This window comes from Rhinopithecus roxellana, chromosome 1 (assembly GCF_007565055.1).
Source record: "Rhinopithecus roxellana isolate Shanxi Qingling chromosome 1, ASM756505v1, whole genome shotgun sequence".
NCBI lineage: Eukaryota > Metazoa > Chordata > Mammalia > Primates > Cercopithecidae > Rhinopithecus > Rhinopithecus roxellana.
Window position 1 is genome coordinate 108,426,875 of NC_044549.1, and position 144,179 is coordinate 108,571,053.

Genomic DNA, 144,179 nt, shown 5'->3' on the forward strand with positions numbered 1-144,179 from the left:
AGAGCAGAACTGAAGGAGATAGAGACACAAAGAACCCTTCAAAAATCAATGAATCCTGGAACTGGTCTTTTGAAAAGATCAACAGAATTGATAGACCACTAGCAAGATTAATAAAGAAGAAAAGAGAGAAGAATCAAGTAGATGCAATAAAAAATGATAAAGGGAATATCACCACTGATCCCACAGAAATACAAACTACCATCAGAAAATACTATAAACACCTCTATGCAAATAAACTAGAAAATCTAGAAGAAATGGATAAATTCCTGGACACATACACCCTCCTAAGACTAAACCAGGAAGAAGTTGAACCCCTGGATAGACCAATAACGGGCTCTGAAATTGAGGCAATAATTAATAGCCTAGCAACCAAAAAAAGTCCGGGACCAGACAGATTCACAGCTGAAGTCTACCAGAGGTACAAAGAGGAGCTGGTACCATTCCTTCTGAAACTATTCCAATCAATAGAAAAAGAGGGAATCCTCCCTAACACATTTTATGAGGCCAGCATCATCCTGATAGCAAATTGTGGCAGAGACACAACAAAAAAAGATAATTTTAGACCAATATCCCTGATAAACATCGATGCAAAAATCCTCAATAAAATACTGGCAAACCGAGTCCCACAGCACATCAAAAAATTTATCCACCAAGATCGAGTTGGCTTCATCCCTGGGGTGCAACTGGTTCAACATATGCAAATCAATAAACATAATCCATCATATCAACAGAACCAAAGACAAAAACCACATGATTATCTCAATAGATGCAGAAAAGGCCTTTGACAAAATTCAACAGCCCTTCATGCCAAAAACTCTCAATAAACTAGGTATTGATGGGACACATCTCAAAATAATAATAACTATTTATGACAAACCCACAGCCAATATCATACTGAATTGGCAAAAACTGGAAGCATTCCCTTTGAAAACTGGCACAAGACAGGAATGCCCTCTCTCATCACTCCTGTACAACATAGTGTTGGAAGTTCTGGCCAGGGCAATCAGGCAGGAGAAAGAAATAAAGGGTATTCAGTTAGGAAAAGAGGCAGTCAAATTGTCCCTGTTTGCAGACGACATGATTGTATATTTAGAAAACCCCATTGTCTCGGTCCAAAATCTCCTTAAGCTGATAAACGACTTCAGCAAAGTCTCAGGATACAAAATCAATGTGCAAAAATCACAAGCATTCCTATACAGCAGTAACAGACAGAGAGTCAAGCCATGAGTGAACTCTCATTCACAATTGCTTCAAAGAGAAGAAAATACCTAGGAATCCAACTTACAAGGAATGTGAAGGACCTCTTCAAGGAGAACTACAAACCACTGCTCAAGGAAATAAAAGAGGACACAAACAAATGAAACAAATGGAAGAACATTCCATGCTCATGGATAGGAAGAATCAATATCGTGAAAATGGCCATACTGCTGAAGGTAATTTATAGATTCAATGCCATTCCCATCAAGCTACCAATAACTTTCTTACAGAATTGGAAAAAACTACTTTAAAGTTAATATGGAACCAAAAAAGAGCCACATTGCCAAGACAATCAATCCTAAGCCAAAAGAACAAAGCTGGAGGCATCCCGCTACCTGACTTCAAACTATACTACACGTCTATGGTAACCAACACAGCACAGTACTGGTACCAAAACAGAGATATAGACCAATGGAACAGAACAGAGCCCTCAGAAATAATATTACCACACATCTACAGCCATCTGATCTTTGACAAACCTGACAGAAACAAGAATGGGGAAAGGATTCCCTATTTAATAAATGATGCTGGGAAAACTGGCTAGCCATATGTAGAAAGCTGAAACTGGATCCCTTCCTTACACCTTATACAAAAATTAATTCAAGATGGGTTAAAGACTTAAATGTTAGACTTAAAACCATAAAAACTCTAGAAGAAAACCTAGGCAATATCATTCAGGACATAGGCATGGGCAAGGGCTTCATGTCTAAAACACCAAAAGCAATGGCAACAAAAGCCAAAATTGACAAATGGGATCTAATTAAACTAAAGAGCTTCTGCACAGCAAAAGAAACTACCGTCAGAATGAACAGGCAACATACAGAATGAGAGAAAATTTTTACAATCTCCCCATCTGACAAAAGGCTAATACCCAGAATCTACAGAGAACTTAAACAAATTTACAAGAGAAAAACAACCCCATCAAAAAGTGGGTGAAGGATATGAACAGACACTTCTCAAAAGAAGACATTTATGCAGCCAACAGACACATGAAAAAATGCTCATCATCACTAGCCATCAGAGAAATGCAAATCAAAACTGCAATGAGATATCATCTCACACCAGTTAGAATGGGGATCATTAAAAAATCGGGAAACAACAGGTGCTGGTGAGGATGTGCAGAAATAGGAACATTTTTACACTGTTGGTGGGACTGTAAACTTGTTCAACCATTGTGGAAGACAGTGTGGCGATTCATCAAAGATCTAGAACTAGAAATACCATTTGACTCAGTCATCCCATTACTGGGTATATACCCAAAGGATTATAAATCATTCTACTATAAAGACACATGCACACATATGTTTATTGCAGCACTATTCACAATAGCAAAGACTTGGAACCAACCCAAATGTCCATCAATAATAGACCGGATTAAGAAAATGTGGCACATATACACCATGGAATACTATGCAGCCATAAAAAGGATGAGTTCATGTCCTTTGTAGGGACATGGATGAATCTGGAAACCATCATTCTGGGCGAACTATTGCAAGGATAGAAAACCAAACACCACATGTTCTCACTCATAGGTGGGAATTGAACAATGAGAACACTTGGACACAGGGTGGGGAACATCACATACCAGGGCCTGTCATGAGGTGGGGAGAGTGGGGAGGGACAGCATTAGGAGATATACCTAATGTAAATAATGAGTTAACAGGTGCATGGCACATGTATACACATGTATACACCAACATGGCACATGTGTACATATGTAACAAACCTGCATATTGTGCACATGTACCCTAGAACTTAAAGTATAATAATAATAATAAAGAAACTATATAAATACCAACATTCTTCATTAAACATTTCCTAAGTAGCTTCAGTATTCCTTCATGTTTCACGGCTGAATTAATTACTACTCAGATGGTTGTCATATTGTGATTTTCTAACTGCTTTATTCTATTTACATTTATCATTTGGCAGTTAACTGTAAGAAAAAGCTTTCCTTTTTCTAGATTTAGATAATAATTTATTTATATCATTATGTGCTTACACATTTTTATTCCACAGATTATAATTTGTTGCTATAATTATTTTGATGCTCAAATTGTCCAAAATTTGGCTAGAAGTTTCTTTACAATGGTGTCTTTGATATATTCCCACAATTCTTTGAGTATTTTCTTACTTTCTGTCCCAAAGATGTTCCAGGGTCACCTTATGCTTTTCTTGCTCCAGCCCTGGAAGCAGCCCTTTCACCAAGCAGCCCTGGTTCCTTTTAGTGGTGAGGGGTTATTTAGAAATTAAGATCTGTTGAATGTAATTAGTACTATTGTACCAAGGCATGTATCTATCATCTATCCACATATATATAAATATATATATACATATATATTTTTATATTTACTCCAGATTTGTCTGTATTGTCTACCATGAGTTCCACAGTTCTAATCTATTTTATTTTTTCTCTTTTCATATTTGCCACCATTTTCTCCAACAATGGGGAAAATGGCTCCCATGACCCTCAATATATTTTTTTATTGCATTAGCCCTACCTGGATGTACCCCATTTCTCATTGTAGGTATACTTCCTCTTCCCTGACCTTGACCAGACAAACACCTTGCTCAACCCTACCTAATGACTTTTGAACTGAAATATTCAAGTTTTTAAAAATTACATTGATCATATATTTATTTCAAGAATTTCTTTCTCTTTTAACAAATACACATTTTAATTTAATTTTCTGTTCTCGACACAGTTTCTACTTTTCCCAATTTCTTTAATCAATTTAAACTCTTAAATTTGCAAGTTCTTTTTTAGGCTGCTTTACTATCTTCAGTTCTTGGGGTTCAAATGATCCCATTAGTTGCATCCACTCACTGTGCTTCAACTTGGCTCATTTCTATGTAGGACTTATACTTTTTTTTACTGTGGGTAATTTTCCAACAGGGATTGTTTACCAGAGAAATCCCAGTGTCTTGGATTATAGACTGGTCCCTGTGGAGTCACTCCTATAGAATAATTTTGTATTTGCCTCAGCCAAGTATTTATGAGTTTTACTGATTTAGAAAGCTATTCTATCAGCTTCTCATGTTGAGATGTCCACATCCAGGGAATATGACCCTAAGAAGCATGAGTGGCACAGGCTTAGCATTCTGCTTTGCAGGTGACTTGTTTTCACCCTCCTGTGTACGCTCATGGTTAGCTTCCTTGCAGCTTTCCCAGGATAGCAAGCAGAGCCTGCAGATTAGAATGCAGACCCTTTTGTGGCTCCTTGTTTTGTGCAGTTTAGTTCTGACTCATGGGCATGACTTCTCTGTCTCCTAACTTCTGTTAAATCTCAGCCTCCAGCCCTTCCAGCGTATATTTGACTTTAATACCGCTGCTGAAAGATTTCATCTTCTACTTCTACTTAAGACTTTTCATTTTCTCTTTGTTACTGGCACCTAGAAATTTCTCTAATGTGTTTTGAACTTGATTATGTATTAAAACAGTTTTTTTTTTTAATTTTGATTTTTTAGTTGTACTTCAGAGCACATTTTAATGTTTTGACTAGGGAAGCGTATTGTTTCTAGAAATGAAATATTGCAAGTAACTAAAATGTTTAACAGTAGTTGACTGCTGAAATAAATTGTAACGTAGTTGTAGGGTGAAATAATATGTAATTATTATAAATAATGTAGTTGAAATATAATAAAGTATATAGTATATGCTTGTGACATATTAGGTTAGAAAGCATGATACAAAATTATAGAATGTTAATTATGTAAAAAAAGTATATAGAAAAGTGTCTGTAAGAACACACTATAATATTAAGAGTAGATCTCTTTGGGTTGTGGGATTATTATTGAGTTAATTTCATTATTGGTAGAGATAAAAGAAAAATAACTTTAACAAACATTTATAAATCATAGAGTTTCTCAAATAATAATAATAACAATCCCAGTGGTGATTTGTAACTCCAATATTAGCTAATTATGTGGATCTTGGTTGAAATAAAATACTTGAAAGTTGGGTATTAGGGAAAACTAAGCATTTAAAATTGTGATTTGAGAACTAACTCATTCTTTCAATTTTGATGTTGTTTTAAAACAAACAATGAAGGAAATGCATAGAGTGTTCAAGAACTATGAAGACTTTACCTCTTGATTGACTGGGCCTTAAAAGTAAAAGTAGTTTCTAGGAGATTAAATTGTAACTTTTTTCCCTACATTAGAGATTGAATAAAATTTCCTGAAAATGGAAAAGGTACTTTGATTTCAAGCCATTATGAGCATTCTCAAAAGGATTTTGTCACTTTGAGTATTAATAAGAAGCAACCTTCACATAATTATCTGAAGTAAGTTTAGATAAAATTCTCTGTAACTTTGACAATCACTTATTTTCCTTTGTGCCCTAAGGACTAAATTTCAAATTGTATGCCTCCTGAAAGAAGAAATACTACTAATTATCAGTACCTGTAATAACATATGTATTTGCATTCAAGCAAATTCTTGTAGTTACGAGTAAGAAATAATGCCTTTTAAAATCTGGCTGTGTAACTGAAAGCTGAATAACTATGTCTAGTTCGTGATAAAATCTTAGACTATGCTGAAGAGAATGCAATTTTGAGTTGTACAGCTTTAAGAAAATCAGACAAAAGAAATCAAAATGAAAACAGAGCATTTATTTATTTTTCTATGCATGTATCCCAGAAACATATTTTATAATAAAATAGCATATCTGACACTTTACCATCACTAGAGCATTTAATGTATTTATTTGACTATTTAACTCTTAACTCTATTATCTTGTCCAGAAATGCTCACAACTATAACTCATATTTTTAATATTATGTTATTTTGAATTGACTACATCTCCATAATAATTTGAAATAATTTTTCAATGACTTTTCCACTTATCTGTTTGAAATCAATAATGTTATTTGTCCATCTTTACTAATATTATTTTATAGCCTCTTTTAGTGCTTTCCTATCTTTTTTTCACACATAGAAAATGGCACTATTTTTATACATGGATAAACAGGCCAGGTTGCTTGCTCCAGTAGCCCCAAGGCTGTGGAGACGCTATCTCAGATCACCTGTCTCCTGCTGACACACCTATGCAGCAGCATGCACATTGGGAAGCTTTGGGTTATTACACCTTGTCTCTATTTCATTAGGATTTTGTCTATGGGGTCTCAAAGTTACCATAGGCCTCAGTCATCTTTTTCCTTATTAATGCTTTAAAAATTCTCAGTTAACTGAATCAATGCTTAAATTTTATAAAATTGTTTGATTAAGTAATCAAACCCTCAAATGCATTTAGGTTTTATTTTTATTTATTTTTTTTTTTTCTTTTTTTTTTTTGAGGCGGAGTCTCGCTCTGTCGCCCGGACTGGAGTGCAGTGGCCGGATCTCAGCTCACTGCAAGCTCCGCCTCCCGGGTTTACGCCATTCTCCTGCCTCAGCCTCCCGAGTAGCTGGGACTACAGGCGCCCGCCACCTCGCCCGGCTAGTTTTTGTATTTTTTAGTAGAGACGGGGTTTCACCGTGTTAGTCAGGATGGTCTCGATCTCCTGACCTCGTGATCCGCCCGTCTCGGCCTCCCAAAGTGCTGGGATTACAGGCTTGAGCCACCGCGCCCGGCCGCATTTAGGTTTTAAAAATGGTTATCCCCTACATGACACTTGTCTTCATCAATGTTTATAAATGAATGAGCACGGCTTTTCTGGGATAACTGGATGCTTGTTTGTGAGTTGCTGTATTAGTCAGGGTTCTCCAGAGAAGCAGAACCGATAGTATATTTATTAGGGGAATTGTCTCACACAATTATGGAGGCAGAGAAGTCCTATTATAGACTGTCTACAATCTTGGAGAAGCAGGTAAGCTGGTAGGATGTCTCAGTCCAAGTCTGAAGGCCTGAGAACCAGGGGAACTGATGTTGGAATTCTCAGTCTGAGTCCAAAGGCCTGAGAAACTAGGGCACTCCTGGTGCAAGTCCTGAAGTCCAAAGGCCAGAGGACTTGGAGTTCTGATGTCCAAGGGCAGGAGAAGATGCGTATCTCAGCTCCAGAAAAGACAGAGAGAGAGAGAGAGAGAGAAAGAGAGAGAGAGAGAGAGAGAGAGAGAGAGAATCAGAGAGAGAGGAAATTTGCCTATCTTATACTTTTTTGTTCTATGCAGGCCGTTTGCCCTTTTTTGTTCTATGCAGGCCCTTTGCTGACTGGATGATGTCTGCCCATATTGAGTGAAGGAAGATCTTCCTTATTTAGTCCACTGATTCAAACGGCAATCTCTTTTCAAGACACTCTAAGACTTACCCAGGAATAATGCTTTACCACCTCTCTGAGTATCCCTTAATCTAGTCAAGTTGACTCCTAAAATTAACCAACATAAGTCCACACTTTATCAACTTCTCAGCCATACACATCTTCTAAGACTATACAATTTCTACTTTAATGTGTTCATGCTGCTATAACAAAATGCCTGAGACTGGGTAATTTACACAAATAGAATTTTACTTATCACAATTCTGGTGGATGGGAAGTACAAGATCAAGTTGCCAGCAGGTTTGGTGTCTGGTGAGAGCCTGGTCTCTGCTTCCAAGATGGCTTTTTGTTGCTGCATTGTCCTTACATGACAGAAGGCAGAAGGACAAAATGTGTCTAGATACGGGTCTCTCAAACGCTTTTATATGGGTACTAATCTCATTCATCACAGCAAAGCTCTCATGACTGAATCACCTCCCAAAAGGCCCCTCTTCTTAATATTGTTGCATTGAGGATTAAGTTTCAACATGAATTTTGGTGGTGATGCAAGCATTCAAACCAGAGCAATTACTCTGAGTGATTAAGAGAAATATACTGACAGCCAAATCTTGAGGTCTTGAGGAAATCTACTTAAATGTTTACAAATATGCACATGAATTAAATGCCTTTTTTTTTTTTTTTTTTTTGAGATGGAGTCTCGCTCTGTGGCCAGGCTGGAGTGCAGTGGTGCAATCTCAGCTCATCGCAACCTCCACCTCCTGGGTTGAAGAGATTCTCCTGTTTCAGGCTCCCAAGTAGCTGGGACTACAGGCACATGCCACCACACCCAGCTAATTTTTGTATTTTTAGTAGATATGGGGTTTCACCATGTTGGCCAGGATGGTCTCGATCTCTTGACTTCATGATTCCCTGGCCTCGGCGTCCCAAAGTGCTGGGATTATGGGAATGATCCACCATGCCCGGCTTAAGTGCTATTTTTATATGATCAAATTTCATTTATCCTCCCCTTTCCTCCTTTCTTTTCCTTCCTCACTTTTTAGTCTAATCTTTTGAGAAATTTATGGTTGTAAAGAATTTATCACTCATTTTGTGAATTTTACTTTACAAAACAGGAGTTATTTATTTATTCAATAAGGAACAAATTGCATCTAGGAACAACTCCCAGCAGAAAATAATTTCTGCTTTAGAAAAGAATATTACCCCCTAAGCTGGAATTTGCATAAAAGAAAAAAAAGGCTCTTTAAGGGGAAGCAGAAAGAGTTACTTATTGAGCAACTTACTTTGTTCTAGGCAGTACCTCAACCTTTATTATAGGTATTAACTGTTAGCATCATTACATAATGTGAGTTACATTATCTACAAATAACATTTTCCATTTTTGCCCTTGCTGCCAACATGTCACAAATGGAGCTGATCTTCGAGTATAGTCATAATCTCCCATTAGTTTTCTAATGACATGATCACTTTCCTTCCTATATGGCTCTTACTTATCTTTTTTGTCTTTAAATGTATCAGTTCATTTGTCGTTTTATTACATGTTTTCTCAAATCTTTCTTCTGATGAAATAAACCTAAATAAATAAAATGAGAGTGGGTACATATGATCTCAAAGGTAACCTTGAACCAGGGATATTCTATTATTTTATAGTGAGAACATTAAAAATTACCAGATATTCAAAATTCTTTTAGCTCTTCTTTCAAATTGAGGGTAATTTCTCTAGCTCCTTATATCCTAATCAAAATACCTACCAAGTTTGCATTTCTGCGAGATAATCCCACTTCAAACTAGAAAATGCCTAACTGAAGTTTTTGTCTCTTCATAAGCATTTTGTAAATTCCTAGATGTATAGGGGCATTTTTCTCTGAAAGAAAATATAATAGTTTATAAGAAACAATAATAGATTTGATTTGATAAAGGGAAAAAGTCAGAGAAAAGGTCTTTCTGTTCCTTGGAATGACTTTGTTTCATCTTGAAAATACATATGTAAACTCCAGTTGTGAAATAAAATCTTGGAAAACAAATTTTGAAGAGCAAATCAAGAACTTATATAATAGTGAAGTGGACAATAGACTGAGATTCAAGGGAATAATCTGGGATGTTTGGAAAAAGTATGGACTTTGAATATATAAATATATAGCCTCAAATCCTGAAGTGGCAGTTTACTGGCTATATTGCCTCAAATAATTGACTTAAATATTGATTTCAATGTTATTACCTATGAAAAGAAGACGGTGACACTTACTTAATTGTTGTTTTGAAATATCGAGTACCTACGTCAGTGCCTGGCACCTAGTAGGCTCCTTGTAAATAGTATCTCTTATGACTAGTATCAACAAAGACCTGGTTTAAGTTCTGGTCTTGCTGCTGTGTGATCTTGGACTAATCACTTTGCTATCCTGATGGAGTTTGTAATTCTTGGCTACTCTTCCCTGGAAAGAATGTTGTGAGATCAATACATGTTGAGAATCATGGATTTACAGGGTGCATCCATCTCATGTAATGGTTGAGAGAGCCAGTTATAAGTCTTGCTGTCTGAATTTGAATCAGATCCCTGACACTCACCAGTCATTTGACCTTGAGCAAGTGGTTTCACTTCTCCAGTCTGAGTCTCCGCATTTGTGTTGAGGATAACAATAGCAATTATCCCCTAGGTTTGTTATAAAAATTATATAATTTAATATATAAATGTGGCTGGAACATTGTAAATACTGAGCAAATACTAGGTATTAGTAATATTTGAGCCACTTTCAGAGGAATTATTAGAGCTAGAACTGAAATGCAAAGCAGTGTGGTACTAAGAAGGGAACATGAGTTTTGGCATAAGGCAGAGTAAAGTAAAAGCTTTTGCTGTTTTTCAGACTTTCAAAAGTTTGATCTCCTGTCTGTTAAATGGCAATATTATTATTTATCTCTTATGAGGGTTGATTGTGAGGTAAGAAGCCTCTTGACTTTTTATCACAGTAGTGAGAAACTTTCTCAGGAGTAATTCCATTTTCCTGGTATTGAAAAAGTGTAGTGGGAATAGTAACTCAATTAAGGACTCATAATGACTGTTAGTAGGCTGTTTGTAATCTAACATATATCTTTAAGAACTCTAAAACCACCCAAATGTGGACGTTTTATCCCCTATTTTTTTCAAGATTTTTTCAAGCTAAGGAACCAGGAAGATAACCCCTTTTGATTTTCCCCTGTGGCTTTCTTTTTTGAAACACACAAGTATCATCAATATCACTAACATTTGCTGAGGGTCTGATATCTATCAAGCACTTTGCCATACATTTACTCTATCCTTCTTATAAGCCTGAGGTTGAGTAGGACTCATTTTTAGATGAGTAAACTGAGGCTCAAAGAGATTAAGTGACTTGATCAAGGTCATATGACTCATGAGTAACTGAGCAAAGACTTAAACAGCTCAATCTACTGTACTCTGGTTTCTCCCCATGAACCAAACATGAACCTCCCATTACACCTCTAGAGGTCTGTGTCCATCATTTGAGCATCCCAGAATAGAAAAACAGAGCTCTTGGCATTGATGTCAGCTTGATAGGGAAATTTGCCTGCTAAGCTTGGAATCTGAGTGCGACAGGACAATCAGATGCCTTGCCAGTCAAGGGCATTTAGCTAAGACAGCAGATTTGCAGAGGCAGACAGACCCCTGATCCAATAGCACTTTTTACTCTGAACCATTTGATCTGTTTCCATGCCATTCTGGAATAAACCAAACCAAAGTCAAAGGTGGTCTCTATGAGAGCTGCATGCCTCCAAAGTAATAGATGGCAGATGGGAAAGTGGAAGTAGGGAATATACATTCTTGGTTTACACAATGAGAAGCCTTAGGTTCCCCTTCAAGAATATTCTGTCAGATTCTATCACAGTGCACTTTTGCTACTATTTTCACATGTAAAATCTGCATTTTGTGAGTGTGTATTGAGTAATTGAGTGCTTCTTTGTTCAATTTGCATAACGGGCATACTGACATTTTCATGTATATCAGATGTAACTGTCATACTCAAGACTGATGCAATTTCAGAATATGGCTTTACGGTAATACCACAAATGGCAGTTTTTTTTTTTGGCTGTGTGCAGAGTTTTGCAAATAGTCAATTAGCAGCAAAGGAAAAAAATGGGACATGGCTTTATTAGTTTAGATGTCTTCTACACAAATATTAAAATAGAATAAACTCACGGTTCATTTTATGTTTTGTGATGTACAGATTTTTGAGTGCAGACTTGTGACATTATTTCTAGATAAGACTAAAGATATAATCACATGTACCAAGACAGGCTTGGTGAAGAATACATTCATTATACAGGTTTGCCTTATGTCCTATTACTGGGCTCTTTGATGTCCTCATTAACTGTATATGTTTATAAATTATGTTATTATCTTGTGAATAATATAATTACTGCATTTTTATTCATATAAGGGTTTACATACTAATATAAAACTTTAAAATATATTAATACGACAATAACAAAAATTCTGCTTGGTCATTTCTTCATTTTTTAGTATATTTGGAGCAAAAATGTAAGTTGCCTGAACCCCTCTTCATCTTTTAGGTTGTGCTTCTACATTGTTCTGTGTTATGTATTATATTATCTCTCTAAATAAACTACAAACTTCTAGAAAGTAGGAGCTATCTTTTTTTATTTCTGTTGTTTATTATTTTCTTCCTTATGCTTACTTTGGGTTTGCTGTATTCTTTTTTTTCTAGTTTCTTAGATTGTTGGAACTTAATTATTGATATGAAATTTTTCCTTTTCCTTTTTACTAATGTATGCACTAAAATGTGCTATAAATTTTCATCTCAACACTGATCTAGTTGACTCCCATAGATTTTCATATATTGTATTTCTGTTATCATGTAGTTCAACATATATTTTTGCTTTTCCTTGAGCCTTCCTCTTTGACTCATGGATTATCTAGAAGTACAGGCATCCCTCAGGGGCAGGGGTTTCTCTGGGGCCTCTTTGATCAGGGCACTAATCCCGTTCATGGGAGAAGGCTCTTTGCTTATGAGCTAACCATTTCCCGAAGGCCCCACCTCCTAATTCCATCACCTTGGGGATTAGGATTTCATTGTATATATTTTAAGGAGAGATGAACATTCAGTTTATTTCAAGTGTGTTCATAATTGCCCACTAAAACATTTCTATTAAGGTTGCTTTAAAATCATTATCAGATAATTCTAACATCTTTGTCATCTCAGTGTTGGCATCTATTGATGATTGATTCTTTTTTATTGAAATTTACATGTCCTGGGTCTTGGTATGATGAGTGCTTTTTAATTGCAACCTGAGCATTTTGAAAGTCATATTATGAATCTCATATTATGAGACTCTAACACTTATTTAAGCCATCTGTTTTATCTGACTTTTTCTGTGTCAGGGAAAGAGAGAATGCCACCCCATTACTGCCAGATGGAGTTAGAAGTCCATGTTTCCCACCTGGGTGGGAAAGCTCTTCCTTGCTACTAGACAGGGGTTGGAGTTCTGACTTACCATGCAGTCTCCAATGATACCACAGTGGAGGGTGGTCTTGATACTCCATTGGGCTATAGTGAAATTCTTGACTTTCTGCAAGGCCTCCCTGATACTGTCCCAGTGCAGAGAAGGGGTGCCTCATTATTTCTGAAATGGAGAGGAATTCCAGGCTCCCCAGTGGTCTCCATTACACAGTCATAGGGCCTTATTCCCAGTCGGTGGGGATGAGAGCTCTAGCTTTGTACATGGCTCTAACTCAACACTGGCAAGGGTGTTTGGGTACTTCATGAGGGTGGAAGGTTCTTCACTTGGCCTTTATTGGTGTGAATGAGGGTAAGGCCACAGTGTTTTCCATGGCATTTGTTCAGAGTAGAACAGTTATTATCCAAAGCGTTCTGTTTTTCTAGGCTGTTCTTTTCCTGGTCCTTTGGCTGGACAGAGGAGGCTTTTATTGGGCTTATTTTTGTCTGTGTCTATTGGTGTTTCTCGGTGGTCATATTATTTGATTCCAAGTCTGGTAGATACATGAGGCAGAAAGAAAACCCACGAACTCATCACCATGTGTTTCCAAGGGTCCTGCGATCTGTAGCTAGTTTTTCTTCTTCTCTTCATATTTCAGTTTTCTTGTTTTTATTTTATATATAACGTTTGGGATTTTAGTTGTAGTTAGTGGGAGGAATAGGAAAAAGTATCTCTACTTAATCCTTCTAGGGACTTTTTGGTATCTTCTTTGGTATCTTTGGTGTCTCCTACTGTGCCAAGTTCTTATGCAAAGTGCCAAGCATATAAGTTTTGCAAGAAAATATTTGATCTCTTGTGAGACATGTATCTGTATTCATTCACTCATTCCCTCATCCCTTCAGTAGATATTTTTCTAAGTATAGAGGACATCATAATGGCTTCCTAATTCATCTGTCTGTGTCCACCTGTGCCCTCCCTAAGGTTTGTTCTGTTCTTCATACGATAGCCAAGAGAGCCTTTATACAGGTGAAAAAAATCAGAAAACTCTTCTCCCTAAAATGCTCCAATGATTTCCCATCATAATTTAGAATGAATCCAGAGTGTTTGCCATGAATAATTCAAACAAAAAGAAAAATCCAGTGTGAGGCGCAGGCGAGTGTGGGAGTCAGACTCCAGAGTTTCAAATTCTAGCCCAGGATCTGCCACCAGATAAGAGTGTGGCCTTGAGAAACCATCTAACCCTTCTTGGCCTCTCTTTCTTGGGCTGCCGAAATCAGAGACTGGGGTGAGCTATCCCAAACCTCTCACTATTCCTAACATTTTACAAAGATAACAGACATGAAAACTTATGTGCTATATTTAGAATTTTAAATATTTGTGTAGTAAATATCTTCTTCTCTGAATGAATCCATAAAGTTATCTACAATGATGTGACTTAGAATAAAAGTTTTAGAATAACTATCAAATTCCTGTACAATTCGTACACCTTTCCTTCTTTGTGTTTGCCATTTTCCCTGTCTGGAATGCTATTCTCCCAGACATTGCATTGCTCACTCTCTCATTGTCTTCAAACCTTTTCTCAAGATCACTATCTCAATGAGGTCTTTCCTGATACCACCTCATTTGTCCCCTCCCTGAAACATAGCAATTACTATCTATTGTTTTCTGTTTTATTTATTCCCTAGCACTTATCACTTACATTCTGTGTATTTTATACATTTACTTATTTTACTTATCCATCTCTTTCATTTTCTTTTTCTTCTTTCTGGAATGTGATTTCCATGATGGCTAAGTTTTATATATATGTATATATATATATATTTCCTAAGTACTGCATACACCTAACAATTTTAACAGTGCCAAGTACTCAAAAATATTTGTTGAAAGAATGATTAAGTGCATGTCTGTTGAACTCTTCTTTTCATCAGCTTTTAGCCTTGTGTACATCAGTCACCCAGCACATTCAACCAGCATATTTGACCTCTTGAAGGTACATTTCATTTAACTGCAATATCAAATTAATATGAAAAATCAGAATCTAGCAGTGCAGGGAATACATGAGAATAATAATAATTATTATCACTTAGGTCAACAAAATGTCTAACATAATAATTGTGTACTGAACCTACCAAGATTTTGTATGTTGGAATATGATCTCATGCAAAATGAAAGCACTGATTCACTTTGTACGTAATATTATTACCAAGACTGGCTCATTTATGTGAATATTTTAGCCCCTTGGCTACTTCACTTTGAGCTGGTGTGGGAAATGTAGGGTGGGCAGTGTAGAGTCCTTCTTAGCATTTGCACTCATGCATTTTTACAGACCTGAACACCTTAGTTGGTGTCTGTTTGCTCATTAGCATCTCCTTCTGAACATGAATGGCTCATGCATGAACCAAGAAGGGCTCAACAGAAGAGTTGGCACTATCATCTTCCCAAATTGCTTTGAGGTAGGATTTATTCTTTTTAAAAATAATTCTAAAATGCCAAATGAAATGGAGCATTTTATTTTTTTTAAAAAAGCTGAAGACATAAAATATTCTGGTTTTCAGTCTGACAACCAACTTTGAGTGTGGTGAACATCAGTTTAAAGGTGTTAAAAAAAAAAAGACTGCTTTTAAAAATGATAAATTTTGATTTCTTTTAGGCCAGTTTTTCTGATGACCTCAACATTCTTAGCCAAATGCTGGGTGAGATGTGTATAGAAAAAGCAAAGACTCTGAAGCCTGAAGGAGAATTTTCAATTTATTTGGCTTGTGCATTTGGCATCCTCCCAATTGTTCTTGTGTCTTTGTAAGTTTCTGCTGAGTTTTCAGTAACAAGTGAGGCCTGACATTTCCCTAGCCTATCTAAAAGGGCAGTTTTATTTCTTGTGCAGATTGTTTATCTAGTTCATTATGTTGACAAACCATTGGGATGAAAAACAAACTGCTGTGGATGGAGGCAGCTTTCCTAATTCTATTAGCTTGTAAGACAGGGTTACAACATCTCCACTCTATTAAAAAAAATTAAAAAGCTGAAAATCAACCCACCAACCAACCAAACAAAAAGTCCTCTCCTATGGATTTGGCAGAATCTCCAAGTTGTCTTATGCCCTCTCTCAGTCAGAATGTCTGCTTAGATTTTGCTCCTCTTATGTTAGACAATTAAGCTGTTAGTAGAATTTACCTTCTTATTTATTTTATTTTATTGACAACCAAAGCCCACATAAAATGCCAAACAGCATTTAAAAGAAGACCGACTGGAAATGGAAGACATCACTAAGTCCTGAAACATGAAATCCAGAGCATGAATGTTGGCTTAAACATTCATTCCATCGTAGGTATTCTGACTTGATAAAGCTAGACTAGTGAGAATCTCATGTACAATATGGTGTGTTTATCATGTTACAGGTCATTTCCTTTACTTTCTTAAACATGTTTTTAAAAATGGTTTCAAGTTTATCCAGCTGCCTCTGGTGGAGCATATTGCAAGTATAACTGCCCTAAATATAACAGATATATAGCAACTGTTGCTGAAAAACGGACACTGGGTTGGAACTGTCTCAGCAATAGAGTGGTGCTTTGTAAAAGCCACATGCTCTGAAATATTTGCCTTTGTGGTAAGCTTTTGAGTGAATTCTGTCCTGATGTTAACATTGAGAAGGTGCAACTTGATATCTTCAAATTTTGTGTTATAAATGTTTCCAAAAAGGCAAACCAAATCAAGGGATGTTATTTATATATATGTATTGATTCAGGTTCAATATTTCTGCACTGATTTTACATTCACCATGTATCACAATATGGACTCTATCTTCATTAGCCATTAATTATGTACACTTGGATTTACTTTATGAATTTTGGCCCAATGAGTGTATTATTTCTGTGAAGGTAGATAATATAGCAATATATAATATTAAGTGGTACTTTGAAAAGGAAATGGAATTTATAAAAATATTATAATCCATGTGGATATTTTCCAGCTCTTGTGAGTGTTCTTTTAATCCATGCTTTTTCTTAAATACTGTATTTGCAATTTAAGCACTGCCACATGCTGCCACTGCTGTTACAAAGATACATTAGATTGATAGAATGATGCTACATTCTTTATGACTGGAGAAAATAATGACTTCCTCTATTCTCTCTAATCATGTTTTTATGGTTTGTTTTCCAAAATACTGCATACTTGACCTTAAAAGGGGAAAAAGACTGCACATTTCATTTAATGAGTAATAAAAAAGTTGGGTTCTCATTTTGCATTTTAACCTATGGGGGATACATTTTACTATAAGATATTTTCATTATGATGCTCAGGTCTTAGACAATTCTGGCTAACTCTGGCTGCTTAAGGACTATATGTCTCAGTAATTGAAAATAGATGCAGTGGACATTGACCTATTTTACTTTGTATGTCTCCAAGTTGAAAACCACTTTCCAGTGTTCCATGAGATTGTAGAAAGTCTTTATTTCTAGTAGAAGAAACAAAACAAACTCATGCTTGATTTTTCCTCCCTCTTCACTAAGTTACCTTTTATTAGTTCTTCCATTACAAATTCTAGACTAGCAGGTGATAATGATACTGTCTGTTGAATCTTGTTTAAAAGGTAGAGCACTTCTAATGCATTACTCTTAGAAAAGTACATTATTTGAACATTTGCTGTTTTAAAGTACATTTTAGAAAGCTGGTCCTCTTCAAACCTTAACATCAGGCAATTTGTATATCTAACATATTCATATAAATGGGAAAAACCTCACCCCCTCCGAAATGCTAAGGATAGTTAAAATAAATCTGTTTTAAGTATAATAAAAATATTATTTATTTCTTTGGAAATGAGATAACATTGTAGATAAGACAAAAATTAATTCAGAACTTGCCCTTTGTTGATTAAGAAGCCAAACTCCTCCAATTTTGGATACCCAGACCTTACTCCTAAGTTACGAGGTTGAAGAATAGAATCCTTTTTTCTTTTTTTAAAGACAGATTTGCCACATTTTTCACCTTTCAATTAAGGCCAGGGACTTTTAATAAAAGTGCATTACATTTTGTAATGATATGCCTAAAGCACTTCAGTAACGTTGGTTAGGAGATAACATAATTTACATATGAGTCTGATAACCATATAGTTTAGAATTCCTAGTTTTGTTACTGATGGTTATACAATATTCGTATTTAAGAAGTTTTTGGAAATTTCAAGTAATATATTTTAGAAAATTATTTCAGAGAATCTGTGTTTTTAAATTATACTTTAAGTTCTGGAGTACATGTTCTGGAGAACGCCCAGGTTTGTTACACAGGTATACATGTGCCTTGGTGGTTTGCTGCACCCATCAACCCATCATCTACATTGGGTATTTCTCCTAATGCTATCCTTTCCCCAACCCTCTGACAGGCCCTGGTGTGTGATGTTCTCTTCCCTGTGTCCATGTGTTCTCATTGTTCAGCTCCAACTTATGAGTGAGAACATGCAGTGTTTGGTTTTCTGTCCTTTTGTTAGTTTGCTGAGAATGATGGTTTCCAGCTTCATCCAAGTCCTTGCAAAGGACATGAACTCATCCTTTTTTATAGCTGCATAGTATTCCATGGCATATATGTGCCACATTTTCTTTATCCAGTCTATTATTGATAGCCATTTGGGTTGGTTCCAAGTCTTTGCTATTGTGAATAGTACTGCAATAAATATATGTGTGCATGTGTCTTTATAGTAGAATGATTTACAATCCTTTGGGTATATACCCAGTAACAGGAATGCTGGGTCAAATGGTATTTCTAGTTCTAGATCCTTGAAAAATAACCACACTGTCTTCTGCAATGGTTGAACTAATTTACACTCCCACCAACAGTGTAAAAACATTCCTATTTCTCCACATCCTCCCCATCATCTGTTGTTTCCTGACTTTTTAATGATCACAATTCTAACTGGCATGAGATGGTGTCTCATTGTGGTTTTGATTTGCATTTCTCTAATGACCAGTGATGATGAGCATTTTTTCATATGTTTGTTGGCTGCATAAATGTCTTCTTTTGAGAAGTGTCTGTTCATATCCCCCACCCACTTTTTGATGGGGTTGTTTTTTTCTTGTAAATTTGTTTAAGTTCTTTATAGATTCTGGATATTAGCCCTTTGTTAGATGGACAGATAGCAAAAATTTTCTCTCATTCTGTAGGTTGCCTGTTCATTCTGATGACAGTTTCTTTTGCTGTGCAGAAGCTCTTTAGTTTAATTAGATCCCACTTGTCTATTTTGGCTTTTGTTTCCATTGCTTTTGTTGTTTTAGTCATGAAGTCTTTGCCCATGCCTATGTCCCGAATGGTATTGTGTAGGTTTTCTTCTAGGGTTTTTATGGTTTTAGGTCTTACATTTAAGCCTTTAATCCATCTTGAGTTAACTTTTATATAAGGTGTAAGGAAGGGATCCAGTTTCACCTTTCTGCCTATGGCTAGCCAGTTTTCCCAACACCATTTATTAAATAGGGAATCCATTCCCCATTGCTTGTTTTTGTCAGGTTTGTCAAAGATCAGATGGTTGTTGATGTGTGGTGTTATTTCTGGGGCCCCTGTTCTGTTCCATTGGTCTATATATCTGTTTTGGTACCAGTACCATGCTGTTTTTGTTACTATAGCCTTGTAGTACAGTTTGAAGTCAGGTAGCATGATTCCTCCAGCTTTGTTCTTTTTGCTTAGGATTGTCTTGTCTATGCGGGCTCTTTTTTGGTTCCATATGAAATTTAAAGTAGTTGTTTTCCAATTCTGTAAAGAAAGTCAATGGTAGCTTGATGTGAATAGCATCGAATCTATACATTACTTTGGGCAGTATGGCCGTTTTTCACAATATTGATTCTTCCTATCCATGAGGATCGCATGTTTTTCCATTTGTTTGTGTCCTCTCTTATTTCCTTGAGTAGTGGTTTGTAGTTCTCCTTGAAGAGGTCCTTCACATCCCTTGTAAGCTGGATTCCAAGGTATTTTAGAATTTGTATTTTTTAAAAATTCTCATTATCCACAAATAAGCAGCAATTTGATAAATCTGTTTATTTTTTTCTTGGGCTATTTGCAGAAAGGTGCTCAGAGCTTCCGTTACTCTCAAGCTTCTCTTCTTTTCAGTAGGGTATTGAATCCATGTTTTGTAGCCTTTTTATAGAATGATTTAGTTTGAACAAAACATAAAGTACTTATAATCCATTTAATTAATTTAATGATCATTCAAGAATTTAGTGTTTCTATTGCTTTCTAACACAGTATATAAAAACATGCTTCACTTGTCATTAGGACTTATTTGACAAATGTCAACTTATTTTCAAAATATCTAAGTTGATCAGCCTTAAAATGTAATCAGAAATTATTGGCTAAATTGTCACTCTAAGTGTGCACATAATTCAGGCAATGTACTGCCATATTCCAAACAAGTTTTTCAGACTTGTTACTTTCAGCGTTCATAATTGGCACTCATGATCATAGAAGTGTACTCCATAAGGGAGGGCAAACAGCGAAACATGTATGGAGGTTTGTGTGTGTGGAGGAGGGGCCGCAGTGGGAGGTGTTTTTTGGTGAGTGTCCACTATACATCAAGCACTGTGCTAAGTAATTATGTAGGACTCATTTTGTGATGTGACATTAAATATCTGTAAAGCATGTCATACCTCAACCAATTTTAATTTCTCAGTCTGACTGCTGGTTTCCTTTCTGTTGCTTATAAGTAAAATGACAGAGTGGAAAGCCATGAAGACTTTCTTATAGAACAGTGGACAGATTTAGTTATAACACCTTGGAGCTGTTAGAAATTTTAGAACTCATCAAATCCAATCTCCTAACTGTATGGAGGAGGAAACAGACTCAGGGAGGCTAATCAACTTTTTCATGGCCTGACCATCACTAAACTGTGGGCTCATCATATTTTGGGACCATTTCCAGGCATTCTAAGTGTTGTGTGATGTGCGGATGGTGTTTCTTGGATGTGGGATTTGGGGATTAGGTGGATTCCCTTATCTGTTTTTATTCTATTTTTAGACATCCACTTCTGCTTTCTGTGTTATCTTGTTCCATTTCCTCTGGTGGCATCTGGATCTTTCCAAGTATCTTGCTATAGCTGTGTTAGGGATGGGGGATTCTGAGAAATCAAACCAGAAGTTTGATATTATGAGGCTTGACTGAAAGTAAATTAGGATTTATCAAAATGTACACCAGGAAGCTCAGCCACAAAACTGATTGAAAGACTAAACCTGAATCTACAAGTCTTCCTCTGTGTTTCACAATATATTCTTTTGTGCCAACATTACCTATTACATTTTTATAAGTGTTTTTGTATTCACGCTATAGCTAGAAGAATGAAAAGTTTATGAAAGGATCAAAGCATTTATTTCTCAATTTCCTTGAGTTATAGTATGAATCCCTTCACATTGATGAATCTATTCACAGAAACATGTGTTTGTCAGAGAAAATCATCCAGGATCCCATCAGTGAAACACTCATCTATTTTATCTCTCTCTGTGTGTACTGTATATCAGAGTGTGATAAAGTATTATTTCCACAAACTCATATTTTCTTTGGGCTGGCTATAGGGTATTATTCAGCAAGCTATTTTGAATTCTATGTGAATATAATTTTCCTTTGGACTCTTTAGCAACTATGTTTTGTAATTTTACTTCAAGAACTGTAACTATTGAAGATGTCTTAAGATAGCTCCTTAAGATATTTGTTGTAACAAATGAAAATAACCTTCCTGGCTCTCAGCTTTCATCTTCATGAAGTTCTTTTCTCAATGATAGTTGCAGACACATTTGTATTTCTTATGTGTTTCTACCTTTATTTTACATAATAAGAGGGCTTCCCTGTAAAGTGTGTGTAGGTACATATAGAGCTGGTTTTGGTTGACACAAATTAATAGGAATTGGAAATTATTACATAACTCTTCCATTCTTCACTGGGAGCTGCAGTTACAATGCTGGCACTGGCTAATTAACAGACCCAATCCTGCCTTTTCAGTGAGAGTAGTCCATGAAGGATTTGATACTTTCTTTCCTGAAACAAACAAAAACAGCTTTGGAACTGTCAGAAATAACAGGGGTTCTTGAAGGCTAATCATTACCAGCGTTTGTCATGTGGTTGTAATTGTTGCATGAATTCTGCTTCAATCAGGGAAAAATATGCTTAAGTGCCAGTAAAAGTTTTTATGCTGCTATGAAATTTTGCAATTTATGGCTTTGTACAGATCAGCCTGTGTTACTAGGCAACACTGTATGTGTCGTTCACTCAAATTATTCCTTAATCCACAGCATTGCTACAAATTCCAGATTTTAAAATGTAATAAATTATTATAATATACAGTTAATTTCTGATGACAAAAGTGAAATTGAATTTTTGATGCTGAAAAGGAAGCAGTATTTTAAGAAAAAACACACTTGATGAGAAACAGTAAGAATACTTACAGCTTAACTATATTTACCTCAGGGAATTTAAAAAAAAAGGTTCTGAATGGATTGAACGATCATGTAGTTCTCTGATTGGTCATTAAGCGGGCCAGGTTTTTGGCACTTAAGCAATCGTATTTGTGATGCTGGTTTTAATTAAGAAGTACACTGCAGGATATTCAATGACCAGGGAAGTGTGGCATGGCCGTTTGCTTGCTGTGCATCCATATGCATTTGAGAGAAGATAAAAGTCTGAAAGAGATATAAGGGCTCTGTCCCTTCATCTTTAAATAGACAGTCTGCCTGAGATTGCCGGTTGCTGCGCAGACTGAGTCTTGGAATCTGCACAAAAGTCTGAGCATTCTCGTTTACAGACAAGAAATTGCACCTGGTTTCTCAAAGCAATAGCAAGTTAAATGGCAAGGGCAGGGCCAAAGATGCTTTGGAGATATTTGATGACTCAGAGTGATCTTAGAGAAACCCTAGCCCCAGTGTTGAAATAGGCATAGTAGCTTGGTTTGTGGTTTGGAAGTGCTTTCTTGCTTGAACACTTTTAGTGTTTTGAATTTCTGGTTATTGTTCTCAAGCAGTCTAAATGATATTTCAAAAATAATCACCATGCCAAAATAATACAAGTCATGTTTTGAGCAGAAGCTCCTCAAGTTTTATTCTAGTATAACGTTCACATATAGGAAATACTTCTGAGGTGACAGCACGTGGTTTACATGCCTAGGAAGTGGGAGATTTGAGTTCAAACTCCGGCTGAACTCTGACCTCATGTACTAGATCCTCACTACTTGAAGTGTGGCCCATGGATCAGCAACAGGAAAATCTCCTGGCAGCCTGTAAGAAATACACACTTAGGCTCTGTCCTAGACCTACTAACGGAATCAGCAGCCTCACAGGATTCCCAGGTGAAGTGTATTGAATGCTTTTAGAGTTTGGGAAGCACTGCCATTGACACAGACTGGATTCCTTGCTGCCACAGGCCCTTTGCTTTGCTCAATGTCTCTCTAGCTGGAAGGTGTAACCGCTGGGGATATGTAGGAGTTGCCACTGTGAAGAATTAAATAGGACAAGCTGCTATTGAGCTGGGATGGCTTATTACAGCAGCTTCTGCATGAACCTCTAGGACTCTCCTTTCTAATTACTTGCAAATCTACCTTCCCCTTTTCCCCTTTTTCAGATCCCCTGGGTAGGGGTGATTTGTCATTTCTTCTAATTGCCTTTTTCTATTCTCAGGGCTGGCCTAAGGTGTGATTTTAAGAGTCCTAGAAATATTTTCTGCTCCAAAGTTCTCTTCTCTCTGTCTGATATTTAAGAGTTGGGATTCTATTTTTAAAGGTCTGTTGATCTTAAAGCGTTGTCCTGTGCTAAAGCAGAAAACCTTCCTCTATGCCTGGGTTCACCTTTTGGGGACCTGGTGTCTTCATCTGTAAAATTAGGGGGTTGGAGAAGACCTTACCCAGTGACTTTTCTTTTCCTAAAACTTGTAACATATGAAGGTTTATTTGAGCTTTCTGACATAACTGAAATCTGACTTGATAAGAGACGGGGGGGAAGATTTATGAAATTAAGTTATATGGTAAGTAAGAGATTAGCCAAGAGTTACCTTTTCGGTTAGTGAAGAGATGTGGGGAAAGAGGCCACAGGAAGGAAGGCCAGGAGCCCAGTGCACAGGCAGGCAGTGAGCTGACACCAACAGCAACTGGCATGGCTTTCCTGTTGCGTCCAGAATGCACGCTCATCATTATCATTTTTTGACTTGGCCTTTCCTTCTTGGTAACAAATGTTTTCTGGAGAGCTCGTTTGTTATTGCTTGGTTGCCCAGCAGCTGAACATGGAATTGGTGCTGCAAACAAGCCAGCAGGTTTTGGGGAAAATTCTTTTCCCCAAAAAGAACTTTTTGGGCTGTCACCGTAAACCCACCCTCAAGTCTCTCAGTGAGGGCAGGGGACGAAGGAAGAACTCAGTGTCGAGTACCAACAGTCTAGTTGGCACTTGAGTCAACCATTGCTGGCAGGAGTGTCTTCACCAGGCTGTTTAGTCAGAGAGAGTTTAAGCTACATACCTTTTCTTCCTCCTTAGTGTTGGTACTCACCTACATCAGGTAAGCAGGAGACAGAAGAGATGCAAAACAAGGGGGAGATGTGAGTGGGTCAAATGTTGGCAGAAATCCAGAATAGTGTAGTATTCATGAAGGCTACGGAGGAGAGAGTTTTAAGAGAGCCAGTTGCATCAGTGCAGAAGACAGATAGATGGATCTTCCTTTTGTTCAGGTTTGTACACAGAAAGTTAAAATGAATGACCTGAGTATGTATTTAGGTCAGGATAACTTCAAGTTTGGTCATGAAACAATACGGGTTGTGTGCTTATGTTTTCATGACTTGATAATTTTTCACAATAGGAAAAAAGAATTGTTTGGGGCCTCAAAAACAGTTGGATTATGATTATTTGAAACCCTCTGTCTCTTTCTTTTTGTAATCTATAGGAAACAGGAAAATTACTCTAGCACTTTAAATTTCAAGTGTTCTCTATGAAAGGCGTATTCTTTTATAGGCAAGTCTTGTGTTCTTTTTCTTGTGGGCTATGTAGGTTTTCAGATTTTGGGAAAAAAATCTAGGGAAAGTCAACTCATTTTCTCACCTTAAGAAGAAATTTGGAGATTCTTCCAACATCCAGAATGGAGAGGAGGAAGAGAGAGGAGGAGGGGAACAGTATGATGCTAGGGAGAGGAGAGAGGGCTCCACGCTCCAGGATGCTGCACACCTTCCTCCGTTTTTGAGGAGATTGAATGAAACACAAAAGTGCTTGATATGAGTGGGTTTCTTAGGCACAGTGAAGAAAGAGCTGTGTTTTGCCCCAGGGCAATGTGGTATAGAATGGAGGCAGTTTGTGCTAAAGGAGGACCCTTTTTTCAGTGCTGAGACACTCATCCCTCAGGGGCTGGGAGGATTTGTGACCCACAGCTGAGAGCCCAGTTTCCTCATCAGGACAGTTGTCCTCTGCTGGAGAGAGCTGTCTAGGTAGCACCCGTTCCTGAGGGCAGACCACATCCACAGACTGGCCAATGTAGGAGTAGAAAGATCAACTCTATTATAAAGGTATAGTGGTTACACTGCAACCTGGTGTAACTGTGCACGGTCATTCCGACCCAGAACTCCCTGTGGGATTGTCTGAGACCTGCATTGAGATCATCTTCTCGCAGCCCAACTTCATGCTCTGTCCAGTACTGTTTCCTTTATTCTCTCCCAGATGTTGATCCTGGAAGCATCAAGGGGAACTCCATCTGTGAAACCTGGAGGTCCTCTCAGGATTTGCAGAGATCTAGGGGAAAAGACCCAGACCTTTATGGATTTTAGGGTTGATGAGGTGGAGTCACAGCAGTTTTACCTGGATGTAATAAGAGTGGCAGAAAACGCCAGGTGTTAGTTATTTACATAATTCTAACCTGGTTGCTCCAGGCAATCTATGGAATGAGCCCCAAATGCATGTAGGCAGTGTATCCTCCACTTACTCCTGAATTTGCTTAGAGCAATATTCCAGAACCCTTCCCAATATAGTCACCAGATCATGGTGCTGGGCTCAGGTGAAAAAAAAAAAAAAAAAAAAAGTACAGATCTGTTTTCTTGACGTAGAACATCTTGAGTTTGTATCTTGAATAAGAAAATAACAAGGACTTTTTGGGAAAAGGGTTCAGAGAATGGTTTCAAATTTAATTTGGAGTCATAACTTTTCTGGAAGGCACTGAATATGGAGAGGGAAAATAAGGAGGAACAATACTGGGTTCTCTCATCTAAAGAGTGGGTTCTGGGCTCTCACCAGAAAAATATACTTTTTGATGCAAGTTTTTGATATTCTTAAGTAAAAAAAAAAAAAAAAGCTAGATAAGCACAGGGTGCGGATTGCATCCTTTATATTGCTTCTAACAACATCTGGATATGGCTCTTACTATTAGAAGTTATAAAAATAACACATACATTAAATATGAATTCTAAATTTCTCTTCAAAGAATTAATGTCAGGATGTTCAATTATTTGCCTTCTACTTTCAAACTTAACTTCCTCGTAAAGCAACCTTTTTTGATTACCTACTCCACACTGATTCATTCCGATTACCTACTCCACCCTGACTCATTCCAATCACCTGCTCCATCCTGACTCATTCTGGTTACCTGCTACCTTCTCCACCCTGACTCATTATTCTCTACCCTGCATAACCTTTTTTTTCCCGCCAAAGCACTCACCCCGTCACTCTCTTTAAATTAGCCAGTCAGAATTAGTTTAGCCTGTTCTGTCTAACCCTAGCCAATAGGGGAACGACACAGCAGCAGGGACCACGTGCGTCAGGGATAAGAACCCCTTTTCCTCCCTTGTCCAGATGTGCGCTCACCATTGCTCCATACGTGAGGGCGCACCCTTCTATAGAAGTGCCTTGCCTTGCTAAGAATTAAAAAGAAATTTTGTATTCGAGTGCTATTTCTTTTGCTGCACCGAAACTTTATATATAACATATAGTTCAAGGGAACAAAAGTTAATTTTTAATTTCTGTAAAATTAGTCACCTACCCCCAGTAGTTTTAAAAAATGCTTGGTTATATGAATAACAGTGACAATTTTTATGCTTGTATGTGATAAATAGAGGAAATGGTTATTTAGAATGTATAATTCTATGTATTAAGCACATAATGATTTATATTTTACACTGAAGATACTGTTATAAATTTTACAAAAAAACTGTGGATATAAGAACATAAAAACTAAGTCCAGTGATGTGTTAATTGAATTTGATAAGAAAAAAGTTGAGAAGATTGTTGGACTTGAAAACATCCATTGGATGAGCCCCATGAGCATCACTTCAGGGTGAATGCTCACACAGGGCACAGGGGCCCTGCCTCACATGAACCATCGGGTAGTCCCTGTCAAGTAGAAGCAGCAGGAGGCGATGCATAGTCAGATAGTCAGGAAAACATGGGGCTTGATGGAGCAAGGATTCTGAATAAATCAAAATATGAAGACACTCCATTCCTTGAGGAATTTTTGCTTCCCACCATTAGCACTGGGCACTACTATTTGAGAACCATTGGACTGTCAGTGACGAGGTGAAGAATTCATTTTCTGCTGTATAGTGTGGGCCGGAATTTCTCTAAGAAAATATCCTGAAAGTCTGTTTTTGGGAGAAGAACAAAAGAACATCTTTTCCTTTGCAGGAAAGAAAGGATGTCTAATATTCAGAAGGGAGTAGTTAATGAGATGAATGGCTAGGGTGCTAGGGGTGAGGAAATAGAAACTGGGTTTGCTTCTCCAAGGGAGGTGGTGATAAAAAAGGAAAGGATGCAGAGAAGGAAGGGAATGATGTGTGAGATGGAGTGAAGTCTGGCACTGCATGGAGTCCAGAGGAGAAATGTTCCAAGGGGCAAATGACTTTTTGAATCAAAGATAATCCTTAATGACATAGCATGTTAGTATGCTGTTGAGTATGTGTGTGTGTGTGTGTGTGTGTGTGTAACTGGAGTTATTTCCTGTCTGTTTCACATGGAATATGGCGTCTTACAGCCATGGAATAATATGGAATCTTACAGCGTGGAGTAGTGAGATAATAATCTCTAAATTGAACTGGAAAAGTGGATGGTCAAAACTAAAGGAGACCATGAACACATAAGCTCCTCAGGCTTCTGTGGAAATTTCTGGAGATCTTACACTGTTTGAGGGAATCTAAGCCTATCTTATCTAAGGTTTCAGTGGACCAAGAGGTCCCCACTGACATCATAAGGACATTGCTGTGCCTGTCAAGTACACCGTTGGGTGACTCTTATCTCACAATGCAGGATAAAACCCTTACATCACCAAGCTTCATTGAATTGGTGTCATGCTCTTGGCTTTTAAGAAGAACATTCTAAGAACAACTAACTAAGAATCAGGCTGAAATAAAAAATGATGCTTAAAAACGATCCCTCTGTGACTCTATGTCTCTATCCACAGTGCCACATGAGAAATTTCCTTAGGAATTCAGTGTCGAAAAGACTGCTCCATATGGGGACCTGTTCTGCAATTGCTTTGATAAAAAGAACTGGAGATTTAGTGATGCCTTTTCAACCTGGCTGCAAGAAGTTCTGAACCCAATATTCTTATCTGTCACAACACCTTTTTGTCTGTATAGTCAATGGTTTTGCTTCTTCCTTTTTGTGATTCGTCTGTCTGGTTTCTTTTCGTATTACCCTGTTTTAATGTGCTTTTCATTGAAAGCCACTCAAATTCCCTATGGAAATATTTAGAGTAAAAATAAAATGCACCTTTGATTTTGTTCAATAAAAATTTTCATCAGACTCATATTAAATGCTAAGATACCGTAGAGCATCCTGGTGGAGCAGCCAGCAGCACCACATGCTTACATGTTTCATTTCTGCACTTAGTGTCTTCTCTGAGGATTAGTTGCCCACTGGAACCCACACCTTCATTTTGTCTCCCATGGAAGTGGGGTTATAACCCTTTAGGTTTATGCCATGCTACCAGCTGCCTTTTTTCCTAACATTCATGAGTGAGTTTAAAATAAACTTTTGTTTTTCAGAAGCTTAATAGACTCGTCTACTTAGCCCCAGAAATGACACTGTCCCCCCACCCTTTTCTTTAAAACATAGTTTCCCCATGAATTAGGTTATCTGGATGAAGTTCACGTGCCATGCAATTTGAGAAAGAGAGTGGGAGCACAGGAAAAAGAGAGAGGGAAAGACACTTTAGAGGTTATAAAAACTGCGAGACTGGCAATTCATTATTTAGCACAATTTAGTGCAGCATTCACATAGCTTCAGTGGTGCTCTTCCCTTCCTCATCTGCCCCAGGGACCTCAGCCTTGGCACTGCTGATATTTTGTACCAGATAGTTTTTTGTTGTGTGGGACTGTCCTGTGCATTGTAGGATGTTTGGCAGCATCTCTAGCCTCTACCCACTGAGTGCCAGTAGTACTCTTCTCTTTCAAGTTGTGACAACCAAAAGTGTTTCCAGACATGGCCAAATGTCCCCTGGGGATGCAATCACACTTGGTTGGTTTTTCGTTGTTTGTGTTTCTTTTTGAGACTGAGTCTCGGTCTGTAGCACAGGCTGGAGTGCAGTGGCACAGTCTTGGCTCACTGCAACCTCCATCTAACAGGTTCAAGTGATTCTCCTGCCCCAGCCTCATGAGTAGCTGGGATTACAAGTGTGCGTCACCATGCCCAGCTAATTTTTTTTTTTCATATTTTTAGTAAAGGTGGGGTTTCACCATGTTGGCCAGGTTGGTCTTGAACTCCTGACCTCAAATGATATGTCACCTTGGTCTCCCAAAGTGTTGGGATTACAGGCATGCGCCTGGTCCACACTTGGTTGGAAAACACTGATCTATGTCTAAGCCCAGCTTTCCTGTCATGATAGGCTACATAGCTACTTTCTGATTCATCTTGACTTCTGGAACTTCCATCATGTTATGATCATTTCCTCAGCCTTTAACCTAATTGCTTTTTTTTTTTTTTTTTTAATGTTTTGGGTGTAATTGCTTCTTTCTACTTGTTCTGCAGCCAGAAGCAAAAGGTGAAGCAGTAAACATATTTAATCTTTTCTGTTGCAACTCTCTCCTTACCTTTCATGGTCTTAAATAGCATCCGTTTTGAGGTGGTTTTCAATGATGCTGCTACAACTGTCCTTAGGACTCATGGTATGATTATAACATCTTTATCCTCTGGGTCTCTGTGCACAGTTGAAATAAATCATATTTTTGTTTTAATTATTCCAGGTCTATTCTTCATCAAAATCTGTTGCCAAACCTGAACTGCAAACCTTAAAAGGAAATCTTTCTCAGAATATAATGTAGTTTCTTTAAAACATATATATATATATATGTATATGTATATATATATATATATATATATTTGAGGTGGAGTCTCGCTCTGTCGCCCAGGCTGGTGTGCAGTGGCCGGATCTCAGCTCACTGCAAGCTCCGCCTCCCGGGTTTACGCCATTCTCATGCCTCAGCCTCTCTAGTAGCTGGGACTGCAGGCGCCCGCCGCCACGCCCGGCTAATTTTTTGTATTTTTTAGTAGAGACGGGGTTTCACTGTGTTAGCCAGGATGGTCTTAATCTCCTGACCTCGTGATCCACCTGTCTCGGCCTTCCAAGGTGCTGGGATTACAGGCTTGAGCCACCGCGCCCGGCCTAAAACATATATTTTAAAGAACATCATTCCGTTAGGCTGTAAGAAGTCAAAACTTTGATATGAAAATTAATTTAAGAATTTCCTGTCTCCTCCCATTTAGTAAGTGCTGTCTAAATTCTTGGCTGCAGAAAGGACCAGAGCATTTAACTAATTACTGTGACAGTTAACAGTTGTAGCCTGTTTATTTGCTAGATCCAATATAAGCTCATCTAAAATCACATTACAATAAATGTAAAATCCAGTGTTATGCTTTGTAAGGTCAATTACTGCTTTCCCTTAGTGAGCCCAATTTTCAAGGACAAAGACTATTGAAATTCTATCTTGAAATCCAGTAAGATTGGTTTCAGACAAAGTAAAATAGTATTGTATTGATTCTGAATAAATAGGCTTGGACAATATATTGGAAAGTACCTGCATGACTCAAATTTTGTAATGCAATTTTCAGGGGTCGGGGAGAGGTGAGGAGCAGAGGAAAGCAACATAGCTTAGCAAATAAGAGTACAGATTCTGGAGTCAGAATGCCTGATTTCAAATGTCAACACCAACATTTGCTAGTCATGTTACAATGGACTGATTATGTAAAATCAGTAAGTTACTTATTTATTTATTTATTTTGGTCTCAATGGATAATAACAGAACTAACATGACTGGGTGTTGTGAGGATTAAATAATATAATGTATATAAACAAAGAATTCTATGCCTGTCCTATAATCAGAACTCAATAAATGATAACTATAATAATTGTGCAGAAGATTAAATTCTGGTGGATAATTTTGACAGAAAACCCATCCCCAACTTGTTAAGATAGGGAGGTCTGGAGGACAGTGCAAATTTCTATTTCATAGAAAGTCAACTCTCAAATGATGTCATAAGGACTTGATTCATTTCCATTCTTTGTCCAGTCTTTCACTATGTTAGCTCCATACTTACAGTATAAATATACACTGTGACAACTTCTGGAAACCCCACCTCTCTTTTGGAGTGACAAATATTTACAATAACTCTTCACATCCACCTAGGTTCCATAGAGTGGGAAAGAACAAGCTTTTTGTCTGACAGCTGCTGGCAAAACCAGGAAATTCGCCATAACTGGGTTCGTTTAGGTTATGTGCCCAACTCATTGCAGCTCGAGGAATATGATGGATTGATTTGCTCAAGTCTTCTCACATCCATGGTCCAAATCATATAGTTTGCAATAGTGGGAGTTGAGCCCCTATACAAATTCTGCAGCAAGAGTGGGCATGCAAATTGTAATAGGGGACAATTTCTTGAAGAAGGTGAAAAAGATAGGGAGACTCAAGAAATAGCTATAAAGGTGATATCATCAGTGGAAAGGATTTTTTTTTTTTTCTCCTACTATCCACTTACTACAAGAATTACTGATAATAATGATTGCTTATTTGAAGAATTGCCTATATAGCCTCTGCTTAGCTTTGTGTGCATTGAGTACTGCTTAGAAACTTCTCTGTAACAGCAATGGCCGGAAGAAAGCCACCAGTCAGGACGGATCCGCATCTGTGGGTTCTTGTGTCACATGGTGCTGGCTGATTCTCAGCAGATCTGCTCTGGCGTCTACAGTCACGATGCTCTCCTCTCTGCGGTGAACTCTAGGAGGGTTTATCTCTGTTGGGTAACACCAGCTGCTTTCTATCTGCCATTTTGGAGAATTGAAGCTTATTTTTGGAAAATTATCATTTAGCAACTGTACATGTTCATATGGCACAGCAGAACTTCGTCAGGCTTGGGAAAAAGGTCTGTGAGATACATCCCAACTCACTGGGAGGTTGAGCCAGGCTCCCTATTTCTCATCTTGTTCACTTTTTCTAAAGAATTTTTATAGGACATGGAATGAATCAAGAACTGGGCTCAGGGGCATATTTGGCTCATCATCATTTGGATACTTGAAGCAAAATAATCGTAATAGCAAACTGGCTTTTAATAGTTGTAAAATTAACATCATTTTTTCATCAAATTTACATCTCTTGTGCATATAGATAAATATTTTCCTATTACACTGCTTGAAGGGTAAATCTCATGGTCTTTAAACTCATAAAGGATTATTATACAAAGCTTCCTAGTATATGAGTGATTTAGAATTAAATATTACTAAAGCTAAATTCTCTTATTCTCAGCTTCTGGAAAAAAAAAAAAAAAAGTCTGATTTCTAATTCTGGCTGTTCCTGATTGTTGAAATGCATCTTTTCAACTTCAGTTATATAATTTCTCATGTAAGGTGTGTTAGCTTGGTAAATGAAGGCCTTTTCCATTGGATTTGGGCAGGTTTGGATGCTGTGCTCACTGGTTCTATCACTGTCACTGCCACTGTCAAGTAAAGAGAGGTCACTGTCAAGTAAAGAGAGGTCACTGTCAAGTAAAGAGAGCCCAGGCAACATGCAAGCCATGCATTTGCGCCCTCAAGTGGTGAGGAGTACTTATTTCCTCTCTCTGCTTATGATTTCATGGTCCAAATCATATTTTTTATAATTGTTCTTGCAACAGAAGAGTATTTTACCGCTGTGCCATCTCAGGAAAAGACCTCAGTTTACAATAATTTACAGTAGTAGATAGTATAGTAGCCTCAGCCTCCTCTCACTGTTGGTCCGTCTGTATCACCACACCTCTTCCCCCTTAACACACACTATTGAATGTGCTGGCTCTTACCATCTCATAAGGAGACATATGGAAGTGGGGTAGCACTTGTGACCCCTTATTAAGATAGGGACCAATAAGTTTTGGGATGTAGACGGTATCACTCCTGCTGGGTGGCCAATGGATGATGCGCTGGCCACTACAAAAGGGAAATTCTTATCGATCATAAGCAGGAAGAAACACTTGCAAATCTTAGCTATAGATCACTGTATTGTGGTCCCTTGATTGGAGAGAAGTGGGCAGGGATATAGCTGGATATAAGACGCAGGTAGAATCAAGGACTCAAGCATCTCCAGGGCTCTCTTGCCTTTTCTATTTACTTCACTCTGCATGCAGACTAGCTTCTTCCACGTGGTGAGAGATGTGGCTGGTTTTGGTATCAGCCTTACATCCCAGAAATGCCAACACTGGGGCCAACTCTTCATCAGCATCTGTTTGAAAAATCCTCATGAAAAGCTATGATTGGTCCACTTCAAGCCTGGACCAATTAACTGTGGCCTGGGGATGGAGTTAGGTAGGAAAATGGTTCATTCTGAGGTGGTGCTATCCCTGAGTGGGGCAGAACATTCATGCGATGAGGGGAAAATGGACACTGTTCAGATGGTTCCATGGGTGTTCACTACACAAGTAGACAAGACTGGATATAGTTACAGATGTCATATGTTAACTGACTCAGTTAAATTTTGAATTTGGAAAATTTTACTCTCTGATCATTAGCTCCAATATACAGTCATACAGCCTGAACTCTACAAAATCCATACGGTTAGGGCTTGGCCCATACTATTCCATCTACTGTTCATGGCTTCTTCCCACCCTAATATTTGGGTTCCCTCTTCCTCTAGTTGGTCTGAGTCCAGTGGATCCAACATGGTCCTGGGGCCCTGAACATCTGTGTCAGCTCTCCTATGAGGTCTGAACCCTGGCCTTGTGGGCAGTGTGTGGCTGCTTCCAGCCTCCTGTCCACTCAGTATCTCTGTATCTCTCTTGCTTTTGATTTACTTTCTTTACCCTCAGGTATCTCACTCTTCATACCAAGTACCTGAAATTCCTTGAAACTTGTTTTCTTCACTCACTACTTTTGTGACCTGCTTCAACCTATTTTCTCTTCTTGGGCTTCCTAGAATGGCACATATTGCTGGAAAAAAATGCACCAGTATACAGAGTTATGAAACTGAAAAATCTGTGGTATCAAAACTCTGAGAGTTTTTCCATGATTTGCAATCAAGCTGCTTCTCACTTGGCTCTCCTTCAAACTGCTCACAGCAACTGAGCAACACGTTTATCCTACACACTAAACTGCTATATGTTACACAACACTTGTTACCCAGCACAGAGTAGGGAAACAATACAACACTTATTAAATCCATGAATGAGTGAATTATTAACTAAATAAAAGTCTTCAGGCTGGGTGCAGTGGCTCACACCTGTAATCCTAGCACTTCGGGAGGCTGAGGCAGATGGATCACCTGAGGTCAAGAATTCGAGACCAGCCTGGCCAACATGATGAAACCCTGACTCTACTAAAAATACAGAAAGTTAGCTGGGCATGGTGACGGGCACCTGTAATTCCAGCTAATTGGGAGGCTGAAGCAGGAGAATCGCTTGAAACCAGGAGGTGGAGGTTGCAGTGAACCTAGATCATGTCATTGTACTCCAGCCTGGGCAACAAGAGTGAAACTCCATCTCAAAAGTAAAATAAGATAAGATAAAATAAAATAAAATAAAATAAAATAAAATAAAATAGCCCTCATTCACCAAGTCAACTCACCGTACTTGAAAAATGATGTCACTGAAGTCCAAAAAGATGAATTTCCACAGTGAGAAAGAGCCAGCATTAGAAATCTAACTAGGCTTTTTTTCCCCCAAAAGCGTAGAATGAGGTAAATTTTAATATTACGTATATTGAAATTTACACCTCAGAAATGGGTGTAAATGGGTGTATGTTGAAGTATATATTTCAATATAAATGTAGCTTTTGCATTCTGTTGGGCACCTAGATCTCTATGGTAAATATTTTTTTCTGTATGTATTTCTTAAATGTACCAAAAATAAGGAGTCTACCTAACCTATAAATATGTTCATGAAGAATACATAATGGCATCCTATCCTAACATTTTGGTAAGTAGGGTCTCAACTCCAATATTAGGTTGATCTCACTGAAAACAAAAGAGTAATCATCAAGGTTAGTAACATCTATTTCACAAGTGAGATGGGATAAAATCCCAATATAATTTAATGAAATTAAAATGAAAATAAGGCATGGAACATGTTATTAACACCATTATTAACACATGATATAGGGGATCTCTAAATACAATTATCTATCAGAAATCTTGTCAACTATAACGTATGCAATAGTTCAGCAAGTTTAAAATGCTTACAATCACTTGGATTAAAATGACTATTGAGCAGGGCATGGTGGCTTACACCTGTAATCCCAGCATTTTGGGAGGCTGAGGCGGGCAGATCACCTGAAGTCGGGAGTTTGAGATCAGCCTGACCAACCTAGTGAAACCCCATCTCTACTAAAAATACAAAAATTTGCCAGGCGTGGTGGTGTGTGCCTGTAATCCCAGTTACTTGGGAGGCTGAGGCAGGAGAATTGCTTGAACCTAGGAGGTGGAGGTTTCAGTGGGCTGAGATCACGCTACTGCACTCCAGCCTGAGCAACAGAGCGAGACTCTGTCTCAAAAGACAAGACAAAACAAAACAAAACAAAAAACGAACAGCAAAAACAAACATACAAAAAAATCCTCAACTACTGAAAAAGAAAGAAAGAAAGAAAAAAAAAAAGAACAGTTATAAAGCTGACCTGGAGGGATTTCCTATAGGATGTTTATGCTATAATTTGGGATAAGGTAAAATTTATTTTTTTGAGGTGATCGTTTGTGAAAATAGTAAAGGACCTTTGGGATGAGTGGCTGGCATTACATTAATGAAATTAAAAATAATATAAATTATATAAGGCATATGGAACCATATTTATTCACAAAAACTTTATATTTAGGAATGTGAGAATAATGTAGTCTGCTTTGTGGAAATTCTGCACAGTGGCCAAGGCTCTCTCTGAGGCGACACCCCCTGGCCCACAGCGACCATCAATTATTTCACGCATAACTCCAACCATTTCGCCACAGTTTATTGGGCCGTTCAGTCTGCCCTGTATGAACTTCAGGAGCTTTGACATCCTTTAGAAGAATGAAGCAACTGTCCAATGGGAACAGAAATGTTAAAGTACAATTTTCAGGCACAATTGCATCCTGGCCCTTGCATATGGCAACTGGATCCTTATAGTAAATCTCTCTTTTCTGCTTAAATTTAAGCTGGGTGTGGTGGCTCATGCCTGTAATTCCAGCGCTTTAGGAGGCCAAGGTGGGAGGAACACTTGAGGCCAGGAGTTTTGAGACCAGCTTGGGGAGTATACTGAGACCTCCATCTCTATAAAAAGATAAAAAATATTAGCCAAAAGTGGTGGAGCAGGCCTGTAGTCCCAGCTATTCAGGAGGCTGAGGTGAGAGGATTGCCTGAATCTAGCAGTGGGAGGTTGCAGTGAGCCGAGATCACACCACTGCACTCCAGCCTGGGGGACGGAGTGAGACCCTGTCTCAAAAAAAAAAAAAAAAAAAAAAAAAAAAAAAAAAAAAATTAGTAAATACCCCATGCTGACAACAGGTAGTTAGAATATTAAAAAATGTTCATACGTGTATTTTAGTTGCACCACTTCTAGGAGTATGGGAAATTTCTCAGATTCACATACTTGAATGCTCATCTCAGTGTAATTTATAATACTGAAAAATCAGAAAAAATCTCAATTTTCCAGTTTGGTGACTAGTTAACTATATCAGGATATGTCCATATTTTGTAGTATTATACAAATATGAAAATGTTTTAGAAAAATATTTAATTGGGTAGGAAACAACTATGCCATGACATTAAGTGAAAAATCTGTATACAAAGTACTATACACATCATGACTTCAACATCAGGATAGACACATGTATGTGTGTATAATGAATGAAAAAAGTAGAAAAAAAAGTTCCCAAATGTTAAAATAATGATTTTTGACTGGGGAAGCTAAACATGACTTTTATTTTTATGTTATTCTATATCTTCTAACTTTCCTGCAATGATAATATATACAACTAGAAAAATTCTGTTATTAAATTACTAGTAAAATAATGCATTGTTCTAGCATTATAGCAAGAGTTAATTTTTTTCTTTGTTATGTGAAAAACTGAAAAATTCAAAACTATGTGTTTATTCCATGTCATGCAGTAGAACAAAATGTTTTTTCTTTATCTTTTCAATGGCAGGATAAAAAATCTATAACCAATAGTATTAAACTATCAGTTGTATCAAAATTTAAATAAAAATATATTCATACTCATTCAAGGTAGTCTTATGTTAAAATAAATTAGTATCTATTTTAAGTAATGAAGATAAATACATTGCAATAAAATTATTTTATTTTAAAGTAAATATAACTTTGCCAAATTTTAATCAATTAACAGCGGTTCAGATATAGATATACATATACACATATGTGTAGAATATATACTTTTTTAAAACAAGAAGGCATACTTTATGATATATAATCTTTTTACCACAAACTATATACACTTCTCAGATATTAAATCAAACTAATATACTAGGAAGACACTACTACTTGGGACCCGCGCAGCACCTTTACAAGTAGTTTAACTTTTATATGTGACTTTAGTAACACCATTATACAAATAAGCCATCTTACGGGCATTGTTTTGGCAGTGTAAACCTATAAGACACAGGTTGAATTTCACAAAAAGATCTGAAACTTGACAACTACTGCTTAGCAAATCTTTGTACAAAATGTGCAGTAATAGGTGCAAGTGTGGCACAGTTGCTAATAGCTAAAAACAGGCACAAAAGCTTTACTGCCCTTTGGAAATTGGACAGAACAATCTTGAACTCTCATTTCCTGTTGCTCCTCTAACAATTTAATACATTCTAAATAGCTTTATGTGGAAATAAAAAAGTAACAGGACAAAAGCAGACTAGGGAGATTGCATTTCTGTCAGTAAAATTTCTCAAATCAACACATTCAATGAGTTTCTGACATTGTTCTTCAAGCAGCCGTCATCTGTCTAATGCAAAATGTGGCTTTGCTGTGTCTTGTTGCAAAGGGAAAGAAAAGCTTTTGTTCAGAGCTTTAGAAAAGTCAGTTCAGTCCACATAATCCATTTTCTCCTTCAATTCTGAAAAGTAGCTGATGCTCATTTGGTAGTGAAGTGCTGCAGAGGAATGTTCTCTTGCTCCTTTTTTCACAAAATTACTTTATGGACAGGTTTCGAACATGTCACTCAACCTCAAAACATGGTGCAGGCTTCTTCGTGGATGAGCTTGCATTATCTGAGGGGCGGTAGGAAAGCGTGCTCATTTTTGTTGAAAGGTTTGAGTGGGATTTGGCTTTTGGGGGAATGTATTTTAGAAGCTGGAGAAAATATTTTTTAAATTTTTTCCCCAGAAAGCCATAAAAAAGAGGATTCAGGCAATTGTTAAAATAAGCTATACAAATGGTGATGGGCATGGCTGTGTCCACAATATCTGCAATTCTACAGTCACGTATGATGCCTAGTTGAATTAATACATCCAGAAAAGTGAATATTTGGTGGGGAATCCAGGAAAAGAAAAAGAAAAGCACAATTGCCATAATTATCTTAAAAATATCATCATTTCTTGGTTTGTTCTTCTGAATTTCATAAGCCTTCTTTAGGGCCTTCCAAATAAGAGTATAACTTGTAAGAATGATCAGAAAAGGAAACAGGAAACCCAGTATATTTTTGGTCAGGCCCAGTCCTATCGGGAGGGTTGAATTTTGGGACTCATAATGGAAAGCACAAACTGTAATATTGGTGTTCTCAATGAAAAATACATTTCGATGGATGATAGCTGGCAAACTGGCCAAGCCTGCCAGCAGCCAAATGACAATGCAGGTGACTTTGGCTACAAGCATTGTGCGTCGAAGGCGGGACTTCATTGGGTGAACAATAGCCAGGTATCGATCAATGCTGAGACACGTGAGGAGAAACACACTAGCATACAGGTTGAAACTGACGCTGGCTGAAGCAATCTTACACAGGTAATTGCCGAAGGGCCAGCGGTATTCCATAGCTGTGTAGACAGCCCATAGTGGCAAAGTCAGTAAAAAGCATAAGTCAGCCAGTGCTAAATTCAAAAGAAAAACACTGGCCACAGTCTTCAGCTTCATGTAAAAGTAAATGACTATCACCACCAAGCTGTTTCCAAATATTCCCACCACAAAGATGATACTGTATAAAGTAGGAATCATGACAAATATGTAATTATGCCTTCCAGCTTTGGGACAATCGTCTTGGATTCTTTTAATACCATCTTCGGTAGATGAGTTGAGAATCATTTTGATCTCCCGGGTCGAATTTGTCACAAACACTATATCAAATGCACCTGGGGAAAATAAAAATAAAATGATAAAAAAAAATTCTTGTTGTAAACAAACAAACGAACGTTCATTTCTCAGTCATAAACGTAGTAACTCAACTTTTGTCTTAGGAAAAAATACTGGATCGTATTTCCTAAGGAAACTCTGTGAACTGATAAAGCCTAAGGATGCACATTTAAATTTTAGAACATAATTGCTTTTGTAGAAAATGGTAAATATCATCCAGAGAAGTGAAATTGGGGTTCTATGTGAATAAACCTATCCTTTTCCTTTTTTCTATAAGTAAATCTTAGTTTTCAAATTGATTAAAAACATAACCTAAATCTTAGAAAATACTACTGAATTAAATTAGTTTTTCAGAAAGACTTGAAAGTTTTTCCTGAGGTAAGCAGGACCAGTTCATTTATCATTAACCTTAGAAGTGTGACACATTCATATCGTATTCTTTAAATCATTTTTTTTCTCTCACAATCTTTACTTAGGTATAAAGATTATAAGTATTCTCCCTTAAGTGGTCAGAATAGCTGCCTTTAGGTGACTGACAAATTGGTCACTGTGGCAATTGATTTAAGAGGGGTAGGAGGTAGGGCTCAACTTTGAGGAACAGGATTTTTTTCCATTGCTTTCCAGGCCTCTGCAGTCAGTAACTATGTATTCTTTAACTTCCAACTCAGTCTAGCAAAAGTGCACAAATCTTCTAACCTTCATATCTGCCAGCCATTTCTGAAGTTAACCCTGTGGTTAACCATTTGTGTAACAAAGATGTCAGATGAATAGGTTTGGCCAGGATTGTCAAGAAAGCATGTTTTTACTGAGGGCTTGAGAAAGCAGCAGGTTTTCTGGAATTCTGGGAAGAATCAGATGCTCAGGAATGAACTGCACAAAGCCATGCAAATATTTGCTCTGATTTTCTACATAATCAACAGTCAAGCTCTTCATTTATGTGATTTAGAAAATCAACACATTCTGCCCTGGATAAGAGTCCATCAGGAAGTCCCAGGAAGGAGGCTGAAAGTTCAGCGAGAGTGACGTCACCAAATGTGGTACAGCCACACTCTGAGGTGAAGGTTAGCATTGGACATAGGCCAGGACAGCTAGGTGAGCAGTGGTGCTGGGCACACAGATCCTATTGCTCTACCAGGAGCAGGTCCCCAGATGAACACGGCTGAGCATTCTCTTGTAATAGCATGCCCTGGGGAAAAAGAGCAGCAGAAATAAGACACCACTGCCATGCCAAGCATGGTTTGCTTGGCATTCAGGAGAGCTGAACACATGTTCTTAAAGTAGTGTTCACTTTGGTGCAAAGGGATGCTGTGCAAGGGATACAACTCCAGTAGTCAGCTTTAAAGAGAGAACACATGTGAGGGAGTTCTTAAGTGGCCTCTTCGCCTTCCCTGAGTAAATGAAGTTGTTCTCCCTATGTAAGTTTTTGGTTGCATGTCCTCGTTATTGTTCCTTTTTGGTATCCAGCTTATATAATGTACATCTTTTTCTTCTTTGACTCACGGGGACATTGGTACCCACAAACAGGTGCTATCTACCCTAAATGTCACATCTTTGGTAAAGCCTTCCCAACTTTTCTGAGCCCTTTGACACTTTGGATGTAGGTTTGGTACTTTCTTTTTTCTTCTCTTTTTTTTTTTTTTGAGACAGAGTCTCACTCTACTGCCCAGGCTGGAGTGCAGAGGTGTGATCCTGGCTCACTGTGATCTCTGCCTCCCAGGTTCAAGTGATTCTCGTGCCTTAGCTTCCCTAGTAGCTGGGACTACCAGTGCGTCCCACTATGCCCAGCTAATTTTTGTATTTTTAGTAGAGATGGCGTTTTGCCATGTTGGCCAGGCTGCTCTTGAACTCCTGACCTCAGGTGATCCACCCGCCTCGGCCTCCCAAAATGCTGGAATTACAGGCATGATCCACCACACCCATCCTTGACACTTTATTGTAATCATCTGTTGACATATCTGTCTTCTCCACTGGTCTGTCAGTTGCTTGTGGGGAGAGCCTGTTTAAAATTTACTAGTGTTTACTTGTTTCCTTGTTTACTGGTGTAGGCCTGATACATTCCAGGAGGCAGATGACAAATGTCTCATGAATGAGTGACTGAATGGACAAATGAATGGGTGAGCAGCATAGAACTTACAGCTATGAATGCAGCGTATCGAGACTGATTTCTGTGGAATCACGTGTTGCTCCTTGAAGAGTTTCACAGAGAATACTCAGTGTCAACCTGGGCCTCACCTTGGAAAAAAAAAACAGAAACAAAAACAAAACAAAATAAACAGGTAGAAAATTCCTTGGTGCTTTTAGAAACTTGTGGTTTAGAAAACAGAAGATGAAAAGAAGAAATAACAGAAACTAGGGCTAGGCTTTTAGGGATGTATGACTAGTTCTTCCTCACCCAGAGGATTTCCCTATAGCTTGTAGATTTTCTAGTTCATCTTATTATTGTTTCTGAACTTATGCCAACTTAGAAGTATACATTCATTTATATAAACACATATTCTTTATTAAAAATTAATTAGTCATTAAAGGGCTATGGCTAGCAGTCATTTGTGCCTTAATGTGGATTAATTTACCTATTTGCTATCCTTTTAACCATCTAGTAGAAATCAGCTGGATTTTACTTAGAAAAAGAATTAGTAATGTAAAGGTTAAGGAACCTCAAAGGTTGAAAGGGCCTGGGTGAACTCCATAACTGAAAATGAGGGCGGAGGTAAATATTTGGTTCAGCTTGGGAATAAGGGCAGTAAAAAATAGAAGGGAGTACATTTTATGCTATAGAAGCCCTTGGGTGCCCTGTGCTGTGAGAACAGGGAGGAAATTTTCTTCTCCTTTTTCTCTCTCCTCTTGACTCTACTTTGACAGCACACAACTCATGTGGGTTCCATTAATCCTATGTTTGGAGTGAGTAGAATTGTATTAACTAGTCTCAAACTATAACTAGCATTCATAATACAATTTCTATGAGAAAAAGTCTGCCTTTGTGAGGATCAATTTATAAGCATAGTTCTGTAGTCCAACTCCTTCACAAGCTATCAACCATTTTTTCAGTTACCATTGATTCATATTGACTGGTATTTAATATATAAAAGTTTGCTTTGAACAGCTAGGGGATCATCCTTGGAAAGTTCGGTGAGTTATTATTACCTGAATGAGAATTCACTTGAAAGAATCTGGACATAGCATGGAATATACCAATTAGAAGAACATTTTGCATAAATGTTTGTATAATTACCAGGACTCCCTACCCAATAAGGAAACAAATTTTTTCATACTCGAGGGTAGAGGAAAAGGGGCGAAGTATTTTAGACGATAGGAACGGTGGAAGGAAGCACAAGGAAGAAGCAAGGCAAATGGCACATTCAGTGGGTATTCATCAACTCATCACATATTCACTGAACACCTACTATGTGTGGGTGTCCAGGATGCAAGGGGAATAAAGTCACAGTTCTCCTTTAGGAGTCTAGCCGGGGGGACAGGAGCCTTAAAGGCAGTATTATCTTTAGTGTGTTGAATGTTATATCAAAGGCATGTGGAACACTCTGTGTTTATCACTGATCCAGATTGGTGGGGAGTGTGGGGTTTGGGGGAAGGACGGCGAGAGGGCAGTGGGGGTGAGGAGAGGGATCAGGAGATGGCACCTGGAAATCAGCCAAGGTGGAGTAGAGATGGTGTCACTGCTTGAACTTTCCCCTCCTTACTAATGCCTGCAGCATCATCTATGGGAAACAGCTCTCATAAATTAATAGATATTGCACAACCCTCTTGGGGGTGTGGGATCTGGACGTGCACTGGATATTTCTAGATGGGAGGATGACATAGGTCATTTCCCAGTCTGCACTTCTGCTACCGATAAGCTTCCCTCGAGAAATTTGTTTCTGAGCAAAGAAATAAAGATGGGACTTTTGTGATTGGCAGTTACTTTAGATTGATGATAAATGACTGGGAAACAGTGGGCCTCTTTTTTCTTTGAAGCTGAACAGATGCTGGTTTGGTGGGAAGTCGAAAGAGAGAGAGATGAGATTGACTAGAAAAACCAAATTTGTGAGATCTAGAAAGCAGCTATGCTTCAGTCACATCCTGCTTCTTTTCCCAGAAGAGTTATAGGCAGGTAGAACACTGATTAAAAACAAAGGAGCATCCACCTCTTCCTATTTTTCCTATTTTTGGTCTTACTATTCCTTTTATCCAAGCTCTGTGGCTTACATGAATTCCATAGTACCATTTCCCCTTAGGGAAAGGAAGATGAATTTGGGGTCGGAAGACTTGAAATGGAATCTTCCTTTGCCACGTACACATCTGTGTGGCTCTGGGTAAGTCATCCAATTTCTCTGAAAATGACCCTCAGTTTTTTTTTTCTTCTGTAGGAAACAAGAACAGTGATATTTATTGCACATGATCTTTGTAGAAATAAAGTGAGATAATGTGAAAGCACTTGGTATATCTTTCAAATAGTGCTTAATGAATATGTTTTACTCGAATCTTTACTATTATTTTTTGAATGCAAGACAAACATTGACTCAGAACAGCCACGGGTTAAGAAAGCATGAGAGTAAAGAAAAATGTTTATCATAGGTAAGTTCCTTCCGTTGCCATTAAAAGTCTAAAAATTCCAGGCTGCTGTTCTTTTGAAGTATGAGTGAAAAATAATCTTAAGCAGCTGAATAAATTTGCCGTGAGTCAGGTGGGAACCTAAGTCTGTGGCAAACATAGGTGTTGGCTCATTGTGGCCAAACCACATTTATTTAACAATTGGTTTTGTAAGAGTTACCTTACATCCTTCGACAGCTTTCCTGGTTCTTAAAGCGTAAGAACGAAGATTTTCTTTCCTTTTTTTATTGTAAGAATGCTTTCCCAAGACTTTTGATTAGAATATTAATACCTTCTTAAGCTTTTAGGCAAGCCAAAACCAATCTAATTAAATTGTTCATTACAAGCTCTTTTTAAAACTAGTTTGCAATCTAAAGAAAAGAAATTCCCCATAGTGTCCTATGATAATAAAGAGAGAACTAAAAGACCAAGTAATTATATTTTGGAATAATCTTCTATCAAAGTATTTCTCTCAAGCATCAAAAAGAGCAGGCCAATGTTTGTAAGCCATTTGCTTATAGTGCTGGACAGCTCACTAAACCATCCTGTTCAATAAACTATTGTCTTTATTGTTCCTATTTTGTAATTCAGACGTAGAAAACAACTGTTTCTGCTCTTATATTGCTTCTCCTGCCTCCATCCGCCAAGTAAGGCCACAGGAAATAACTGTTAGGTATTCACTTGTGAATTCATTGACTCATAGAAATTGGCACTAATATTTTTAGGGTTTTTACTCGTTTCTTTTTCAGATCTACTTGTTCTTATTTCTTAGCCCTCTGTTCCTATTTTATGAAGTCTACTTCTTCTTTTATTTTCCTTAACATTTTCAATATCTGTCTGTTAAGAGCCCTTACCCAATTGCTTTACTATTTATAGTTCCTCCGGTATAAATTCTATTTATTGTACCTATGGACACTGTTTCTTGATGATGGACTTTTGCTTAGGTTTTGTAATCTTTGACTGTGTTCATTTTTGGTGAGAATTAACTTGCTTGGGAAGACTGAATGTCTGGATGATGGTAGCTTGTGAAACTTCAGCTTGGAGGTACAGCACTCCCTTGATCTGGAAGAGTTTTTAATGCTCATTTCTGAGCTTAGTTTTCAACCTTATATATATATATTTGCAGATACTATATATTTGTAGTATTTGGTAGTGTAGTATCTATACCACTCTCAAATTCTGTCTGGTCTTCAGAAGTTTTCTAGTCTTTCATCATGAATAGGCAGTAATTTTTCGGTTCCTTTAATTGGGAAACACAACTTAAATTGCCTTCAGTACATGTGCCTGGTGGTCCTGACTTTCACACTGCCAAAGTCACTGGAACTTTATCTCAGCTGTGTATCTAGTGTTAGTCCTGATCTGGCCCAATGTGGTCTTAACTTTTATTGAGAACTGTGATCTGGCATTTTGTATTTAAGGCAGGAAGGGCAGTTTCCATGCCTGCTTCATCCATTTCATCTCTACTGAGGTTGCCCTACATGTTATTTGAAGGCGATAATTTCCAAATAAGTTGCCTAAACCTAATAGCTTTGGATTATAGTCATGGCTTTTGATGAAGTATTTGAGCCTTTACAGGTTATATTTACCTCCATACGGGAATCCTGGCAGCCACGAAGAGGTAAGCATGGCAGACCACCTGGCACCATGGGGCAAGAGACAAGAATTGCTTTTAAGTCAGATACATGGGAGAATGCCATGCTCTTGGTTGGTAATCCTAGCCTAACTTCATGTTAAATGATTTATTTGGAGATGATTTTGTCCACCCCTGCAATTTCTGAGTGAATAGTTCTCAATGCAAAACATTTTATTAAAATTACTAATATCATTCTAATTAAGTACTTAAGATCCAATCTCCTCAAACTTAATAAATGACTCTCTGATATGTGTACATGGTAAATAGTGACTTCTGGTCCTCTTCCCAAGTCAATATCATCCACTGTCGTCTGACCTCACAAGACATAAAAACAAGGCAAGCTGCTTTACTAATTCTGCATGTACCAATTGTGACTAACTGTAGAGACAGTGGTTACATGTTCCATGATATCCAACTAGCCCTCCCCTTTGTTTCATCCAAAATAACTAAGAACCCAAAGAACCCAGTTTTATGAAAGGAAATTCAGAAACTTTATAATTTATAATAAAATGTATATTCAGGATATGAATTACAATGAAAGTAAAATGTTAATCCCACATTTTAGCTTCTTGGGAATTATTCAAGACTACCACCTGATAACGAAACTCTAAACTACACTTAAACTTCTCTAAACTCTAAAAGTTCCTACTTACTATAAATTAAACAACTCAGTTGTGATGAATGTCCCAATCCCTCCCACCCACATCACTATCCCAAATTCTTAGCTGTTTTTGTTGTTTTTATTTTATTCCAAAAAGTAAAGAGAAACAGGTACCAATGAAAGATATATGATCAAGTCTAATTCACATGCTTTAAACATCTTTCTTCCACATGTTGGTGTTAGTAGAAAATACTCTTACGTTAAATATGGAAGGCCATGAATGGCTTTCCAGGGTGTCTGGAGAGAGGAGACTCCAGAGACTAGGAGAAAAAGAAAATAAAACCTAACTTGGAAGAAGGCCTGTAAGTAAATGAACCCCTGTCCTCTTACACTTCTAAATTCTTCAAACTTACAGACTTAGAATTTTCTCACAAGAATTATCGCCACATTTCAATGGATTAGTATCTCAGCCATCATGGGGAGGAAACATCATTTTTAATAATATGGCTCTTGGAGACTACTCACAAGCTTTTCTTTTCAACAGAGAAAAGGGCAGCACCAATGTGGGTTTAGTCAATAACAGTTGTTTCATCCAACTTCTGAGCAAAACCACAGATTTTGTATATGAAGCCACCTCACTTTTATTTCTCTGAAACTTTAATTCAGCAGCAGCAACTGTTTATCTCATTTCAAATTCCATTTTAAGGGGTGTGAGGAAAGTTATTGGGCAGGAAATTGGTACTAATTAATTTGCACCCTTAAGAAATTATGATAATATTAGAGAATTTATATGTATTATGAGTTTTATGTTAGGGTTATTGGCCACATGACAATTCATTTTAGATTAAAGCTTTTAACATGATACAAGCCACATAACCATAAATTTTAAATGAAGCTAGAATATTCAATATACTGTACATGTTTCTCCAAATTGCTTAATGTTCTGATTGCAGAAGAAATATTCTTTAATGATAGTCTGCAAATTGGTGGAAAATGTGGGAGCAGACTGAGGTTCTAATTTTAGCTTTCCCACTCACTAGCTGGGTGACCCTGAAGCAGTCATTTAGCTTCCCTAGACCCCTGTATCCTCAGGGAGTTGGTTATACTCTTAAAAAAAATTTCCGAAGCATGAACTTTTATAATCCTTCCTTTGAATAGGTATGCATCTTTTGAAGAGAAGGGCAAAATTGCTTGACAAGTAGAATAATAACAATTTCAAGAATTATAACAAGGCAGTTGATTAATGCTATCATATATTGTTAAATCAACTATCTATATAGATATTTTTAATCCCACACTGATTTAATAATATTCTATATTAAACACAAGAACTTTTTGTATTAAAACAACAAGGTGAAAAAAATTTACTGTTTACTCAAGATGAATAAAGAAACTCAACATAAGAGGATCATAGTCACAGGTTTTGTTTTCTTTCTTTTCAAAGATTAACTATTACTCAAAGAAATATTTTCCAGGCACATTTGGATAGCTGGTTGTGGTCTTAGACTAATGAGGTCAATGTTACGAGTTTGGGCCCTATCTGGACTAGTTTGCTTCATTCCATTTATGGCCAAAAGCTGTAAGCCTTTCAGACATCCCTTATGTTATTTATTGACACTACCAGGTCAAACAATACAGTTTGGAACATGGTTGAAAATCAAAACTAAAAGCTTGCCATGAAGTTAGAGAGTTAAGATTATATGGTCCTGTGAAGAGGGGAGCACAATGTGACACTGTTAAAATACCATAGAAAATCAACCTATTCTCAAATTCTTTGTAAGAAAATACAGCTTTTTAAAGTTTAGCAATTAGTTAATGTGGTCTAATTGCCCAGATAAAAACACAGAGGTGAGGGCAGAGTATTATAAGAGAACTTCAAGAGAAGGTTTCAACATTCTGAAGAGTTAAAGGGCCTCTGTTCTAAGAAAACTAAAGCTGTAAGGGTTATGTTTATTTGATTTTATCACATAGTTTCCTTTTCTTCAAACACAGTTTTGTATGCATTATAGTTCTTTCCTTTTTATTTATTTATTTATTTTTTAACATAAAAATGCTGTAAAAATTGAGGAATAGCAGAACAGCCTGGAAGAGAAAGCACTGGACTGCTGTCCTGGCAAAGAGTCTGCTCTGCCATAACCGGCAACACAACCTAATATTTCACTTTGTTTTCCTTTAAATATTACAAGATATTTAGAATGGGAATACCAACACCTGTTCTCACCTCTATTTCATGGACTGCTAAAAATAAAAAGTAAGTTCTTTGGAAGACATAAAAGCATTTTAAAAATGTAATTGTTCTATAATATAAGGGTAAGTAAAATGAATTAAATAAAGCTTAGACTTTCAAAATATTACTAAATTTTTTTATTTGGAAGTTCAGCAGAAATATTTTTCATTATTATAACAATGCTTCTATTTGAAGAATTATAACAAGGGACTTGATTAACCCTGAAAGAAAAGTAAAATAGTAGATATTGGATTGCTTCTACATTTAATACTTGTGGCAGCAAATGTTTGGGTACAAACTGACCCCTTAGGGCAAATCTGATTAATGTATATATTTTCTTTAGTCCTCAGAGTATTACAGCTTTTGGGACTTGAATTTTCTGTAGTTCACTAATATCCCCTCTATTTTATGGTTCTGTAGTTCAGTGCTGTCCAAAAGAAATAGAAAGTGAGACACATATATAATTGTAATTTTTCTATTAAAAACATTTAAAATGTAAAAAGAAACAGGTAAAATTAATTTTGATAAAATATTTAATCCAATATATCCAAACTATTGTCATTTCAACATGTAATCCATATAAAATCATTAAGATATTTCACAGTTTTTGTACTATGTCTTCAAAACCCAGGGTATAATGTATGCTTCCAGGACATCTCAGTTACACTAGCCACGTTTCAAGTGCTCATCACTCTGGGGCTGGCTGCTGTATTGGAAGCACAGTGTAGGTGCTTTTACACACAGAAGTCCCCTAGTTGGCCCCTCTAGCAATGGTTCTTAAAGTGTGGTCCCTGAAACAACAACATCAGCATCACCCAGGAATTTGTTAGAGATGCAGATCTCTGGCCTCACCACAGACCTACTGAATCAGAAACTCTGTGGGTGGGGTTCAGCAAGCTGTGTTTAATGAGCCCTCCAGGTAATTCTGATACACACTAATATTTGAAAAGCACTGCCCTGTAGGCAACTTAATTTGCAACTCTGGCTTAAATGCTGATAATCCTGATTAACAGGCAAAACCAAATCCAACAAACAACAAAAGTACCCTCAGCTAAAATGTTTTCACTTAACATTTATGAAGCATCAAAAACTGAATATGAGAAACTTACTCATTAAACTGCATATTTCTATTACCCATTCAGGACTGGCGTAAAGTGTGCCCAGCAGGATGTCATCTAGTAAAATCCCCTTTGCACCTGTTCACAGATATCTGAAATTCCTATAATTCAGGTAGGGTGGAATACCCACCTTCATACCTTCTGAGACAGAACTAAGATCTACCTGAGATGAAACACAATGGCTCAGGTGAGAACCAGAGTTAAGACAGTGGGAAGAGCATAGCGATGGGAGCCAAAAGTTCTCAATCAAGCACATGATTTACCTCCTATGACCTGTGGAGCCTTTGGCCTGTCACTTGACTTGTGATTCACTTTGTTCATCTGGAAAATGATGATGATAATAATAATGTTCATGATGAGGATGATGAAGTAGCAAGCATGTGTCCAGTTTGGTGCAAAACATTGCTGGAAACACCAAATGAGATCATGGGTCTGGAGGTGCTCTGAGACCCTAGAGCTTTGGGACTTTTGTGGGTGTTATTAGGTTCACACTGTGGTGTAAATGACTAGTTTAATTTTTTTTTTCCCTGTGAGCAAATTTGGATAAGAGAAATTGGGAAACTGCACGTGGTGCTAGAAGTGGAAGAAACTAAAGTAGGAGCAAGGGGTGGAAAGACTCAGAGAGGGGAGGCTGAAAGGCACTGCTGAGAGGCTGCTTGGACCAGACTGTTTTGTCAGCCCTGAGAATTCCTTTTGAGTATTACATAATTTTTAAACATAAATTACAGTGATATTACATCACTGTAATAAAAATATTTAGACCATTCTATCTACTATTATCTACCACTCCATTTCTTTTCTATGTTAGGCTACTTGCGTTTTCTAATTAAATAGACTGTGATAAGAGACACCGATGCCAGGCCAATAAAAGGTAAACAACACTTTGCCAACTGAAAAATAAGATGAGCTACTGATGACTGCTGCTTCCTGTGAAAACTTCATTAGCAATAAATGAGTTACCAGATGTCACACATCAGATTTGAAATTAAAATATATTCCCAGTAGTTGTGTGCTGTCTGAGCAGAAGTTAAAAATGAACTCTTTCCAAGAGAGTTACATAAAATAATGCACCAGTTTTTGCCTTCTGATTGTTTGTTCCTCCTCTAAATGTAAAATAAAATGCACCTCCTGTGTTGTGAAGTGGAAATATAGCATTTCTGCATAGAAGGCTATGCAGGGAAGTGGCACATTACTCATATAGCAGTAACTCCTTAAGGACAGGAGAATTTTTTTAACATCCTGTGCCATACCAAGACCATCATCTCCTCTTGTTTTTAACTTTGCCATTGCAAATTCTCCTTTTCTTACCTTCACATTCAGCATGTGACTTCTGCTTTTATTACCAGCAACAAAACTGTTTGAGTCAGAAACTGTCAATGTTGACTCTACTCGTCCTGAATGCTGCTACAACAACCCTGTTAGTGCTTTTCTTTCTTCAGGAGATACTGAAACTCTCCTCTGGTTCTTCCAGCTAGCTAAGCTGAGGCTCTTCTTGTTCTCAAAGTTACAAGTCTCCAATCCAAAAGTAATTGTGGTCAGGGAAGGAACCCCACAGCAGGAAATAGAAGAATACAATTTCATTTGAGCCAGCAGAAATTTCAGATAAGCCAGTGTGATAGAAATATCTAACACTCTCTACTTTTTATAAACAAATAATTTTGGCTGAACTTCTTCAGCCCAGTTCCTTTGCAGTTCCAAAATTTTTGCGGTTACTGGTTCCAGCTGAAGATCATGGTCACTTGAAATCATTTGTTTATTTTTTTCTCTTCAGTTAATTTTGGTTCTTATCTCCTGCCAGATAGGTGAAGCTTATAAATTAAATTAAGAGGGTAAAAGTGAATTATCATTCTCAATCCACCTCTTGGAGAAATATTTACATGGAACTTCTCTATATGTAGAAATTCTCTGAAGCATCTAACAGTTTATTTCTGGATCATTAACTACTCATCAGATGCTGGGGATGTGGAAGGTGGTGGCCTTTGGCTTTCACAAGGAAGATGGAGCATTTTTGAGATGATTTCTATCAATGGGGAAAATGTCAATTCAATCTTTTCAGCTTCATAACTTTAGCACAAAATGACATACAAGTCTTTAAGTTTTTTTTAAATGTACCATTATTTTATACTTCTTTTTGTTTCTGCTGATTAATAGAAAGGACTTATAATAGTGGCTTAATATTAGCAATAGTAACACTGATCACTTATCATTAATTGGATGCTTACTATGTGCCAATTGTTGCATTAATTGCTTTCATTTCTACAATTTACGAGGGAAGGCATCATTATTCCCATTTCTCAGGTGAAGAAACAGGAATAGAGAGCAGGTCCTTACATTTTTGACATTCTGTAAGTAATGGTTTAAGGCTGTATTATTATTATTTTTATTTTTTGGTATGGTCATCTCTTCATACTCCAGTCTCATGCATCTCAATCAGAGTGATTTTGTACTCCAGGGATATTTGGCAATGTCTGGAGACGTTTTTGATTTTCCCAGTGTGGGAGAGGGAGGTGTGGGGGTATTACTAGCATCTAGCAGGCAGATAAGTGATACTGCTAACCATTTTACAATGCATGAGATAGGCTCCCACACCGAAGAATTATCTAATCTAAAATGTCAATAGTGTTGCTACTGAAAAACCCTGCTCTGGTCCCTAGTTTTTGTTTAAACCTTTGATAATTTGTATCTCTCACCTTTTATGGAATACATTAACTGTATACTGAATTTTATTGGAGGCTTTTATTTCATGCATTGTATCTTCCCAGGAAAACTACAGATCCCTCACAAAAGATAACATCCTATTGGGTAACCAAAGTCTAAAGCTGTGTTGGGTGCTTAGTGAGAGCTCTCAAACAGGGAGTTTACTAAATATCTGCTGTGTTAGATCATTCTAGAAATTACCCTCCGTAAGCATTTTTCATAACTTCAGGATTCTGCACAGATAGAGCTGAAGAGGGAATTTGAGCTCAGATTCATCACTAGGGTTTCAAGAGATTGATGGATGTTGTAGTGGCCCCAACGTCTGCACCGAAGGGAGGAAGCCACCTAGTCCGGAAGTCAAACCCTGCCCTCTTGTGGTATCACTGCCATAGACACTTCAGGGAATCTGGCGGAGGGTCAGAGGCCATTGATCTGTATCCTTCCGGTCTGAACTGACTGCAATATTTAAGTGTAAATTCAGCTGTGCATTCACATTAGGCCTGTTCTTCTTTGTGGAACAGTACATTAAATATAACATGTAATCAAGGCTTTCATTAGAAACCAAGTAGAGAGAAGTGAGAAAGACAGAGGACAAACATACCATACCTAGTTACAAACGTTACTTTCTGGAAGTTTGACAATCAGAGAGTTTCACTTACTTAACTTGATTCTCTGTTACTTGCCTTCTCTACAAAACTGCTTTTCTGACTAATAAAGGTATGGAGTAGTTTTTGTAAGCAAGGAGAAACAATTCAGCGAAACAGCTTTGTAAGGAGCAACATTAATAGACATCTATGCCCAAAATTTGATGCCTGTGGTATTTTCTGTACAAGTGTCTTATAGGCTAGTTCAAGGAGAAAAGTACCATAAAGTTTGAAAGACCAGCTAAATCAGTGGAAATTATACTCTCCCCATTTCCCATTAAGAACTCTATTCTCTTACTATGAAAACACCACTGTTCTTTCTTATCTCAGAGTGCAGGCTTTTCTGTATACTGATGCCAAATGGGTAACATTTTAGTGAGACATTTGAAGTTGTGATATGCAACTCGGTGGGGGACAAACAAGGTCATTTAAAAGGTCTCTTCATTGAGAACATCAGAGTTTTCAAAAGATGCACACAGCCTTCCCTGGATAATTGGGGGTAAAGGAAGAAAAAGCCCATAAACTACAAAAATTAAAAAAAAATTCAGATGGAAACACTCAGAATTAAGAGCGAAAAAAATATTATGAATGCTGATGCTAAATCTTAATACATAAAACCAAAGGAAATGAGTAAAAGAGCAAAGTAACTTAAGAAGCTGATGAACATAAATCAGTTGATTGCAGGCCAGGCACTCTGGCTCATGCCTGTAATCTCAACAGTTTCTGAGGCCAAGGTGGGCAGATCACAAGGTCAGGAGCTCAAGACCAGCGTGGCCAGCATGGTAAAACCCCGTCTCTACTAAAAATACAAAAATTAGCCAGGCATGGTGGTGTGCACTTGTAATCCCAGCTACTCAGGAGACTGATGTAGGAGAATTGCTTGAACCCAGGAGGTGGAAGTTGCAGTGAGTTGAGATCACACCACTGCACTCCAGCCTGGGCAACAGAGCAAGACTCCGTCTAAAAAAAAAAAAAAAAAAAAAAAAAAATCAGTTGACTGCAGGATTTAGGATTTAGCAAGGGAAAAAAGAAACTTAGAACTAGAATTTGGGGATTCTTCTTTGCTTCTCTAGAAATTGAGATCTTGGACAAATCATTAAATCTTCACTGAACTTTGATCTGACAAATGGAAATGATATTAATACTATGAAGCCTCTACCTTGCCCTTGGAAGAGTGTTTTAAGATTATGTGTACAAAATAATTTCTTCAAAAGACAGTATATTATACCCATTCAGTAAGAATACACTAGATACAATAAAAAACAAGTTTACTAAACAGCTGAGGTGCAGAGCTAATTTATAGACCAAGAGATATATATTCAGCACCTAGAATCTTAAAAAGGAACATTAATTTAATTAATGTTAGCAGAGTCTATTATCTGGCTGGCCTCATAAGAAACAAGCTAACCTTTGCAGTCTCACAGGTCAGGGTTAAGGACCTGTCTCTGGCCGGGTGTGGTGGCTCACGCCTGTAATGCCAGCACTTTGGGAGGCCGAGATGGGTGGATCACTAGAGGTCAAGAGTTTGAGGCCAGTCTGGCCAACGTGGTGAAACCGTGTCTCTACTAAAAATACAAAAATTAGCTGGGCATGGTGGCGGATGTCTGTAATCCCAGCTACTTGGGAGGCTGAGGCAGGAGAATTGCTTGAACCTGGTAGGAGGCGAAGGTTGCGGTGAGCCAAGATTGCGCCACTGCATTCCAGCCTGGGCAACAGAATGAGACTCTGTCACAAAAACAATACAAAACAAAAAGAACCTGTCTCCATCTCTAACTAACTGTGTAACTGTCCAATTTTTTCACCCTCTTTGAGCCTTAGTCTCCTCATCTTTAAAATGGGATAAAAACAGACTCTATGCTGTTAACATAAGGTTTAAATAAAAGTTGGGTGGGGGAATTGCCGTATATTACATAATAAATATTGTTACTATCACTATAAATATTTTCAATATGTATTCATATGTCCTCATACATATACTAAGTAAATTGCTTCATAAAATTTTACTTTACAGATGCAATTTGTTGCATTATTATATATGGCCAAGAAATTGATTAGAATGAGGTTAGAAGCCCTAATAATACAATAATATATAATGATGTAATTTGTTATTAATCCCATAAAGCAATTTAAAGAATTACTTTTGGGGAAGAAGTGAAAGAATAAACACATAAAGTGCAGATGACTTTAAGTTAACTTTACGATGGAGGAAGAAAACATATCACACTATAGACCTTTGGTTGGTGAATCAAATCTCAACTAATTAAATGACAGAAACTTTTTTCAAAATGCAGGATTCAGAGAAAAATTTTGTTGCCTACAGCTCCCCTAGTATTCATATAAGTCTCTTCTGTGAATTATCTGACTTAACATGTGGTAATTGTTGTTTTTTAATAGGATTTCATGAGTTCACTTTCTAATAATTATACAACACTGTATTGTTTCTGGTAATAACATTTTTGGTATTACTTTATTACTATATAAAATAATGGAAAAACAAATTAGGCTAAATATTTTTTGTACTCAGTATAGAGCAGGCAGATTTGTGAAGTTCATTAGGACTCTGTGAGAATAGCATAATATGCTAATAATTTTGGATATTTTGATATGAAAAAGATTCCAATTCAGAGAAAATACATTTTTGGAATCAGTCTATTCCAGTAGCTATAGATGTATAAATAAATCAATGATCAGCTTAGAGCCATTCCTTAGATAAATTACATGGTGTCTTTATATCTTATCAGAAACTACCATGTTCTCTTTACGTAAAAAGTCATTCTTCAACTTACAGACTTTTGGTTTAGGTTTGGAGGGTAGCTTTATCTCCTGTGAGTCAGGAAGTCACAAAAATGTCTGCTATAGAAAGAAATTTATGGGTCGAATTTATTTATTTTCTTCTTCAGAGAAATACAAGAATATATATGTATGCCCTTTGTCTGGTAAACATACACAATTACTATATTATCAAAGATGTTTTGGTTGTCAGGTTATCCAAGTAAAGTCTATTTTAACCTAAAATGTGGTTGAACTACTGTTCTCTACAGTCTTTTGTTTTCCTTGTAAGTCAGAGATTCATAAGAGATTCCTTGTAAGTCAGAGATTCGTAGCATTGTATTGTTGTTACAGTCTCTAGACATTCCATGTTCAAATACATATATAGGCTGGGAGAAATAGCTGAAGTGGACATGGTGGTGAATGGAGGACCCTCCCCCTTTCTTGGAGGGGGACCAAAGGGTCACTTCTCAGCTATAGTCAATTGTGCCAATTGTAATGAGGTGGGGGTAAACAGCTAACTTTAAAATATAAACTTAAAATTTCAAATTTCATGTGAAATATCCTATTTTAAAATGTTTTCTCTCTCTATCTATATATATATACCCAACACTGTGGAACCTAACAGAACTCTTCTGCAGATTAGATTTAGTTAAAAAGGCTGCCAATTTTGAAACTTAGGATCCAGGCCAACCATCTCATTTTAGAACTAAGAAGAGACTCCAAGCCCCAGAAAGATGGTGCAGACCCTCGTTCCAATGTTTTAACTAGACTGAAGACTTGAAGTATGTCTCTGTTTATTAGACATTCCCCCTTCCATTCTACATTTAGCAATTCATGGCTGAATAGTTGGAGGTTATGGGAAAACACAGAGATGTGATGAGACGAGGCTACTGTCTACCTTGATCTCACACAGCCAGCCTGCACAGTCTGCACTGCGTGAGATGAACCTAACCCAGTCTGAGAAAGCTTTCAGAACGGCAGCCTGAACTTCACCCCTATCCCTCATTGTTCTTGCTAGCAACTTATTTTTCCCTTTTCATTTTTCTAGCCTGTGAAGCATACTGTTACGTCTCTCAGAGCTGTTGCTGCTCTAAAGTGCTCCAAAGTGATGTCTCTATGTGAGTGAATGCAGAACAGAATCCATGATTTGGTTCTTCCTGCATACTATTTTGACATTTACTTGACAAATATTATCTAGTGTTCAAAAGGTCATCAGTAGTGAAAGGAACTGAAGCTATTTCATAGAGCCACACTCATTCAACGGCCCTGGCTATATGACTGGTGAGGAGTTTACATTTCAAAATATTTTAAATAAATACTGAAAATATTTATTTTTAAATAGTTCTTGTCAAGTGTTTCTGAAGTGAACACTGCTACAAGTATGAAATTATCTGTACATTTATGTTTTAAGGCTACATTTGTATTTTTGATACTAATATATTTTCTAAATACATTCACTGCAGATTTGGGAACACACACACACACACACACACATACAAAGTGCATGAAGAGAACATATTGCTACACTGACTGAGGGAGTTACACAGGACTAATCCTGGATGAATATGGAGTGTTTCTGATTAATAGTAACACTTGGCTAGTGCATTCATTGTTTGGGATTCTATCCCGAATAAAACTTCCTGGACAAGCAAGTTGATTTTTCAGATTTATTGAAAAATAGTTTAATTCTCATGAGCATATTTCAAACTCTGTACAAGCACAATGTGGACATGTATACTTTGCTTAATTGCTTGGCTGGCTGGAAGAACATAGTTCATGATTTCATACACAGCTCTTTAGATATGAAGCGTTGGGAGCCTCAAAAATGCTGACTTTCTTATCAACTGTATTTCATGTGAAGAGATAACATGTCATGATTTTTAACTAGAGTTTTGGGGTGAGTCAGAAAACAGAGATGGAAAATGGTGGTCTGATGATGCAAACTCTTGTAACTGACTCAGAAGGTGTCATGTTGAGGACTGCTGATGGCTTGATGGCTACCTCGTGAGGAGGTTCAGTCTAGAGTGGAGTATCAGTGCATGAAGGGAGTGGAATCTGCTCCAGGCCAGCAGGGACCAGAGTGAGATGAGAAAGGGGCTACAGAGTGGCACCCTCCCACCGCTTCTTAGAATGAAGGACTTTTTCTGAGAGTTCAGCATTAAGAAAGTATTAAGCATGAAGTATTCAGCTGCTGGGAGGAAACTCAGTGTCCAGGGAAGAATGTTGTGGGGGATGTGAAACAAATGTAGTCTTAGCATCTGAAGTCCCAGTTTAAGTTTTCATTTCAGACATTGTAGTTTTCATCTCTGGAAGTTCAATTTCAGTCTTTTTTAAAATAATATCTCCCATGTCTTTAATATGTTCAAACTTCCATCAAGCATTTTGAACATATGAAATAGTCATAATAACCATTTAATGTCATAGTGTAATAATCCTATCATCTGTGTCATTACTGACTGGGTCTGTTTCTATTCATTTTTTTTCTTTTTATGGGTTGTACTTTCTAGCTTCTTTGCATGCCTGGTGATTTTATAATGGATGCTAAACATTGTGAATTTTACTTTGTTGGATATTGGATGCTTGTGTATTCCTACAAAAATTCTCCATCTGGTTTTCTGAAAAGCAGTTGAGTTACTTGCAAATAATTTAATTCTTTTGAGTCTGACTTTTAAGGTTTCTCAGGTGGGACCAGAGCAGCAATTAGTCTAGGGCTAAATTTTTCCCATTCCTGAGGCAAGAACCTAATGAGTATGCTACCCTGATGCTCCATGAATTATGAGACTTTCCACTGTGACTGGTGGAAATAGGAACTGTTTTCTAGCTCTTGATGACCTCTGGGGCTTGTTCTCTCTAATATGTTTGGGTGATTATTTACCCACATGCACTGAAGCACAAGGGGTACCCTTTGCAGATCTCTGGGTTCTCTGTGCAGCTCTTAACTCTCTGGTACTCTGAACTCTAGCCTCCTTGGCCTCTCTGGACTCCCAGCTCCATTTCCTCAACTCAGGAAGGACCCCGAGTTCCACCTGGGTGTACCATCCCTGTATCATGCCTGCAAACTCCCTCCAGGCAGTGGGCTGGGACAATCCCAGGTCATTTGTTTCCTATCCTCCAGGGATCACTGCCCTTTGTTATCTGATGTCCACTCTCTTGAAAATCATTGTTTCATATGTATGTCCAGTTTTTAAAATTGTTTTAGACGGGGAGGTAAATCTAGTCCCCGTTATTCCATCTTGGCTGGAAGCAGAAGTCTCTGGGTTTGAGTTTTGCTACTACATCTTACATGCTACTTGATTTTGGAAGAACTACTCAGCCTCATCCTCCTCTCTGCCCATTTATGAAGTGGGGATAATACTGCAACAATTAATCGATGGAGTCATATAGGGGAAAACATGTTATAGTCTAGATGATTAGGCAAAGGAACACTCATACACTGAGAGTGGGCTTTTACCAAAAGGACTGAAGCTGAATGAACCTACTCTCTCCTGGACAAGATCACCTGAGCCCTTTTTTCTTGACCACACAGGGATAACTACCTTCTTTGTTGCACTCTAGCCAGTTAATGACCTTGCCCTTTTACCTTTCTGAACCTGCTGGCAAAGACCTTATAGGACAAATAGACAACTCACCTCCTCCCAGAACCCATGAGGCAAAAAACAAGCTTATCTGAAATGTTTTGCCAAAGCTATACCTACACAGGATTATAGTACCACCAACAAATTCTGTGTGATTTATAGTAATCAAAAGCTCATTTTTTCTTATTTACACCTTAATTTAAAATAATCATTTTCACTAAACTGTGAAGTAGAATGAATAAAACTATTAATTGAGAACATCTGCCCACAATTATAAATATATGGAATTCACTTAGTGATAATCAGTACATTAACATTTGAAAAGAAAATGATTTTTTAATGCAAAGATATCTTTCTTCTGACATATTACAATTCCAACATACTAAAGTAGTAACGTGAGTAAAAAAATAATAAAATCCTATGGCTTTTTTATTGCATGTTTATTTAGGCCAAACCAGTATGAGGCAGCTAGATTAATTACTTTTATGTTGTTAAGTACTGTACATAGTTAATTATTTCATCTAAGTTGTGTCTGAGCCAAACCTGTGAATTACTATTCATGCAGGGCAATGATGATAATTTATGTACTCCCTCTATGCTACAGCTTGTTAACATATTATTTTTGATTTGAAACTAGATGTTAAAAGTTTGCAAGAGCCTTTAAAGACTACCCCATGACATAAGTTCTAAAATTATGGATTTGAAAAATAAAGTTGACCACATGCTATGATGGGAAGTTATTTAGATGATAGAATTTTAATAGATTTGGTATGAAAAATACATTCTCCCATGCTTTCCTCTGATCTGTTGACACTTATGCTTTGAGCCTGTGTGTGTGTGTGTGTATGTGTGTGTGTGTGTGTGTGTTATTCTGCTTGATTTTATGATGTGGTTGTTTTTTGGGCCCTTAGCTTCCTACACATCTACCACATGCATAAAACCTGTTTTAACCCACTCTCCCAATATGGCTAATCAGATATTTAATTGTAGCTACAAGTGCCCAACAGCTTCAAACAGTTAGAGAGATGCTCACAACTATCAAGAACTTTTCAAGATAAAGAGATGACACTGAATCTATATTTAAAATGTGAGATCAACCTCTCAAAACTTCAATAACAGATTGCCAGAAATACTTGTGCATAGTGAAGTGAAAGAGAACTTTATATCTTTTACAGATCCAAATATTAAAAACGTAAGAGATGTCATTAAAGTAAAAGGGCAAACAAAAAAGAAATGAGTAAAAACAAAAAATGTAACTAAAAAATAAAGAGAGCTGTCATGGAACCGGCTTGCTGCTCCGGGTGGCCCTGGATGGGCAGCGTTAGCATCAACTGGGAGTTTACGAAAAAGACAGCCTCAGGCCTCACCGCACACCACAGACCGGGACAGAATCTGCATTTTAAGCAGATTCCTCAGGTGACTTGGGTGTTCATTAGGGTTGGAGAAGCACTAGTCTAGAGGCACATGGAGTTTCCTTCTCGTATAGACTAAAGAGCCATCCAATCCCTGAGCTCACTGAAGTGTGGCTGCCTATGGACAGAACCAGAGAACAGGACAGGCAAGTTGAGGTGGCTGGAGATTCTGTTTTCATGGGGAGCCCCTGGAGTATAAAGGAAGCAAAGCTCCAGTGAGGTAATATATGTTTCACACAATACAGAGATCTAGCAGCTCTGTTCACAGGATCTTTTAGAGAAAAATAATACAGATCCAGACTTCTTGCTGTGCCTTTGGCTAGAGTTTTTTTTTTGCTTATTTAGAGGAACTGAGGAACATCTAAAAGGACAGGAAGCGTGCCACCTTCTCTTGAAGCCCATTCTGGCTTTTTTTTTTCTATGCAATATATGAATTTTGTCATCTGAATAATTTTAACTAAATTTTCCCCTTAAAATGCAGGCACTTTCTGTACAATTTCCTTTTCTTGCAGAGGCTTTCAAACTGTTCAACCACTAGAGGTCTGTATTACCTATTTTAAAAAACCATTACTAGCTGGCTGAGACTTTCAGCTTTCAACTTCAATACCTAATTGCATGTTTTAAGATTTAAAATCTCAAGACATAACACCAGGGAATAAAAAATCACAACACTTTAAGAAATGAAGGAGAAAACCGAATAGGAGCCCTTCCATTTGGAACAAGACTGAATCTCCCCTGTTATTTCTAGTAGACAGCTGAGCACACCTTCATACTCTTAAACACGGAAATCAATGGCCAATCACAAATCATGGGAACAAAATTTATTTTTTTCAAAATGCCTATACAAAACAGTTTTTATCTCAATATATTTAAAACCCGTGTTTTAACTTCAAATTTTAAAGCATTTATTTTCCTATTGGAACAAAAGGAAAAATTAAAGTGGTTGAATTCCCATTTGGTTTATTTAAAACACCAATTTTACTACTTTTATGAGGGTTTTAAAATAAAATTTCATTTAATTAGTCATACTATATCGGTTTAAAAACTAATGTCCTAGGCCGGGCGCGGTGGCTCAAGCCTGTAATCCCAGCACTTTGGGAGGCCGAGACGGGCGGATCACGAGGTCAGGAGATCGAGACCATCCTGGCTAACACGGTGAAACCCCGTCTGTACTAAAAAAATACAAAAAACTAGCCGGACGCGGTGGCGGGCGCCTGTAGTGCCAGCTACTCGGGAGGCTGAGGCAGGAGAATGGCGTGAACCCGGGAGGCGGAGCTTGCAGTGAGCAGAGATCGCGCCACTGTACTCCAGCATGGGGGACAGAGCAAGACTCCTTCTCACAAAAAACAAAACAAAACAAAACAAAACTAATGTCCTTTCAGTCTTATTTTATAAGGCTCTGTTGCAATTTTATAAACTAATACATGAGACTGAGCTTGCCTGGTTAACGTTATAATAGAGGTGACACTTGCTGGTGGCCTCAACTGCAAGTTGGATACCCCAGCTTTTCACTGCGTTCCACGTTCACCTGGAGATTTTCACTAGAGTAGTCCATTTGGGTCTATCCTCTGCCAGTAGCAGCCCAGGCTCCGAGGCTTCCAGAAACTTGAACATGAGGCGTCCCATTTACAGGGTCATCCTGATTAGAAATGACGAAACCTTTCCCTAGCATATGGGCAGGCCTCCTAAAGAACTCCACACTCATATATTCACATATTTAAGCAGAATGGTTGAAAATATTAGACATAAAAGCTGTAATTTACTGAATATTGCATAGAGGTTTGGGATTCTGATGCTAGATTTTCATAGATTCTAATTACGCCCGCATTTCACTAAGTGGTTACATTTGTTGCCAGGCAAGGTGTAATACTAGGAAGCTCACTTCTTTTAAAAGGCATTATTGCATAATGTTCCTGCCCTGTAACGCCTCTAAAAGCATAAGGACGTTTAGTGTGGCTTCCCTCTCAGTCTGTCACTTTATTAAAACACAACAATTTCCAAGTGTTATTTGGCAGATCAGCTGGGTTCATTTCAAAGGGTAATATTTAACAGAGGGGAAAATAACTCATCCCAATCCTTTTAAAAAGTGTTTTCTATATATTTGCAGGCAAATTGCCTAGTGTTTTATATAGATCTCAAAGCTAGGATTCAAGAATAATTTCAGTAATGTCTTGCACTGCTTGTCTACATAATCAAAATGATCAATTCTACAGCAGAAGGAAACTAATTCACAGCACAATAATTTGTACTACAGACCACCGTATTTAAAGTAGTTAAGTTTTTCTTCATTTCCTGTTGCATTTCTGCCGATGGCTGGTGGCATACGAATTAACAATTTTCCTCACTGAAATGTGACAGAAAAATATCTGCTTTATTCTATCCTGAACATTCCTCTCAGAGCTGCTGACTCTTCTACTATAATTCAAAATGATGTTAGCTTATACTTGCACCCAGTATCAGTATAAACCTATAATTAAATACTAGCACAGTGCTCATTTATATTTTTTTAAAATGCTGCAATTGTAGCAGTTAATTAAGATCTTAGCCTCTGGTGAATTTGGTGGGTTATTTCTGGGAGAAAAATGGTTGGAACCAAGGTGTCAGAATTACTCCCAAATTTGAGTTGCTTGCCCTGGCATTGGTTAGCCATTTGGGAAATGTAGGCTCAGTTTCTGTAAAGAAAATGGAGCCAATAAGATAATTTAGCCTATTTTTTTTTTGTTGGATTAAATAAGAAAATGCAGATGGAGTGATTGACACAGTGCCTGACACCAGTAAGTGTCCAATTAATAGAAATTCACTATTATTTTCTCTGATCCTTTCTGTCTTCCTTTATAAAATGGCAACACAATATAAAGGCAACAATTCCAGTTATGTCTAAAGTGTTGTGAGCAATAGATAAGAAAGGCCATGTGTGTGAAACAGTACCAGGTACCAGTTGCTCTCCCAACAGTTTCCCTAAAGTTTTTTGCCCTTAAAACTAGATCACAAGTTGGGAGAATCTCAAAGATGATTCATTCTTGGATTTGAGATTTAGTTTTATCTTTATTTTTTGAATAAGGAGACTGTGCCATTGAGATTAATTCATCTCTCTCTCTCTCTCTCTCTCTCTCTCTCTTTTTCCTCATCTGAATGATGGCTTAACTCTGTGACTCTACCAGACAAAATACTGCATTGAAACAAGAGTCCACCAGGGACAGAAATCATTTTCAGAGCAGTTAAAAAACTAAGGTTAAGAAACTATTCAAATTCAGAGAACTCGAAGAAAAAAACATAATCTTGCTTAAAATGCAATTTTCAACCCTTTGATTATTCCACTCCTTGTGACTTAGAGATGTTTGTTTTCTCTAAAATGCTGTATAATATCTCTTTTCAGGAGAGAAATCAGTGGCAGAAGGATTTGAAGGAAGTTGTGATGAACTAGTTTTTTTTTTTTTTTTTTTTTTAAATTAGGAATGAAAACTTCTTGTTTAAGGTTATGTATTGCATATTCTCAAAATGTTCTAGTTCCTTACATGGCTGGTTTTATGGGATGTTAGTAATACAAAAGGTACTGGGAAATAAATTCCTGTATAGTTATAAATAAATAACTGTCTTTGTACTATTAACCAGCCTTGGGACCTGAAATTTAACCAGCCTTAGGACCTAAATTCTACTAGATCTTGTTCTCTTTGGATTATATTTCAATTTAAAGAGCCCCACATCTCTGTCACTCAACACAACCCCATTTATAGGAGCCTCCTTTTTAGTTCTGTGAGACCAGGGCTTCTATGAGAGAAGTAAGGTTCCCTTGTGGGATAGGGGAGACTAGAAAAGGGAGTATGGCTGAGGAGCTCTGCCGAGGAGGACAAGGGCACTGGTGGAGTCCTCTGAAAAGGGCCTTGCTGAGGCCCACCTTACCCCTTCCCTAATGTTGCTTAGACCTGCAGATCCCTGAACACAATTCAGTTTAATTTGCTAAAAAGGCATTTTGACAGGATACAGTTTGGGGGTAAGTGCCACTGTTGCATAGCGTTTAAGTATGCAGTTGTGATCTGGGTTAACAAAATTCTGGATTTCCATCAGGGTGCTAGTTGTTTGAAAGTTATCCAAGTCACAAACTCGCTAATGGTCACAGAAATATGAAGATTAAATTAAATTAATTAATATAGTCACAGGTTCTCAGTAAATGAAAACTATTTTAACTATTTTTAGCACGAAGCACATGTATATATGAACACAAGGGTAAACTAACTTTCTTATGGTCCAATTTTTCTGATATTAAAATACTTTCTAATGATAGTGTTTAATTACCAATTTACTTAGATTTATAACAATTTGAAATACACTTGCTAAAATCTTATTTGACTAAAACAGTGACAATAAGCAAGAATAATGGCATCTATTTTTATCAGAAATTGCATTACTTTCAAAGCCCTTTAGGCCACAGAACTTCCCAGCGTCGAGCTACTATTGTTTTTCTCAAATAAAGGAAGCTGCATTTTTTTTTTCTCTCATTCTACTCATGATTATTTCTTATTTCTTACTCTGGGGGATGTCTCTAATGGAGGCTGGTGAGGCAGCTACCCATCTGGGGGAGGCATGACATCACAGATGCTTGTCTTTTCCTTGGCTCCCATCTGTTGGAAATAGTAACTAAGTCCTCTACCTAAGCTGGTAGGAGAGGAGCTATAGAAAATCAAATTAGCAGGAGAGAAACTATTAGTCTTCATTTTCTTGTTTCCAACCTGTGAACACAGATTGTTAAATACGCCTATTTCCTAATCCTCATTAGGAAATCTTAAAGAAGAGCAGGACATGAAAAAAGCATGGGGATTATGAGAAAATGCTACCACTGAAAAATAACACAAAGTGAGGATAGTTTTCTCTCATTCAGATTATTTGCACATTTTTAGAGTTAGCCTATTTGAAATTTTCCATTAAGTAATTTTATTCCTACTTATATGTGGATGGATGACACACACACAATTCCAAATACATAATTTTATTTAGAATTTTCTTATTAGACTTGAAGATAAAATAATTTAAATGGAAAAACTAGTACATGACATTTTGCATTCAGTGGTATCCCTAGGACTTGTTTGAATACATTGCTGTATTTATCTAAAAGGGCAAAGCTTTTATTAAAAAGAATCTAGTGGCAATGTTGTACAGCTCTAACTCTCTACTAAATGAAAAGTTGTATTTTCAGGCCCAGAGACACAGGATTACAGGTCAGTGATAGGCAATGCATATTTGAAGTATACCAAAAGCACCAAATAAGGTAACTGAGTGTCCAGAAGGAACTGACATAAAATGCAGGTGTCTAATTACTAGAGTCATTGCCACAGTACCAGTCATTGATGACTAAATTATGCACTTGGTTTCTTGGGAAAATCTGCAGTTTTGGGGATATTTCACTACATTTCAGAGCATTTTAAGTCTTTAAATCATTTAGCTTTTAAAATTCCACCCATTTCTCCTGTGCTGGCATCCATTCTAAATATGTCTCTAGTTCCTGTCAGTTCGTACTCTTCAATACTTGATTTCACTTTTGTTATCCACTCTTCTCTGTGGTTTCTGAAGACCCTGGCATACTCGCTGTGCCTTGACTATGCCAGCATGTTGCTGCCTCAGGGAATTTGCATTTGCTGTACCCTCTGTCTGGAGTGATCTTCTCCCAGATGTCCACATAGCTTCCTTCTTCCTAAAGAGAATTTCCCTAAACACTCTTCTAAACCTGAAGCCTCTCTTCCACTTTATTTCCATTTTCCATGCCATCCAACATATTATAAATTTTACTTGATTGTTGTCATCTTTATGCACTGGAATGTAAGTTCTATGAGGCCAAGCATTTTGTCTGCCTTGCTCACGACTTTGTGCTCAATGCTGAGGACAGTGTCTGGCATGTAGATGTCCAAAAACGCGTATTGACTGAAACACAATAGAATCTGCTGCAAACTGCAGCCCTAAGTAGGAATACCCAGTGTTTAATATCCTCTCTCAAAAGTATTCCTATCATCATGACATTTCTTTGATATTCCTATTCTAGAGGCAAAGGGAAGAAACTTTAAGGTACCTCACAACTGTTCAATATCTAACTTCTAGGTCATGATAGTTGCAAACTGAAATGTCATTGGGATTTTGGCAGTTAAATAACTGTGTGAAACACCCAGTATAAGGCATTAAAGAGTGCTAGAGTCTGTGACAAATAGGAAAGTTTATATTTTGCTCTACGTAAAACCATTCAGATTTGAAAGAGAAATTTAAAACATAGCCCTGTCTGAACAAAACCTGTCTACCTGTGGTTTCAAAGCACTTTTTGGCTGCCAGTTGTGGCCAATAGGACCACAAGGACATTTTCTAAGTCATACTGGGTTTTTTCCTACCTTCTTTCAAATATATTCTCAGGTTTGGGTATGTGACTGACTCCATATCAGGACAGGAATACTCAGTTGATCAAATCTAATTACATTTGCTTCCCAACTAAATTGTATATCACCTTCCCCTCTTGTGAGAGGAATGGTACCTCTCGGGTCCTCGGCATCTGATTATTGCAAACCTAATTGATTTGCGACATTTCATTAATAAAGTTAACTAAAACTAATTATACATATTGAGTAAAAGTTTCCTGTGAAATGAATTTTTCTATTTAGCTTAAGGGTTCTTAATTGTTAGACTGAACTGCTGAGGAAGACTGCAGAATTACTTTCTCTTGGGAGACATATATATATATATATATATATATTCGCCCCCTCCAACCAATATGGATTGATGGATGGTGATACCATAGAAACCAAAAAAGAAAAAGAAATGATTAAATATGAAAGTTAAAGATACTGAAGCATTGTCCTAAGAAAATAAAACTGCAAAATAGGTCACATAGATCTATTTAAGATGCTAAATTAGGTCTGTTATATTTGTCACATTATCTTAAGGAGTTTAAAATTCAAATTTTCAAATTTATTCACATTTATTGTTTTATTCACAGTGTAGATTTTTCCTTCAGTTAATTGGTGAATATTGTATTTCTCACTCTTTCAGAGAATATGTTTTGTCTAATTCATCCATCTATTTAAATCTAAATTCTAGCAGAAGTCCAGGGGGAGCCTCCTACTACCTCAGTTGCCTCAAACTCAGCTGATAGACTGTGAGCCAGTATTTTTCACAGGACCATTTCCAGTGCTCCCTCTTTGTTTAGTCATGTATAGATAAACATTCTGTAAGTGAAAGGAAGACTAGCATTCATTAATGGTTCAGTGTTGAATAAAATATGGCTGACCCATTACTGCTATACAATAATTCTGCATATCACATGAGATGCTCTTATGATTAATGATCTGAATTTGCATTGCTTTCACTTTCCCAAAGCAGACTGGATTTCTTGCTTTGCATTGTTAAGGAAGATACTTAGCTGTTTTATCTTCCCACTCTGTTCACTGACCAGGCTGGAGGGACCAGGAGGCAGCAAACTGCCCATCTTATTTTTCCTCTTCAATCTGGGAGTATTACTGAGGAGCAAAGGTGCAAGCTCTAGATCAAAAGACAGCTCTTACCCCTGACTGGTTTCATCTACAGTGGCTCTGTTTTTTTATGGTGTCTATACTGTGTGCAGAAGTATTTTGGCCTTGGCTAGAGGTGGGGAGGAAGAATGGTGCTTTGGATTGGATTTTGGACTTGCAATACCACATTGTTCCTGTTGTCCCAGTTCTCTGGGTGAGTTGAACATTTGTTTAGATTCAGGAAAGGCATTAAGGCCCGGTTTCAGATAAATAATTATTTTCCACTGGTCTGCATTGTATTATTACATTTCTGAGATATACTAGATCTTTCTGGAATTTAAAAAATGACTCATACATTTAAATCTTCTTAAAAGTCTTAAAAGGAATGACTAATTGAAGGGAAAAGACAACAGCACTCTTGATTCCAGCTAAAAGCTTTTCCTGTCAGCAAAACAGGGCCTCTAAATTTAAAAGCTATTTCTTTGAGTTTTTTTCAATTGTTAAAAATATTAATATTGGTTGGGTGCAGTGGTTCATGCCTGTAATCTTAGCACTTTGGGAGACTGAGGCAGGAGGATCACTTGAGGCTGGGGGTTCATGAGCAACCTAGGCAATGTAGCAAGATCCCGTCTCTGCCAAAAATTAAAAAAATAATTAGCTGGGCATGGTGCATGTGCCTGTAGTCCTAGATACTTGGCAGGATGAGATAGGAGGATGGCTTGAGCCCAGGAGTTTAAGGCTGCAGTGAGATACGATCACGTCACTGCACTCCAGCCTAGAGGACAAAGTGAAACTTTGTCTTAAAAAAATCTGTCGTCTGTCTATCATCTATCTATCTATCTATCTATCTATCTATCTATCTATCTATCTATCTATCTCTGTCTAAATCTAATTTAAATTATTCTTTTCTATAGAGTTATGTGCTAAGTACATCTGGCTATATTATTTAAGCAAAGAAAGAATGTTACTGAGAATTGTGTGTATAGTAGGTTATTTGGAGTAAACATGTTTCATAAAGCAAGCTTCATTTCTGTTTATTGAAAAAAAAAAAAAAACCCAGACACAAATGACTAGCATTTATCTTGCTTTTGTTTTCTGTTAGTAAGATTCTGAGATTAATATTTAAAAATTCCAAACTGGTTCCAAACTTATTTTATTTATGCTTTCATTGAAAAATGATACTATTAAATGTGTAAAGGAAATACCAGCTGGATATTTATATCCCTTTTTCACAGCTAGTTATATAGCTATTTCAAACCCTTGATGCTTTGATGACTCAAAGACAAATTTGTTTTTAATTTTTTGCCTTGTGTAACACATGATCATTAGTCCAGGAACTAAATGTAGTTGAACTGCTAGGTATAAGTGACTGGAAAGTAATTGAGACTCACATTTTATTAATGTTATCACATTAGTGACAAATAGTGACTAAGAACTTTAAGAATATAGCAGGATCATTCTATTGATGAAAAATGAAAAACTACTGTTATCTGTGACTGTGTTAGTCTATTCTTGTGTTGCTATAAAGAAATACCTGAAACTGGGTAATTTATAAAGAAAAGAGCTTTAACTGACTCCTGGTTCTGCAGGCTTACAAGGAAGCATGGTGTTAGCTTCTGCTTCTGGTGAGGCCACAGGATGCTTACAATCATGGAGAAGGTGATAGGGAACCAGCATGTCACATGGCGAAAGCAGGAGCAAGAGAGAGAGGGGGAGGCATCACAGTTTCAGAGCAAGAACTCATTCATTAACATGGGGAGGGCACCAAGCCATTCATGAGAGATCCGCCCGCAGGATCCAAACACCTCCCACCAGGCCCCACTCCAACACAGGGGATCACATTTCAACATGAGATTTGGAGGGGACAAATATCCACACCTTATCAGTGACATACAATTTAAATAAAAATAAAGGCTTCTAATATGTACATTTTTATTAAAAAATAAAATAAGAAGTATTCTAGCTCTTATTGTGTTTGACTTTCCAACTGCTTAAAAAATCAATTAATTATGTCTATGCGATGGAGAAATGTTTATCATTATTGGAAAACTCAAGAAAATCTTACAGAATTTTACAGAAGGTAATGAGTAAGGAAGAAAGTATTGGCCTTTAAAAATGATCCTACATCTCTTTTACTTTTGCTTACTTGGAGCTGTCAGCAATGTCAGTAACCAAGCCAACAGCCATATATTTTAGTTCTTAATATAACTGTGGGTACTTCTTTTCATAATTTTAAGAAATCAAGAACTGCAACTTTAGAAAAGCACATGAAACATTTAATCCTATATATTTTAATATGCAAACAAACAGGAAAAACAAAAAGTGGTCTGTGAGAGCTGTATATTAGATAATATAATACTGAGGAAATTGGAATTTCAAAAGTATTAAAAATTTCCCAAATAAGTTTAAAACAGCAGAAAACTTTCTTACCAAGTGGCCATGAAAGTCTGCTGCATTATTAATAAATGTGTTGACAGCAGTACTGTCCAGTAGTACTTCTTATGATAGAAATGTTCTAAATCTGTGCTGTCCACTAACCACACATGTCTACTGAGCACTTGAGATGGGGGTAATGCAACAGAGGGGCTGAATTTTTAGTTTTATTTAATTTTAATAAATTTATATTTAAATATAAATAGCCACATGTAGTAAATGGCTACCATATTGGATGATGCAGGTCTATAAATTTTAAGCCATTGAATATGGTTCTTTATTTATTCGTTTAAATGTACTAATCAGGTTTTTCCCATGTGTCATGAGTAGATTTCAGCATAAAGTTTTTGGTCCTGTAAAACAACCTCTGAAGTGCTGTTTACACATCACTGGTTTAAATCAATAAGAGATCAGAGTTCTGTAGTTTTAAGTTGGTAAAAGTTTTAAGGGGAGACTGCAAAGTTCAGAAGGTCCTTTTGCGAACACTTTTTGTATTTCAGTATACTGCCCACGGATTGAGATAGGGCCTTGGAGATTATTTTACAGGAAAACCAGGGAAAAGTTGATAATTAATATTAGAACTGGTATAACATCAGTTCTTTGATGAACAAAAAATAGCTTCTTAGAATTAAGTATGTTTTGCTTATTCATCTGAAACTTAACGGTTTGAAAAAGTTTAAAATTTCACAGAATGTTTTCTTCCATGTTTTGTTATTCCTAAGTAAAACATCATAGTTATTTGGGAAGCTTTGCTACAGATTTGTGAATGTTAGAAACCAAAGACTTCCCAAATACAGTAGAAGGAAGGCTGATTCCAAGAATCATTTCCAGTAAGAACCCCCTGGGTAAGTGTCCTGCTTTTCATGCTGTTGGGCTGATGGGGTATCATGGACAAAACTCCTTCTGTTCAATACTTTTAAGATGTAAAATAAAGTATACTGCCTTTGTGTCATCCTAGGATAGGTATCTTAATACACTCTTTCCAGAGTGGATTTTTTTGTGGAAAATCTGTACAGTCCAGATTCCCAAGCTTCGCTAGACCTTTTAAAAATCAGAAAAAACCTCCCAAAACAAAACATCCCTAAAGATATCCATTGACAGAACTCTGTAAAGCATTACTATTTTTATCTCCAAGATTAAAGGCATTCTAAACAGTTTTCTAACACCACCACTGTGGAGTACCTTCCAGAAAATGATTCCTACTTGCCAATCTATTACAGCAAAGCAGCAGCATCACCTCTAATATTTATCTACCCACCCAGCACCTACATATCTATCCTCTACTTTGATAAAATGGGAGCACAGCATATTCAGAATAGGACAAGCTACTCTTCATTTTCCCTGGAGGGGACTAGGAGAAGCCGAGGGCTTGTTCTTTGAACTGAGTTTGTGTAAGGGGGGCGGGGGATAGTCTTAATAGTTAGGTAAATCCCAGACTCTTGTTATGAAAAATATCACACAGGTCCAGGTAACAAGAGTTAGATAGACAAAGCAGTCCTGGCTAACCCTGCTGTGCTCCACACCAGGTTGCGAGAGAGTTTAATGCCCTGCCCTGTGACTCATGCTTGTAAAGAGGCTGAGAGGGCACCTCCATCTCCAATTTCACATTGTCTTTTTTCCTATATCTCATCATTGGAGGCAGGTAGAAGTTTGTGAGAATGAAACTCTGAGACATTTGGGTTTTCTGAAGGTGAGAAGGTCAACGGTTAAGGTTTATGGTCTTAAGACTTCTGAAAGTGAGCACTGGGGTATCAAAGAACCCAAATGGCCCAGGAAGTAGCTGACAAGAGAGTACAGTCATTTCCCTCCTGGTCCTCTCAAGCCCTACACAGGAAGAACACTGCTCAAAACAATCACCTGTGGCCACGTGGAGTCCTTGCCAAAGGACTTTCTCCATGATTCATTATCAGTACATGAATGGAAATAACTTAGTAATTCTGATGTTATTTATGTTTAAAACCATATAAATACATATGCTCTTAATCTGTATATTAGAGGGGATGTGGTAAGACTGGGATTTCATTATTTTCTGCTTCCTCTACTTCTTTCACAAGATAATGGTGTGTGTGGGTTCTTGTACTCTCCCCACTGCTAACACATTAGAGAAAATTGCTGACAGGTCCACTGCTGTAGATGTCAGGCATTTACCTGGTGCCGACTTTCTGGGATGGCATCAGTGAGTTATTCAGATAAAAACCCAGCCATTTTAGATCAGTTTGTCAAATATCAACCTAAAAAGAAAAATATGATTAAAACATTTCACGGAATAGAGTCAGGTTTTTATTTTTTAATTTACAGAGTAAGCTTCAACACTGCATCTTAAGAATGTTTTTGAAGGGAATGAAACCATCTGGTTCACATCAAGAACATATTTTTCCTTATATAGAGCTAGATTGCATTAAGTTGTGGGCACAGGATCTCATCAGCTTCCTGCCTGTGGTCAACATCTTCCCCAATGCCCTTGTAGATATACATTAGGCAAAGAGAAAAAGAATGTTTTAGGGTAAAATAGTGCAGTCTCATTCCTAGCCATTTCTTTCTATAGACATGGCTACTAAATGTAAGAATATGAAAATAGATTGGGTTTTTACTTGTGAATCTACAGCTAACCTTGGTTAAATGATTCTACTACTTAGTATAAAGCTTATGCAAATTTTATTTTACCATAATTTTAAAAATACCTTTTTAAAGGATTACCTTTTCTGTTTTTCTTTTTCACAGAAGTAATGCTAACGTGTTGTATAAATGTCAAGTTATAGGAGGATGTAAAATAAAAGTAAACATATCCTTACCCTCTATTACTTTTCTCTGCATCTACTTCCCAGAGGTACTACTAATAGTTACCTATGTCTCCTTCTAGGACTTGCATACACATGCATATAAATATGTATAATCATAAAAAATGCATACACATGCATATAAATATGTATAGCTATAGTTTTTTCTTTTTGTACATCATAGTGTTTTCTTCTCTGCTTTATTTATTTTACTTATTATGGCTAGCAGGTTTTCTACATCAGCATATATAAATCTGTCTCATTCATTTTGATGGCTGTACAATATTTCATTCATTGTGCTGATACATAGTTCATTTAACCAGTCTGCTATTAATGAGCCTTAATCTGTTTTTTTCAGTTTTCCTTTTGGCTGCTACAAAAACGTCTCAATAATAATATTTATATATATATGAATTTTTGTACTTATATAAATGTATCAGTATAATAAATTCTAAACAGATTGTTGAACCAAATTGTTTGCATATGCTACGTTTTTGATAGATATTTACAGAACGTCCTCTGTTAAGGTTATACCAAGTTATAATACCAAGAATCTGGATTTTATCCAATCATTTTTTCTTTATCTGATAAGTAAAAGGGCATATCTTTGTTTTGACTTGCATTTCGTTAATTATGAATGAGGTTGAACTTCTTTTCATTTTCTCACTGTTTCCATAGTAATTCTTCTACTAGTTTGCTCAGCCATGGCTCTTGCTCATGTTTCAATTAGGTCGATTATTGCTTCTCACATTAAAGAGCTCATGTTATGTTAAGGAAACTGGAATTTTACATGTAATGGCTGGCAAAGAGCGTTCCCAGGTTTCTTGTTTAGATTATAACTTTGTTTATGGTACTTTTTACTGTATAAGCATTTATTTTTATGTAGTCAAATTCATCAATATTTTTCATTATATACAGGAAGACTTTTTAAATAAGAATTTTTATTTAAAGTTGAAGATTTATTCAAGAAGATTGTATATAGGTTAATTTTTAAACCAACTTTAGCATATCAACTTGAGCATTTAGGCATACTAACTTTAGCATTGTTATATAGAATAATGTTAGCATTGGAAGGATCTATTAACAAAAGAAATTTCCCATGAAATGATTTCTTCTATAAAATATCATGACAGTGTGAATTCTGTGGACTCTTTGTGAGACACTAGTGTACTGCAGAAAAAAAAATTACAGAAAGGGTCAGATTTATAGTACCAGTCTCCAGAGAGTTAATAATAGTTGTCTAGTACTTAAAATCTAGAGTGAATTATAAATAAAGTAATAGAAATTCCAAGACAAATAGAAAGTAAAAAATACAAAATCAATAGAGATCCATTATAGAAAATTTTGTAGGTACATACAAAAGAAAGAAAGAAAAAACCTCAAAAGCTCTTAAGATTTGTTGTATTTTCTTCCTAATTTTTCTTATTGACTCCACAGATATGCATGCATTTAAAAAATATGCAAGTGATTTTACTAACAAATCAATCCTAACAAAATGAAATGAATTTCATTAAGATGCCAATAACCCAAGACCTTAATGGCATCTTGACAAGCATCTACCAGGTATACACATACGTGGGATCACACTTATGATTCATGTGTTATACACTGATGTTTTCACTTACTATTATCTTTCCTTGCCACTAAATATTTTAAAATATATAAATTATATATTAATTTTATATTCATATAAAATATATAACAACTGTAATGTTCTATCATATGGCTTAAGTTGATGGAAATTAAAAAGGAATGGGAATAATTGTGTGTTCTCTCAAAAATCCATTCTGATAACTCAGTAGATAATAGGCCAGGACATACTCAAGAAATCATTACCCAAGAATCACATCAAATTCTTTTTCATTCATGATAAAGTGGCAGCCATTAACTGTGTAACTGAGGGCTGGGAGACATCATGATACAACGTGTTTTATATGAAGTGACATCATTTGAATGGGAAAGAGAGTTAGATTATTAAAGCTGGGTTAATGGAAAATTCTCATTCTAAGGGCAGGAGCATTTGAATTGACGGCAAGAAGAATTCGAGTCAAAAAGTAAAGTATATGTGCTGATAAAATTATAAGTGTGAAGGGAAGATGTATGTGCTGATAAAGTTGTTAAGTATATGAACTTTACTAGAAAAAATGCTATGCTATGAGATTTTTTTCCAACTGTTAAAAAGGAAACCTTGTGCAGACTGCATTCAGCCACAGTCACAAATATTGGGGCTCAGTGAAACCAGGGGACTCTTAAGGGCTATAGAGGGTGATCACTGGTACTTTATTTTTTATTAGTACTAAGAAACTCTGCCTGCTATGTGTAAGATATCTTTTGGGTATTTCTCCTTCTCTCCAACTTCCACTACTTGTCATGATGGCAGCCCTGGATTGATTTTGCCCTAACCCATAACTTACAGATTGGATCTTGTAATGTCAGTGCTACCTGAATATCCACAGTTCTAGATTTAAGCAGCTGGTGAAATTTTATCTTCTACAAATTTTCTCAATACCATTGAAAAAGTGGCTGCTCAGTCCTGTTGGCACAGGTTTCCCCTCAAACATGATCCCAGAGAACTCATACACACCTGTCTTGACCAACATCAATAAGCCCCTGTCAAAACAGGAGATATTTGGACAGATCCAACTGATGGCTGCCAGAGAATCTACCTGCACTGGTGAAGTAGTTCAGGGACTGAATCATGTGGGGAGTCACTGGTTTAAAATACATCATCACTTGCTTGAGCATTGACTGGTTAGTAACTATATTCTACCACATTTTTGTAAACCATGCTTGTAATAAGTAAGCATTTATATTAAAAGCTGAAAAAGTAATATGTAATTTGAGTTGGAATGCTGAACAGTCTATATATATGTAGAAAACAGAAAATAACTACTTGTTCAATCCAAGAGAGAATTTACTTTATAGCATGAGAGTACCAAAAGGTAAATAGAAAATTTTGGATTTTTTATGAGAAAAAATAGAGATATCAAAAGTTATTATTATTGCTATTACTATTATTCGAGACAGGGTCTTTCTTTGTTGCCCAGGCTGGAGTGCAATGGTGTGATCACGGCTCACTGCCGCCTTCACCTCCCAGGCTCAAGCGATCCTCCCAACTCAGCCTCCTGAGTAGTTGAGACTACAGGTCCCAACTACCACATGGTGTGTGCCACCATGCTCAGGTAATTTTTTTTACTTTTTGTAGAGATGGGGGGTCTCAGTTTGTTGCCTCAGCGGGTCTCAAACTCCTGGCCTCAAGTGATCCTCCCTCCTTGGCTTCCCAAAGTGCTGGGATTACAGGTGTGAGCCACCACACCTGGGCTCAAAAGTTAATTTTTAAAAGTATGTCATCTACTAGTTTTTAAAAAAGCTTTATTGAAGTATAATTGATATGTAAAAAGTATGCATATAAAAATAGATTTTAGTGGATTTGGACAGGCTGTCATAATTTTCATATTTTTTCAAACAGTTAAAGAAGGAATTTCTAGAATTTCCCATTATTGCACTTAAAGGTAAGATGACAGGAAAACATTAGACCAAAATGGAATAGATCTTGTTTGCTTTTTATAAAAAAATCTATGAGGGAAACAGATTTTGATCTCAAATTAAAACTTTAAATAAATTTTCAAATAATTAGTTGGCTTTAAAAAGTAGGTAGCCCAGTATAGAGCAGATACTGTAGGTAACAGCTAAGAGAATAGGCAATGGAATTAGAATTCTTACATTTACATCTCGACTATATCAGTTACCGCTTTTGGGTAAGCTATTTATCTCATTATTACTCAGTATCCCAATCTATAAAATAAGGATAAAACAGTAACTATCTCACAGGGTTGTTGTGAGGATTAAATAAAAAAACATTTAAAGACTGAATATTGTGTTTGGAACATTTATTAAAAATGTTAGTTAAAAGTCAAGAAAACACCTCTTCATAATTATTCTAAACAAGCCACAGGTACTGTGTACTGTGTTTCTTTTCCCTTAATGTGCATCTGAATCACCTGTCGATCTTGCTAAAATGCAGATTCTTATGCAATCAATGGGTCTGGACAATGTCTGAGATTCTGCAGTTCCAACAAACTCTCAGGTGATGCCCATGAGGCTAATATGGAAACGGATACGTGAGATGTTTTCCTCCTAATTTGTAATACAATGTGTCTCAACAGGGGGAATGAGGACGGGGAGAAAAGAAGGTGTGGATAAAATGTACAGATTTCATATGCCCCTTGGGTGATTCCAATATTCTTGTCGTCTTAAGAACCACAGGTTTGATATTTCAACCTTTCATTCTTTTTTATATTTTTCTTTCCTTACTCTTTTCTCCACTTTACCCTTACCACTGCTGCTGTAGACTGAAATACTGTATTCACGCTTAGCTCTTCAATTAACCAGACAAAAGCATCAAATTCGTCATTGTGTGTAATAGGATAGTATACCTAAATTAGATTATTTATTTCTTAACTTTTTTTTTTTTAATATAAGGGTCTGAAAATGTATTTAACATTTTCTATAGTTTTAGCCAAAAACAAACAGGCAAGCAAGTGAGTTCGTGGAACACTTAGTAAAAGGAAACAAGGATGCGTTAGGTGCTGTCTATACTATCAGAGGAGTTATAATCTCACGAGGAGGGGAAAGGAGCAGTGGTTATTACAGAAGTGGCCAGAACCAAACAGTGTGACCACTTTAGACATTCTGTCTGGTCTGAAAGGCAGGACAGAAGGAGGGGCCATTTTTAAATGGCTTCCTACCCTACTAGCATTAGACTATTAGAGACGCATGCCAAAATATGTGCTTAGTTTGACTACTATATCTCTACAGCAAAGACCATTTTTACACTTTGGCATGTGTCCTCAGGGCCTAATATCACTCAGATCCACAGTATTTCCTCTGTAAGTATCTGCAACTGTTGTTGATATATTTTATAGACATAATTCTTCATTTTCCAAAGTAGACAAGAGAAGCTTTGACTAATATAGAATGAGAAAATAACTAAATAAACTTAGCAAATTGGCAACAACAAATTCTCTTTAAAAGTACACAGTCAGGCCGGGTGCCGTGGCTCATGTCTGTAATGCAGCACTTTGGGAAGCCGAGGCAGGGAGATCAGTTGAGGTCAGAAGTTTGAGACCAGCCTGGCCAACATGGCGAAACTTCTTCTTTACTAAAAATACAAAAAGTAGCTGGGCGTGGTGGCATGCATCTGTAATCTCAGCTACTAGGGAGGCTGGGGCAGGAAAATCACTTGAATCTGGGAGGCAGAGGTTGCAGTGAGCTGACATCATGCCACTGTACTCCAGCCTAGGCAACAGAGCAAGACTCTGTCTTAAAAAAACAAAAAACAAACAAACAAAAAGTACACAATCATATGTGTATTTCTCAATATTCTTATTTCGTAGTTAAGCATACAGAGTACTTAAATCCATTGATCTAAATAAAATTTCTACATTATTTGGTGAAGATGAAGGCATCTATGTGTGTATAAGTGGACGAGAAATCACATAACAGTTGACTTAAACTGAAGGATTATTAATTCTATGATTTTAAGTTTTAAGAACATCTAGAATTGGGATTTGATATAGGAAGGCACATTGTAATAATAGGAAACAAGGCACACTCATTTTTTGACCCATTTTCCAAACTTTTAAATGTTAAAAAAATAATTAAACGTGAGATTAACAACACAATAAAAATATTCTTGGTAATAGGAAGGAGACTGATAATAACTGACAGACTGTAGACTTTTGTTTCTACTTAACACAGTTAGAGAATGCACCTATTGAGGAAACAAATATAAACAAAACAAAAACAATTCAAACCCTTCTAAATTAACTATAAGAATAATGTAAAGTAATGTAATCATACAGCATTTATACTACATAATGAATTTTTTTGTTACTTAAAAATTTTGGAAGACAATTTTGATTTTCATATGCAAGAATTTTTTTCGAAGCATCTGCTATGATAAGAAAGAAGAAAAATCAGATAGTAAATATTTTAATGTTAATACAACCACAGCTAGCAGCAATAGTCACTAGTCCTTTTATGACTGTTCTAAACATATACTCTTTTCTATTTCCAGTTGTCTAATTTGTCACTAATGTAATAACTAGGGAAATATCTGGCAATTTATAGTTCTTTAAATTATAAGACTTTTTTTCTGTGATTGAAACATTGTATTTTAGAGCTTTAATAGGATTATGGTAGTCACTTGCCAATTCAGTGGAATACTACCTTAAGTCATATAGATATTCCTTGATTTAAGATGGCTTTATATATTAAGCTATTAAAAAGTTGATTTTTAGAAGCTAAAGTTCATATTATGAATAAAACAAAATGTAAAGTGATAGATAAATTTAGGATACAAATCGATCAAATTTACTGTTGCTTATCAGAGACTGAGTATTCTGCTTTAACAAGCACCTACGTGAAAAGAAACACATACCACATAATCCAATGATGTTAGGTAATTTTGAAAAAGAAAGATTAAGCCTATTTTGAAGAAAAATAATAGCATTTTCCAATCATTACGAGTTAGAAAGCTGATTTGTCAGTTTGCTAGATAACATGGGAGAAAAGTGTTCCTAAGCTAGGCTTGGACACTTGGTCACATTTTGTTGCTCTGGCTCCATATTTGTTTATTGCCACAGCATATCTTCAAAACAGCATTTTAATCTTTACAACACTTGGGCTTACTGCAAACTTCTAAACACCATTCATAATTTGGTAGCTTATTTGGGAGACTCTTTGGCATTCTCCAGTTACGACCGAGCAGAAAAAGGGCTAGGTAAACTAATAGGCATGGGGCTAGAGGGCAGGAGCTTGCATTAAGCAGCCAAAACACATAAATGTGAGGGGTCACTATTTTTGTCCCTGTAACAAATTCAAAGGCAAAATACAGCAACTCTCAGTTATCTGCTTGAAAGGACACTGTGGCAGCACAGATAAAATGACAGCAGACATGCATCATGCATTTAAACTATGAGTTTTAAATTCCTTCTCAGCTAAGTATTTTACCTGACCTTTGGGTAAGTAGCGGATTAAACTTTTCTTCCTTAATTTTCCCTCTAGCATAGGGGAAAATGAGTCATTAGTATTAATTAGTCAAATCAAAATAACAACAGCAGTCATAAGTAGCAGCAGGAACAAAAAACCAAAACAAAATTATATACACAAATACACAACTCTGATCCCAAACTAGAAAGAAGGAAAAGTGAGAAACCTGAGCAACCCACAAATCTGCCCTTTTTTGAATACTGACCCAGGGTAAGAGAGAGAAAGATTTAAGCTTAGAACGCTGTGGGACAGCAGCATTGCCGCAGCACCAGTGACTGAAAGACATTTTGCAAATCGCAAGGAAGACAAGTCTTCCATTGGCATCAGTGGAACTGGTGGAAGAAAACCAATTTTCTTTTGAGTTGGATGATGGAACAGTTGATTCAGTTTAAGGTCAAAGAAGAGCAGAACCGGAAATCAAGGCCTCAGGATGGGAACAAAGAACAACGAAGTCAGGGAAAAAAAGGTGGCGGGGATAGAGAGTGGATAACAGACTTGAAACTAAGAATCACAGAACTTAAGCGAATGTTGAGACCTAGCAATTATGATGGGCAGTTTCTATTAACATAGCCTTAAGCTTAGACTTTTATTTTAAAGCAATAACCAAAAAACAAAAGAAATGAAGGAATTATATCACTGTAGGGGACCTTATGGGCAGAGACTTGAGGTTCAGAGTTGTGAAATAATGCTCCTACTATCACACAGCAAGTTAAGTGGGAGTCTCCATTTCCCTTCTCCCCATGCTTTCCTGCTCCTACACTGTCAGGAAGGGTGGTGGAGAGGAAGGAGAAGGTACCAGGGCACCCAGGAATACATCACAGCCTGAGGAGAGGTCATGCAGGTGGGGCCTTTATAGCTGGGGAAACACCAGAGAAGACAAGGGAAGTATGGCAGTTCCTTTCTTAGAGAAGACTTATAAGAGGGTTAAAGCATATGCTATGTGAAATAAACACCTGGAGATCCAAGAACCTCAGGTGGTAACTAACAAGAGAATCATGTTGGGATGCAGCAGCTTCAAGGGGAAGCACAAGTTCCTCAACCAAGTAATAAATTAGATCAATAGGGTGCCAAATTGCTTGCCTCTTACCATTACTTTATCTTCTCAGAATGACACAGGAAATAAATGTAGCCAAGTCCCAAATTTGATCCCAGGGGAAAGTGAGTAACCAAACTTTCATTAGGAGAGGGTTCCTGAGTGGGGGAAGTAGGTTTTTAATACTTAACGAGGCTGTTAGTAAACAAAGAGAAGAGGCCCAGGTGAGCTCAATAGCCAGGTCACAAATGGTTGCCCCAAAAAACGGTGCAGAAGGAGACACTTTGGCGAAGAATTTCTGAGGTCTTCACGAGACTATAACAGGCTGGCACTGTGGAGATGTTTACCTGGACATTTAACAAAATCGGAGGATGGAGTTGGGTGCCGGGCAGTGGCCCGCCAGAGGCTCTGTTTAGTCCTGTGAAACAGAAGACCTTTTGCTAAAATCCTGTCTCAGTTACACATATGCATTGGCTAAGGCTGTAGGGATTGGGGTGTGGAGACATCTTGCTTCTCCTTCCTCAGTTTGATCATTCAAAGAGCATCTGGGAACCCTGAGGGTGGGAGAGTCTGGCCCAGGTTGGAGGATGTCCGGTGTCTAGGACCCACCGCTATGGTTTGCAGGGAGAGAGCTAAGGGGAGGTGAGCAGCGCAGGGACATCGTCAGGGAAGCACAGGGCGGGGATGGGGACACTCTTAACTTCACCTCAAAAGTAGCACAACTTTTAAACTAACGCCTTGCAGAGTCGTATGGGTTTCCGACTCAGATGATGGCTAAAAGACAAGAGTTAACTAAAAGCCTCAGGAAGAAAGTTTATTGAGTTGCATCTTATTTCTGTAAATTTCTTGCTTACACTAGGAAAAGTTTGGTCAAAATGGATTGAGAATTTCAGGGCACGTGGCAAACAAACCTACCTTGTTCCCTCCCGTTCCAGAAGCCCCTCACCTGATCTGGTGAAGTGTGGCCAGCTCCAGGGGCAGGCGTTGACCAGAACTACGGTCGCTCTTTCCTTGGTCCCAGAGAGCTTCCCAGTATAGAGCCAGCAAAAGTCAGGACACCGTGACATGAAACTTAGCACCCCACCCCTGAAGTCTCCCAAGCGTGCCTGGCGGTCCGCGCGGACTCACCCGCGCCCCGGGCGCTGCGTCACGTCCCGCCGAGGGCCGGCTGCGCTGGTGCGGTCTCCCGCCCGCCGCCTCGGCGTCCCAGCTGTGCGCCCTCACTCGCTGGGTCCGCTCCAGCAGCTCCCCATCGATCACTGCCGCGGCCCGGCAGAGCTGCTAGCGGCGCGCCGGTCCAGACGTCCTGTCACTCGCTGCTGCCTGGGGTCCTGGCTGTCAGGAGCTGGAATCATCCGCGGGGAGGCAGCTCCGAATTTATAGTGAGGGGCGTTGCTGCTTCTTGGGTTCCGGGGACGAGGCTCTGTTTTGCATTCCCTCCTCCTTCGCCCCGCCCCGGGAGACCCTCCCGGCCCAACCTCCTCCCTCTCAGGATACTGACGGCAGCAAGGATGATGCCACAGTCGTCCCCTGTCAACTATCAGATCAGCGTTCACCTGGCCCCGAACCCCGCCTAGCGAGGCGTCATGAGGGACAGCGAGCTGCGGGTACAGGAGTATCATTTCCTGCGGAGATTAATGTTCTTCAACATTTTTTTTTTTTTTCTGAACTTGGAAAACTTTTAAGGACGAATTAGAGAACTTCTTTCTCTTTCCTATGAGTAACTCGAACTTTGGTAATACTGTTGTGGATCATAGATTACATGGATTAATTCCAGGGTTATGAAATTAAAGGGTGGACACTCATTTCTTCCTATTGGACATGCTACCCAGGTTGCATTTAAAAAAAAGTATTGAAAAAACCCAATAAATATTTAAAGAAGAAGTAATATCAATTCTTCACAAACTCTTCCAACAAATAGAAGAGTAAGGATGATTTCCCAACTCATGCTATGAGGCCAGTATCACCCTGATAACGAAACCAGATAAAGACATCACGAGAAGACTACAGATCAATATTTCTTATGAGTATAGATTAAAAATTCTCAACAAAATGCTGGCAAATTGAATCCAATAACATATGAAAGGGACTATACACCATGGTCAAGTGAGGTTGATGCCAGAAAGTAAGATTAGATTAGTTTACCAAAAATTAATTAATGTTTGATAGGTGAGTAGGGTGACTATAGTTTACAGTAATCTATTGTATATGTCAGAGTAGCTAGGAGAAAATAATTTGAATGTTTCTAGCATAAAGAAAAGACAAATATTTAAGGCGATGGATATCCCAATTGCACTGATTTGATCTTTACAAATTTTATGAATGCATTAAATTATTGCATGTCCCTAAAAAATGTACATCTATTGTGTATCAATAAAAATGAAATTAAAGAAGTAAAAAACAAGAATAAAGGACAAAACCTACATGATTGTCTAAAATTTTCTTCAAAAACTATTGGATAAAATTCAACACTTTTTCATGCTAACACTCAACAAACTAGGGATAGAAACTTCCTCAAACTGTAAAGTTTATTTATGAAAAACTTAACTAATATCACACATAATATTGAAAAACAACGTTTTTATGTCTAAGATCAGGAACAAGACAATATGTCTAGTCTTCCCATTTCTATTTAACTTTGTACTAAAGATTCTAGTGAGGGCAATTGGACAAGAAAAAAGATAAATGGCATCTAGATTAGAAAGAAAGTAAAACAATTTCTATTTGTAGATGACGTGATTTTGTTTTAAAAAGCCCTAAAGAATCAATTAATTAACTATTAGAACTAAGAAACAAGTTGAGAAAGTTTTTAGAATACAAGATCAATATACAAAAATCAGTTGTATTTCTATACATTAGCAATAAACAATCAACAAATGGAATTAAGAAAACAATTCCACTGTTTGCTTCTCACCACTTGCTGTGTGGGTCTGTGTCCTCTCCTGCCAGACATGCTGCCATGCCTCAAAAAGTTAAGGAAATCAAGGACTTTCTGCTTACAGCCAGGTGAAAGGATGCCAAATCTGTCAAGGTCAAGAAAAATAAGGATAATGTGAAGTTTAAAGTTTGATGCAGCAGATACCTTCATACATTAGTCATCACAGACAAAGAGAAGGCAGAGAAACTGAAGCAGTTCTGGTACCCTGGTTTGTTAGAGAAAGAGATGAAATCAGACACACTGATTTGAACTGTGTTAAAAATTTAAAAATTCAAAGATAAAAATAATTTTACTTACTATAGATCAAAAGAGTAAAAATACTAAGAAATGGCCAGGCGCAGTGGCTCACTCCTATAATCTCAGCACTTTGGGAGGCCGAGGCGGGTGATTCACGAGGTCAGGAATTCGAGAGCAGCCTGGCCAACATGGTGAAACTCCGTCTCTACAAAAAATACAGAAAAAAAAAAAAAAATAGCAGGGCGTGGTGGCACATGCCTGTAGTCCCAGCCACTCAGGAGGAGGAGGCTGAGGCAGAAGAATCACTTGAACCCGGGAGGCGGAGGTTGCAGTGAGCTGAGATTGTGCCACTGCTCTCCAACCTGGGTGACAGAGTGAGACTCCATCTCAAAAACAAACAAACAAACAAACAAAAAAAAAACCCTAAGAAATAAATTTAACAAAAAGGTATAAAACTTATACTCTGAAAGCAAACAAACAAAAAAATTGTTGAAATAAAGTAGACCTAAATAAATGGAATGACATTACATGTTCTTGGATTGGAAGATTTAATATTGTTACAATGGCATTAATCTTCAAATGATCTACACTTTAAACGAAATCTCTATCAAAACCCAGCAAACTTTTATTGCAGACATGAATGGAGTTATCCTAAAAACATGTGGCAGTGCGAGGGACCCAGAATAGTCAAGACAATTCTGAAAAAGAACAAACTTACCAATTTCAAAATTTACTATAAAATTGCAATAAACAAGACAGTGTGGAACTGGCATAGGAATAGATAGAAAGATCAATGGAACAGAATTGTGTCCACAAACTAACCCTTACATGTATGAGCCACTAATTTTTTTGATAAAGGTTGAAAAAATGTAGATGAGTAATCTTTTTAACAAATGGTACTGGAATAATTGGATATCTACACACAGAAGAATGAAGTTGGACTCCTTATAATACCACACGTAAAAATTAAGTCAAAATGGATCATAGACCCAAGTTTAAGAGAAAAATTATAAAACTCTAAATAGAAAACATAGGAGTAAACCTTTGTGACCTTGGGTTATGCAAAGCCATCTTAGATACAACTCCAAAAGCATAAGAAATACAAGAAAAAGTAGGTAAGTTGGATTTCATCAATATTAACAGCATCTGTACTTCCAAGGGTATCAAGAAAGTGAAAAGAAAAAGCCAAGAATGTGTGAAGATATTTGCAAATTATATATCTGATAAGGACTTGTATTCAGAACATATAAAGATAATAAAACACATATAAAGATAATAAAAAACCATTAAAAATGGGCAAAGGATCTAAATATACATTTCTCTAAAGAAGGTAGACAAGCACATAAAAAACCTCAACATTATTAGCCAGCAGGAAAATGCAACTCAAAGGAACAACTAGATATGATTTTATGTCTACTAGGACAGCTATAATAAAAAAGTCAAATAGTAACAAGTGTCCAGAATGTGGAGAAATTGGATCCCTCATACGTTGTTGGTGGGAATATAAAATAGCACAGCCACTTTGGAAAACAGTGGCAATTCTTCAAAATGTTAAGAATAGAGTTACCAGATGACTCAGCAATTCCATTCCTAGGTATATACTCATGAGAAATGAAAACATAAGTCCACACAAAAATGTAGACATGAAAATTCATATCAGCATTATTCATAATAGCCCCAAAGCAGAAATAAGTCAAAGATCTATCAACTGATGAATAGATAAAATGTAATATCTCCATACCATGAGATACTGTTTGGCAATAAAAGGGAATAAAGTATATGTTACACATGGAAGTACCTTGAAAACCTTGTACTAAGTGAAAGAAGCCAGTCACAAAAGAACACATATGATTCCATTTATATGAAATATTCAGGAGTGACATAACTGTAGAGAATTTTGGTTGCTTAGGCTGAGAGTGGAGGGGTAGGAAGGAATGGTAGTGTCTGCTAATTGGAAAGTGATAAAAAATTGCACATTTGATTATGGTGATCATTACACAACTTTGAAAACATGCAAAAAATAATTGAACTGTACATCTTTGTTAAAAGACAAACCTAGTCAAATTAAATTTAACAGTGTTTAATTGAGCAAAGAATGATGTGCAAATTGGGTAGCCCCTCGACTGCAATAGGTTCAGAGAGACTCCAGCGCTGCCTCATGGTTAAAAAAGATTTATGGACAGGAAAAGAAAAGTGATGTACAGAAGACAAAAATGAGGTACAGAAATAGAATTGGTTACAATTTGGCGTTTGCCTTTTTCGAACACAGTTTGTACAACTGGCCACCTTAGGTATGCTTAAACTCTGTGATTGGCATAAGAGGAGGTTAGAGTCTTTTCAACATACAGTTAGGTTACAGTTCACTACATACTGAGAAACTTTTAGGCCAAATTTAAAATATGTAAGGAAGCAGCTTTAGGATAGACTTAATTTAATTCTTTAAATGGGTGATTTATATGTAGATTTATATGTAGATTATATATAAATAAAGCTATTTTAGAAAGGTAAAATATGAAATTTGTGTAGATGAGTAAAGACATGAATGTACGACTTTTGTTTCTTGCTTCCAAGTTTCTGAAGAAAGAAGAGGGGCTCAGTTCCTATCTTTCATGCCCTCCTCTGCAATGGCTAACACCTCTGTGCTAGACAACATTGGGATCAGGAACATAATATAAATTATTATTAATTAAAACCTATTTTTAAAATAAAGGTTTTTATTTAGCAACATACCATATGTTGAAATGACTTATATGTTTTGAATTTTCATAAAATTAAAAATGGCAAATTTACTCAAATGTAATCAAGCATGTAGTAAGCATAGGTTTCTGCAGGAGAACTTTCTCAGAATGCAAACCTGGGGAAGACATGGCTCCTGAATCCTGAGTGTGGTGACCCAGGAGGGTTAGCATCCCCTTCCCCACTAGATTGTGCCTCTGAGACAGGGCTCTGTCTTATCAGTTCACTGTATTCATGGGCTAAGAATCCCCACAAATACAAACAAATTTCTCTGATATAAGACTGACTTTTAGTTCATATGAGAACTCTGTCTTGGAGGAAATGTTATTTGAAATGGGTCCTGAAGGATAGATAGCATTATTTGAACTGAGGAACAAGGAAACAGCCTATGTAAAAGTACCATGGCAACAAAGTGTCATTTGTGTGGGAACAGATTGTTACTGAATTTCTCTAGAGTACATAATTAATAATGACATCATTTACTGGATGCTTACTATATACATCAGGCATCTTATTAAGCTTTTCATATCTATTAACCTAATTAATCATTATAGCAAATCTGTATATAGAAGTTACAGATTTTACAGATGACGAAGGTAAGGTACAGAAATTAAGCTACCCAAGGTTACATGGTTTGTAAGAGGCAGAGACAAGAGTCCAGGTTCTCTGGCATTAAAGGCCATGCATTTGCTATAAGAGAGAGTGGTAGAAAGAGCTAGAAAGATGGATTATCATGAATGTGGAGCTCAGAAATTTGTAGAGAGGTTTGAACTTAATTTGGTTCTTGAGGAATGGCTGAAGCTTATGAGTGAGGACAGGCATGATGTGTAGGGTGGATTAGAGTGTGGAGATGTTAGAAGTAGGAACACTGTTAAGTGGACCAGGCTACAGTTAACACACACACACAAAACCCACGCCAGTGAAATTAGGATGAGAGACAGTGTCAAGACAGAATACAGAGAATTTACAGAAATAACTGGAGGTTTAGGGTAGAGGTTCACTGAGCTTGTAAGAGGCAGCTGATCAGCTTCATCTACTGAAGAACCTTGCACAGATGTCACACTGGCCATATTGGAAGAGAAATGGGCCTCCTTTGGAGAGCTTCAAGGTATTTACTTTGTTGTTGATTTTTTTCTTGGTGAGAATGCTTGGTTTTTAGTTTAAATGGCTAGAAAAGATATACACAGGTTTTGGTGGCTTTTAAAGATTTGCATTTATATTCAAGACCAGGGTAACCAGGAATTAGATGTGAAAGTCTCCTGTTAGGGGAGAGAGCACTGGAATCAAGAGATGAGTGGCGTGGTAGGGAACTGAGAAGGAGGCAGGGGTGGCTGCAGGAATGAACCTTCCAAGAAGCTTGGCAGTGAAGAGAGGGCATGATGGAATCAGAAAATAGAGAAAGGGTGAAGCTACAGCGAGATTCTATTAACTTTTTATAGGATTCTGGGCATTTTTATTGCCTTTCAGCATTGATGTCCAAGCCTTGGAGTATTCTGTTTTAAATAGACAACACTTTCTTGGACGTGACATCTCCCTTCGTAACGTGCCTGCTAGAAGTCAAGAACCCACAGTGTTAGTGTTTCTTTTGGTTTTATGTAACATCTTCCTGTTTATAAAGTTTTCAGTCATCTCTCCTGGGTTATTTACTTAGCAGATGTTTATTGAGCTTCTTTGTATTTCATGCTATGCTAAGTGATGAGGGAACAGAGATGAAAGTCACTGCTGGTCTGCACTGAGAGGAGACTCACAACATCCAACTCTCCTATATGGTGTAAAGCTTGTCCTAGGCATTCATTTATTTCTCTGATCAGTTTTGAAATTGGACTCTTTGTGAGACTTACCTCATACCGTCACAGATATTTGAAACCATTTATCACAAGTCCTTTGTAGAAAAGCCAGAAGTGAGTGACAACCAAAATCTAGAATCTGTGACTGAAAACAGAAAATGCTCCTCTGAGTATTAAGATTCAGGGGATCTTTATATTTTTGAACCTATTTACTGCTGAAAATTCCTAACCATAGTCACTTCTATACTAAATTTCAACTTGGTTTTAGAAATAACCATAGTAAGCCAGGCACGGTGCCTTATGTCTGTAATCCCAGCACTTTGGGAGGTTGAGGCAGGCAGATCACGAGGTCAGGAGATCAATACCATCTTGACCAACATGGTGAAACCCTGTGCCTATTAAAATACAAAAAAATTTAGCTGGTCGTGGTTTTGCACACCTGTAGTCCCAGCTACTCGGGAGGCTGAGGCAGGGGAATCACTTGAACCTGAGAGGTGGAGGTTGCAGTTAGCCGAAATCGCGCCACTGCACTCCAGCCTGGATGACAGAGCGAGACTCCATCTCAACTTAAAAAAAAAAAAAAGTTACCACAGTGGAGTTTTGAAGACTGTACATTTCTTAGAGAGTCAACTGTGTTGGTAAAACTTCTTGAAAGGGCGGGGTTTGATCTCAGAGATGTTATGTTATCAGAAACAAGCAGATGAGAAGAAAATGATGGTATCATTACTATTGTAATGAATTGGCTGAGTAATGGTATGTTTTAAACCCTGGGCTTTTCTACTGCAGTTACACATTGGTCCTACACAAAAAGGTGTGCCTTAGAATTGTGGCTAGAGGCAGGGATTTGAAATTCAGCTTTGCTGTTGTTCACCCGGTACACTTAGACAAGTTACCACTGTGATAATGGATTTTAATATAAAGGGCAATAATGTTCCCTAAACATTTGCCAGGGCTAAGGAAAAGAGTATATGTGAAAGCTTCAGACACTGTCTGGCACATAGTAAGTGCTTAATGGATACTAGCCGGTTTTATTGAGAAGCAGGCAATTTTGCAGCCAGGTCAGGAATACACTGGCTTTTTGATACTTTTTAAAAAGGGATAAAACATCTTGGTATCTTTCTGATTATTTTGTTTCTGGTATCAAAATTATTAAATTTTGATATAATTGCAGTCCTGATGGTATGGACTCAAGTACAGGCTTTTTCTTTCACTCTCTCCCCTCTGTATGTGCCACGTGAGGCAGGATTGGATGGTGCTGTCACTGTGTAGCTGGAAGTGTGAACACACAGCTCAAGGGAAGCCAGGCTGTTGAAATGCTAGATGAGCAAAGACAGTGCCCCAGAACCCCACTTCTGCTGAGGCCAGGGCTTGGCTGGTAGTCAGATTCTAGATCACCTACCAAAGGCCCGATTCAAAATATCATTCTGGAAAAAAACTCGACAGGACATGCAAAAGAAATGCAGTGTATAATAAACATGAAAAAAGTTTACTCTTTCTAATAATGAAAATGCAATTTAAAGTAACAAGGTAAAATTACTCATCTGTAAAATTGACCAAGATTAAAAAGAAAAGATGATCATACCAGAATTCAGTTTTTGCAAGAATGTGGGGAAGTTCGTACTCTCATGCACACACATACACACACACGTATATATATGTGTGTGTATATATATGTATATACATGCGTGTATATATACACACACATATAGATGTATATATTCATATACACATATATACCCACACACACATATATGTGTGTGTGTATTTGTAGGATTGTTCCATATCCTCATCAACCAGGAACTTATTCTAAATAATAATAATGGATATGAGCAAAGATTTATATACAAGGATGTTATTTACATTGCTATGCATAATAGCACATAATTGGAAACAAACTTAATATCTCTCAAGTAGAGGGTTGGTTATAATACATCTAGAATGGAACTTAACCACTAAAAGTAATGCAATGGATATTTAAGTATATGGGAAGTGTTCATGATATGAGAATTAGTGAAAAATCAGTTTATAGAACAATATGTAAACTGCTATCCAAATTATGTAAAATGTCACAAAAACACATACACATAGAAAAAGACTGGATGTGTATTTCCTAAAATCCTTACAGTAGTTATTCCTCAATATAGGTACTATGGCTAATTTGAAATTATGTTTTCTTTTTTCTGCTTGGTTATATTGTCTAAATTTTATATAACAATTTTATCACTATAAAAAATAAGCAGAATGAACAAGAGGGCAGGGAACTTAAGACAGGATCTCTTTGGAAAGCAAGGACCATTGAGGGGAATTTTTGTTGACAGCTTTTGCTGACACTAAACTTGAAGGCCCAATGGCTTCAACCTTGTAAGTGTGCCTGTATCTGTATTTTAGGGCATTCCTCTGGTTTTGAGTATGCAACTGGTTCTCCCAAATTTTATGTCATTTCATAAAATTTCAGCTGGTATTTATGTGAGAAAGGGTATTATATACATATGTAAATATTTACCATGTTCAGGTTTCTTTCTAAGTGGAGTCCATCATAGTCAAGAGATGCTGAGAGAATCGAGCCAGGCTTTTGAGATGGATACTGTGGCAGACAGCAATGTTAACCTAGTCTATCACTGTGTGTTCTATGGCATTTTTTGGTCTCAGAGAAAGCAGAGGGTTAGACTGATCATGTTTTATTATTGTATGTAATATTGTATTATAAGCTACTATGTAGCTTACAAATGAATTCATTATACAGCCACTGGAGATTATAAATGGGAACTCATGCAAATGTCTACTTATATTACTTATGATGAAAAAAGAACATTTTCTATATTTCTGTTGTTTTAATTTTTTCTAAGAATATCATTAAGCTTTATGAATTTAAATTTACAAGGAGAGTTTATTTTTGATTCCAATTTCCATCACTCTTCCCTGCTTTAAAAATTTTTACCCATACTACTAAATTCTCTCAGAGATACCTTTCATATCTTTTCAATTTTTTTCTTTCATCCTTTTGCCCAGGCTGACCCATTGTTTAGATTATCTTCCAGCTTTTGCTGTTTGAAAAACTTGCCTATCCTCAAAGACTCAGATCAAATGCCAGTTTCCTAATTTTCCTGATCACATCTGCCAGAAGTCACTACTTTCTCCTCTGAACTTACATCTTGTTTTTGAAAATAAAAAAGTAGCATTATTTTATGGGAAGAAATGTTAACAAGGACTTCAGAGACCTAGGATCCTGTTTCCTTTCTCTCAAGAGGCTCCAATGGAGCTTGGTCAAGATGAAAATTGTCCAAGATACGAAAATATCTTTACATCTAGATATCGCCTGGAACTTAAAATAAGGGATTTCCAATATCCTGTTTTCTAGTTGTGTGAACTTGGGCAAGTTATTTGACACCTCTGTGCTTCAGTTTAATCATCAATAAAATGTGGGTAGTAATAGCACCTAACTCAATGTGAATGAGGATTAAATGAAGTAAAGCAAATAGAACTGTGCTTGACTTGTAGTAAGAAATCAATACATGTTAGCCATTTTTCTTAACTCCAATAATTCTACATGTGTGTTATCCAAATATTTAAATTCAGTCACTAAGAAATCCTTTTGATAAGATAGGAATCTATCTTACTCAATACACTTTATCAAAATTTATATCCCTGCTTTTAATAGTTTTACAAGGATATAAAGAGATGGATATGACAAAAACAAACAAAAAACAAACAAACAAAATAAACAGTATTGTTGAACATTCTTTACTAGGGCATGTTTATAATGTTTATAGCCTCACTAGTATAACTGTGTTTTACAGGTCTGTGTATTATAATGAAAGCCTACTTCTTGGGTGATTTATTTCAACGTCCATATAGTATACTGTTAGAAATGAATATGTAGGGTGAGTAAACAACGACTTTATCCCTCTTATTTTCTACCTCTTACAGATATAACCTCTTAAAAAACTAAGTTATAAACTTCACAGATCATTAATCAGGCAGGATTTCTACTATTTCTTATTACCTTTATTTATAGAAATAGAGAATGAACATTAGCAAGGTTCTGTAAACTTATTAGGGCAGAAGGCTATTTTAAATATTATCCAATAAGCTGGTAGATATGATGAAATTTGTAGAGGATTAGAATAATCTAAAAGGGTAAAATGTATTATTCTAAATTATGTTTTGCTTTAACTATGAGTTAAAAATGTTTTAAATTACATAAATGTTCATGAGGCAAGAGGAGAAAACTAACAGAAAAAACTATTTTTAACATTAGAGATGAAGGCAGATATAGTAAATAAAGATGTATCACATTTGTATTAAATTAATTTCACTTTCTAAAAAAGGCAAGGTTACTATATTCACCAATAAAAATGTTGATAGATGATAGGAAAAGAATTACAAAATAAAATTCTCAACAGGACGGTTTTTATATTGAGTATTTTAAATTTATGAACATCATTGTTGATAACCATCAAATACATATATCATACTTTGTATAAAGGAACTAATGTACCTGAGAGTTGTACCAATTAGTTAAATATTTAACTTTAAGAGAAGAAAGCTTTATATAATAAATGAAGGTGCTGAATAATGAAGTATCAGGGAAGAAAAAGGGAGATATTTAAGATGATAAACAGTATATATTTTGGCTCATATAAAGCATCAACAGACCTTGAAATTAAACATTTTAGAAAAATGGCTGGCATTTGAAAAATTGTGTTTGAATTTAACTGACTGAGGAACAGTAAGAAAGGCAGGCTGTCCCAATTATAGTTATATTTCCATTGTGTCATTACAGGAAAACCCAAATATTTTCCACCATATTTCTTATTTTGCTTCAGTTTTGGTGGGTGGCCCCTTCTTTATTGTCAAACAAATTAGTCACACAATTATGCTGGCCGTCCTTTACCCACTACAGAGGTCATGATAGCAGACTGTCCACTTGGCCAACACTTCTTTGGCACCCAGCCACCTTGAGAATGCCCCTGTTGCCCAGGGCTCACTCCCGCCTCTGCTGGTTGAGCTGCATGATTCCTGATCCAAGCAGAAGGTTCCTCTCTCATAAGTAAGTGACAGCATGTATTTCTAGAGAGGAGATGCTTATAGGTGACCTGAGCTCCATTATGTTAGAGACAGCCCTTAATGTGTGAAGCTTCCTCTGGCCCATTTAGACAATCTTTAACATCCCTTTGTCCAAATACTTTTAAAGACTTTGCTTTGAGTTCTTATATATAATCAAATTATCTTTAGAAAAGTAAAACTTGCTGTACCACCTATAGCCCCCTGGATTGCCAATAGCTGTCATCTTTTTAGGACTTGATTTATACTGGTTTTCATGCTGGAGGCACTCACAAAGACAGTCATATCTGGCTGGCTTGAAAAGCATGTATTAGCAAGATTTATGCAACTATTTTTTGGGAGGTGGGCTAAGATTATTTAAGTAATATCAGTTGCATTCATATGCACCACTCAGAGTCCAGTGGTGGAGGCATCATTGGATTGGAAGATGTCTTCTGAATAGGAAGGTTTTTAAATAAAATAATGTCTTTTGTAGTATATGAGCCAAAAGTTAATTTTATATAAATGAACCTCACAGGATTATTTTAATTTATGATGCTTTTTCACATGGCTATTGATATGATTTAAAATAGACAAATTCAGGTTCCTTGGGCTGACTCTGCTTGTTCACACAGTTTCTGTCTGGTTTGTATTCCATAATCTTTCTACGTGAACTCATGCTGCTAGTTGCTCATTAAATTGTTCTTGCCTAAGTACTTCCTGATCAATTCTATTACTATTTGTTCTTATTCTTTCTTCGTATTGATGTTAACTGCTTGGTAATTTCCTGGATCTCCCCTTTGGCACATCTTAAAAATTAGACTACTTATTATTACAATTATTTTCTTGACTCTGCAGCCCATTCATCATTCTCTATTTCTACATTGTTTATGACTTGAATATCTACAAAATGTAAACATATTATTTATATAAAACAAATATCGTGAGGATAATATTCTCAAAGATTTCTTAGCAAAGAGATTTATAGTTCACTAAAATATACTTTGAACATACTAAAATAAGAAACAAAATTAGTGGATAAAAAGTAAGCATTAACAGCTAATATGCCTTTTTTGGGAAATCATTTGGCTTTTTCTGAATGAAATAAGTGTAAAAGTCATGTTATTAAAATTAATTACTTAAAAATTCAAAAAGTACTACTTTTTATTAGTCATCTATGAGCAACATATGTTATCTCTTTAAATATTTTTTATTATTTTATCAAAGATTGCTTTTTATTAATTACAGCATAGATCTAACCTGATTTTTAGCCTTTAATCACAGAAGAGACATAATTCACTAATTAAATGAACTATAATGATTACTGAGTTAATCATGGGACATCAATAAGTCATAGCCCCTGAGTATAAGAAGTTCACAACCCAGTGAAGTAAGAGCAGTAAGAATGTATAATACTGTGTTTAAATAATTAAAATATTCTTATAGAACACAAAGAAGGCCAGAATTAACTCTGACAGCCACAAGTTGGGAAAAGTTTCCATACTAGCGGAGTAAATATTTGAGTCTTGCTTTGAAGGTTAGGGTATTCCAGACAGAGGTCACAGCACATGCAGATGACACTATAAAAGTGTACCTTTTTCCATATGGGTAGATGGAAAATGCAATGGTTCTTTGTTTAATATTGGTCTCTTCTGCAGGGTTGGAATCTCCCTGTAAGCAGATAACATGCTGATTTTGTTCACTGCCCTATCCACAGTCTGGCATAGAGCTTGGCATGTAGTAAATAATAAATATTTGTTGAATGAATGATTGCATTGTGAAAGGCTAGGTTCAAGTATTTGAACTATATTCTTTCTGTGGGCAGTGTGAGTCACAGAGATGATTAAGCATTGAGTCCTATGATCCCGTTGGTTATATAGGAAGATGAAAAGCAATCCTATTGAAAATGTAGAGGATAGATACAAGTAGGATCAGACTATTGGCAGATAGATGAGTTAGTCATTCCAGAAGCAAAATGAAGTAAACTTACAGTGGTGAATTTGTGGATAGTGACACAAGCTTCTAAAATGTGGTAGAAAGGATTCATGGACTGGTTGGATGTGGAGGGTGAAAGAGAGGCAGAAAGGAAGAGGTCTTTGGGTTAAGAGTTTGGGAGGATAGCAGTACTAAAAATTGAGAACAGGGATTGTTTTTTGAGGAGCAAATTTTATGGGGAAGGATGGGTTTAAATTTGAATGCACTTAGTTTGTTTTCTTAAAAAGACATCCAGGTAAGGCAAAATCTGGGTTGAATATGTAGCTGTGGAATACATCAGCATGGAGATGATGCTTGAGGTTACGGGAGGAAATAAGGTGAACAAGAAGAGTGTAAGGAATAAAGAGAGAACAAAAAAACGAAATGGAACCTTTAGGTGAACACAGACATAGGAAAGGGAAAAGGAGTCAACAGACAAAAGAGGTAATATGGATTCAAACATAAGCTTTGGTACAATACTGTCTTAGGTACTTTGTATGTGTTACATTATTTAATTTTTACAACATCTCAGGGAGGACTTATCAGAGGAGTAGGAACTTTTCCAGGAAATGCATCCTGAAACCTTGACTGGAGGGAGTTTAAGTTTACAGTGGCAAGCTTAATCTGTAAAAGACTAGATAGTAAATGTTTCAGGCTATCCTGTCTCTACAGTAACTAGAGTGCAACTAGGCAACTCTGCTTCTGTAGTACAGAAGCTGTAGACAAGTAAATAGGTACGGCAGTGTTCCAAAAAAACTTAATTTGTGGACACTGAAATTTCAATATCATATACTTTTTACGTGTCGTAAAATACTATTCTTTTCAGTTTTAAAACTATTTAAAATTGTAAAAACTGTTCTAAGATCACGGGCCATACAAAAACAAGGAGTGGGCTGTCATTTGCTAATCCGTGGATTAAAGAAAAAGAAGGGTGTAAACTGTTAAATGCAAGCATTTGAGTCCAAATAATATCACTTGAATGTTACAAGTAGGAGGCAGTTGATAACCTAGCAAAAGTGGTTTCAGTAGAGTGCAGGAGCAGAAACGCCTTTTTATTATTAGGTTTGGGAATACTTAGGAAGTTGATAGAATAAACGTAGGGATTTTAAAAAGTTTGACAGGAGAGAAAAAGACAAATGTGACAGTTGAAGGGAAAAGTCATGCTCAGGAAGGTTTTCTTGTTTCATTTGTTTGTTTCAGCATGGAGGTAACTCGGCCTTTTATTTTTTATTATTTTTTAAATTTTTATTTTTGTAGATAAAAGAGCCATGTGAAAAAGAAGAGAGATTACAGGTTTAGGAGAGAAGCGATCATTGGCAGAACAAGATCCTATGGAAGGTAGGGGGACATAGGGTTCTGTATTCAGCTGGACAGATTACCTTTGGTTCTCCTTGTCTTTTGATTGAGGTTGGACTATGCCATCTTGTTCTTTCCTGTGGTCTCTATTCTGAATTGTGCTTCTAAGGCAGCTTCTAAGACGGCTGAAAGGAACTCAGTTTCATCCTTGAAATAATTCAGTTTGACAGATAAGTCTGGTGTTACTATCAACAATTTACAGATAAAAAAATGAGGATGAAGAGTTCAATATATTCAAAGACATCTAGTTAACAGATGGTAGATTAGTAATCCAGATACTCTAATTCTAGCTCAAATTCCCTTTTTATTGTATTCTGCTTTTTTCCTACTTCTAAGTTTGTAACATGCAAAAGAGTTTATTTTAAATAAGTTCTGAATTAAATATTCATCTATGTACTTGTATTTAGAGATCTTTTGATTTAAAGGCTATGTTACAGTGGAGTCATATCCCTGTAGTTTTTTATTTCTGAAGTTTGATATAAATGCGTATTGATTTTTTTTTATAATTAGATGGACTTTTTGGCTTCTAATGGTTAAGATCTCAGGAAAATTGAATTGCAACTCTTGCTATGTCACTGTATTTAGGTAATTCCTCCTCACGTGCACAGAGACCTGCTCAAATGATGTCATTTGTAGGATAATCGTCTTGTCATGATCAGCCCTTTCTAGGGAGCAGGCAAATGGAATATTCCAAGGGTGAAAAAAAAACTTGCCGAGAACCTAGAGATGTTTGTAAATAGTTGAAACATAACAGAGAGGGTTTATTTAATCCATGCTGAGGAAATTTTAATATTAACTGTATTTAAGTTCCATCTCTTTTCCCCTCTATTTTCAAAACTATTGAAGATTGTTGTAGAGATGTAATCTAAAAATAATAAGGGAGTTCAAGTAGTGGTGTTTCAAAACTAAATTCTACCTGCAGCTTGAATTCAACTAGGGCTTCCATCTCTCCAGAGGGGTTTGGAGACAATGGTACCCAACCTGATGGAGGAGAAGTAATTGTTTCCTTTGTGTCTTGGCCACTCTACCTGCCTAATGCAACAATTACTAAAGGCCTTAAGGCTAGAGCCTTTAGTGTGTGCCAGCAAGGAAAGGCAAGGGGACTCTAGGGAAAGTCGTTTTAAAAAAAACATAAACGAGCATGCAAGCATAACTAATGTATATAGAAACATTTTAGGTTATGAGAAAAATATGTTGGGAAAGGAGTTTGACAGGAGAAGGAAGCCATAGTACAGTTCCAGAACACACTTTGTATAAAAATGGAAAGCAATTTAGAATAAATTGGTGGAAAAGGATGGTATTCAACACCCCAAATTATTAAATATTTCTTACTACCTGTAAGTCACATCTCCGACATGCTTGTTTATTAAAGAAAAAAACAAAGCCGAGATATGACGGCACTTTTCTAAATGTCAAGGTATAGAAGTCAAAATGTTACATGAAGATGAAATTATTCTGTGAATAAATCATTTCAGAGCTCTAATTAAGACCCTAACTTAATTTCCATTTAATTTCAGTTGGTTTTTTTCCCTCCTGCCCTAGACTCACTTTCTTTCCACAGAGATCCCTGGGGATATCAGTCTCTCATCACTAACTTGACCCCTTACCCTTACATCCCTGAGTCCAAAGTCACCCAGAAGCCAATTATATATGTGTATTTTTGGCACACTGATGCTATTTTAATTGTTATTTAATGATTTTTCTGTACTATAATTCTTTGCTTCTGAGATAAAGTCATGCAGTTATATTTTCTATGCTGTTTCTTCTTCTGAAAACAAATGCTTGGCACATGTGTTTCTGGAACAAATTGTCTTCCTCAGTGGAGATACAGCTAAGATTTCCTTTCCAAAGAGATTACAGAAACAAAATGTTTTGGACTTTCCTTCTAATTTGTTGTATCTGGTGAGTGCTATAATTAAAGATTAGAAACCACAGGAAATTATTTCAAAGCATAAAGTTCCCTGGAAAGAGATTATCTATTTAATTACCAAGAAGGCTCCTTATTGTAAAATTCAAATTTTTCAAATAACAGAAACTCAGGTAATAATTTTAAAAATATTTCATTGTGAAATATGACACAGATATAAAAGAGTACACAAAATAAGCATACATTGTATTGAATAATTATAAAGCAAACATCCATGTAAAGACCATCCAAGAAAGAAAAAAAATTAATACTGCCAAAATCTCAGAAGCCCTCCATATGTCAGTTTTCTGTCAAATTCCCCTCCATTCCCCTTAGAAGTTGCCATTATTCTAACTTGTATGGTAATCATTTCCTTGTTTTACTTTATAGTTTTTCTGCATATGAATATATTCCAAACAAACTTCATATATAGAGAGCCATACTGTTAATGTATTTGCTTTCATATTACTTCTTTTGGTCAATGTAATGTTGGTAATGATTTTCCATGTTGCTGTGCATAGTTCTAGGCTGTTCATTTTTATTATGATAGGTTATTTTGTTGAATGAGCATACCTACCTCATGCATTTATTCCATTGTGGAGAAACATTTGGATTGGAAGGCAGATATGATCACCACTATACAACCAATGCTGCATGACATTTGGGTTGACATTTTGGATATTACAAATGTTATTGGAATGAATATCCTTGTATATGTGTCCACTTTATACACATTTTTTAAGTGATATTGGGAGGATAGGCTTTAAATTGACCAACTGTGTAGCAGTCACTCTTTTAGGGAATAAATGTTTTTTCTTTCCATTCTGTTGTCACTCAATGAACTCCAAAAACACACTCCACTTATATTCTCAATTTCTCTCTTAAAGTTAAAGGGTGCTTAGGTATACTGCTTTGCTGATTAACCACCATTCATACTCCAACACCTCCCAAACTATTGTCTATCCTTCCCTGTTCTGCTTTATTTACTCCTTGGCAGGTTCATGACCACTGAGGGTTGTCCTCTGGTTGCGTTTGGCCAGTGGGAGATTGGGTTTGGCTTCTAATTCTAGTGCATTTGGCTAATAGGATGCACAGGGAGGATATCTGATGGGAGAGCAGTTGGGGTATTTTTCAATGACTTTCTCCCTGTTTTCTTACTGAGGCTCTGACAGTAGATCCATTGCTTCATAACTCTAGTTCCTTCTGAGAGGTCCATTCTCCATGGATTCAGTTTTTGCTGGATTCTAGGACCACTATTTTTTCTCTTGTCCTTTCAATTCCATGAGTGGCAATGGCTTTCCAATATTGCTAGTCTCTAAGTACTTACTGTCACTTATTTGTTTCCCTGTTACAGTCTTCTTTAATTCATTTCAAGTAAATTCTGTTTCTTGATGAGACCCTGACTGATATCTGGTTTTTGAATTTTCTTTAAATAGAAGTTGCAGATGTTTTTTTCAAGTACAATAACCCTTCAACTTTTCAGAATGGTTGTCAGATTTGATTTTAGGTTTAAGTAAAAGGCATTGCTAAAAATGAAAACACCCATCCAAATATAAAAAGAGGTATACAAGAGTGGTCAGTGTAATTGAATATTAGGCGATGTACATGAAAGTGAATTGAAATATGCATTATACGAATTAATCTAGGATCATAAAATTGAGCCCATATTCCTTGTATGCAAGCTGGTGACTAGTCAAATAATTCATGATTTTCTAAATCTTGAATGTTTCAGAGTTTTTTAGTTTACTCCACTTTTACAAATATGTTTAAAGGGCTCTTCTTCAAGGCCAATGAAACTTCCCCTGCATGTTATCTGACTTTCTCTTGTTCTGGTTTCTGCAGAGAGTGCACCACACCAATAACTGCAATAACAAGGCCAAATAAATACAGAGTCTTAATATCTGAAATAGCCAGGAATTTCAGCATTTCAACTGGTCACAGGTTCTACCCTTATTTTCAAATTTTTAAGCTTGGAGGAAAAAAGTATACACAACCTCTCAGAATTCCTGCTCTACTGAGCTCAGAAAAATGCGTGATTCTAGTGTAGCTTTTATAAGCATTGTTTTTGATGACCCTAAGCTTGGTATGAACTCCTAAATCTACATTGAGGAAACACCTATTTTTGATAAACTATTTTTGTCTTGGGTATTTTGATTTTGTCATATTCCAGCCCAGATGACTAAAGGATAATTAACAAAGAGAGTTTTAGTTTAATTTGATAATAATATAACAAAGTCTCTCCCTGGGACCATTTGTATTACTTCTAAATGTACATACCCATCAAGTATTTAAGCATGAGCATAAACAACCTAAAGTTCACCTATGCAGGAAGAAAAACAAAAACTAAATATCTGTATATTGAATTTACCTTAGAGATACTACTCTTGGATAGATATAGGTAGTGAAGAGTTTGTCAAAATATTTATTTGGCTTTCTTTGAAAATGTAAACCTTAATATATATCTAGAATAATATAACAAATCTTGGTCTTGCCATGTTATTTCTAAGGTAAAGGGCATTGTGATGTTCACATTTCTCAGAACAATGCCTGACACATAGTAGGTACTCAATAAAAACCATATATTGTTGTTGAGTAAGCCAAATGCTATTCATTCATTGAAGAGATCCATTATAATTCTTCATAATGGCCAAGTATTTATTATCATATAAGCTTCATTTAATATTCTAACAATTCTGTTGCTTTTGGTTTTAGTGTTTTGCATGCAGTATGAAACAGATTGTAAAGATGGACTCCTGTGGAATATGCTGTGTTCGGTGCTAATTCCCAATCAAGATGTGTATATTGCTTAATAGCCTCTGAAATCTGTATGAAACTAACGTACGGTTAACAATTTTACAACTATCCTCTCTTAACACAAAACATAAGGCTTTTAAATAAAGAAAACAGATTTAAATACAATTTGTATCAACACATGGCAGTAACATTTTTACCTGGGGAAGTGAAAAAGAATGTAATGGATTTTAATGCATACCACAGTACCAATAGATGCTCAGCATTACTTTGACATTGCAGTATATTTTACATTTTCAAAAATAATTATTTTTGTCTTTTCTAGTTCTACTAACTAGTTGCTTAAAGTTTTTAAATCTATAATTTCTGACAATTTGAAATGAGTCTATTGTGTGTGTACATACATGTATATACACATATATATATATTTAATTTATACACATACTTTTTAAAAAGTTACATAATTGCTGACTCTGACATCTTTGCTACTACTCTCTCTTCTGAGCCTTGGTTATATTTTAATTGAATGTGTTCAGTACTTGGAAAAATACAAGTTGGAAACCAGTTAACATCATGGAAAAAAACAGTGCTAAGATGCAATGCCAAAGACAAAATGGAGTATAAATAAGGTTGGCAATATGAGGAACAGGTTTAGCAGTACCCAATATACATTTCCAGATAAATGTATTAATGTTCTTGGGGTGCCTTTGAGCTGTGTAACATGAAAGTGTGGATACAAAAACATTTTGCACAGAATCTGGCACATGGAAAGAGTTCACTGTATTATTAGCAACATGCATCTCCTTCTTTTGGGGGAGGCAAATGCCCCTCATCTATGTGACAGTCTGTAATTCATCAGTACATTATTCAAAGCTTCTTTATTGTATAAAATTTGTATAGTTTTCTCTCTTTACTTGTCACAGACTCAGTGAAGCAAATGATTAGTGTCCTAGACTGTGGGGCTGTAACTTGGAGGTCCCTCTTATTGTATACCTGAGGAAATTGAAGACCAGAGCAGTTAAATAACTCACTCGATTCACCTGTTACTGACAAAACAGGACCGGAAGTCACACTACTTTACTCCTCATCCTGTGCTCCCTTACTCAGCTCATATTCAAATGATGAACTAAGTTGACAAAGAATTATGATAAATCAGAAAATAAACACTGTTTTTTATAATATAGATTATAATTTCCAAACTGATATTCATATGTATTATTAAAGTACAGATATCTTTCACACACAAAGAGGAGCTGAATGTAACAAATAAATTCTGGATATTTTAAGGAAACTGTGATTTGACAGAAACAGAAGAAGTTTTATTATTGCCATACATTTCACAGGTTGCTATTTTAACATTTTATAGGAATCAAAGTATATAGACATAAGAATGCAGATTAGGAGAAAACTGGGGTTCTTGTCCTGTATTTATCATGTCTTGGCTGTTTGACTTTGGCAAGGTTAAGTTCTTTGAGTCGTACCACTTAGGTTTGAAAATGAATATATTTGTTTCTTGGTTTTGGTGTGAAGATCATGTGATAGTGTTTTGTAAACTGTAAAGCATGTACATTGCAAAGTGTTATCATTACATAGTATAATACAGTAGTTAAGAACAACTCTTGGGCATAGGGGCGGAGCAAGATGGCCGAATAGGAACAACTCCAGTCTCCAACTCCCAGCGCGAGCGACACAGAAGACCGGTGATTTCTGCATTTTCAACTGAGGTACTGGGGTCATCTCACTAGGGAGTGCCGGACAATCGGTGCTGGTCAGCTGCTGCAGCCTGACCAGCGAGAGCTGAAGCAGGGCGAGGCATCGCCTCACCTGGAAGCGCAAGGGGGAAGGGGATCCGTTTTCCTAGCCAGGGGAACTGAGACACACAACACCTGGAAAATCGGGTAACTCCCACCCCAATACTGCGCTGTAAGCATACAGGCATTCCAGGAGAATATATCCCACACCTGGCCGGGAGGGTCCCACGCCCACGAAGCCTCCCTCACTGCTAACACAGCAGTCTGCCGCGATCTATCCGCAAGGCAGCAGCGAGGCTGGGGGAGGGGCGCCCGCCATTGCTGAGGCTTAAGTAGGTAAACAAAGCCGCTGGGAAGCTCGAACTGGGTGGAGCTCACAGCAGCTCAAGGAAGCCTGCCTGTCTCTGTAGTCTCCACCTCTGGGGACAGCGCACAGCTGAAGACCAACAGGGGAAGTAGCGGGAGCCGGTGCAGACGCGAACGACTCTGTCTGACAGCTTTGGGGAGAGCCGCGGATCTCCCAACGCGGAGGTTGAGATCTGAGAACGGACAGACTGCCTGCTCAGGTGTGTCCCTGACCCCTGAGTAGCCTAGCTGGGAGAAATCCCCCACTAGGGGCAGTCTGACACCCCACACCTCACAGGGTGGAGTACACCCCTGAGAGGACACTTCCAAAGGAAGAATCAGACAGGTACACTCGCTGTTCAGCAATATTCTATCTTCGGCAACTTCTGCTGCTGATACCCAGGCAAACAGGGTCTGGAGTGGACCTCAAGCAATCTCCAACAGACCAACAGAGAGTCCTTCTGACTGTCAGAAGGAAAACTATCAAACAGGAAGGACACCTATACCAAAACCCCATCAGTTCGTCACCACCATCAAAGACCAGAGACAGATAAAACCACAAAGATGGGGAAGAAGCAGGGCAGAAAACCTGGAAATTCAAAAAATAAGAGCGCATCTCCCCCTGCAAAGGAGCGCAGCCCATCACCAGCAACGGATCAAAGCTGGTCAGAGAATGACTTGGACGAGAGGAGAGAAGAAGGCTTCAGTCCATCAAACTTATCAGAGCTAAAGGAGGAATTACGTACCCAGCGCAAAGAAACTAAAAATCTTGAAAAAAGAGTGGAAGAATTGACAGCTAGACTCATTAATGCAGAGAAGATCATAAACGAAATGACAGAGATGAAAACCATGACACGAGAAATACGTGACAAATGCACAAGCTTCAGTAACCGACTCGATCAACTGGAAGAAAGAGTATCAGCGATTGAAGATCAAATGAATGAAATGAAGCGAGAAGAGAAACCAAAAGAAAAAAGAAGAAAAAGAAATGAACAAAGCCTGCAAGAAGTATGGGATTACGTAAAAAGACCAAATCTACGTCTGATTGGGGTGCCTGAAAGTGAGGGGGAAAATGGAACCAAGTTGGAAAACACTCTTCAGGATATCATCCAGGAGAACTTCCCCAACCTAGTAGGGCAGGCCAACATTCAAATTCAGGAAATACAGAGAACGCCACAAAGATACTCCTCCAGAAGAGCAACTCCAAGACACATAATTGCCAGATTCACCAAAGTTGAAATGAAGGAAAAAATCTTAAGGGCAGCCAGAGAGAAAGGTCGGGTCACCCACAAAGGGAAGCCCATCAGACTAACAGCAGATCTCTCGGCAGAAACTCTACAAGCCAGAAGAGAGTGGGGGCCAATATTCAACGTTCTTAAAGAAAAGAATTTTCAACCCAGAATTTCATATCCAGCCAAACTAAGTTTCATAAGTGAAGGAGAAATAAAATCCTTTACAGATAAGCAAATGCTTAGAGATTTTGTCACCACCAGGCCTGCCTTACAAGAGACCCTGAAGGAAGCCCTAAACATGGAAAGGAACAACCGGTACCAGCCATCGCAAAAACTTGGCAAAATGTAAAGACCATCGAGGCTAGGAAGAAACTCCATCAACTAACGAGCAAAATAACCAGTTAATATCATAATGGCAGGATCAAGTTCACACATAACAATATTAACCTTAAATGTTAATGGACTAAATGCTCCAATTAAAAGACACAGACTGGCAAACTGGATAAAGAGTCAAGACCCATCAGTCTGCTGTATTCAGGAGACCCATCTCACATGCAGAGACATACATAGGCTCAAAATAAAGGGATGGAGGAAGATCTACCAAGCAAATGGAGAACAAAAAAAAGCAGGGGTTGCAATCCTAGTCTCTGATAAAACAGACTTTAAACCATCAAAGATCAAAAGAGACAAAGAAGGCCATTACATAATGGTAAAGGGATCAATTCAACAGGAAGAGCTAACTCTCCTAAATATATATGCACCCAATACAGGAGCACCCAGATTCATAAAGCAAGTCCTTAGAGACTTACAAAGAGACTTAGACTCCCATACAATAATAATGGGGGACTTCAACACTCCGCTGTCAACATTAGACAGATCAACGAGACAGAAAGTTAACAAGGATATCCAGGAATTGAACTCATCTCTGCACCAAGCGGACCTAATAGACATCTATAGAACTCTCCACCCCAAATCAACAGAATATACATTCTTCTCAGCACCACATCGCACTTATTCCAAAATTGACCACATAATTGGAAGTAAAGCACTCCTCAGCAAATGTAAAAGAACAGAAATTATAACAAACTGTCTCTCAGACCACAGTGCAATCAAACTAGAACTCAGGACTAAGAAACTCAATCAAAACCGCTCAACTACATGGAAACTGAACAACCTGCTCCTGAATGACTACTGGGTACATAACGAAATGAAAGCGGAAATAAAGATGTTCTTTGAAACCAATGAGAACAAAGATACAACATACCAGAATCTCTGGGACACATTTAAAGCAGTGTGTAGAGGGAAATTTATAGCACTAAATGCCCACAAGAGAAAGCAGGAAAGATCTAAAATTGACACTCTAACATCACAATTAAAAGAACTAGAGAGGCAAGAGCAATCACATTCAAAAGCTAGCAGAAGGCAAGAAATAACTAAGATCAGAGCAGAACTGAAGGAGATAGAGACACAAAAAACCCTCCAAAAAATCAATGAATCCAGGAGTTGGTTTTTTGAAAAGATCAACAAAATTGACAGACCGCTAGCAAGGCTAATAAAGAAAAAAAGAGAGAGGAATCAAATAGATGCAATAAAAAATGATAAAGGGGATATCACCACTGACCCCACAGAAATACAAACTACCATCAGAGAATACTATAAACGTCTCTACGCAAATCAACTAGAAAATCTAGAAGAAATGGATAATTTCCTGGACACTTACACTCTCCCAAGGCTAAACCAGGAAGAAGTTGAATCCCTGAATAGACCAATAGCAGGCTCTGAAATTGAGGCAACAATTAATAGCCTACCCACCAAAAAAAGTCCAGGACCAGATGGATTCACAGCTGAATTCTACCAGAGGTACAAGGAGGAGCTGGTACCATTCCTTCTGAAACTATTCCAATCAATAGAAAAAGAGGGAATCCTCCCTAACTCATTTTATGAGGCCAACATCATCCTGATACCAAAGCCTGGCAGAGACACAACAAAAAAAGAGAATTTTAGACCAATATCCCTGATGAACATTGATGCAAAAATCCTCAATAAAATACTGGCAAACCGGATTCAGCAGCACATCAAAAAGCTTATCCACCATGATCAAGTGGGCTTCATCCCTGGGATGCAAGGCTGGTTCAACATTCGCAAATCAATAAACGTAATCCAGCATATAAACAGAACCAAAGACAAGAACCACATGATTGTCTCAATAGATGCCGAAAAGGCTTTTGACAAAATTCAACAGCCCTTCATGCTAAAAACGCTCAATAAATTCGGTATTGATGGAACGTACCTCAAAATAATAAGAGCTATTTATGACAAACCCACAGCTAATATCATACTGAATGGGCAAAAACTGGAAAAATTCCCTTTGAAAACTGGCACAAGACAGGGATGCCCTCTCTCACCACTCCTATTCAACACAGTGTTGGAAGTTCTGGCCAGGGCCATCAGGCAAGAGAAAGAAATAAAGGGTATTCAGTTAGGAAAAGAAGAAGTCAAATTGTCCCTGTTTGCAGATGACATGATTGTATATTTAGAAAACCCCATCGTCTCAGCCCAAAATCTCCTTAAGCTGATAAGCAACTTCAGCAAAGTCTCAGGATACAAAATTAATGTGCAAAAATCACAAGCATTCTTATACACCAGCAACAGACAAGCAGAGAGCCAAATCAGGAATGAACTTCCATTCACAATTGCTTCAAAGAGAATAAAATACCTAGGAATCCAGCTTACAAGGGATGTAAAGGACCTCTTCAAGGAGAACTACAAACCACTGCTCAGTGAAATCAAAGAGGACACAAACAAATGGAAGAACATACCATGCTCATGGATAGGAAGAATCAATATCGTGAAAATGGCCATACTCCCCAAGGTTATTTATAGATTCAATGCCATCCCCATCAAGCTACCAATGACTTTCTTCACAGAATTGGAAAAAACTGCTTTAAAGTTCATATGGAACCAAAAAAGAGCCCGCATTGCCAAGACAATCCTAAGTCAAAAGGACAAAGCTGGAGGCGTCACGCTACCTGACTTCAAACTATACTACAAGGCTACAGTAACCAAAACAGCATGGTACTGGTACCAAAACAGAGATATAGACCAATGGAACAGAACAGAGTCCTCAGAAATAATACCGCACATCTACAGCCATCTGATCTTTGACAAACCTGAGAGAAACAAGAAATGGGGAAAGGATTCCCTATTTAATAAATGGTGCTGGGAAAATTGGCTAGCCATAAGTAGAAAGCTGAAACTGGATCCTTTCCTTACCCCTTATACGAAGATTAATTCAAGATGGATTAGAGACTTAAATGTTAGACCTAATACCATAAAAACCCTAGAAGAAAATCTAGGTAGTACCATTCAGGACATAGGCATGGGCAAGGACTTCATGTCTAAAACACCAAAAGCAACGGCAGCAAAAGCCATAATTGACAAATGGGATCTAATTAAACTAAAGAGCTTTTGCACAGCAAAAGAAACTACCATCAGAGTGAACAGGCAACCTACAGAATGGGAGAAAATTTTTGCAACCTACTCATCTGACAAAGGGCTAATATCCAGAATCTACAAAGAACTCAAACAAATATACGAGAAAAAACAAACAACCCCATCAAAAAGTGGGGAAAGGATATGAACAGACATTTCTCAAAAGAAGATATTCATACAGCCAACAGACACATGAAAAAATGCTCATCATCACTGGCCATCAGAGAAATGCAAATCAAAACCACAATGAGATACCATCTCACACCAGTTAGAATGGCAATCATTAAGAAGTCAGGAAACAACAGGTGTTGGAGAGGATGTGGAGAAATAGGAACACTTTTACACTGTTGGTGGGATTGTAAACTAGTTCAACCATTATGGAAAAGAGTATGGCAATTCCTCAAGGATCTAGAACTAGATGTACCATATGACCCAGCCATCCCACTACTGGGTATATACCCAAAGGATTATAAATTAGTCTACTACAAAGACACATGTACACGTATGTTTATTGCGGCACTATTCACAATAGCAAAGACTTGGAATCAACCCAAATGTCCATCTGTGACAGACTGGATTAAGAAAATGTGGCACATATACACCATGGAATACTATGCAGCCATAAAAAAGGATGAGTTTGCATCCTTTGTAGGGACATGGATGCAGCTGGAAACCATCATTCTTAGCAAACTATCACAAGAACAGAAAACCAAACACCGCATGTTCTCACTCATAGGTGGGAACTGAACAATGAGATCACTTGGACTCGGGAAGGGGAACATCACACACTGGGGTCTATCATGGGGAGGGGGGAGGGGGGAGGAGGGAGGGATTGCATTGGGGAGTTATACATGATATAAATGATGAATTGATGGGTGCTGACGAGTTGATGGGTGCAGCACACCAACATGGCATAAGTATACATATGTAACAAACCTGCACGTTATGCACATGTACCCTAGAACTTAAAGTATAATAAAAAAAAAAAAAAAAAAAAAAAAAAGAACAACTCTTGAATTATCCTGTCTGTGTTGTAACATTGTTTCTGCCTCTTATTGGCAAGTTACTTTTTAGGCCTCAATTTCCTCATCTATAAAATGGATAAATTAACAGCACTTTCCTCAGAGTTTTAAATTCATTTAAATTGATTAATTTAAATAAATAACACCACTATATTTTTAACACTACTGATAATATTGAAGTATTTTATGTTATAAAATCAATATGTTTTACATTTCATAATTAATAATATGATGTAATAAGGATAATCATTAAGAAAAAGAAAAAACGTCAAATCATTCTTGAATATCCCATTTATTAAAATGTATAAAAGACTGGTAAAAGTAAGTGAGGAGGAAGTGTATTAAACAAATTCACATGGAATGACCTGAAAATGAACACAGCTAATTAAAAAAGCAGACTAAGAACTATTTTTACTTAGAATTCTTCTCATCTTTTGGCTCAACTGACCATTATAACCTTATTTGTCTTAATGATAATTCCTCATTTTATTCCCAGCTGTGCACCATGTCCAGAATCATAGAGAAAAAAATTGACATATTTTGACCTGAGTTCTGTGTTCAGAGAGTGCAATTACACATATCAGATTAATAGAATAGTTTTACTTTGGAATGTGAATGTGAAGGAGAAGGAAATAAGAATCAATAACAAACAGATAAATAGGATTTTAAAACATGGGTAAAATTTTGGATCCCTTGGTAAATCTCTCTCTAAAGTGTGACACTGTAAGTTGTTTTTTTTTTTTGTTTGTTTGTTTTTGTTTTTTTGTGTGTTTTTTTTTTGTTTTTTTTTTTTTTTTTTTGCAAAAAGCATACTTGAATAGGAAGAAAGAAATTCAATTTGTAGAAAAAGGAAAATATCAGGTTTTTCAATTACAAATAGTCTTTCAGTTGATAGAAACATAGATTAATTTGGGGGAAATTATAAAATTGCTGGGTGATTTTCAGCAATCAGTCATGTAAAATGCTGTCCTAAACACAATGTTAGGAAATTTTTTTTAAATTAAATTCATACTTGACTCATTATGATTCATTAATTTTTAAAAACTACATTGTTGAGCAAACAAGAAGTGACCTGCAGCATACACAGTCAGCCCTTAAAGAAGAGTATTTGTTTGAGAAAATTCACAGTGATAGGACACTTGCAGGGGTGTTGCCCGGACACTCTGGGGCAGCACACAGCAATACAGCAGTATCATATGCCAATGCAGACTCTTAAAAGAGAGAGTCTTTGGGCTGGGACTTTTAAGTTGAACGATTAGGGAAAGACTAGTTCTTACCCTGCCATGACCAAGCGATGAATGAACATTCCTCAAAGATGGAAAAGGAACTTTGCATGCTCTTTTCAGTTGCACAAGAGATGGTCATATCACTTTAGAAAGAAACATGACTTGGCTGGGTGCAGTGACTCACGCCTGTAATCCCACCCACTTTGGGAGGCCGAGGCAGGTGGATCACCCGAGGTCAGGAGTTCGAGACCAGCCTGGCCAACATGGTGAAACCTGCTACTAAAATACAAAAATTTAGCCAGGTGTGGTGGCAGGCACCTTTAATCCCAGCTACTTGGGAGGCTGAGGCAGAAGAATCACTTGAATCCGAGAGGTCGAGATTGTGGTGAGCCAAGATGATGACATTGCACTCCAGCCTGGGCTACAGAGCAAGACTCCATCAGAAAGAAAGAAAGAAAGAAAGAAAGAAAGAAGAAGAAAAAAGAAAGAAAGAATAAAGAAAGAAGAAAGAAAGAAAGAAGAAAGAAAGAAAGAAGAAATAAGAAGAAAGAAAGAAAGAAAGAAAGAAGAAAAAGAAAGAAAGAAGAGAATAAAGAAAGAAGAGAAGAAAGAAAGAAAGAAAGAAAGAAAGAAGAAGAAGAAAAAAGATAAAGAGAGAGAGAGAGAGAAAGAAAGAAAGAAAGAAAGGAAAGAAAGAAAGGAAGGAAGGAAGGAAGGAAAGAAGGAAGGAAGAGAGAAAGAAAGAGAAAGAAAGAAAGAAGCATGACTTTATAGTCTTTATTTGAAAATTAAGTGTGGTTTAAAGGTATGTATTGGTGCCATGTTGACAAGGGGTGGACTTGGTGATTTTTATAATATGTTAACTTGGCTCGGCTCAAGTTCATTTAGTAGAATTATCTTCACTGTAAGTTTCCAGTTGGTTGGGCTGTAAGATATTTTTTTCTTTTATTTGAGATTCGGGGGGTGGAAACAAGCAGCCACCATTTTGTTTTTATGTGCAGAAGGCCAGTGCAGGCGCTACTGATGAATTAGCATTTTGTTAGGTGCTGATGTGAGACAACAGCCAGGCCAGCAGCATCCCCACCTTCCTATGAACCCTCTTTTAGCTTCCTCCACTCCTTGGCCAGGTGTGCAGGTGTGTGTTTATTTCCATGATGAAGAGCACCAGCTTTTATTTTTGCAAGGCACGCACACCAGAAGTAGTAAGAGCCTGATTGAGTTCCAGTCTGTCCTTGTGGGTTCCAGTTTGACCGTGTGAATTACAGCTTATCCTTTTTCTTCCACATTTTATATGCTTTGTCCCTTCTTGATCTCTTGCCCTGCAGACTTTAAGCTCCAACATCAGATATGAAGATAACAGCTTTCCAGAAAATTTTATACCAAACCCTGCAATTACATAAGGTCAAATTATGTAAAAAATTATATATATCTCCTAGTGCTTCTGCTTCTCTTATTGAACTCTGATTGATATAGAATTTGGTACCAAGAGTGAGGGATTCTTTGGAAGAATTATAGTCTAAATAGGAGGCAGAGAAATGGTTTGATGGTTGCGGGAGTGAGATGTGGCATAATAACTTAGCAAGAATGTTAAGGAGAGTGAGAGATTAGTTTGGGTGAGTACCAGACAAAACTTATTGAAAAGGGTAATATTAAAGCTGTTTCTGAATTATTTATACCTAGATATGTAAGACCAGGGGAGTATAACATTCCAAAAGAGAACATAGTATTAGTAAAAACACAGAATAGTTTCTCTTTTTTTTCCTTTTTGAGAAGGAGTCTTGCTCTGTCGCCCAGGCTGGAGTGCAGTGGCATGATCTTGGTTCACTGCAACCTCTGCCTCCCGGGTTCAAGTGAGTCTCCTGCCTCAGCCTCCCGAGCAGCAGTTTGGGAGGCCGAGGCAGGCAGATCACGAGGTCAGGAGATCGAGACCATCCTGGCTAACATGGTGAAATCCCATCTCTACTAAAAGTACAAGGTTTCTGCTTTTTCTCTTATGTTTATGCTATATACCTAGTCATGCAAACCAGTGGAAGTTATCTTGATTCTTTCTCCTCCCTTATTCTTCATATGTCAATTGTCTATTGCCGTGCAAAAGCTATCCCATTAAGCGTTTATTTTTCATGAGTTTATGTATCAGTTGGGAGGTACTTCTGATTGTGGTTGAGGTCATTCATACATTTGTCAGCTTTGGGTCAGCTGATCTTAGCTGGACTCTCTTAAATATTTGTAGATTGGTTTGCTATAAGTTGGTCTGGGATAGCTTCAGATGGGAAAAGCAGGCTCTGTTGAGTGTGCTCTCTCATCCTCCAGCAGGCTAGTGTGGGCTTATTCTCACGGAGGTGGCCGAGTTCCAGAAGAGGAAATGGAAATATTCCAGAACTTTTGAAAGCCTCTGCTTATGCCAAACGTTCTAAAGCCCAATTGGCCAAAGGAAGCTGCATGATCTCTATCAGGGGAAAATAAACCAATACAATTATAGGTCAAAGGGAGTGGGTGTAAGACGACCAATAATTGGAGCCATCAGTGCACCTAGTTGCTATGCTACATATCCAGTAAGTCCTTAAACCCAACTGATTATACTTTTTCAAATTCTTTTGAGTTAATTTGTTTCCCCTGTCACTATCTCAGTTTTATTCCATTCTCATCTTCTGACTAGGTTATCACAATTGCTCCTGTACAGGATGGAATTATGTCCCTACCGAATTCGTACTCACCTAGAACCTCAGAAGATAGCCTTATTTGGAAATAGGACCTTCTGTAGATGTCATCAAGTTAATTTATACTAGATTAGGGTGTACCTTAATCCAACGGCTGATGTCCTTATAAGAAGAGAGAAATTTGAACACAGGTGTAGGTAGGAAAATGCCAAATGAAGATGGAAATACACGGGAAGAATGCCATATGAAGAGGAGGCAGAGATTGGAATCATGCATCTGCAAACCAAAGAAAGTCAAAGATTGTTGGCAACCACCACAAGCTAGGAAGAGGCAAAAAGGATTTTCCGTTAGAGCATTTATAGAGAGCATAGCACTGATAATTGACTTTGGGCTACTACCATCCAGAATCGTGAGATAATAAATTTCTGTAAGCCACCTAGTTTGTGGTAATTTGTTATGGCAGCCCTAGGAAATGAATACAGCTCTGAAGCTACCTTCATTCCCTCAAATTAAATTCCTAGAGTGGATGAAGATCCGTTCTCTGCATTATCTCAAATGGAGCTTTCTACAATGTAAACCTTTTCATGGGACTTTTATACTTTAACATTTCCTGAGAGACTTAAGGGGGTTAACTCTAATATCCTCAGCAGGGAATAGGGAGACCATCATAATTTAATCCTCTGTGAACTTCTCAGCTGCAGCTCTCTCCACTCCAGTGGAAACACCCTAAGGCCCAGCCATATCTATATTAACAATTTATCATATGCTCTCACCTCCTAATCAATTTTAAGACCCAGCTCAGGAATCCCTTGCTGATTTTCTTTGATTGTTTAAGATTGACCAGGATCTTTATGCCTTTCTTGTGGAACATTTCATATTGTACTTTAAATATCTAACTATTTTTCTGTTTCCCACACAAGACACTAGGCTTTTTGGCAACTAATATTCCTTGGGTATATTATGAGTTAAATAGGTAATTTTTGTTTGAAGGTACATAAATAGATGGATGGGATTACATAGAAATGAAGCACAGCTTGGCTTGGCCATGGAATAAGAAAGTCTTTTCTGGGAATGATCTTTCTAAATTCTCTCTTTTTTTTTTTTTGCTATAAGATAAAATTAGTACATAAATTCCCCAATTTTTCCATAAGTCTCTAAGAACCTTCAATTTATTCTTGTTTCTTAAAGAAATTCCTTTTCCCCTTTTGAAACTTTAAAAAATGTTGGAACAGAAGTTTTATAACCGAGTTATACAGTGTTTTTTTTTTTTTTTCTTTTTTCATAGTGCTTAGGAGTTAACCAGGCAATGGATAAACATTTTCTCTCACTGGAATATAAGCTTCATGATAGCAGGGATTTTACTTATTTTCTCATTTATGTGTTTCCAGCACATAGAACTGTATCTGACACATAATGGTAATGTATACTCAGAAACTACTTGTGAAATGATATCTTTGCTTGTGAGACTTTTAAAAATATTTTTATTTATTTATTTATTTATTTATTTATTTATTTATTTATTTTTATTGTACTTTAAGTTCTAGGGTACATGTGCATAACGTGCAGGTTTGTTACATATGTATATTTGTGCCATGTTGGTGTGCTGCACCCATCAACTCGTCAGCACCCATTAATTCATCATTTATATCATGTATAACTCCCCAATGCAATCCCTCCCCCCTCCCCCCTCCCCATGATATGCCCCAGTGTGTGATGTTCCCCTTCCCGAGTCCAAGTGATCTCATTGTTCAGTTCCCACTTATGAGTGAGAACATGCGGTGTTGGGTTTTCTCTTCTTGTGATAGTTTGCTAAGAATGATGGTTTCCAGCTGCATCCATGTCCCTACAAAGGACGCAAACTCATCCTTTTTTACGGCTGCATAGTATTCCATGGTGTATATGTGCCACATTTTCTTAATCCAGTCTGTCACAGATGGACATTTGGGTTGACTCCAAGTCTTTGCTATTGTGAATAGTGCCGCAATAAACATACGTGTGCATGTGTCTTTGTAGTAGAATAATTTATAATCCTCTGGGTATATACCCAGTAGTGGGATGGCTGGGTCATATGGTACATCTAGTTCTAGATCCTTGAGGAATTGCCATACTGTTTTCCATAATGGTTGAACTAGTTTACAATCCCACCAACAGTGTAAAAGTGTTCCTGTTTCTCCACATCCTCTCCAACACCTGTTGTTTCCTGATTTTTTAATGATTGCCGTTCTAACTGGTGTGAGATGGTATCTCATTGTGGTTTTGATTTGCATTTCTCTGATGGTGAGTGATGATGAGCATTTTTTCATGTGTCTGTTGGCTGTATGAATGTCTTCTTTTGAGAAATGTCTGTTCATATCCTTTCCCCACTTTTTGATGGGGTTGTTTGTTTTTTTCTCCACTCCTATTCAACATAGTGTTGGAAGTTCTGGCTAGGGCAATCAGGCAAGAGAAAGAAATCAAGGGTATCCAGTTAGGAAAAGAAGAAGTCAAATTGTCCCTGTTTGCAGATGACATGATTGTATATTTAGAAAACCCCATCGTCTCAGCCCAAAATCTCCTTAAGCTGATAAGCAACTTCAGCAAAGTCTCAGGATACAAAATTAATGTGCAAAAATCACAAGCATTCTTATACACCAGTAACAGACAAGCAGAGAGCCAAATCAGGAATGAAATTCCATTCACAATTGCTTCAAAGAGAATAAAATACCTAGGAATCCAACTTACAAGGGATGTAAAGGACCTCTTCAAGGAGAACTACAAACCACTGCTCAGTGAAATCAAAGAGGACACAAACAAATGGAAGAACATACCATGCTCATGGATAGGAAGAATCAATATCGTGAAAATGGCCATACTGCCCAAGGTTATTTATAGATTTAATGCCATCCCCATCAAGCTACCAATGAGTTTCTTCACAGAACTGGAAAAAACTGCTTTAAAGTTCATATGGAACCAAAAAAGAGCCCGCATTGCCAAGACAATCCTAAGTCAAAAGGACAAAGCTGGAGGTGTCACGCTACCTGACTTCAAACTATACTACAAGGCTACAGTAACCAAAACGGCATGGTACTGGTACCAAAACAGAGATACAGACCAATGGAACAGAACAGAGTCCTCGGAAATAATACCACACATCTACAGCCATCTGATCTTTGACAAACCTGAGAGAAACAAGAAATGGGGAAAGGATTCCCTATTTAATAAATGGTGCTGGGAAAATTGGCTACCCATAAGTAGAAAGCTGAAACTGGATCCTTTCCTTACTCCTTATACGAAGATTAATTCAAGATGGATTAGAGACTTAAATGTTAGACCTAATACCATAAAAACCCTAGAAGAAAATCTAGGTAGTACCATTCAGGACATAGGCATGGGCAAGGACTTCATGTCTAAAACACCAAAAGCAACGGCAGCAAAAGCCAAAATTGACAAATGGGATCTAATTAAACTAAAGAGCTTCTGCACAGCAAAAGAAACTACCATCAGAGTGAACGGGCAACCTACAGAATGGGAGAAAATTTTTGCAATCTACTCATCTGACAAAGGGCTAATATCCAGAATCTACAAAGAACTCAAACAAATAAAATATCTTAATGTGATTGACGTGTCAGTTTTTTTAAAAGAGAGATTCAATTCTACTTGTAATATTTTAGGGTTCTTAAAAATCACTTAGTCTACTTTTTATATGTTTAATAGCTTTTTGTGGGCTTTTAACACATTGCCTTGGTTTGACTGCTTTTACTAAATAAAAACCAGCCTGCCATTGGTAGAAATGGACTCACTCTCTTTTCTCTGATAATGTATTGTAAATAATAATATCAGTACATTATTTTAGAAAATGGAGTCTGTATTTCAACAATTTTTTTTTCTTTCATTCCTCTAGTGTGGGCATATGCATGAGTGTCTGCATGTGTATCTGCATATGTATGATTGTGAGTGTGTGTGTGTGTGTGTGTGTGTGGTAGGGAAGGAGAGACTAACAAAGTGTAGCATCTGAATATGGCAATATTATTTTAGAGTTAACTCATTTTTTTCCTAAGTCATCCTGTCACTTTGCTTTGTTGTGTTTAAATTTAGTATTTAATCATGTATACTTGGTTAGCACTTAAAGTTTAATGACAAAAAATTGCAAAAGTTCTTTATAGAAATAAGAGTGTTAATATGGCCATCAGTGAAATATGTAGTTTCTTTTTTTTAATTACTTAACACATTTTTGTATTTTTGATATGTTGTGATTAAAACTAATTCATGCCATTTATTCTCTCCGTGTACTTGCATTATATATTTGGAAACTGGATAAGTGGTGTTTTCTTAGAACTAGGCTATCGGTATAAATAAGTTATCAGTAAAATTAAGCCACCTACAATGCTAGTAATTTACTTAATTTATTCATAACATGTATAAGGTCTTTGAGTTTATGTGTAAAGTTTCAGAGACTTGAAAGATGGATAATTCTCCAGTATACAAATCATTCCTTGTTCTCCAGTAATAAAGCCCTGCCATCATCTGGCAAAATAAATAGAAAAAGGTCCAGAAATATAGGCCATTTATTAAAAATTTCTCCCTTGTTGGTTTCTTAGGATTCTCTTCTACAGTGCCATCACTCCAGTCATGTAAATCATATGTCACTTCATAAAGGAAAAGAGTGGCTGAAGATACCCAGACTCTTTGTTTTGCTTCATCCATCCATCTATCCATCCATCCATCTTGCCTACTATCTGTCTGTACGTATTTAATAGGTACCTGCTATATGCTAGGCACTGTCCTGGATGTTTCACTACCTTTATCTTATTTAATCTTTACAAAAAACTTATTACCCACCCATTTTACAGAAAAGAAGGTTGAAGCTCAGAGTGGTCAAATAATTTGTCCAAGGTCCTAGTCTTTAAGTAGTTCATCTGGGATAAAATGCAGATGCTTGACTCTGGACACTAAATATAGTTGCCTCTTTTGGTAATTTTCCTCTGGAATGGAAGGGGTAAAGGAAGGGGAAAAGAAAAGGAAGTCAGCAGGTGATTTAACTGGTTCAGTTTGGTTTAAATATATTTGAGTTAGAGGTTCAGAATTAGCATGGGGAAAGAAGTGCTAATAGTTTACATTATGCTTTTGCAGGAATTAGAAAAATTTCCTCCTCTAAGCCAGAACACACAGCTTAGTGAGCACAAAATGCACACTCAATGTAAGCCCCTTCTCACTGCCTTGCCAGGTGCCATTTTGTAGGGTGCAATCCACATCAACATTTGGGGTGGCCCTAAATGGGCGCATCTATCGTGAAGGCTTGGCAGAGGTGAGTGTAGGGAAACAATGCGGAAAACTTCCCGTGCCGCTGACTCCCACCCAATCCTTGCACTTCCCTGCTTCATTTATAAAAGATTATGAATGTATAGTTAAAAATCTGCTAATTTCCCACATGTTGAGGGCAAGGGAAGTACATAGTTCCAAATCCTCAGCCAGACTTGCAGTCTGGCTATGAACTATCATGCTTGTCTGACATCCCAGCAAGACTTCTCTATACCACATTTTCAAGTATCCCATCATATTTTACATCAAATAGGGCTAAGAAAATTCTAACACATAATAAATGGGAAAAATAACCTAAAAATTAATAAAATATCAACTCTTAGCAGATTAAAAAATATCACATAAGATTAAAATCCCATGTTGTATCCCAAATTAAATACTGGAATTAAATAGTAAAAGCAAAGTTCATTTTTTGCTCCATAGATGTTATGGAAAGAGAATGTTCAAAAGACTTGAGAATATTGGCAAGTGATTATTGAAGAGCTGAAATATTGACTGTAATCTTTAGAGGCAATGATGAAGTTAGGAGGGATTGGCAGCTCGGAATGAAATAGAGGGGTGTGGCACTGGAGGACCCAGAAGGTTAAGGAACAGAAAAAGAAGTAATTGCGGCAGAAAGCTGGCAAGAGAGAAGGCTGTGGTGACAATGTGTGATACTCAAATTTAAGTTTTGGAGGTGCATATTTAGAGTCCAGGGGTGGCTGAAAGTGAACTGACATATGGATCCCTGACAATGAGAAGACCAAGGAAGGAGGTCGAGGTGTTGGACAGTTTGGGTGGATGTTGATATCCCCCGGGATGATATCAGATCTCATGGTAGAGAGGAAATGCAGTGAGAAGGTGCTACCGTTTTCCAAGAGAAATGGCAATGTGGAGGATATTGCCAAGAGACTGAAAACCTCAAAGAGGCAGATGCTTACTACACAAGTTAGGGAGGGATGCAGAGGTCTTCAAGTGGCACTGGGAAGTGATCTGACACCATCTCCCCTGGGAAGACAGGGAACGAGGTGTACCATGAGAAAATCCTGTTTCCACATGAGAACATGAGAAATATTCAGTCAAGATGCTGAGGACACGGGAAAATTTATTTAATGTGGATTCCACAGAGGTTCCAGAGGGCACAGCGGAGAGATCTGAGAGGAGGAGTAAATCTGTACGGGTGTAGATGAGGAGGTGCAAGCCCAGAGCAGCATGGGGATTAGCATAGGAAAGATGTGAGATATAAGGGCTTTCGCTGATCATACTTTCCCATACAAGTATTCCAAGCAGTCTCCTGCTGTCTGGTGAGAGGAGAGAAGGACCAGACTTCTCAGAAGAAGTCAGCTGCTCCTGTGATTAACCTGTTTCCTAGAAACTCTTGGTAGAGAGGATCAAGCTGGTCCCTGTTAATTGCTGCTCTTCTGTCTAGTGACTAAAGTGTTTTAAGTTTGGTACTAAGATTTGCACTTTTTACTTGAGAATGCTGTGGCCAATAAAGCAAGTTACATGAAAGACAAAGTAGCTAATGCCAGGCCTTTTCATTTCTAAGAATGAATTTCAACTATGTGTGTTATTTCTTAGAAAGACAAATCAACCTTTTAGATTAATAGTGCACTAGAGATAAATCCTATGAATTAAAAAAATCACAAGGGCATTGAGAGGGGAGTAATTTTCTTTCCTGGGAACTTCTAATTCCAGGGTGGCAGAATTGAACATGTATGAGTCAGAGATGATGGGAAGGAAGGGTAGGCATGTGAAGCTGGCATTAAAATTTAGACAAGAGGAGTGAGTACCTCTGGATGGGCAGGGATAAATGAAAGTGTTTGCCTGGGAGTTTCTTCCTGAGTTGTCTGAATTGGGGGTGAGTTGTGGAGGAGCTGAGCTGCCAGTTCTGTTGATTGGATGTAGACTACATGGGAATGAAAAGTTTTCTGAAACACCAATCTCTTGCCCACAGATAATTTTGTAACTCAGACCATAAGAGACAAGGGATGTGGGCATTCTGTTTTTGTCCTAGGTCACTCAGTGGAGAAGAAGGACAAATGTATTGCATAAGGAAAAGGCGTGTGGTACTACTCAGGTGGAGGTCGTGTGGAGGATATAAGCCAAGTGAGATGGTTGGCAACCGGATTGTAAACCTAGTCAAAGGGTCGGAGCTTCTTTGTTGAACTTCATGCCTGTGCTTTATAAAGAAGATATCTTCTTTATAAAGGTGGCAAAACAGTGTGGTTGCTTATATACCCATCGAGCTGGGCCTATTAGATCTGATTAACATGATTCATGAATATAGTGGACCAAAGTGATATTCTGTAGGCTAATTAAATCAAACAAGTCCCTTTGGACTATATTATGACAGAGAGCAGGATAATTAACATATATCTAGGGCAAAACTGTGAATTTGCACTGCTGTCCATTCTAAACAGATGCAAAGTACTTCTAATTCTCTTTTCCAACAGGTATGGAAAAAGGCATTTACCATATCAGCAGCTAGATATCATGTACCTGAGGCTGTGTTTGAAGTTACTGTTTGGTTAGGTTTATGATAGTCCACTGTCATTTGCCATAAAATATCTAGTTTTCTCAAAACCAAATGGGTGAATTAGATGGTGATATTATGGGGAATGCAATTCCTGTATCTTTTAAATCCTTGAAGTTTGCACTAATCTCTGCCATTCTTCTGAATTGCAATTTTTTTTTTTTTTTGATTAACTATGTTGGTGGAGTAGAAAGGTAGTGTCAGAGGCTTCCACTTGCTGTACTTTACTATAATAACTCTTATTTTATTTATCAAAATACCAATGTGAGGACTCTACCAATGCTTAGTATATCCATTACAGTTATTTATATGGAAAGTGAGGAAATGATCACAAGATGAATCCTAGGACTCTCTGTGAAGCAGACATGAACTAGAACCCTAATTGCTGCTTGACACATATATATCTCTGCTTGAACAGCGGGACCATAATAGTGTTTTAGGTGCCTGAGTTAGCATTAACTGGTGCCCCATATCCAACAGGGTATTCCCCTTTCCTTAGTGTAAGTTTGCCTGAGTAAATGGCTATAAGTTCCTTTAGGGGAGGACTTAGAGAATCACTGCCACACACATTTGTCACGGCACTGCAGGGTCCTTTCTTCTGGGATATCTTAGCTTCTCTTTTAATAAACAGGTTCTATGTTTGTGAATTTGCAAATATATGTATTAGTCATCTAATACATGATGCTAGTGCTCTAAATGTTGTTTTTCAAGTTTAAAAAGTGGATAGTAACCAGCATGTGCTGACAAATACAAAAATTGGAAATATGGATTTTTTCTAGAGGAAAAAACAGTTTTCTGAGGTGGTATAAGACCAGTAGTTCTTGCCTTCAAGGAGATCACAACTCAATTATGAAATCAATATCTACATATATGGCAAGGTTACTGAAGTGTGTTAAACACACTGCCAATTGCAGTTCATTATAAAATAATTTTCTGTACATTTTTGAACTCACCCAACATTTTTATGGTCAGAGAAATGAGAATTTAGAAGTCTGCTTGTACAAGATTAATGCTGTTTCTACCACAATATTCCACCTATGAAACTAGAATCTCCTGCAGATTCAACTCTTCTGATAAAATATAAATTATTTACTCCTTCAATATAAGAAGTTCTAATTAGAAGAGAAACATATAATCACTTTTAGGGAATTGGAATAAAGGCCAAATGCATATAACTCCTGAAATCAATGGATTAAAAATGAGGAAATAAAGAATAAACTTCTTCTGTTATCAAGTAAATATTATATAATCAGAAAGGAAAACCCTATGGAAATATAAACTACATATTCTCTAAAGATTACAGATATGCTTCCCCAATATTAGTCATATCTTTTTTGGTTCCCAGGAGATGCTATTTCCAGAGAAATATCTAGAGGAATCTACAGGAAGTAGTTTTCATTTTGCTCAAATGATGCACCAGGGATTCCTTAAATCTAAGATTAAATAGATTAAATTTACTTTTATGTACAGTCTCTTCAAATAACTTTCTTTAAAGATATCATTCTCTTAAATAAAGATTCTTGTCTCACCTAAAGTTCTCTCTTAATTACAAAAGGCCAAGTAAAATGCTTCCGAGGAGAAAAGTTTTCTTAGTTTTTATGATCAATTTGTAAAAAAAGAAACCTGGTATTTTTCAATTGTGCTCCTTTTTCTTTTATAGATTTTACAATTGATTAGATACCTCATTAGTATTTATGTAACAAATACAAATAAGCATGTATAGAGGTAGTAAGTTTCCTTTTGGAACAAGGGACATTAGAGAATATTTATGTTTTCATCCTCAAACTTACATGTATTTAAAAAAATGGTTTAGCTAAACAAAACTTTAGCTAAAGAATTAATACTTAAAAATATGTAATTCCTAAAAATAATTTCCTTAAATGATAGCAAGAATAGGATGTTAAAAAATGTTCAATAGTATAGAAATAGCTGTAATATTCCTTGCTCTGTCACACCTGAGAAATGCTCATGTTAATGTTGTTCCCTCTGCCAGAGCCTTTTCCGTATACCTCTTTTTGCTCATTAATTCCTATAAATGCCTACATTATTTAAACCCAATTCAATTGCCATATCATCCACGAAGGCTTCCCTGATGTCCACAGAGGGCGGACTTCCCTCCATTGTGTCCCTGACATGAGGACTTGTGTCTTTTTCCATCAGATCATGAGGTCTGGACCCTCAGGGACCATATGCCTAGTTAAGCGCCTTTCACAGGGTTCTGCCAACAAGAGAGGAATTTTAAACTTTATTGCACTTTGTTTAATGACATTTATGTTTTAAATAGCTCTTAAAGATTATTTTTGAGCTGAGCAAATACTGCTCATCACAGGATAGAGGCATTTGGAATATAAGTATGACTGAAAATATACTGAGCACCAATCAGAAAGGATATAGAAGCTAAATAAAATACCAAAAGCCTCCTCATGATTTGTTTCCCCTTTGATAATTATTCTCTGTGAAATTTAGTAAGCAAAGAGCTCTGTTTTTCCCTAAGCTGTGTTTATGAAATGCTGTGTTTAACAGATATTTTTCTGAGTTTGATAAATTCTGTACAAGTTCATGCATTTACACACAAAACACTTGGCCCTCGTTTCATTTCAGTGTTCTTCTAATCAACTTGAATGTACCATCAGCCTCCATCTCACATATTTCAATATTCATTCCACTCCTTCAACCACCTCTTCCCCTCAAATAACCCTCAGAGAAAGAGCAATTATTTGAGAAAATGAAATCAAGTAAATAAGCTCTATTAAACTAGAAACCAAGTAGCCAGCCATATTAAAGATATCCAAGGTTTGTGTGTCTGGGTGGAACAACAATAAATATTTATTTTGATGCTTCTTTTTATGAGCATTTCAAGGCCCATCTGTGGTATTAATGGCTTATCAAGCAAACCTATGCATTAAGAGAAACTGTTTTCATTTAGATAAATGAAAGCAGAGGCAAAGGAAAATGATGCAAGGTTCACCTTGTAAAAGTCTCAAATTAGATACAAAGCACTGCCACAGGCAAATTTGAATTCAATAGAATAAAGTTGGCAGCCATGAACATCAGGTAATAGGCTTATCAAATGAGGTTTTGTATTTTTTTATTATGTACATTTTATGGGGACCAGTGTAAAACTAGTAGGTAGAATAAAATATAATTTTAAAAGAAAATTTCCATGAGCGATTCTTTTTCTAAGTTGAAAAACAACCTGTCTCAAATTTGCACCAAATGAAAGGCCCAGAGAGGTTTGTAAATGAGCTCCCTCACCTCTTAATGCCTTATGATTCTACCCACAGAATCTCATCTTCTACTCCCATGTACCATACCAGCCTCCAAGCCTGCCTCAAGACAGGAATATTTGGCATAAAGTACAGTATTGGAAAAAAAAGGATGAAAAATCTGGGTCAGCACTTATGATATAAAACCACATAGATTCGGTTTAAAAAATACTTATAGTTTTGGTCATGAACATTATTTTATAAGTGCATTTATACAATTAATAAGTGCATTTATTCAACACTCTATGTGCCAGAGTCTATTCTAGGTGGTTTTATGAATATTAACTCATTTAACCTTCCCAATTTTCTGAAAAACAATAGACCACGTCCTTTAAAACAAAATTCATTTATATTAAAATACAAATACTACATGCAATAAAGGTCTTATGTTGAGCCATATGTTGAACCAAAGGTCTTACACTGAAGTGTTGAAACTTAAAATTGGGCCTTGTTCCCTACATCAGGATCTCTGTTTCCTTTGAACTTCTGCCAAAATATTAACCTATAGAAGTGCACGTGTTTTCCTTGCTTTATTTGCAAACTTGCATTGCTGTTATTCTAGAGTAATTAGCAGCACACACCAGGATTCCTCTCTTTCATTGCTGTCACCATCTTCCAATGGTTAACAGACTCTTAGTTTCTAATCCTCCATGGATCAGATTAATTTAAAATAAACAAAATCCTAATGAGATAGGAACATACAGTCATAAATCATCTTTTATGTATCACGACTCTGTTAGAAGCTTTAGCGAGTAGAAATATGACAAATGTGTATGTTATAAGGTTGACATATTTATAAACTGAGAATCCTAAAATATTGTGACATATGAAAAAGTGGAATTATGTACAAACTAGGAAAGTACATGGCAGGAATGGAGACTGTTGGCAGAGTAATGCTTCACAGAAGCTTAGGAGCTGGGTTTTTAAGCATTAGTAAGAGTCAGTGAAGGAAAAAAAGCCAGAAAGGAGGGAAAATAGGTAGAGAAAATTAAGAATTATGAAGGATCAGCATGTGCAGACACATGAAGGCATGAAACTGTCTGGTGGAGCTGGGAAATTGCACATAGGTTGTTATTACTGGAGCATAAAGTATAATAGGTGGAGAAATGTACTCATTAGTATAATCTTTGCTACTGTCATAAATACATCCTCAAATTTCAGTGACTTAACAGAGCATAAATTTATTTCTTATTCATGTAAAAGACCAGTGATAGTGTTCCTGACCAGTGAGTGCCAGTCTTCTACACCATGTAGTGATTCAAGGATCCACGTTTCTTCCACTTTGTGGTTCCGTCATTCTCTAAGACTTTGTCTCCCTGGTATCCAGCTGGCAAAAGAGGAAAGTGGGGGTGAGAAGGCTCTTCTGTTTAAATTGTATTAGCACAGGAGCAACATATCTCACTTCTGTTAATAGTCCACCGGCAAGAACTAGTCACATTGACCATTCTTAAATGCAAGAAAAGTCAGGAAATGTAGACCCTAGCTGATAATCACTTCTCAATAACCACTTATATTATGGAAGGGAGGAGCACCAAGTTTGGGGATCAGCTAGCTGTCTCAGACATGGGGAACTACTTGTTCCTTTACTCATGCTGACTTCTCACTGATCAGTTTAACTAAAGTCTGAAATTAAAGCTGAGGAAGTGAATGGAACTGTTGGCTGATAAAGGGAGCATGGGTAGTAGAAAGATTGTTATCCTTTCCACCCTTCTCAAAGCTCCTGATTTTTCCAGAGCAAGTATGGGTCCATCAAAGAAACAGTGGCTTGAGAAGTTACACAAATGCGACCTCTTGGAAAGGGGAGATATGGCTATTGGGGGAACAAGGATAGGATGTTTGAATAAATTGAGTCCTCATTTAGTTGAGACTTCGAATAATTAATGTTCATTTTACTATTTCACTGACGGAGATCTCATGTTATTTTGTTTAGGATCAGTGTTTATTGTGAAATCGTCTGTTCCACAATGATGACTTCAAGAATTTTAGACTGTAAAGCAAATGTTTAAACTTTCAGATTATATGAAAAAATTCAATTATTTATGCATTGACTTACTTGTTTATTTAACAGTATTTTCTAAGCACTTATATGCCAGGTGCTTGAAGAGAAACAAAGCTGTAAGTATATCTCTGGGTGGTTGGGTGGGATTTAGAAGAGTAGTTCTCAACTTTTTTTTGATACCAACACTTCTAAGGATTGACACATATTCACTGTGAAATTAATTTTCAACCTGCAAGATGTGCTGTTCTCTCTCATCCACCCTTGCCAGGGGGATCAATGCCAAATCTCCAGTGAGGATCCTCTATATTTGCACCTTGACAAAGTACTATAGGTGATACAATATGATGTCCTTTGGCAGGTCATGTCTCCATTTTGTGTCCCACTGATAATTACTGATTCTGACATTCAGCTACCACTTCAATAAAGCTGAATGCGTTCCACATGAGTAAGCCAGAGTTTTCAGTGGATAGAATACAGGGGCTCTAGAAAGGAGAAAATGCAATAGGAGATACTCAGAGTGTTGTAAGAGAGACAGCCATATCTCATTAAAAAATTGTTTTAAAAATACCGTATACTGATTCTAGCTAAACCATCCACCTGTGTAGTAGCTACCTAATTACTAAAGATCGCTTTTTGCCAGGTATACCTATGTGGATATTTTTGTACCCGAAATCAAAAAGAAAAAAAAAAAGGTAATCATGTGCAAATTCAAGATAAAAAATACAAGGAGAAAGTTTCAGAACTTAACGTTTTTATGCAGTTTGACAATGTTAATGTGCTTGAGCCACTGTTGAATAAAAAGGCCCAATTACAATAGGCGTTGAAAGTGTTCAACGAAATAAGTCCTGTTGAGTCTCAGTCCTTTGAAGTGTGTACTATGCAATTCCTGAGAACTGTTTGTTTGAAATCAAGTACTTGCCCTGCTTGTACTTTGCTATATACAATTTCACATTAGTTAGATTAATAACCATCACGATTTCCAACTTCATTAGAGGTGAGGATTCTGTCTTGAATTTCTGTAGAAGGAAATAATTTGCTGCTATTGTGGATAGATATCAAATGTCAACTCTAGTTCCACAGACCTGGTATAGTTTTTTTTTTTTTTTTTTTTTTTTTTTTTTTTTTTTTTTTTTTTTTTTTTTGTACCTTCTGTCAGTTTGAGGTCAGTTTCTTATTATGAATGAGAAGCTGCCTTTGCCCTTCAATAAAATGAAATGAAGCCAGAATAACCTTCCTGCTTCCCCTGCCTGCCTTCCCAGCCTAGTATTTCAGCATCTGAAGAGTTTATTTTTGGATGTCATTAAATATAGCTAGTGATCCTTTAAATGAAGTGGATTAAATGGCAAATGGCTTAGCATCTTCTACCCTTCAGTCCAGTCACCTGGAAAAATTCACAATTCAAAATATGATTTATAACATAACCCTTGATCATCTCTATTTCTATTATTTCTTGGGAAAAAAGTTTCCTTACTGATAATGTTGAAGTATATGCTGATGTTACTACCTTTCATCAGTATCTTCTTATGGTAGTAAAGTGGCTACCCTTTTTAGTTTTCTCACCTGTTGTTTGAAATTTGCCATGGCTTCAAAGATTTCATAGGGGAAGAAAAAAAAACATAATTTCCCCAAGACATATTTTGCCAATGGAGAGTTTTCTCCCTTTAGGAATTTTCACATGTGTATGATATTTTGAGCCATTTGTTTGTTAATTCTCACAATTTCTTACAAGTAGCCCTGTCTTACAAAGCTAAAAATATACTACAGCTATATATCCTAAGTGATAATGTATATATATACACTATATACTATCATATCATATACACATATATATGATAAAATGATTTGAACACATTAATTATTAAAAACTTTAATTTTCTTAAAACTAAAAGAACATTATCTCAAACACATCTTTTCTTTTGACAGTACAAAACCGAGGTCTTTTCTTGAATAATCACATTCTGAATTGATTGGACACATGAGCAGATATAGACCCAAAGTCATTGAGGGGAAATTTGGGTAAAATACAAGAAAAGTTTTCACTTTTAAGAGAACTAGTTTCTAATCTAATTTGCTAGATTTAGCAAATATATACTGAGCACCATCTATCAGTCTATATGAGTATGAGAAGTGAAATTAAACACTTAAAATTTCTCTGGGCTCCTAGTCCCTCAGAAGTGACAATTTAGTGGCCACAAAAAGAATAAAATATCTGGGAATAGAGCTAAATAGGGAGGTGAAAGATCTCCATGGCACGAATTATAAGACACTGCTGAAAGCAAGCAGAGATGACACAAACAAATGGAAAAGCATTTCATGCTCATGGATAGGAAGAATCAATATTGTTATAAAGCCATGCTGCCCAAAGCAATTTACAAATTCAATACTATTCCTAAAAAACTACCAATGTCGTTTTTCACAGAATCAGAAAAAAGTATTCTAAAATTCATATCAAACCAAAAAAGAGCCCAAGTAGCCAAAGTAATCTAACCAAACAGAACACCACCAGAGGAATCACACTACCCCACCTCAAACTATACTACAAGGCTACAGTAACTAAAACAGCATGGTATTGGTACAAAAACAGACACATAGACCACTGGAACAGGTTAGAGGACCCAGAAATAAAGCCACATACCTACAACCATCTGATCTTTGAGAAAGTTCATAATAACAAGCAGTGGGGAAATAACTTGCTATTCAATAAATGGTTCTGAGATAACTGGCTAGACATATGCAGAATATTGAAACTGGGCCCCTTCCTCTCACCATGTATAAAAATCAGCTAGCAGTGGGTTAAAGACTTAAATCAAAGACCTAAAACTATAAAAGCCCTAGAAGACAACCTAGGAAATACCATTTTGGACACAGGTCTTGGCAAATATTTCATGACAAGAAGTCTTCAAAAGCAATTGCCAACAAAAACAAAAATAGACAAATGAAACCTAAAACTAAAGCATGCTGTGCAGCAAGGGAAACTAACAACAGAGTAAACAGACAACCTACAGAATGGGAGAAAATATTTGCAAATTCTGCATCTGATAAGTTCTAATATGCAGAATCTGTAAGAAATCTAAACAAATCAAAAAGCCCAAAACCGCAAACAACCCATTAAAAAACAGGCCGCCGGGCGCGGTGGTTCAAGCCTGCAATCCCAGCACTTTGGGAGGCCGAGACGGGCATATCACGAGGTCAGGAGATCGAGACCATCCTGGCTAACACGGTGAAACCCCGTCTCTACTAAAAAATACAAAAAACTAGCGGGGCGAGGTGGCCGGCGCCTGTACTCCCAGCTACTAGGGAGGCTGAGGCAGGAGAATGGCGTAAACCCGGGAGGCGGAGCTTGCAGTGAGCTGAGATCCGGCCACTGCACTCCAGCCTGGGCGACAGAGCGAAATTCCGTCTCAAAAAAAAAAAAAAAAAAAAAAAAAAAAAACAGGCAAAGAACATGAACAGACAATTCTCAAAAGAAGACACACATGTGGCCAACAAGCATACAAAAAAATGCTCGACCAGGCGTGGTGGCTCAGGCCTGGCACAGTGGCTCACGCTTGTAATCCCAGCACTTTGGGAGGCTGAGGTGGGAAGATCATGAGGTCAAGAGATTGAGACCATCCTGTCTAACATGGTGAAGCCCTGTCTCTACTAAAAATACAAAAATTAGCTGGGCATGGTGGTGCACACCTGTAGTCCCAGCTACTCAGGAGGCTGAGGCAGGAGAATTGCTTGAACCTGAGAGGTGGAGGTTGCAGTGAGCTAAGATCGCACCACTGCACTCTAGCCTGTGACAGAGCAAGACTCCACCTCAAAAAAAAAAAAGCTCAACATCCCTAATCATGAAAGAAATTCAATCAAAACCACCATGAGATACCACCTCACACCAGTCAGAATTGTTATTATTAAAGTCAAAAAACAACAGATGCTGGTGAGATTCCAGAAAAAAGAGAAACCTTATACACAGTTAGTGAAGATGTAAATTAGTTCAGCCACTGTGGAAAGCAGTTTGGAAATTTCTCAAAGAAAAAACAGAACTACCATTTGTCCCAGCAAACCCATTACTGGGTATATATTAAAAAGAAAACAAATTATTCTATCAGTAAGTCACATGAACTTGCATGTTTATCACACCCCTATTCATAATAGAATCAATATATGTGCCTATCAACAGCAGACTGGATAAAGAAAATATGGTACGTATGCACAATGGAATACTATGCAGCCATTAAAAGGATGAAATTATGTTCTTTGCAGCAACATGGATGCAGCTGGAGACCATTAACTCAGGGGAATTAATGTAGAAACAGAAAACCAAATATCACATGTTCTCATTTGTAAGTGGGAGCTTAACATTGAGTATACATGGTAACAATGGACACTGGGACCTCTTTGACAGGGGAGGGTGGTAGGAGGTTGAGGGTTGAAAAACTATCTATTATTGGGTACTATGCCCAGTAGGTGGATGATGAAGTAATTTGCACACAAATCTTTGCAACGTGCAATTTACCTACATAGCAAATGTACACATGTACCCCCGAATCTACAGTAAAAATTGAAAAAAAAAGAAGCGACAATTCAGAATTAGGCCTAATTATGGGGCTTCCCATAAATTATATTAAAACGTCAGAATCTAATGATTACAACCCTTTTCCTTCACTAGCTTCTCTCCCATTGCCAGGCTATTTTAATAGCTTAGGATATGTAGAAATCAGCATGGCCCACATAATTAGTAATTATTCCCTCAAAGGGTAAAAATGTGTAAACTGGATTTTTCATGTAAACAGTTGAAGAGGTTTTTGGTGACATTTTCGTTCACAATATGATTTAAGTTAAGGGATTAAATGGCAAAATATGCTTAGTTTATCTTTTTCATTAACTTTTCTCAGTTACATGAAAACATTAATGAAACAGAAGTGCAGACATAAAATCTGTGGCATAGTTTTGTATTATTATGAATAAAAAATGAATGGGCTGAAAATTCTACCCCTACCAATGTTTTAGAAAATATAATCTAATAGAGGTGAGACATGTAAGTACTTATAATGCAGGCAATCTGCCAGAGAAGTACTGACTTATGCAAGTGTAGTACATTCTGTCTCTGCCACACACTTGCCAACAATGAGTATTATCATTTAAAACTTTTTTTTCTAGGTCAATAAAACATGTTGAATTAGCACAGCTCACATGGACAAGAGGGAGGAGGGCTAGTAGGTGCCAATAAATGCTCACAGGCTCTGATGGGAGGAACACACAAATATAAAAGCATTTGGATAGAAATCTTATGAATCAAAACACTTAAAATACTATTTGAGCCTGCAATTACACTCCTAAGAACTTATTGTAAGGAGAAAAACAAATCAGAAGAACATGCAAAGATAAAGATATACAAATGGCTATTCATCATAAGGCTTTTGTAATAGTGAAAAATTCTTCAAAACAGGGAATTATTTAATCAAAGGTAATGAGTCATATGAAAGGTAATTGAAATTAGTTAAGTAGGCTGGGTGTGGGACAAAAGAGATGGTGGCAAGTAGGAGGTGAGGCAAACTGTGCAGGCAGCTCTAGGGGGTGATTGCTACCTGGTGATGTCGCTAGAGTTTTTGATTCATCGAAAGATACTGGGAAGCCCAATTTTTGTAAGGTAATTTGTCAAGTTTTAAAATTATGTGCAGGAAAAACCAGATGCAGTTGTGGGCTTTGAGACATGAGCTGCCAGTGTACAACATTAAAAAAAAAAAAAATCATAAGACTAGTTATAGCGAAACAAAATGCCATTACTAAAAGTGATGCTGTAGTTGTATGTTTATTGATGTTTCAAATGGAATATGTAATATGATCCAAATTTTTGAAAATACTGCTAGCATATACTGTTGTACACAAAAGGAAAAGACTTGCATTATATTCACTAAAATATTAATCATAACTAGCTCTGGGTGAGGATTTCAGGGACATTTTGATTTTGTATTTTCTAATTTTTCCACTTTAAGCATATATTACATAATAAAGTTTAATTAAAATAGAAAAATATATCTGATTTTACAATGGAGAATGTGATAGGAGATCAGAATTAGAAGCACCTGCAGGTAGCAGTGAATTTGATAGAAAATTAGAAATGCACGAAAACTGTTGCAGAAAAATATTAATGCATTCAAAAGCCAATTTGACAAATATGTTATATGTTAGTAGCAGTACTATTTTCCAAAAGGGTACCAGAGTTACAAAGACAAATAAGATGCAGTCTCTTCCCTCTAGGAGTCCACAGTCTAATGAGGATCTCCCAGTGTTACCTTTTAATTATAGAACATAGGAATGTAATCATGAAATAAAATCAGGACATAAGAACAATGAAAATAAGAAATTGGAAAATGTGTAATTTTGTTTCTGTGGCCTGGTTTAGAATGTCAGGATGGCAAGTCTCAGAAATCAATATCATTATGCAATTATACTTGATTGAAGCCAGGAAAATGCCAAAACATAATTTATAACTATTTTAAAATACAGAAGAAAAATTGAATACCAATAATCTTATAATAAAATTTTACACAAAAATGTTATAAATGATTATGGAATTTATTTTCTTGGGATTCCAAACATACTTAGATAATAAATGCCACGTTCAAATACAATGCTTATTATTTTTGCCAGTGGCAAATTCTATATAAAGCACTGTGTCTTGGACAAAAATCCAAGAGAGTTATTTACCAAAAACACTCTCATCATTAAAAGAGGTTAAAAGAGTCACAGGCCCCAACTATAACGCTTTTCAGAGACTTTTTTTGTATCTTTTTTTTTTTTTTGCCAAAATAGAAAATATTGAAGAAATGAAAAAAATCAATTAGTTAAAATTTTAATTTGTGCTTTATCAAAGCATCTTGTAGAACCTCACAAGCATGAAAGATTATTAAAATATATAAATAGAACAGTAGCTTATAAAATGAAACATGAATTGATGTGATAAAAGGTACAAATGGCATATTATAAAATGGTGGTGGGGGATGCTAAACGTAAAGGATGCAATAAAACTGAGGGAATTGGCTGACCAGAAAGTGCATATGTAAATATGTTGTATACGTAATTCATATTACATTAGGTAATGATCCTAGAAACTAAATTCAAAAGGGATGCTCTGTCTGTAGCCATATGCTGCAAAACATTTAACAAGAAAAAATCTCTGGGTCTTGGTACAATGGCATATCAAAGTTTCTGCATAGGTTTTCATAGCAATAAGGCCCCTGAATAATTCCAAAAGGCATTAATAAAAGCATCGAGTTTAAGTAGAGGGAATTAAGAACACAAACGTCACTGGGATTACATATACAAAGTCAAGAAATGCGTGTTTGTCTACTTCACAAGTAGAGAGAAGACAAAGCTTAGAAAAAGAGTGCAATATCAAAATGGTAAACGTTTAAGACTTACTGAAAATAGAAACAGAGATACAAAACAGAGCACCAGTCACAATCAAGACACAAAGAAAAAGTTTAGGTCATAATTCTATACTTTCTAGGGATACCTCTTTTTAGAAATCACCTTTGCAAAACTTTCATTATTTTTATAAATACTCTTTATTCAATGTTTTTATTATACTAATTTGAACACTGCACTTTCTCCAAAGAAAGCTAAACTGGTCCTATATAAAGACATTCTTAAACCTTTCTTCTTAAAGACTATACCTGGTGGTGCTGAATGTATATGTTTATCATTCAGTAGACTGATGTTCCCATTAACTTCCTTATATGATCCAGGTTTCTGGGCACATTCGACTTGCAGTAATAAGAGTCAGCCTCAGCTCTAGATTACTGGGCAGAGGCCTGGGTGAGGCCTGGTGATGCTGAAACACATCAGACTTCAGAGCCCAAACATTTTCCTTCTTCTGACTGACCCCTTCCCCATAGGAAGTCAAATGTGTAGCCCACATTTCTCAGGCCATACCATGGGGATTAGAATAGGGTACTTGGTCCATGAGGACTTCTGGAATTTGAATTATGATGCAACTTAAAATGTTCTGACTTAAAAAATTAATGAAATCTTACTGCCATGTCAAATTGGAAATCAAGTGACATCCCTGTAGAAACTTTTCTGCCACCTCTTTCTTACAACCAAAAGGCACCTGAAGCCCTGATTTCATGGTCTGTATTTATGCAGGAAATAGAGATCAGTATTTTTTTTTTTTTTCCCTATGCTCCAGATTAAAACCCAAACCAAAAAACCACAGGATCAGGACTTGTACAATTTCAGTGCTTGCAGGCCCAGCAAATTGCAAACTATACTATTTATGTTCCTATAGCTGGTAAACAGAAATGGCTGCCAACCATGTCACAGTCTCACATAGATGGACACTGCTTAGTGGGAGGGGTCTAGTCAATATTTTACTGTTCTTTTAGATTCACAATTGCCATACTTCGAAATTTTAAAAAATATCCTCTAGCAATATCATAAACATTCACTAAGTGGTGGAGCTAGAACTAGTGCTAGACAATTTACCTGAAAGTCAATAACTTTGGAACCAAAGTCATATGTCATAAAACACTACATAGAAGGCCAGACTACCGCTGTGACAATTTAGGAGACAGCACTCTGTAAAATGTCGAGTCAATGTTGAGAAAACAAAACAACATTAAGCAAAAATACACTCTAAATATTGTGTATTTATGTAGATTTATGCAGGCCAGATGCATTCCCTATAGTTTTCATTTATTCCATTGGGAAAATTAATCTTGAATAATGCCAATTTGAGTTATGAGGGACACTTTCAGGAATTCATGAATCCATTGCATAAAACACAACTACCTTGCAACCCCAATACTGTCAGGAATGGGTACCTTTAACTATAACCCTTCTTCTCCCCCTGTTGCCGGATTCCTCTGCAGGCCAGGAGCAGCCTGGCAGCCTGGCATTTCAGCTTCTTTGAAATATATGTGCTCCAATAACTTAGACAACACAAACCTTGGAAAACCCACAGCACCTAAATATCTGCCTGCAGCTCTACTTGTTTCACTACTATATGGGTGTCATGCAAACAAGCTTAGATCAGTTTTTACAATGATAGAAGATTATTACATTTAATCAAAATACTTAATTGTATATGTTTAGAGACTTTCTTTTTCTTCAGTTTGAATTATCTTTCCAGAACGTTTGTTTTTTGTTTGGTCATTCATATAGATGACTGTTGAAAAGTCTGTATATTCTTGTTATAAATTCTATGCTTCTAGGGGTGAGAGGCCTTATCTGTTATATTAACATCCTGTTTATTAGATTGTGCCTGATTGGTGCTTGATAAACATATGTCAAAGTGATGGACAATATGCAATCAATTTTGTGGTCTTGTTTAGCTGCCTCAACAACATTCATAACATTTTGTCTACAGTAAAATACATCTGATCTCCCAAGAACTCAGTTACAAATGCACTATTGGAACTTATTCTGTTGATTTAAGTTAAGAATGGTTTATAAACAATAAATTGATAACCACTACTACAAATTATTTGTGTTTACCGTTTAACTGCAGCATACAAAAAATTGCCATATCTCTTAGGCAGCAGACCCTTTTTGAAATTCAAGTTACAACAACTGCGTTTTAACTTCTTGATCTTCAAGAAATGAATCCATTCTTTCCAGCTGTAATCATCTTGGCCAAGAGACCTCAGCATTATTTTTTTTCTGCAAAGGCCCATGACTCATCATAAAAAAATCAGAAACTGGCCAAAATAAATGGTACAAATATTTGTCAGGGAAAACAGCTGTGTAACTAATTGTAGATTCAATTTTTCAATCGGTGTTCTTTCTATAAATTGTGTCCTTCCAAAATTTACCCACCAACCAAAAAAAAAAAACAAAACAAAACAAAGCAAAAACCTACTTTTCACTTAGGACATTTTGTTCATGATATCATGTATATTTAATAAAAATGCACATATATTCACATTAATGCTGAATGACTAATACCCAGATTCTATGAAATTGCACCTCAAAAAGGACATATGCATCACTGTCATCCTGTTTCTTGTCCTCACATCAGCTTAGAAAGATAAATACATCTAATGATTATTGTACTGCTTAATGACTTTTTAGGTTCATAAGAAATTTCATAGATTAGGTACAAAAATTGAATACGAAGTCAAGATCTTCTAGTTTTAACAAAAGAAGACTAAAGATGAAGGGCAATTTGCAAACTGGTGAATGTTTGTGGCTCATAAATTTAACCCCCAAATTGTCGTGTTGTTTTTTTCTTTCTTTTTGCATAGAAAACCCATATAGAACTTAACAAATTTACAAAAAGACCTCATATATAGCGTGTGAGCTAACATGGAAGATGTTAATAATGCCGTTAGACAGTGTGATTTCTATCATTATCAGCCATTATTCTAAGAATAGTAAGTGGCAGATAAAGAGCTCGGACTAAATTTCCATCTTTTTTGTAGTCAGCATGTAAAACACATATACTTTGCTTCTAAATTGTCACCCCTTTCTTACAAATTGCTCATTATATTTGCTTAGACTTGTGAAATGGAAACTATTTTCTTGAAAGGAAATAAAGGCAGGAAACATTGAATAAGGTACCTGTGACTGTTTTTAGATGTGTATTTTAAAACCTTTAGAAGTGGTCCTGGACTTTGACTGAGTCAATAGAAACTAGAAATTCTCCTGGCAATTAAAGAAAAGAAGGAAAGAAAGAAGGAAAAGAGGCAAACAAGAAAACACAAAGTTGGACTGTGACTAATGAGACCTGGAAAGGAGCTCTGGATTTTTTCTTTTTAATTAAAAGTAATTTTGAAAGCCTCACTTGAAAGAGGTCTCAATGAACCAGATTAGGAAGGCTTTGAAACGAGGTGTAAGTGGCTTCCTTTGTTTAGGAGTTTTGCTGGTTCGCATGCAGTGATTTTATGTGCATATATGTGTGAATGTCATACCATATCTAAAGTTGACATGCCACATTCGAAGCTTAACATGCAGACAGAATTTAGTAGAATTTTGGTCCTCCTCTGAGAACCAGAAGAAAGAAAAGGAAGTGAAAAAAAAGGGATAGAGATTGTATTGTTCTCTTTAGAAGAGACTGTGGCAATATTACTTTAGTTCCAGGATAATATATTAGTCTTTGACATTTAGCTTTTGTTCTTGTGGAGATGTTTCTTACATACCTAATGTTGCAACAATGGTTTGATGTCTGAAAGGCAGAAGACAGCTTTTTCATTTGCGTTGAATTTGAATTCGTGTTAAATTTTCCTTAATGCAAAATTTGAACAGTTCATACTTTGTTAATGCCCAGTAGGTACAATGTAAACACATATATTGTACAATGGGAATGGCTGTATGTAGCAATAACCCACATACTACCAGACCTTCAAATGAATTTGGAAGCATCATCGTCATAAAAGGATTAAATGTTTTTTCATAGAGTAAAATGTATTTTGACTGGAATTGAATTCTATAAAATTTTCTAGTATGTATATAATATGTATGAAATCACTCAACTAATCAAAAAATTATCTCCTGACATTCTGAATGCATTAGAATTTACTGCATCACATTATAATCTTTAAAATGCAATTTTAAAGCAAAATGTTTCATGAATGGGTAAACTTTTATAATATAGATGGCATTATTATAAACATTATTGTAAATTTTTATTTACTAGAAGTACCACAGTAGAATAGTTTGATATCCACCATTTCAAGCCAGCACACTAAAGCATTGCATCCATAGTGTGTGCAGTTTCTAATATATGCTTTTTAATCATTCTTTTTGCTTCCTCAAGCAAAAACAGCAACTTACACTCATTGGCATTAAATGACAGAAATCACAGTAATTCTGGTTGAAGTCTTTTGTTAATACCTCATATTTATCAAAAAATTCCCTGTTCTAGGTTATAATGTATACTGCAATTGAAAAACACAAATGGTACCAGAGAGCATACGGTTTTTTAATTTCCTTAAAAATAAAAAGCTAGGGAATTAAATGCTTGCTAATGAAGTGTTACATTTCTTAGTTTTCTGCAACTCATTTTAATTGAAAAAAATCCCTTAAAGTGTCTCCCATTTTCCTATTCTCAGAAGAGAAATAAGAATGATCTATAAAAGAACACGCAGTTCAATGACTAAAAAACTGAAACAAAAACGGCATTCTTTAGAAAAAAATCTTGCATTCCTTTTGTGTATGTGAGAAGTGGCGCAGAGTTCAGATGTTCAAGGATTCATTTTTAACAGATTTTTCAAACATTCAGATAGATATTTCAGTGGAATAATCCCAGTAGTTTATGGGGGTGATAAATGAACATTTTAGGCTCACCTGACCCCAGGCAACACTGAGCTAAATTACCTTTTCTCCAAATGGAGCCCTCTATACATCTCTCTTTTCCTTGAAACGCCGATTAAAACAGCAAGAGGTGATGAAAAAGATGTTGTGTTGACTCAGGGATAAAGCAATAATGGAAATGTGTGCAATCATAGCCTGGCTCTGGAACCAGGTATAACTTGGACTGTAAAATGCAACACTTCCCGAGGCTCCATGCTGTCCACAGGGAAGTCAATTACCTTCGGGTTGGGGAAAGCTTGAGACACACAGCTTAAGGGAGGCAGGTGAGCTAGTGACTGGGGGAGACTGGGAGGCCCTGGGGGAGCCAGGGGACCTAATTTCTTCTCCATGTTCTACCTTTGACTCAAGGTGATAATGCTGCTATTCCAATGGCATCCTAAGTTTCAAGATAAATTTTTACTAGCCGTAGAATGAATGTAAGACACCCAGAGACTGTTTCCAAGTATTCAAGATGTCGCCTTTACAAGCCGGTAAGAAACTAAAGAGGGAGACGGTGATAACGGAATGTGGAAGAAGGGAAAACAGGAGGCACGCCTGAAGGGAAAGCACAGGACAGGGAAGGGAAAAGTAGGGAAGGAAGAAGAAGAGTGAGTCGAAAGAGCATGTGGAAGGGAAGGTAGAGGAAGGAAAGAAACAGGGAGAAGGCCAATGTCTCTGTCTTTTCAAGTGAAACACGCATTTAGATTCATATGTGTGAAAGCATATAATGGTAATATTATGGTAAAATGCTATGAGTGTGATCATGTATGTGTAATGAGGCTACACTTGGGATGCCATGCAAGTGTATGTGCAGACTTTGCTCAGTTATTCTAGGCCCTCAACTTCCTCTCCAAAATGGAACGGTGTCAAGGGACTCAATATCAAATGGATTGGGCCCTATGTTCTCTGTCAGACCTGTGTGGCTTTGCTACATATTCAGGCTGAGAAGATATCTTTTTCCATATTCCTCCAAACCGTCTGTTATTTGACTGTCCAGTCTCCAAAATTCTGAGGGTACCTGCGATGTATTTCCAACTTTGTTATACAGGAATTTCAGTTCCTGAGATATCTTGGTAGCTAACCATTTGACACAGTTATTTTATTAACCTAGTCCCTGCCGCTTCCTGGAAGGATGTTGTTTCTCATAGCCAGAACAGAGAAAATGATGGTATCTGCTTGAAAAACATGAAAATTAATGGGGACTATATCTGAATAAACTTATCTTTTTGATAGGAATGTACTCTTCGAGAAAACATGAAACAATTACAGTGTACAATTTTTATACATATCTCCAGGGTACAAATCTTTCTTTTATCATATACATAGCTATTTTTGCCTACTTGGGATTCAAAGAAGCAGTGGATACCATATACATGAGGCTGATCATTTTAGAAAATGAATTATAAAATAGTTGCACATGAAATAAATAAAGTAGGGAGGGAAGAGTCCTACAAGTCCTGTAGTAATTATTAAAGAGCAATTAGTCTCTTTATAAATCAGTTCATCAAGGAATTCTTTTAAAAGTCAAGCTGCTTGCATATGATGATCATTGATTTAATTGACATAAATAAAGGAAGGAATGAAATTTAAATTTAAAATGTAGGTACCTTAGGTGGATGAAGAGTAAGAGAGGGCAAAGATTATCGATTGTCAGAATTTCAATTCACATGCATTGTCCCCTTCCAACCACCACAAATGAATTCTGAGACATTTTGGGGAATATATTAGAAATCAGTGGGGCGAGTTCACCAGAGACCTTTTGGCATAGGGTCTTAGGATTGTCCTTGGAAAGCACTTACCCTGAAAAAAAAAGGCACCTGAATCAATATATTAAATGATTAAGAAATTATTTTTTAGTAGAACACAGTAACAGCCTCTCTGCTTTAACTTTTGTTTCAAGCATCCTTACTCCTGAACCATAGGTGAATCCCATATAGATTTGAGCAGATACAAGAGAGACCTGTTGACCAGGAAGCTTTGTAAATCATTGGGACACAAATAGCACAACTTTGCGTTAGAGATGTCTCTACCATAGTGGGGCAGGAGGGGAGTGGGAACAGGTACACATTTCTAAGTATCCTGATCACAGAACTGAGGGATCCTGTGAACACTTGAGTACCTGGGGATGATACTTACTTGAACAATGGGGTGTCAGTTGTCAAGTTTAGTTCCTGGAGAGAAACGGAAGAAGAGTATCATGGCTTGTTAGAGACTGTGGTGTCCCATAGGAGTACTCATATTTCTGAGGCACCTCTTGGAGGTCTTCACAAATAATTGATAGGGAATTTTATAGGGTACCAAAGGTTTTGAACCTTGTCAGAGTCCAGAGCCAGTGAAATGTGTTATATTTTTTGCTGTGATTCCATTCTTTCATGAAGCCTAGGAATACTGAGTTCAAACAGCAATCTCATTTTCGGGTAAGATGAGCTGAAAATTTTAGTCTGACCTGAAGACTTGTGGGCTTACAACAATGATATGGGTTTTGCAGACATTTTTGATGATCTTCCTAGTGGGAAGGGATGCCTTATTTCAACCTCTGAAGCTGTCAGAGTGACTCAGTACGTTAGGGAACCAGGACTTAGGGTTACGTTCTTGGCAACAGAAACTGGATAAAGCAGCTGTAGGCCCACAGCTAAAGAAGCTTAAACCATGAGCAATATTCTAGGAGCTTTCCTAGAGTGTGTCTGGAGGGTGTTTCTACATGAGCTGGTTGCTACACCATCCACACTGACCTGGCACGGCAGTAATCTGGTATCCTTTGTGAAACCCCTTGTTAGTAAATCTCCATCATGTTTATATATGGTAATGTCCTACTTGACCAGAGGTCAGACTCCCAGCACCCTCTGTTCCCTGGAATGCAAACTCCGAAATAAGCAGAAAATGCCCTCTAGTACTCAAAATAGCTCCTGTGTCCCCAGACTAAAGTCATGGACTTTCCTTCTTACAGGCTTATGTGCTCTCACTTAGAGATTGTTTATTTTTACTTAACAGAGGTCATAATAATTGTGGGTTTTTTGGTTTCCCAGCTCAAAGGAGATTAAAAGTAACACATTAGAAAGTCAGAGAAAATGTTAGAAGCAAGCAAACTGGCAGCTATGAAGTAATAGTTCACAGATAAGGAAAGAAGAAGCAGAAAATTAAAAAACAGATTCAGAACTGTGTGTGTTTCACATAATAATGCAGTGCTAGTGATTCATAATGATAGCACAGTTATCAAAAAGGCCAAATTATGTTCAGTGGTTGCTATTTTAAAAAGACAGGTACGAATTTAATATAGTTTTCAAAAATTTACATAAAATGATATAAAAAATAGGTTTGCACATCCAGTTGTGTAAGTTTGAGCTATCTAGATGAAATGCATGGCCTGCTTCTTTCCCAAAGATGATTATTGTATTTGAATTCTCGGAGGACTTTATTTGTACCTTTCTAATGGTGCTTGCTGTTCTCATCATTGTATTACAGTCATTTGAGTTCACACCTATGCCATTTAACTCACTCAGAGGCAAGGAGGAAGCTGGATTTCTATCATGCCATGATGTATGTGACTTTGTTGAGTCAGACTCTCTGTGTATTAGCTTTCTTAGTTGCAAGACACGGGATCTGGAACAAATGAACTTGAGGTCTTTCCAGTTTGTGAATTTTATGCGTTTATGTCGTAAATGATAAGAATTTTGTAGCAAATGTGCAGAGATTTATGTGGATTTCAGCTTTAAACATTAAGGGCATCTGTGGTCACAAACCAATGACGTGGGTCTATTGCCTGATAAATGCCCATTCCTTGCAACGTAAATAAAGGCATTTTTTTTTTGTTTGTTTTGCAAAATTATGTTGGGTATCTGTTGCTCAACAACCATTTTCTATTCTGATATACTTTGGGAAAAAATGCCTTTGCTATTATCTCAGTCTATGGTTCTACTGAAGTGACTTCATCCATTGGCTCTGGAGTGGTCAAATGACTCAGGCCTGACTAATCAACATAGCCACCCCTTAGAGCAGAGTGATTGGTTCAGAGATGAATATGTGACACAAGCTGATTGAATAAAAGTTAATCCTTGGACTTTTTCTGGAACTATTCACACATTCAGGAAATGTATAAAAGTTGCACCTTGCTAATGTTTCATATTTTCTAGAAGGGCATATTAATATAAAAAGATAAGTGCTTTGAGATATACCTCCCATTAATTAATTATAAATCAACACATGTCAATAATTAAAAACACATTTCTTTTATCCTCTAAGGAAATTAAATTATTTATTTAGTAGCACAAATTGTTCATGAATCTTCCTAATGAGTTCTAAAATTTTGTTGATTTTTAGATATTATCAGTGTGATTTTTTGTTGTTGTTGCATGCATCCTTGCTTGCTAAATAGTGCCCCAATCTAGGCCATGATTTAAAACAGGAAATGACATTGAACCCTTCCAACAACTTCCCCAATTATTAGGTTAGTGCAAAAGTAATTGTGGCTTTTGCCATTAGGAGTAATGGCAAATTACTTTTGCACCAACCTAATAAATTGAAACTCATTGGGCAGGCAGGTAATATGTGGATGCCAATGATTCTCATATGGGTGGTATCATCCCTTCCACTCCCAAGCAATGCTATCATCAGTGCCACCTACCTTGATGACTGCTTGTTACCCTAGTTCAGTGCTGGGCAGCTATAGGTTGCAGAAGGGCATTGTATTATCCTTCCTGCTCCTTCCCTGTTGATATCTCAGTCTACTAGTCCTTCTTCTAGCC

The 144,179-nt window shown here is 37.0% G+C and overlaps 1 protein-coding gene and 1 pseudogene across 6 annotated transcripts; one reads left to right on the forward strand and one right to left on the reverse strand.

Annotated features, from left to right (window-relative positions):
- Nucleotides 1–37,569: 37,569 nt before the first annotated feature.
- On the reverse strand, nucleotides 37,570–82,880 carry AGTR1 (angiotensin II receptor type 1). Of its 6 annotated transcripts, none has more exons than XM_010375053.2 (4): nucleotides 82,753–82,879; nucleotides 72,910–72,992; nucleotides 41,719–41,816; nucleotides 37,570–39,583 (listed from the first exon to the last, which is right to left on the reverse strand). In XM_010375053.2, the coding sequence occupies exon 4, from the start codon at nucleotides 39,534–39,536 to the stop codon at nucleotides 38,457–38,459; it is 1,080 nt and encodes a 359-aa protein (XP_010373355.1). In that variant the 5' UTR covers nucleotides 39,537–39,583; nucleotides 41,719–41,816; nucleotides 72,910–72,992; nucleotides 82,753–82,879; the 3' UTR covers nucleotides 37,570–38,456. The 6 variants fall into 6 exon arrangements, with proteins under 6 accessions (XP_010373355.1, XP_010373356.1, XP_010373354.1 ...); XM_010375054.2 differs by lacking the exon at nucleotides 82,753–82,879 and adding an exon at nucleotides 82,571–82,705; XM_010375052.2 differs by lacking the exon at nucleotides 82,753–82,879 and adding an exon at nucleotides 82,540–82,658.
- Nucleotides 82,881–84,583: 1,703 nt separating this feature from the next.
- On the forward strand, nucleotides 84,584–84,811 carry LOC104671560 (annotated as a pseudogene).
- Nucleotides 84,812–144,179: the final 59,368 nt, after the last annotated feature.

Coding starts and splice junctions, on each gene's coding strand:
- AGTR1 (XM_010375055.2), bottom strand. CDS start 39,536: ATGATTCTCAACTCATCTACCGAAGATGGTATTAAAAGAATCCAAGAC.